Source organism: Catharus ustulatus, chromosome 7 (assembly GCF_009819885.2).
Source record: "Catharus ustulatus isolate bCatUst1 chromosome 7, bCatUst1.pri.v2, whole genome shotgun sequence".
Lineage (NCBI taxonomy): Eukaryota > Metazoa > Chordata > Aves > Passeriformes > Turdidae > Catharus > Catharus ustulatus.
The window spans coordinates 17,493,492-17,617,741 of NC_046227.1; the positions used below are offsets into that span (position 1 = coordinate 17,493,492).

The following is a 124,250-nucleotide window of genomic DNA, read 5'->3' on the forward strand; positions in this document are numbered from 1 at the left end:
TTTCCAGCACTGTCTCTGGCTCCCAGCTTCACTTCACCATCACACCCTGCCAAGAATCGCTACATTCAGCAGTCACTAAAATGTCATATATATGCAGAAACCATTCATCAACCTCAGACTCAGCTTATATAGACTTTTATTTAAGGCAAACATCAATCCCATCTCATTTCTGTTGCCCATATCCCCTTTATACATTCACTCTCTAAGATTCTGCTGCCATCTGTAGCCAGTGCTTAAGCCACAAATTAATTTGAGCCAAGACACTTCCTTTGGGAGAGAAAAAAAAATTCTTTTTTTCTCATGTTAGTCATAGTCTGAAGAGTCTGTCCTGGAAGATCTACAGAAATGGAAATGGACTGGATATCCAGAGATGGAAATGGATGGTGAAAACTGATTCTCTGATGAGCAAGAAATACAGCAGATGGTTATTATGCGACCTGGTTTAACTTATGTCTTCACTCTCATGCATTTTCTATTTTATATTCAGTGTTGTTTTCCCTCCTTGAAATATTACTATCTCTGTACTGACATCAGTTCTTAAAAACTATGTTTTAATTTGTTAGGATTGTTTTGCAGACTGCTACAGATCCTCCCTAATTCTAGCTAAAATATTACTGTACCAAGACATTCATTTTCTCAAAAGAATTTTGCTAATTAATTTATTTCTTACCAAATATTTATTTTTAGGTAATATTAGAAACCCCTTTTTTATGCATCTTGTATCTATTTAGAAAATAACTATAAATAAAAAAACTATCTGCTTTTGTTGCTTATTACTATCTGGTGAGACTGCATATGACCACACTGCAGACATCTTTTTCTAAACAGTTTTATGCAAGGCTGAATCCTTCTGGAGACCTAGGAAAACTTTGGGAAATCCTGTTTTCTGGGAGAGAGCAGTTTGCTGCTCTTCATAGACTACTGATTCTGGTCATAGCCATAAAAGACCTAATTACAGCCTTTACTGGAAACCCTGTAGTATCCTTGGCACCTGCTGCTGCTGCACAGTGAGTACTTTTCTTGTTGCACAATGGATCTGTCCTTTTCATTGCTCAACAGTCTTCCTTGTCATACCTTCAAACAAATAGCATTGTTTCCTGGAGAAAGAACATTTTAAGGGTGCTGTAGCATTCACCCTTCCAAATGACAGAGCTGTCTCTACCGAGCTCTGTCATGCTAGAGGGCTCATTCCAGTATACAAGTACTTCCTCCTAACATAATCAGGAAAGGACAGCTAACACATAATTTCATGCTTTAGGTTGTCAGGTGGTTCTTGGCTCCTTAGAAGCTCGAATCACTTCAAGGACAGCAACCATTTGTTCCTGATGGTGAGCACTACACCATCTTCCTGTACCATCCCCTGCTATTTTAAAGGGAAGGGCAAAGGTGAATTCTCAAAGAGAATTACTGATTATTAAATTTTCATTGAACTAAAAATATAATCTGCAGGAGTTTAAAGCAACTTGCTGTCACTGTTTAAAAGTGGGGACGGTAGCAGTTCTGATCAAATCCTGCCTGATCAGAAAAGTTAATGGAAAATGGTAGCAAATGCAATCTAGAAGATTCTGGAACATATTGATAATTAGACCAAATCTGCCATCATTTTTAAATCAGAAATTTTTGTGCAAAGTTGCTGGTATTATACTCTGTAGTGAGTTTCAGAGCAACTCACTGAGTTTTCTGAAAACTTTTTTGATCAAATGGTTCAGCTGTGAAAAAGAGAAGGCAGAAGTAAAACCAAAGCTTTCTGAACAGTGTACAATGGTCTTTAGCTTCAAATTCAGATATGGGTCCAATTTTTGAATTCCTAAAAGTCTCTCTGAGTCCAGTCTTTTGGTTTAGGGGCACAAAGTAGTTCTAGCAGTTTTTTGACAGCCTAATTAGGAGAGTAATTTCTTTATGAAAGAATAACGTGAAGCTGATTTTTTCTCTATTTATTTTCTAAGAAAATCCAATGTCCTATGGTGTAAATCACAGTTAAGTTTAGATGCTGTATCCACACCAACAGGCAGGTGTAATCAACACTAAACACTGAACACAGGCGTTCAGGCTAAACACTTGTCACGCCATTTAGGGACAGAGCATTATTCTGTTTTGATGTCCAGACATGAAGAGTGGTTATTTGGGGATCAGGGCTATGAATTTGCTTACATAATTAATGGAAGACCCTTTTTTTTTTTTTTTTTTTTTGTCTACAGTGAGCTTGCATGTAGTCCTTTTAGGAAAAATTACTAATTCAAAGACTGTATGTCATAGTCCTTGGGCACACACATGCCAACTCTGAGTTTCGGAACATAACTTTTTTCCATTCATCATACAGTAAAATATCTTGCCTGACCTCAGAAACTGTTGTAAAATATATTACTTGTGAAAGGTCAAAAACAAGACTATAGTGCTGGGTGTTTATTGTATTATTGTTAACAAAATGTTTGTGAGTTCTTCATTAAAACTTCTCTGTTATTTTTTTCCTGTTCAAGGTTTTCTGCTCACTGCTGGATTGCCTGCTGATGCTGATGCCCGTCTTAGTTCTGTGAAATGTATTTCATCTGCACATGCGAGTGTCTGGGTTTAAACATGTGAATAGGAACATATCATGTAACAGACATTGTATGAAGAAAAACTCCTCAATTCTATTTTTCCACAGGAAGAAAAAGTGTTGGTTTATGATGTTTAAGTTCAGTTGGGTTATCCATATAGTAAATATTACATATGTATTGTAAATTATGAAACCTGGAAATGGTTAACTCTTCCCCATTTGCCATGCCTTTTCCTACTAGAGGAGTGTCTTAGGCCCTGCAGCTAATTCCTCATGTAGGGACACCAGCTTTCGCAACACATTTGCACTTTATTTCCCCATACTCTACTGGCATTCTGGCCACCTAAAAGTTCTCCATTATTATAAGTTTTAGTTTCCATAAGCCATACTTTTTCTGGGATACTCGAGATTTCTGAGCAGATGTTTTGATCAACCAAACAAGAGTGTTGTTTCTAGACAGTTCTTACTATCCCTGCCCCCTTTTTTCTCCCTTTGTTTTCCTTTTTTTTTTCCCTTGAGGGACCCCAAATTTTAAGGTGCCTGATGTTTCTGAGAGTTTAGTAAGAGATGTATCAATCTCCTATTTTCTTCAATTCTTTCTTTTTATTTAGTTTTGTCTGTAGTGGCAGGGGAAGCATTACTGATCTGGATACAGTTTTAATTAACGGTCAAAAACAGGAACACTTTACAAGCAAGCACTGTTTGTTCCTGTAGGCTTGTGCTGTTTCATAGTTGGAATTTGGCATTTTGATTGATTAACACTTTTCACTTGAAATAGGAAATAAAATGAAAGAAACTACAATCATGGAAGTTTTTGCCAACAACAGGAAAAATATGCCCAGAGGCTTCCGACATGCACATCTCTCCAATATAAAAGAAAAAAACATCAGATCAAAGAAAGCCAAAGAATTTTGAGGTAAGTCTGAAAAGAGTACTTAAACTTCTGGATATGAGTCTGAGCCTATGGACATTATAGATTTGGTAATTTCTATGGCTATGTGTCAGTATTTCTTGGTAATAGCATGCCTTTTGTGTTCAATTTTTGTTCTGTTTTCTAGCTAATTGTTTATTTAATGGAATTTTGTAACTGATTGATCAAAGAAAAAAGAACAGCAGAGTTTCCTTTTTGTTTACTTCCTTGATTTAATACCCGAAGTTTACTCTTTGCTCTGAAAAAGTTCCAAATGTTAAAAGGGAAGAAGGGAAGAGGATACTCCTTTCCCCATATGAACTCGTTAATACAGTAAGAGGAGCAGCAGCATATTTTGGATAGGTACTGCATGATTAAGAGAGGTTTGCAAATCATAACATTGAAGTCCAAGTGACAGTAACAATGACAGTAACCAACAAAGCACTAGGAATGCAAAGCCCAGAGATGGTACATGCATAATAGGGAATCCACAGAACAAGCAGTGTCTTCTCTGACATAAATGGGTTGTAAATCTGATTGCAAATAATTTAAATTGAACTTACAAAATACTATGCATTTGTATGTGGCTTTATGTGGAAGGATTCTGCTGGGCTCAGTCAGTACTGAAATGCGTTTCTCCTTGAGCTAGAAAGCATGAGCTGTTCTGATGAAAAGCAGTACAGAGATGTTTGTTACTGGCACTGGGGAAATGGTGCCAGTTACTCCTTTCTCAGTACAGGCCACATCAATCCCAAGCACTGAGTACTCATAACCCTAGTGAAAAATGGCAGCCTGGGAATGCAGTGCATTTATTTGAGATATAACACTGAGTCACCAACATCACTTTTTGTAGTTTGTTGGAATTTATAACACTTTTGTTCTAAATTCAGGGTGGGGGAGGAGGGGGGAAGTGTAATACTCCTGTGAAGTATGGTGCCAGATGACCTTTCTGCCTGAAATAGTATGATATGTTGCAGCATGCTGTGCAGAGAAAGTACTTTGGTGCTACCAGTAAGTTGTACGAGAATTCAAAGGGTTAAGTTTTGAATTGGAGTCTTGCAGTTTTTACTTTTCATCTCCTTAAAAAGATTATGTTCTTGACTCTTGTGTTGGTGGGCCGAAGGGAAATCATAAAACCAGTTACAAAATTAATATCTGGCAAGTTTTTTATATGTCAAAAAAAATGGGAGATCGTTACACTCATGATCTGGAAAAGCTGTTGGAGGAAAGAAAGGAAAGTTACTGCCAAATAGGTATATGCTGGTCAAATAAGAATGATCCCATGCCTTGGTTGCAATTCCTGCTACTACAAACTCTGCAGACCACCCTCTTAGTTGATTTGATTTATATGAATGAATATAGCTAGTATTGGGCTTGAAAGACAACTGAGTATCTCCAAGCAACTTCTGGGTATGTCAACAGAGCCTGGGTTAGGAGGCCATTTCTTTCTTCCCTGGAGGTTGAATTGTTTGCCAGAGACTTATGTACCTGCTCCATCTCTCTTTCCACCCCAGCCTCCTACATACACATCTGCAAGCAGAGTAGGCAGCCATCACTGGGAGCTCAAGGAGCTTGCTCCTAGAAGTGGTCCTGATGTGGAACTGCTCTTGGAGATGAAATTCCCATTGCACACCCTGCACACCTGGAGATGGGAGAGGCCTGCCTGCCTCGCCAGCTCTTGCCTCTGTTCTGTTTCCTTCAACACCCAATTTCTTGTCCTTTCTCCAGTACAGCTATAGTGCATGACCATGGAGCCTTCTTGCTGCCAGTTCCCTGGAAGGGAAAAATTCCTTTGTTCCATTCCTGCCATATGGAAACTGAGACTAAGGCTGGTTAGGGTGATGTAGGAGTCCCAGACAGAGATGAGACCTTGCCTCTGTCTGCTCTGCTTCTGTTCCTCCCAGTGGCAAATAGATTTATGGCCTTTTTCATTTTTTTACTTAAGCCATGTGCCTGTAAAGCAATTTCAGCCTCTGAATCCTGTAAACTATGTAATAGATTATGTGTTTCTGAGCCTGTGGTGAGGACAACTTTGTGGTCCATGCAGGAGGGACTTGGGGGACAGCAAGTGGGGCAACCAGGAGCACATTCACTGTCAGGCAGGGGTCCTTTGCTGGGGATGGAAATGGTGGAAGCATTTTGGCATGCTGGCATAAGGCCTTCACCTTGAAGGCAATGAGTTTGTGGAGGACCAACCCAGTTTCCCTGGAGCAGGAGAGGGAAATACTTGAGAGTCTGGGAGAGGACTATGAGCTCTGTCCAGTGTTGGGGGTTGAGGACATCCAGGCACCCAAAAAAACTGGGACATGTAGAGCAACAGCAGCCAGCACCTGGCATTTAACCTTGTCTAGCCGTCAGTTTTACAGGAGCAACCCACAACAAACTCTCCCTTCTCCACCATACCCTGGCAATTTAGGTGGCACCCTATGTTTTCTTCCAGAACGTATTTTCCAGATCTACTTTTATATCCTTCCAGTCCCTCGGGAGCTTCTATTTCTATCTGCATGTATTGTTCCCACTAATTAATAAGAGTTTCCACTGTGGTGGGTCTTCATTTTCATTTCTGATGGATGCACCATTCTTGGAAGAACCTGCCTATGATGTTCTAGAGAGAGTCTTGCAGGCATATTAAAGGATCTGATCTTTTTACTAGTAAAATGAAGCAAAGTGAAAATGTACTATCACCAGTATGCCCATTTTATTTGTATTATAGCACCTCAGCCTTGTAATTAGGTAGATTGTGCTGAATTCAGTGAAGTTATTAAAACCTAAACATTTATACAGTAGCTTTGATTTACTCTCCTAATCATTTACTTGTTTGCAAGAATTATCTGTTCTGCATCCACCTGGAGCTTTTATTTTATTACACTTTGTGATCTAAAATTTGGCTAAAAGAAAAACCCTCAAGGTTGACAAGGACTAGGATTGACAGAACTGTGGCTCTTTGAAATCCCTGTTGTCCATTTAAATTTTAATGTTTCTATCATTTGTTCCTCAGTGTAAATTAACAGCCATGGCAGTGTGTTGGGTTTCTTTTCTGAAGTCAAGACTTTAAATTTAATTCAATAGCCTAGATTTACAGCTATTCTATATTTCACAAGGCAGAATCAATAATGTGACTGAAGTGAAGAAGATAAAAATTTATGGTATCTTGCAATTTAATGGTTGAAAAGATGCAATTGGAGAGATCATAAATTGTGAAGGAGTTTATGCTTCATTGCTCCTGATTCAGTGCTTGCTGTTAGAACTTGATTTGTGACTATTCACAAGGTGTGATTAATGGTGTGATCGATGCTTGCTTCAGTGCAGTAAAGCAGTTGTAATGCTCTTCATTAGAATAAATAAAATAAATTGACTGAGGCTTTATAAAAACTGTGTAACATTTAAAATCTAAAATGTCAATTTTTTTTTCCTGTTACAATTTAGGTTTCTTCAGGCAGTTTCCACCTACATCACATCAGTCATTGTCATTCTTTTTGGATATTATAGAAATCCATGTGGGTTTGGGTTAGCTTTATGCAAAGCTCAGTGAAGGGGAAAAAAAAAGACTTGAATAGGGCTGACTAGAGACTAAGATTTCTCATGGCTGTGTTTTGCCATCCTGGAAAAGTACATGTATTCTCCTTTAGCACATGCAAGTTTAAAGGAATGAAGGCAGAAAATGAATCTTCCATATACAGCTCTACTAAAACCAATGAAAATTAATAATGTTCATTGTTTTTAAATGGGGTGGATGTATGATTGGTGCCCTAGCAGAGACAATGAAGATAAAGGATCCTTTTTGAATGCTGTTTTTTTGGTTTAGGGATGTAAATTACATAATATCACACAGTATGCTCTAAAACAGATGGGGGAATACGAGAAAACTGCAGCAGCCACGAAAGGCAGTAGAATGTAATGATTTCAATGTCATTTAAAGGATTTGGCACCAGGAGATACAAACAAGAAATAGAGTGGAGGATGCCTTGTGTACGCTATTTGAATTCCCTGCAGTATATGGATCATTTTGAAGTTTTAAAAGTATAAACATGCTGTGTAAAACCTGGGGGTGAAGAAATTATACTGTAAAACTTAAGGGAAAAAAATACTATGGCTTGAATCTAGAGCTCTTTCATTTACTTTTGTTTGCCTTAAAGAGAGATAAGCCTGTAACTAGCTGGAAAAGTTTATCAGGTTTCCACTGTGCTCCCTTGCTCTGATTTTCTTTGGTGTCCTTTTGTCACGGTGTGTGTAGAGGTTTCAGGTTTATGTTTGATTTTAAGAGGAGCTATAGGTAAATCTAAAGTTTCTAGACAACAAAGCACCATTTGAACAACAGTAATGAACTAAATATTTCCTGTAATTTTTGTATATTATGTATGTCTTAAAATATGCTGTAGCAACTCAAGGTATCAATGATCATGCATTTTCTGATTGGGATTGCAAAGAGAATGAAAAATGTAAGGAAACCACAAAGGTTTTTGAAACATATAGCTATGTCAAATTAATGCTTCTATTATTGCACACAGTATTTACAGACTGGCAGTTGTAGCTTCACCAAAAAAAAAAATCTTAAAATAGATCATATTCTGTCTGTCAACAGTCTGGCAGAAATTCAAATATTAACTACAACACGTTCTGACAGTAAACACATGGTAAAATGTGTGAGACTATAATGTAAGTAGCTAAGCTTTTATTTTGTAGATAATTTTTTGCTCCCTCACTGTCAATTGAAAAGCCAATAATTCACACACACATGCGAGTTTCTGTGAGTCATAAAAACTGGGCTTGGTAAAGCAGACACAATGTAGCTGCAGCCATAGACCCCAGAGCATTGTAGCTGAAAGATCCCAAGAGCCACGATGCTGTAGTGGGCACAGAGGAGTACTTACATGCTGCAGTCATGGTTACTTGACCACCTGAGTTTGCCTCTATTCAACTACTATGCAAAAATGTAGGGCCACAAGGAAATGTGAAGCTCTAGTTGTGCATAACAAAACAGAGGGTTGACTCAAGCTGAAACTCCCCCAGTTGTGTGGCAGGAAGAATACCTGTGTCCTCCACTTTTTTGGTTTGATTGTGGGTTTTTTCTCCCCAAGGAACTGATGAGATATCCAACATATTATGATAATTTGGAAAGAAGCAATAGCATGGAACAATTTCTCCAATATCACATGCCAAATTTGCTGCAGTGTACTTCCCACCATCTCTTTAGACCTGTACCATACTCATAGAATCAGAATATGCTGAGTTGGGAGGGACCAATCAGAATCATCCAGTCCAACCCCTGGCCCCGCACAGGATGTCTTAAGAATCATGTACCTGAGAGGGCTTTGGCATTCCTCTTTTCAAGAGAGAAAGCCACATCCATTTATAGAGTGTCAGAAAGGATGCTAAAATAGGATTTTGTTTGGGACTTTTTGCTTACTTTCAACCCTTAAAAAAATTAATTTCTGTTAAGGAGGAATGTTTTCAGCTGCTTAGGCAGTTGGCAGGTATATTCAGCCAAAAACACATGGGCAGTATATAAAGAGTAGCTTTTGTTATCAGGCTGATGAATGATGGTTTCACCCTGTTTCTTCAAATGTGACATGCTATAAGAAAATAGCTCAGATTAGTCAAGTACTGAAAGCAATATGACAATACTGAAGAAGCAGAATATTATAGTGCAAGGGTTTTGGGAGGGCTGAGGCATTACACGATAACTGCTTGTGTCTAATCTAACCTCCTCAGAAAGAGCTGCACTCTATGCTATGTACTATGTACAGACATTCTCAGCTGGCTCTACCAGCACTGGGGATTTCACCTAGCAGAGGAAGTTTTTGTGAAAGAGGAGAGGGTTTAAACTCAAATAGCTCTTCCACACTGCCCTTCACAATGGACTTTGTTTCTTCTATTTCTCCTCTCCCCCGCCACTTAAATGCCTTGCAGCAGTCCAACTTAGTCCACTTCAAAGTGGACTAGACAAATGTGTTACCCCTCAGGCATGAGAAGACTGTTAATATAGGAAACTACATGGACTGCTTGGAATACGAAAAGGATGGATTTACTCGTACTGGTTCATCAACAAACGAAAGTAGTAGCCACATAGTCCATTCTCCAGGCTTATGTGCCCATGACATCATGTGAACATGCAGACGATTTTGGTTTCTACTCATTTTCCTCCAGAGGGAAAGTTGTTGTTTCTTGTCCAAACAAATGTATTTCCTCGTTTGGGTAACATCTCTAAATATTGACTTCTCCTTTCAATCAAATACTCTCTTCTATGTTTTCCCTTTCTAACAGTGTGAGTGATAGAGATTTAACAGTATCATAAAATGCTAAGTGCTTTCAGTTAAGGTTTTTGAATAATTTTAAGTTACAGGCAGAAAGACTGAGGTATGGCACAATTTACCCAAAGCTATATATTCTTATTTCCTTGAGCTTAATCCTGCAACCTGTCTAGTGGACCATTCCCAGTAGTACCTTCTCAATTTTTGAAGGAGATGCTGGCTCTCCTTACAGTAACCAGCAGATGCTGCTGCAGAGCATCAATACTAAACCTACTCTTGCTATTTTTATTATCACTGTTAATGCTGAAAGAGATAGATACCATCTATTCCTGTTTAGCCTTTGCAAATTTGAGGTGGGCTGATGGAGTCTATTTCTTTGTTTCATGGTAGAGAGTGCTCCATCTTCCCTTTGCTATTGCCATTTTTTTTCCCTAGTTATGAGTGTCTCTGTCCGGTGTCTATCAGTTTCTTATAGATCCCTTGCAGTTCATTATGGCGTTGCTCAATTTATTAGGCCCAATCGTGCATTCATACCTTCTTTCATCTGAAGTGCACTTTTAAATGTTAGACTACACACTAATCAAGTTGAACATAATAATGAGAGCACGTTCACATTGTTAAGGTAAATGATCCAATGCATTCATAGTGAAGACGTATTTGAACTACAGTTTGTGCGTTTTGTCGCAATATTGAACATTCTGGACAAGTATGAATTGTGTTGTTTTGTGGCAGCCTTGCAAATATGTGATTATTATTGCATTGTTGGCAGAACTCTGGATGTTTCATTGCAGCTTTGTGATAATTTTCTAAGTGCAATTAACTGGGGAGGATTTGACTGTATTTAAATCTTCCTATAAATCAGAATATTAATACATGAATGGGACATCCACCTGTACATACATGCATCTTTACACTTACACACAGTAGTGGCTGATGTATGAGGCTGAGCTTGATACTATGCACTTCTTAGGGAAGGCAGTAGGTCTTTATTAGCAACTTCAGTGTTGTTGACACAGCATGTGAAGCTGGTGAGTGAAGCTAAAAAAAGTAAATTATTACTTTGGAGGTAGGAAGATGGGGGATAGTAAATGCATTAAAATTTTTCTCTTCTTCGTGCTTAATGGAGCATGTTTTGGGATTTGGACATTTTGTATTTTTTCGTTCCTCAGAAAGGGAAAGGAACTGTTTGATGCAGCTGTTAAAATTGTATAGGAGAACCCAAAGGTTCTTTGTGCTGTGTAAGGAATTCTGTTCTAGGACTTCTGCAAAGAAAAAGACTTCTACATGAGTAAAATGGTCTGAATATGTTCCTACAGAACAAGCAGAATTTGGCTTCAGCTTTGTGAAAGGATGTCCAGTCTTAGGGCACTAAATGCACAGCTAAATGATGGTGAAACATGTGCAAGGTAATCAAGTGAACATGCGTAGTGATAGTGGTGACCAGTAGCAGTGACCATAATATAGTCTCAAGGTTCCAGTGTTGTTTGTCTGCTGGACCCAGGTTGCTCAGTAAAGGTGGAGCAGAGCTCACTGTTTTTGCCATGCCTTCCTTCTGGAGAGCAGCAGAGTTCCCAGGGCAATGAAGTTCTTTGTTCTGTTGCTGCTTCATAATGTGAGTTGGAACATTTTCTCCCAAGGACACTTAAACTGGAGTTCATTGCCAAATTTCAGTAGACTTACATATATCTTTAAGAAATGCCACTCCAGGATGAAAATGAGGTGGTTGTCACCTGTCTTTCCTCTTAAGGAGGTATAGAAATCCCTTTGAAGTGGTGTGGACCAGATTTTTTCCACATTCTGAAGCAAAACTTTCCAAACAGTTAATTATTGTAAGTACCACTCCCAGAAATATATCTGTACTGGAGATCTTTCATTGCTGTTATGACTTTCCATGCATCAGTTAAGTGTCTCAGCATGAGGTTCAGCTGTGCTTTTAAGTCATTGTTCCCATTTTCAAAGCTGTAGCTTCATTTCTGTATAAAATTCTAGACTAATCATATCTCCTCTAAAGTCACGTGGGCAATTGCACATTAAAGACAAAATTTGGCCTAAGCTTTGCCAGCTTATTTCAGGCCAGGGAAAATGATGAAAGAAAATGACACAAACTGTGGAACTATCCAAGCCCTGTACCAAAGTCTCTAAGCCACATTTCTCAGGGCAAGAGTGTATCCTCCTGCTCTCCACATCTTTCACCTCAGAACATCTGGAAAGCAGGATTCTGCAACTTAGAACAGAGCAATACAAAAAGAAAATTTTCACTCTGAAATCATGTTTAGATTTAAATACAGTTTAGAGCACAGTGGCCAAAATATTTACAGAAGGTTGTTTATCTTTTACCACTCCTTATTTTGTTACATATTCTTAATAATTTTATTTTTTTAACTACTATAATTTACAGGGCAATATAATTGGTTTTCATTATTTTGGCTGTACCACTCATGTTCCGAAAATAAAGAAGGCAGTGAAAAATGGGCAATGTGCCCAAACTCTCAAAGTTATTTATATGTCTCTAAAATCCAATCTGGAGGAGGCAAATGGAAAATTTGCATTTTTTGTAGTTGAAACAAGCTTAACATCTTGCTGAAAGAGTCAGAAAGTCAAACTCAAATTGCAGTGAGCGCATGGAAACTCAGATATGAATGCTGTACTTTAGTAAATATTATCTTACCCAACTGATATGAAAACATTTGTGCAGCAAACAAAAATAATTTAATATGTGATTTTTTTTTTTTTCAAGAGAAAGGCATAATGCATCACCTGGCTGTACTTCATTTTCCTTCTACAGATGAATTGGTGTCATGCACTGTGTGAGCGCTGTCAATGAACCACAAGTTCACATGGTTTTGGCAGACTGACTGAGACTGAAAGGTGCTTTCCAATATTAAGCTGCCCTGCTTTAATGCATCTTATCTCTTTGGTCAGAGAAAATCCTAATTAGAGAAGAGCTATTCCTGATGACTCTGTAACACTGTTATGGTAGGATAAGAACATTTTCTAGTGCTTCTAGTTTCAAATATGAGAACTCTAGGTTTCACTGTTTTACTTAAGATGACACTGCACAGTCTGATGCATCTCTTTTCATTGGTATTTTGTCTGTATTTTCCTTTCTAAAATTCTGCTCAGTGCTATTGGCAGTTTTTTCACTGTTAGTTAAATTACGGCTGTTGCTTTTAAAAAGAGAAAACAAAGTGACCAGTGAATCAATAAAATGAAAACTGTTCCAAAAGCACCTAAGTAAAATCTCAAATGTATTGAGAATCTCAGGTCTCAGAGCCCTATTTAATTTTTCATCCAAATATGTCAGCCGCTAAGACCAAGATTTACTAAAATAGCTTTTGGTGAAAAATTCTTTTCTGACTGAACAAACCATTTCAAAGATTCTGCAAGATTTTTGACTTTGATTTAAAAAAAAAGCAACAAGGCAACACCACCCTAAATAATTTGGTAGAAAACTAAGATGTTTACATTTCAAATTGTTACCAGAATATTTGTAGCTGGGGTGCCTTTTTCTCTTTAGTGGCTCCTTGCTAATTTCTACCATGTGCTGCCATGCTGAATTCATTTCAATGGAAGATGAAATCCAAGCAGAGCCCTCATTTAGGGGAAGAATCATAATGAGATGAAGCTTCAGACAAGTGATGTTCTGACTCTAAAGCAACATTTCTAAATTGCAGTGTATGATCAAATCTAACCTTGTATTTCTTGTCTCCACTGTGGGGCCTTACTCTTGTAATTGCTTTCCATGTTGTTCCTTCTCACTATATCTGCTTTCTCTTAGACTGTAATGGCTTGTGTTTTTCAAAATGCATGTTGATTTTTTTTAAAATTTGTGTTTGTTAGTGGAAATTAACTTTATTTAGCATTAGGATTTCAGTGCAGTTTTCATTGTGCTATCCACTGGTGTTTGGAGCCCACCAAATGCAAATTAAGCTGCCCTGCCCTGGCATTGCTGCAGAGTCTCTATCTAAGGACTCCCCTAGTCTGCTAAGTATGAGGAAGGTTTTGGCAGGATCTGTTTTACCAGTACTCTGATGACCACAGCACACACAGAGGTCCCAGTGATGTTCTGCACTGTTGCTGGATATTGACTGTCCTCAAGTCTGTCTGTGAGTTGAGGTTCGCATCAGTGTAAAAAAATGCCATAGGATTCCCCTGTAAGGTCACAAGGAACCATTTAAAATTCAGAGGTTGCAGGAGGAATAACTTTTACACAGTGACAGGGGGTCTTTAGTCATCCCAACATTGATCTTCAGTAGCCTCACCCAGTTTACATTTGCAAGTACCTCTAAGGCATCCCATGACTTAGATTTGTACTTCTGGATTTCTCTTCACTCTCCAAACCTTTCCTCTCAACAACTTTAAACAAGAAATCTTTACCCTTGTTCCTTGTATCCTTTTTGCTGACTGGCAGAAACAGCAGTCCCCTCCACCTGCTTAGTCCTTTCCAGACTGAACACTTTCTAGATTGTCAGCCAAGTGTGCTTTTGTAGGAAAACTCTCTGCCTCCTGGGCAGTATGATAGCGAACTACAACAAGGATCAGACAGTCAGCATTGGAGGATGGCTGCTTCCTTTCTTTTCTTTCTTTTCTCTTCCACGCCCAGGGAAAAAGCAAGCAGGAAACACCTATTCTTTGAAGGAATGCATGTGACAAGTAGAAGGGGGAGGAGTGTGGCAAGCTGCCCACACATACAGTATTTGTGTTCCCACATCCTGCTGCACTCTGCTTTTCTTGACCAGGCTTGTCTCCAGATGTATCTTGACTCATCAGACTTGGCCTAGAGCTGAGAGGAATCATCAACCAAATTATTTGCACAGAAATCCCAATGCTGTCCATAGGATGCTGTCCAGTGTGGCCTGGTTACAGCTTTTGCCATTAATTTACCATGTGTCCTTCTTGTGTCATTCCCAAAGCAGCTTTCCTTCTGGGAGGCTATGAGACTGCCAGAGAAAGCTGAAATTCCTGTTGCTTGGGGCCACGAACCAAAATTCTGTGTACACAGTCCAGGACCAAATGAGTTAGATCACAGGTGTTACAGATACCAGGGTGTGTGATGCAAAGCTATGTACCACTGTACATACATGTGGTGTTTTCCATGAAGTCTGATACCCTTAAATGTCTGTAAGCTTTAGAGGCCTTGCTGAGTGTCTGGGCTGTGCTGCTAAATTTATGCTTGCAATGAGAAAACTGCTGGCATAGCCTCAAGGCAGGGGAGAGAGAGGCCCCCAGGTCTCCACTTTACGTCTTTCTCTCCTCTTGCAGTACACATCCAGGCACTGCTGCTCACCTGTGGACATGTGATGGTGGTAGACTGAATCCAGATCCAAGTCTTACAACTTGGTGATAAACTGTAGTGCTTCTTAGGAGCAGTGTTGCGTTGTCAGATTTACTACCACAGGGCTTACATTAGAAGCAGGACAACTTTTTTTGTTAACAAGGATTAATTCACATCGGATGTTTGAATTTTTTAAAACAAAATACTTGTCCTTGACTGTATGTCTCCCTTTATGCATCTTGTATCTTACTTTGATTTTACTCTAATTATTATTCTCAGGGTTTACCTCTCTTGCTGTTTCTTTCATTCTTTCATTTTGTTCTTCTCCAGTAAATAATTTTCCCTGAACAGGTGGAGCTCAAATAGTTGTTTCTGAAAAAGTTTGCAGTTTACAGTCTAAGCCCAAGTGCAGAACTTGGTAATGGCCTTGCAGGCTTCTCAGCAGCACATTCTTATGTTCTGTAGAGAAGGGGAAAGCAAGATTTAATTCACTTTCTTTTCAGACATAATACAAGCTTCTCCAGTTCCCCACCTTCTTTTTTCCCTTCATTTGCACTTGAAGCAGCTCTCCTGCACAGCCCTGTTGCTGGACCTGACAGCTCTGTTGAAGGAGGGTGACAGTGTTGCAGGGTGTGATGAGTGCAAAGTTCTTTGGCATGGAAAATCAGGCCAAATGTAACATTACATTCGTCTCTTTACTTGATGAATAGGATACACTTGTTCTGAAAGATCCAGCTGACTCCTGGTCTGCACTTGTACCAGTTGTGGTAAATAACTACATATTTTTAATTCTTAATAAAAATATTTATTGTACTGGTTGTATCAGATTGATGAAATTCTTTCTTCTTCTGATGCTACCATACTACTTCAGTTTTGCACGAGGTATTATCACATATATTTTAGCACCTTTCACTTGCTTTAGTTTAATAATTTGATAGTTTAAAACACTTTCAGATACTTTATTTTTGGTGATATCAGACTGATTTCATCACATCTGAGAGGATAATTTTCCTCTCTAAGGTGTGCAAAGAAGATCATGGTAGAGGGCCTCTGGCAAATTGTCTTTTTTTTATTTCTATGTTATCTCATCTGCAAAGTGAGTATCTATGTTTTGTAGCTTTGGGTAGAGAATATTTCCAATCAATTTCTTTTACTTTTGGAAGTGGACTGGTTATTTAAAGGTTTGCTTCTAGTATTTTCCAGACTAATTTACACTGGGTAAGCCCATGCCATGGTAAGTAGTTTGATTCCTCAAGGTAGTAGCTGAGCTGGTATGAAACAGTGAATCCTTAGAGTGCCCAGTGAGCCTACAGAACAACACTGTGAAGGCTGGATAACTATACTGGTTAGCTGGGTTGTCCTAGTTCTGTAATGAGCTTAGGTAGTGCTAATTGTGTAATCTCTGCATCCCACTCAAATATGTGTTATAAGCATACTCTCTAGCACCTTACTTTTGTTCTCATTTTTCTTCCTTTGTTAAGTACAGTAATTTCACGATTACAAGCCGCACTGATTATAAGCCGCATGTCCGGGTGTCGGCAACATTTTGTTTTTTGTCCATAAATAAGCCACACTGGATTATTAACCGCACTTTCATTCGCACGAGGATCCCCATGCAACTTTCACAAAGTTGCCAAGTAGTAACAGAATCGCAGGATCATGGGGTTTTACTGGCCCGGCTCGGGGCTGTGCGGGCTTGGCCCGCTTGGGGCTGTTGATGGGGCTGAGTGAACCAGTTCAGTGCTGCCGCTAGGCAGGGCCACTCGGGGCCGGCCGCCACTGCCGGGCTCGCTCACCCCCGCCTGCACTGCTGGCGTCGGGCGGGCTGGCCCTGGCCCGGTGCTCCTGGTCTCACTGCTGCTCTGTGTTCGCTCCCCCCGACCCGAGGCCCAGCACTGCCAGCCCCACCCCCGCTGGGCGGGCTGGCCCTGACCTGGCGCCAGTCCCACCACCGCCGTGTTCGCTCCCCCCGGCCCAGCGCTGCCTACCCGGCCCCCACTGCATTCTCTTCCCCCGGCCCGGCGCTGCCCACCCCGCCCCCGCTATGTTCGCTCCCCAGCACCCAGGGCCTGGCACTGCTGGCCCGACCCCTGCTGGGCGGGCTGGCCCTGGCCCGGCGCTACCAGTCCCGCCACCACCGCGTTTGCTCCGCCTGGCCCCCGCCGTGTTCACTCCCCCCGACCCGGTGCTGCCTCATCGGGGCCAGGGGGGCTCAGCTTGGCTCGGGGCTGCTGCCGGCTCGCGTTTCCAGTTGGCAAATTTCAGAATTTTTTATCACATATTATCCACTCTGGATTACAAGCCGCACTCTGGGTTCGGACCAAAACTTTAGTCCAAATGGTGCGGCTTATAATCATGAAATTACTGTAATTTAAAAAAATGCAATGTTGCATGCATTCAGGGAAAAAGCCTAGCAATGCACCCTTTTTAAGGAGACCACTTACCAATCCACCACTATAAAGAAAAGTAATTTGTAAGTGGAAGTAAGTTACAACCTAAGCTCAAAGGTTCTGCCATCTGCCAAAATGAAATAGTTGTGTTTATACAGAACCCTACACCCAAGGCCCTCAGTGTTAAAACTATTAAACCACATAACATCCCAGTGAGGGACCTAATAGCAGCAAATCTGTTATAGAGATCAAGGAGATAAAACAGTTAAATGACTTGCCCATGAAATAACTATCTGCTACTGGCAAGAACAAGAAATGAACTAATTGACCCTGCTTTTCAGAATTTGTTTTAATCTTGAGACAATTCTGCTTACTCATCTACAACTATTTCACTCACAGTTTACCTTAACATGTTTTATATAAACAGCCAGAAAACTAATGTGTCTGAATTACGTAGTGTGTTTTTCAATACAAAGAGCCCATTAAACATATTCATTTTTCTGTCTGGCTCCTCCAGTTCATAGTTTCATCTCAATGATAAGGCATTATGAAGCCCTATATTGTATTTTTCATTTGAGATTTATAGACTGTAATTTTTTTCTTTCCCTGCCAGCTTATCCACTACACAAGCTAACTTCATACCTCATTTCTGCCATTGATATGGCTATTTTCTACAATGTGAATGAAATACCTGGCGTGATAAATATTGAAGTGTATCTGCAGTTTCATTTTCCCTTACAATTGACACTTTTCAAAGAATAAAACCATCGCTGCAGTATTTACTAAGTGTCCCTATTTTAATTCTGATTTTCTTGAAGAATATTTCAGTAGAGCAAGCAATTCAACATAATTTCTCTTCATTTATGACCATGTTATATTATTTCAACATAATCATGCAGTAATAGAATGAGTTATGTTTATGACACGCTATTCATATTAGAAAATGTGCATATAGATACCACAATAATTCTAATATTGTATTTCACTACCTTTTCAGTGACAAGAGAATGCACTATTCTACTACACTGAGCTACAAATGCTATACAGAGTTATCCTGCTGAAATACCTCTTTGCATTTTAGTTGTGCAGTTTTAATAATCCTTCTGTATTACCCAAAAATTAAGGTCAGTTTCAAGTCTGTGTATTTTTGAGTACTGTTTATTTCTCCATTTTGACTTGGTCTGTTAAGTGACTCTTCATCACATTAACTTAGTATATTAAAAATGCACAAGTATAGCAATTGATTTTAGTGTGTGAAATCTCCTAACGGTTCAATGTAGCATTTCTTTTCCTACTAGTGTAGAAGTTTTTTCTACAGCTTGTCTTTGCAAATAGTTTGTCATCACTCTTATTGCTAAGACAACTTTCTTGCAGTATTTTGTAGCTGTGTTTCTGGAGAAAGGGAAACCACTTATGTTGATTAGAAAGGGTGAAGTTGGGAAATAGGTTATTCTGTCTGCCAAGGTTATCGAACTATCAGGAAAATACACAATGGTCCAAGTCCCTTGCAGTTACTACACAACATCTCTTGTGCTTCACTGTCTGAAGCTGTAACAATCCTTGTACTTCAATGGGCCTGGTTCTCTCACACAACTGTTCTTTTGCACCACTTCTGCTGTAGTAGAATCAGCGGAGCCTCTTTCAGGTAGAACTGTGGAACAAAGAAAGGGTTAGAATCCCTATAATGCATGCACAGCCTCTGAGTAACTTGGTAAGCTCAATCAATGATGAACTAACTCTTCAATAGCAATCCTGTCAATTCTGATAGAATTTTTGACATCCTTTTCATCTATTCCTGATCAAATCTAGATGTGTTTTTTAGAAGAACAAAACACTTATTTAATGCAGTATAGCTATCACTCATTGTCATAAATGTGAAAAGTTAAATGATTATTTTTCTGATATAAACTATTAGTTATATACCCTACATTTCAAGAGGAAGGGAGAGATAATTGCAATTACAGGGATTTTGGCACACTGGTTATTCAATTTTGAATTATTGGACATTAACAGAGAATACTGTGATATATGGGTTTATTTTGCTGCCTTTATGCTAAAGACAAACTCAAAAATAATAGCTATTATATCTGTACATCCTTCAGTTCTGCCTGGTTGAGTCAGGTAAAATTAATTTCAGAGATTCCTGGACAGGATCTGCTGGAGCAAAGAATTAACCAAAAATAAGGTAGTGGGCAAAGAGAATAAGTGTCAATGGCAAAGAAATAGGTAACTACCAGAATCTTCAAGTCGTGGCTTGGCATCTTCCCTGTTACCAGTGAGGAATGGTCTGAAGACCTCATTTAACTTTGTGAGGTTTGGAGAACCTTCAGCACCTGCAGAGTGAACGTGGCAGAAAAGGCAAAAAGTTGCGCGACATTTTCTGGCTGGAGTTAGATTTTCAACCACTTTACTTCTACATAATAGTGGTGAAACTTATTCTCCCACTTCTTGTACTGCACAGTTCAGCACTGTGAAAAACAGAAAAGATATCCTTTTCAGCACTGTAGTGGCTTCTCCTCTTTAAATGCACTTACATGCAAAACAATAAAGGGAGGTTGTGCCAAACATGCAAAGGAATATTTGTTTTTTTCCAGGGTATGAAACAACAGAAACTATAAATATACTAAAATATGTAGAAGTATTTCAAGTTTAGTTTGTGAAAACCTCTTCTGATTATTTGTCATGGGATATAATATTACAGATGACTAATGCGTAAAATAATATTTCAGGCAATTGTATCATTTATCTTGATCTGGAGGAGGAGAAGCAATTCAAATTAATACTAAAGAAAACCCCATAACATTTAGGCACTTAAGCAGTTGGTATTGGAGAAGTTTGGGTCAGGTACATCCCAGGGTTGTCTCCTGTGAGGAATGGTGCTTAAAGTGCAGTATCTGCTTGGATACTTCTAGCCCTAAGGCAAGACTTTAACTTTTACTATAACAGCATCTATTCTCTTGGCTGTGTTCTCAAAAGAACTTGGAAAACAGAGAAATTATGCTCCTTTGAGCTGCTAAAGGTAATTAATTTCATTGATTATCTTATTATTCCTGATACTAATTCCTGTTCTTCCATTTACTTTCATTCCCTAATTCTGGCAATGCCTTGACTATAGAGATAGTAAAAGTTTTAATAGTTTTCAGTTGATGGTATTTATTTAAGATTATCATATTGTAGTGTTTGCCTCCACTTTTGCTATTTGCTTTGGATGTTTATTGCTGTAAGAACCTGACTTTGAATTAATTTGCAGCATTCACTGAAAGACTGAAAACCTGGTATTTCAGAGAAAAGAAGTCATGGTCTATGTGTATTTTCCCTGGACTGCAGAGCAGAAGACATTAGAAAAAGGTCACCATAAAAGCCATTGATTCCTATAAAACTGGGGGTAGACTGTGGGAGCTTTAGCTTGTTCACCAGCTCTGAGGTGTCCAGTTCCTCATCTGCTCTCTGCCAGTGGAAATTTTTTTACAAGGAAACTGTACAGCAAAATTTCAACATAAAAGGAATGTGTAGAGAAACTACTACAACCTTAGAGTTTTGTAAAGTTTCTATTGCTTCCCTGTTGGGGAGCAGGGTCTATCTGTGGTCTATTATGGTTTTTATTCATGGTCCATGGGGAGTTCCCACTTGATGTGGACAGAGTCACAAACCTGTGAAGCTGACTCATTCTTGTCTTTTGGAAGAGGAAAGCCAATGTACAAAAGGAGAATCTCCACCAGGGTACCAAGGAGATGTTTCCATACTTGCCAAAGCAAACAAGTGAAGTCTTCTAGAGAAATGTTCTCTGGTGACTTACAGACGTGCTTATGCATTCTTGTATGTCCAAATAGTGACCAGCATATCTGAGGAAAAAGTTACTACTGGAGTTTAAATGCACAGTCCTAGACACATGGACTCAGAGGAAAATGAGCTCCTAAGAGTTCCAGCTTATTTTGCAGTTTTGTTTGGCACTACAAAATAGAGTGGTTGGAGATAAAGAAAGAAAACCTGAAGAAAATTTAACTTAGGCACTGGTACATTAAAACCACAAAAATATTTGATTAATGTTGACTTGTTCCTGCAGTTTGGGAAAAATAGTTTTTTAACATATAAGTTCTACTTAAAGCTTTTCTTTAGAAAGCCTCCCTGATGTGCTGAAAGGTTCAAAGAAGTGCTAGGTAGTAACTAGCGCAGCCAAGACACAAAATTACTGCATGGTGCGCAAAAGAAGCAGGCAATGGATGGGAAATATATTTTCAGATATTGCTTCTGATTTTCTATGACTGTGCTGTTGTCAAATCAAGCAATGTATTTCCAGCCTGGTTTAGAGGGAATATATACTCTATATGCTTACCTGCAGTATAGTATTCTGTTATTATTTTGCTGTATTTTTGGTCATGGCAAATATTTTGGAGCTGGCTGAATGAAAGGGCAAAAAGAGATGGTACTGTTCTTTTTTCCACAGAAGCCCAATAGTCTACTAAGGCATGCTTCTCAATTTGTTGGCTTTTTGCTTGGAAGGCTTTGAAGCATATTATGTCCAGGAACTCCATATCACCACTGTGTACCTTGTTAAATTTCCAAAAGGATGGGGGAGATAGAAGGTGGATCAAGGAAGATGCCCTTTGTCCTTTGTGGTTATTTTGCTTTAAAATACACATATGTGTCTACAGGAAAAGTGGCTATGACGAGCTAGGAGTTTAGAGTAAATATTTTAGGATACTTGGATCCAAGCGTTAGTATTCTGTATACAGCCATCTAATAAAGCTAGATCTGGTGAGATTACAATCTAATGGCCTACATTAGACATATGCATTGAAATGCATCTTTTTTGTGTATCTACTGGATTGTTAATGTGAGAAGGCAAGCATTCCAACTCTATGAATTTACATTCTCTTATTTCTTTTTCACTAAAATAGCTAAGGGGTTTAGAGATTTTTCTGACCTAAAATTATACTTTTTCTGTTGTCAATTACAATCCAACAACCAGATTTGCAGTCCTATGCTGTTGCAGTAAAGCTTTAATATCTCTAAGTAATATTTTACCAACACAAATGTTCATTCTTGGAATCCTTTTGGATTCTCAGTGAGGCAAAATCCAACATAAGACGAAATTAAGTTATGCCCAAGTCATAATTTAATTATATATGTATCAAATATCTATCTTTTCTCTTTTCTCCACATTCAGGATTCCTTCAGACAAATAGAACCACCCGGATTTCTCACATATTGAGAAAATGTTAGTGAGCTAATTTGCAGGCTAGAAAACAATGATCCAAGAAGTTAACTACGTGTCATTGTTAATCCCATGCAACATGATATGCAACAGAAGAGAAGCCAGAAGATTACCTTTTAAATTGCAAGTAAAGCTCTGGTAGAGCACTCATGTGTTGGTAATAAAAATAGAGCTTTCAAGGGTGCCATGGAAAGTTAGAGGTGACAAGCTGAACTAACAAAACCATCTGTCCCATAGGTAAACAAGTATACGGGGTGATTTTTCAGCCCAGTATCAGCTTAATACATAGTCCAGAAGAGGAGGGATAGTGTAGAACATAAACCCACATTTTGTGGGATGGAAGAGGAGATTGTTGCTGGCTTATTTGCTGACCTGCAGCTAGACAGAGGAGTTAGCCCTTGTCTTGGAGGTGACTTCTGGAATTTTTTCCTACATGGAAGATATTCCAAATCTACAAATATAATTTGGTGAGAGGAAGCCAAATTTGGTTCTGTCAACTTTGACACATCCCTTAAAATATTCCAAATGATAGCAATGGTGTGTAAGAGAGTTGTAACAAAGGAGAGATTTTTCAGCTCTTTTAACAGAGAGCTGTATAATCACACTTTCTTGTAGAAGCATTCAGTGTGAAGATCTGTCAATAGAAATCTCAAACTGTGAATATACAATTGTGCTTTATTATCCCTTTGTTATTTTGTAACTACATAGGTATGACAGACAGAAACTGATGTTAAAAGAAATCCACAATTGTCAGTGTGTCACATGCATGAATCCCACTGCTGGAAGTTTTTCAGTAAATCAGCATCTTTGGGTAGGTACACCAAATGCCATATTTTAACAAAATGTTTTTGCTCATAGTAACACTCAAGCTCTTAATTTAAGGAGAATGAACATCCTAAGGTTTTGTTACTTTAGTGCACAGCAGACAGATGGTGCTCTGTCTTGCACAGAGCAAACAAGGAACTAAACAGTTATAAGTACCAGATAAAAGTGCCGAGGGGACAGAGTACATAGGGAAACCTTCAGTTAGACCCATTGCCAAGGCATGGCAATGGGAACCCACATGAGCAAATAAGTGCTGTGTTGTAAAACAATAATCATGTGTAAGACACCCTCAAAAGTGTCCTCAAAAGTCCTTTGACCCTCTAAGGAGTACAGTGCTTTAATGAGCACACAGAGGTCTCCAAACCTTCACACACCAGCAAGATTGTTTGCCTTTGTGTCTTTTAGGATTTATGGTGCTACTGTTCTTGGTAGGGCCTGGAAACCAGCCACACACAAAAGAGAGAGATGGAAGCAACTGACGAACTTCAGATTTCTATCTTTCATGAAAGACGAAGAGATGGGAGCAAATCTCTGCCTGAGGGGTCCTTTTTTTAAGAATTAACTTCATTTTGTGTTAAAATTGTTCTGTGAATTTTTTGTTTCAGAATTTTGGGGAGGATGTATTGGCTGTGTTTTGTCTGCCAGCTCAAATGAGCTTTGTGCAGTTGCATAGCATTTTTTTCTTGTCCTGTACCAAATCTTGGTTGCCACTGCCTGCACCTGTGCTCAGGGCCAGGGGTTTCCATCTTTAAGGTGGTTAGGGTTTGAATTCCAAAGACTGGCAAAATGTGTCTGTTAGGATGTGCGTGTAACAATTACCTCAACAGTCACTTTTCTGAAAGCTTGTGTTTGTGCTATATTTGTTAAATGCATAACTATTAAAGGAAATAACAATTGAATTCCCTTAATCCCATTTCTGCCAGACCCACGTGCAAATCCTCCAAGGGAGCCATGGACCTGTGACTGAGCTGACAGAGCGGCAAAGCAGAGAGGGGGCCTGAGATCAGCTCCCAAAACAAGCAGACCTCACTGAGTGACAGCTTGTTTGTGTCCTGAGTGATGTGCAGGATCTGGTTCAGAATCTCACAATGGAATCGCTGCCCTGTGACAGTGACCGTAATGTACTTCAATTCAGTCCCTCCACAGGAGCAACAGAGGCCAAAAAACCCACCCCAAGTATGCTTAACTTCAAAAAGAACAACTCTGAAAACAGGGATGCGCACTAAAAAGAAGCTAAAATGGGCCATGAGAAGAATTAAATTCTTCCAGGCAGCAAGAAGATCTCTGAAGTAGGGACACAGCAGCAGAGCATGCCCCATCCTTTGGGAAAGACTTCAGAAAGGGTGAAAAGAGCCTGACATGGCTAATCAGCAAAGAAAAAAGCTGTTAGAAGTAAGGAAGATCATTCAGAAAACCAAAGCTGTGTCTAAACTAAGGTAAGAAGAGCTGCATACTAAAGACTAAAAATAAAACTGTAATCAAACTAGCCAAATGACTTTAAAGGCTAACAAGTTTCGGGGATCAGAATTTTCCCTAAACACTTTTTTCGATCACTTTAGTAGAAACAAATGATGACCAGCACATAACATGTCAAAATGACCATGCATTTTTTGTACTGATACTTGCTGTGAGTAAAACTGGAGCTTATCCCACTTAGAAACTTTTTTTTTTTTTTTAAGGAGAGAGTGGGGACATCAGCATAGGTCTCAGGAAAGATTAACAGTACCAAAAGAGAGATCCATGCTATTTAAAAATACTTGAGAAGTTTGGTGACTATGTGAAGTTCTTCCAGGTAGTAATGATGAGGATCAGTTGTGAAAAATTGCCAGGGTAATTGGGCAATAAAATTACCCAGATGAAATTCAGAGTAGATAAATGTAAAATGCATGTACACTGGGGAAAAAAGCTTTTTTCATACAGAAGATGATGGGCTCTGAACTGATGATTACCACTGAAGACTGAGATGTGGGGGTTATGATGGAGATGAGATGAAAAGATCACCTCAGTGCTTGGCGGTATAAAAAAAATTAAAATCAATAGTTAGAAGTTATTAGAGAGCAGAGAACAAACAGAAAACATAATTATCCCAATGTATAAAGCCATGATGCACTAGAACATTGAAAACTAGGTTGCAGTTCTAGGCATGCAATTGCAAAAATATTTTAGAACTGGAAAAAGTCCAGAGAAAGGCAGAAAAGATGACTTAACCAACAGCTTCTGTGCAGAAGCTGGGAGGCCTGGTAGCACTGAAAGGAGGCAACATGAGCAGCTGTATAAGAGATCTATAAAACCAACACTGCTAGCAGGAAGGTATGTGCAGACTCACTGCTGTCCCTTACAGTGTAAGAACACGTGAAAGGAATTGGAGAGAGTTTAAAACAAGAGGGACTTCATGCAGTGGATAAATGACCTTTGCAATTAATTTCCAAAGGATTTAATGAGTAATGCAATCAAGGAGAGACTGGAAGGGTGCTACTTTATGTGTGTAGATAAAGCACAACCCACTCAGAAAATGTCCCGAGCTGAGAATATTCAGAAACTATGAGAGTATTAAGGGAAAATATCATATGTTCTTGTGTTGGTTTCATTCTCATCAGGTGGCTGCTGCTGACCATCTCCTAGTCTGACTGAATCCTTCCTCTGGCCCAGTATGGCTGCTCATGTGTGTATGATCACAGGTAATTACAGATGCAAACTTTGCCCATCTAGATGGTTGTAACATATCTCGCTAAATTAAATCATGTTTTTTTGAGACAGAGTATCAAAATGATATTATAGTCCTAATACTAAAGTAATACCATGACCCTTTATAATTAGTGACTCACACTGTTTTCCTGTAAGGGAGCTCCTAATAATGAGATTCAGTGTTGCTGTAAGAGTTGGGACAGTGCTTAAGCAGGCATGTTCAGTTGTTGTTTCAACCACTCATTTGTAGCCTTGAACAAGAAGCTCAGGTTCACTTCTTTTCACCTGCTAATTTCAGCTGAAATTAAGAGAGCTGATTAACTAGAAAGGAAGGAGTCCTTCTATCTTCAATGTCAGACCTTGTGCCTGACTACCAGGTGCTGTTAGTCTCTTCTTATGCTTATATTTCACTGGTTGCTCAGAAATATGTTTAACTTGGTTTCTTGCCCTACATTGAATTCTTTCCTTAGCAGCAACTTTTATTTGTGTAATTTTAGTATCTTTTAAGACCTGGAAATATATAGATTTTTTTGTTTAAGCATTTATTCATTTATTGTAACCATCTTTCCAGCTTCTTAAGTGTTCTCTGTATTGTATTTGAACTTATCAGTAACATTTTGTTCTGTAATAGATAGAATTGAGAAACATATCTCAAACAGCTCCTCATGCTGCTTGTCCTAACTGTTAAGAATCACTATTCTGATACAGCCTATATTAGTATATTTTGTAATTAGGTTAATTATGAATGTTCTATGATATAACGTTATTTGAAAATGTTGACTGATACAAAGTGCAATTTCTAAAAAAGTGTATGAGTCTTAGAAATTTCTGATTAGTTGTGGTTTTTAAGCTTTCTGATTTACAGGGGTTTTTTTTTCTTTCACACAGGAATGAACACACTGAAAACAAGGGATTTTGCCCTGTCCTATCTGAGCCATACCAAGGGGAGAAAAACATCCTCAGGTAATTTTTTTTGAGTTCTCTTGTTTTTAGGTGACTGTTAAAAATACCATAAAAATGTTAATAATAGAATTATAGTTGAATCAATCCAAGATAGGGGATCAATATGTCACTCTCGTAAAGAAATTTAACAACTCTATAGTTCGTTTTTGCTTGATACTCCACTAAGGTGCTATCTAATGTATTTTAATTTTTTTATAAACAACATTAATACTCTGAATTATCCCAATCTGGTTAATCATATACAGATTATTAGTCATACTGAAAACAAAATGGCTGCAAAGGAGCATGCTGCCCTGAAGTCAGGCACATTTGGCAGGCTTCATACTAACTTGATAGTAATTATGATCTCCATCAAGTGAGACAGGCAGTGAATAAGATATTTAACGCTGTGTGCTTTGGCTCTGAAAACCTTTTCGACTTGTACTTTCAATTTCTGGGTTACAGTGTTATTAAAATATCTGTGTGGGTATATTTTAAAAGAAATAATTATCCTTTCCTATACACACACTATTTTTTTAATCTCAGGGAATTTTCTCTGTTTGCCGACTGCTCCCCAGAGATGGATGCTCTAACCACCGTAGAGAGAACAGGACCATAAATATCCTTTTGCAACACAGGAGCTGCAGTTACAATCATCTCACTCACATAAGATGCAATCTTTCTGCATCAGAAAATTACTTGGAACTTTCTACTCATACTGACTAGATTCAACTATGTTTTTAATCTTAGAGATTCAATGTGTATATTCCAGGTAATACAGCTCTTTCTATGTAGTTCCTGTATTTATAAATTGCTCTTCCTCTTTATTAAACATTATAGACTCTTCTACAATTCATGTAACACTTGTTTTTGTAGCACTGCTAGTCTAACTCAGTAGAGTTCCCCAAATACACATGCATAGGCTAGGTCAACACTCAGAGTAACTACTATGCTACTACTACTACTATTTAAATTCTGTCGCACCATTTTCTCTTGGTAGTCCACTGGCCACCAGAAAGAGAATGCAGCATTCTCAGTCAGTGAGGAGCTTAGCCATAAGATATCTAGACTGCTGTAATTATCAGGATAGAAGTGCTTATAAAATCTCAAGGTACAACTCTCCTACAAGCCTGAAAATTACCTTACAAACTCTGAAGGGTGAAGATACCAAGAGCATATATTTGACCATGTTTCATATACAATTGCACTGGATTCAGTCAATTCCCAATTATTCTGAAACATCTGGAAAAGTTGGTGTTGTTTGTAAGCACGATTTTGAAAACTGCAACGCATTCCATAACAGCCATGATTTATTCCTAAGTTTTTGTTGTCTAAAAGCTTCTAGTAGGAAGTTTATATTTACTAAATAGGTTTGCAAGGTCTACAGGTAGAACTCACATGTCTTGCTCCTTGTGCCATTCCAAAGCACTTCTCATTGGAGGGAAGAGTAGTAGAAATGAGAAGGCAAAACCAAATTTTCAGAATGTTAGAGTAATGCCTCTTGTCCAAGCAAGAGTATGAATGTGATTGACGACTTGCAGTGATGTGGAGGGCCAATACTGACATGTTACAATAAAAATTTTTTGAAAGCTCAAAATGTTGGCACCTATGAAAAGCTGCCACATGATTAAGAAAATAGGTTTGTGTTCCAGACTACTCTGAAACTGAATGTGAACAGTTCCTGCAAATAGTAATTCTCCCAAATGTGTTTATTCCAAGTATTTATACAGCAAGCTACTGTGCCCTGTGGTGTGAACCTTGAACTAGCTGATTCAAGTGCCAGAAACAACATAAATGTGGCAAATCTGTGGTCCCTGCACACTTGAAAAAGTCAGGTAAATAAATCTGCAGAGATCTGGTTCCCACATAACCAGGTTGTTTTCTTACTGAAGGCAGCTCAGACAGCTTACCAGCTTACATGGTATCACTCCACTCTGCATTAGTCTAGGAAGGAGACATGTAATAACTGGGTCTGACACAGTAAAGGGAAAAATTTGGGCTCTGGATTAAAACTGCCAGCTGCTTCTTTATTTTCCTTTTTTTCCCTCTTCCTTTCTTTTGGTTTATGTGTGTGTTTGTTTAGCCAACAACCTCAAGCACAACCTTAGGCCCCCTAGCTGTCCTGTCCTCCCTCCCAGAAGCTTATGCACAGAGCAGACTACAGGGAGGGAAGAGCATGCAGAGTGCTGGGAATCCAAGTAACCCCCATGGTAGATGATGGCTTCCTTCCTCATCCTTCTCAAATGTTACCATGTTGGATGGTACCATCCATGTTTAGGTGGTTGTCTTTTCAAATATGAATGATCCTTCTGTTTTCTTCTGCTGCCTCGTGCCCACAGAGTTTGGCAGGATCTTTCTTGAAAAAATACTCTTGTAGCAGTTCCTGCATGCCTCCTGCATGCAGACAGAAAGTGAGGATGGAGATAAAAAATAAGGGAAAGCAAAGAACATCTAACAATTCTGAACATACTTTTCCTCAAAAAAAAAATTGAAAGACACCATAAGATTTGGCAACTCAGTGAACCAGCGTTAATTTCCGCCCCGCCCCCCCCCCCCCCCCCCCCAAGCTAGCTTTCTTTTTGTTTAGCCTTCCTATCTGGGTTAGCTTTTGACAAATTCTGCTGTCACTTTCTATATGAGTGAGAACATTTTTAGTACTGTGGATCAAGCTGGCAACAAGTGAGCAGTAGTGTGAGACCATCAGCAGGTGTGTGGGAGACAGCAGCAATTTGGGAAGCCTGGAAGAGTGCTGGTGGGGAAAATCAATGTTAAAAAAGCATAGTAAAAGTCTTTCTGCTTATAAGAGGTATTGCTGGAACAACTGTGCTGCTGAGAGCATAATTTGTTTTTCTATTTTTCAATAGTTTCTGATCTTTGTATGTTATCTCTAGGATTTAAAGACACATTTCGTTTTTCAGTGCTTTTGGAAATACTTATCTTTGGATTGAGGCAGGAATTTTGCCCATAGTTCCTGAGGGCCAATTATTTAGCATGTGTTTAGAAAAGAGGATAGCATTTTTTTGGATCTTATACTACATCTGGATCAAAAAGTCACTGCAAAAAAGGAACATTTTAACAAGAAATACACCAATCATGGAAAATTTCCAAATAAAATTTCCCAGTAACTATATCTGCTAGACATAAAACCAGATAAATTATATTGAATCAACTTCTATATAAATATGAAGACAGTAGGGGAAGTATAGTTACATGAGCCACCTACACACCAAATATTTATTAACATGCTTGTTGAAATTAGTCTTAAGTGTCAGGGTGATTCCCTGCTGCAAAAGCCCCAGTGAAAGCATTTGTATTAGCACTTTGCAGCAGAGACTCTAATCTGCCAATTCCTAGAAATGAATGCAGCATTCTTGAGGAAACCATGCTGGAACTGGCACTCTGGATGAAATCCTGAAGAGGAACATTTTCACTGCCTTTAACAAGGCCAACATTTACTAAATGACAGAATGGAGAGTTGGAGTATCAAAGAGATAGTTAATGAAGGGTATACTAAGGGGTCAAGGTGAACAACACATCAGAAACAATGGGAAGTGTTTCAGCCTCAAGTCTGATGTGCTCTTCATAGTGCTGGTGCAGTCCTTTAGTATTAAGTATATCAGGATAACTTATGCTGGGAGTGAAGTTAGGAATATTACAGAACAAAAGAGGCAATCCAGAAAAAAAATTTTTCATACAAAAGCTTTGTCTCCAGAAGGATACAGTCAGGCTATCATAAAGAGGACGAGGTGTGCCAGAGGTAAATAAAATGGGATTATAACAAAGATGAAAGTCATAGAAAGAAGGGGTAATGGGAAGGATTCTCTGTTTCCAAGGCAATCAGCCTCATTATATAACTCCTTTTGCAACAGGACATTAATTGTCCATTAAATATAGGTGCTGGGGAAAGTAAATTTTCATGTTAGTGACCCAACAATGCTTATCACTGACTGAAACATTTGTTTATAATGAGGGATTAACAGTATCAACTATAAGGAAAAAAGATGTTTGAATTAAAATATTTTTGCAAGGAGCACTTCTACCACCCCAGTGACATAGAGTTTCTAATTTCCTTGGTCCTTTAATGGCTCCATGAAATCATCCTATATTTCCTTAGTTAAATGTATGGAGGAAAAATATACTGAACATTTAAACAAAATTTTCATCCATGACACAGAAGGTTCTTGGAGGTATTATTCTCAATATGAGCAAGACAGGTATCTGCCCTGTTTCATGGCATATTAGACTCCAAGTACTAGGAAGATGAAAGGGATGTTATTATATTGAAACTGTATCTTTTACAGAAAAATTGTTTGTTATAGAGTGGTTTTTTACTCTATTCCTGGTCTGAATGAACATAATTTCAATATAATAGAAAAGAGGATAAAAGCAAGATCCCTAGAGTCATAAGAAGAATTGTGTCTTTTGTTTTATTTGAAGAAGCATACTTACTGAAGTTTCTTCTTTGTAATGAGATTATTTATCGTTTTTCTGTTCGGATGCTACCACCTTATGGTTGCATGCCATGATAAAGACTAGGAGAATATTCATAATCAGTGGAGGATACAGAGAATTAGAGTATACACCAAGGAGGGCAGGGTAAAACAATAGCATAAAGTGCCTGGCAGAAACAGTCCCATAATTTTGGGATGAACATGTTTTACCCCAGAAAATGAGCTGAAATGAAAATCTATCAACAAAAACTGCATTGCATTTGTTAACCTGTTCAGCTCTACAGAGAGAAGACCCATTCCAGGAGATCTAGCAGCCAGAACTTCTAGAAATGGCATGCTGCCAGAGTCTGACAGAAAATAAATTAAAATACTATCTACTGGTTCTATATTTCACAGAGTTGTTCCCAGACTTTTTAAGTGCACACACAAAAAGAGATAACTGTGATAAAGGGTTAATATGCTAGGTGAATACTTGTTTATATCTCTATAATGTTAGCACCGGGGTGTTGATGAGCACATATTTATCCATAAGCCACTAATTTACTGCCACTTTGCCCATGGTGTTGGAGAACCTCATTACTTCCCAGTATCTGATTGGGAGAAGCTGACCAGAATTTTAAGAGAATGATGAGAGCACTACAATGAGCTTCATGCTGCAATGAACCATGTTGTCTAAGGCTGCTACACAGCACATGGAAGTTTCTTTACTTTTGATACATATAGCATGCTCTGTCAGAGTTAATCACTGATGTGCAAATTTATTCAAAAGTGACCTGCAGGAATATTAAAAATAATCTTTCAGGTTTAGGGATATATGCTGAGTACCCCAGGCTTTTATAACAATTTTAATATGAACTGTGACCATTTTTATTTGTAATGCTCCCAAGAAGTCTCCACTCACTGTGAATTGGCTCTTTCTCAACATGACCCACTGTCCTGCTACTGGTCATAAATGTACTGTAGAGCTCTGAGGAGACCATGGTTTGACTCATCTATGTCAAAACTCCTTATTACAATGCCACAGTGGCTTCAAATGTTCACCATTTTATGTCGATAGGAAATGAAAGATACTAAAAAACCCGAAACACAACACTAAATAGAGAGCTCTGCATGTTGGAAACATATATGGAGTTTTAGAAAAGAGATTTATTTAATGCTGTTAAACTAGCCCCATATTTTGCAAAGGGACCATGTGGTGCATGAGCTATCATCTGCTTGATGTATTCCAGGGGCTCATCTCATATAGGAGCAGTTAGCATTATGCAGTTAGAATTCAGAAGGTTTTGAAAAGAAAATTTTAAAAGTAGTTGGGTAGAAAGAATGGGGTTTAAAGGTAAATTTACCAAAACTTTGGAAGAATTTCTATGGCATACATACCATGTTTCTAAATCTGACAAGTACTTGAAGAAGTGGTTTGACTTTCCATTCCCATACAGATTTTATTTTCATGCTGAGATGCTAAATTCCACACCAGTTCAGTGTTATTATTTTAATGATTTTTTTTCATTAAATTTGTTAGACAGTCATTATGTCATTTAGTTTAGGATTGTTTATACAAGCAAGGATTTCCATGTGTATTTCTCAGAACAAAATACTTATTGCTTTTGCTGGGTGCTCACTTGTTGCATTCCACATAGTGTTAACAGTAAAATGGCCTTAGTTAGATTTGTTTTGTATTTGTTGCTTCACCTTCTGTTTCTCATACAAATCTAAATTGGTTTCAGCTTTGAATTGCTGGCGCACTTGCACACTCAAAATCTGCATCTTTCCCAGTTCATAGCAAGGCAAAAAAAGAACATATTTCTGTTCACATTGGCTCCTTCCTTTCATCTCTTCAAGCTTAAAATTACTTTAGTATAAATTTAAATAAAATGTCTTGTTACAAAAATCTTGGTGCACCCAAAAATTACCCGTTTATAGTATTCTCAGGAATGTCATCGGGTTTATCTCAGTGCTAAATGATGAGCCCCCAAGAAATACATACAGGCTTCATCTACTGGGACCCAAAGCAGAAAGCAAATTAGCTCTTTATCTTGTTTGGATTTTTGTTAATCAAGAAAAATGCACTTAATTACTGTGACAGGAAGCAGTGCATATAGAAACTGCACTGAGCCTGGAGCCAGATGTCATGCAGTCTAAGATAGCTGAAGTTTGTTGCGATGCCTCTGTCAACAGAAGAGAACCTCCTCAATCACAGCTAGACCTTGGGTTTTTTTTATTCAAATAGGAATTTCAGCAACTCACATAAGACAAACATTTTTTTTTCTTGGCTATAAATGTTTGATTATTGGATTGGATTTTGGTTTTAATTTTTTTAACATGGCCTTGTGGGATTGCTCTGAAACTTGGAGGAACTTAACATCTCTGTGACCTTTCAACTTCTCAATTTTTTTGCAACTGGCTAGTGAAAATTGCCAGCTTTGAATCAACAGACAAGCATGAAGTATTACGGAATGAGAATGAAAATAAAGCTAATTAGTTTCCTTATAAAAACCTACATTTAGAGAAGGTGAATTAACTCAAAATACAGAGCAGGACTCAGTCAAAACCTTCATTTTGTTCTCCCTGGCTGCTCTGGGAATCACAGAAGTTCAGATCAGGATCAGCTGGATCAGCTTGGATCAGTTTATAGAGATTTTACTACTGTATTCTAGTCGATTGCTTTTGATAGTTCAAATACCTCAAGAACACCTGCTATCATGCAAAAAATAAATACTCTTAGTCCTATTTTTGTAATTATCAGCTGAATTCTTGAGACTTCTTGTGACAATGCTTTCTTAATTGGAGTTGGAAGTAGTATCAGGTGAAGTCTATACTGTTTGGCAGTATTTCACAGCTCAGTGGAATTTTATCATGTCTCCAGACTTTAAGGAGAAGGAGGATATGGATTTTGGATTGGTGTGATGTTATGTTGCAACAGTTTGTAAAGCATTTCTGACTCCCAAATGCCAGCAAGAAGAGAGTGTTTGTTTTTCACAAGGAATGACCCAAGTCAGCAGTGGGATTGAAGTCCAACAGCAGACTGTAGGGTTTCTTTCTATGTTAGTGGTTGGAGTTGATGTCTTGGAGCTCTTTTCCAGCCTTAGTGATTTTATGATTCTTCTCCCCATCATTGCAGAGCCTTCAAATTTTGACCCTGGAATACTGCTCTGTGAATTGTCTGGTTTCATACTGTTCTTGTGAGTACATTCCATCAGTAAGCAATGTCAGAAGGCAAATGAAGCAGGCTGGTCACATGTGTGCACAGTTTCTCATTTGATCTTTTTCTTTATTTTTCTCAGCCTTTGTAAGGAATGCTAATTTAACTTCTATGTTTATGTTGTTTGGGCACTTATCCCAAATTCAGACCATAATTCAGCAACCTATTACACCAGCTCCCAACAGAGTGCAGGGATCCATGACAAATGATGTGCAGCCCAGGCAGGGGGTGAAGGCTGTGGTGTGAGAGGAGCTCTGTGAGAGGCAGCAGACCCCAGTTCTTAACTCTGTAAGACTCAGCACAAGCTGGGCAGCCACCACCTCACAGACAGGTGATAGGGTACCAGACGAGTGGCTAGGTGAAACCTAAATGCCTGTTCCTGGCTCCTACTGTGTTCCTACAATCACAGTTTATCTGTAATTCAGGAAAGAAACATATAATCTTACCAATTGCCCTGTAAAAGTTGTCAGCTCCTTGTTTACACGGTTCCATGAAATGGATAGTGTTTCAAGGTTACTTGTGACTAGCTTTTGTTCTGTGGTGACAGCGAATATTGCTTTTAATTAACTCATTGTGTTCATCAAAATCAAATTCTTCAAATCCTTGGGACCTGCATTGCAGAGAAATTGTCTCCAAGTATGATGTAGTAAGAAGAAACTATCATTATTTAATCTATTGGAAATTCATATAAAATAATGTGACATTTACCCCATTTTGACTGACAAAGTAAAACATTACAATATTATATTTCTCAAAATATACAGCAAAACTATAGTTATATTAATTTCTAAATTATTCTTTTTAGATTAATAGAAAGACTTCAAAGATAGATTTTACTAGGAATATGCCTAGAGTTATAAAAATAAGTATTTTATATTTACAGTGCACAATAAAATGTAGCCAATGATGAAAGAATACCATGAAATGGAATATCAGAAATAAAATCTGCAGAGAAAAGATTTTCTTCTCTTTTCATCAGCAGAATTATGTAAGTACAAAGTTTGCTCCTATGTGTCTGATGGCTGATAGTCTCTTTCACAGCACTAGGCTGAAGGCAATGCTTTTCGAAGACTGATCTTGGCATATTTGTGTATTTTTTACTTTAACTTTAGAAACAATCACACTCATGATGTCTTTATTGAATCTCTCAGCTCCTTTGATGTGTAATGGTGAAGCAAATTTTGGCTTAAAACCACAGACTAATGGTAACCAAAATGTCTTGCGTTGGTTTTGAAGAATTTTAAAAGACTTCAGCTAAGATTCCAAGGATTCTGGATTTTTTGCTCTAATGCTGGTAATCACTCAACTTCTTGGCATGATAGTATTTTGAAATTTTAAAAATATTTTGATAATCTCAAAACTAATTATTCTGCCCCTTCTTTGGAAAAGCTTAAAACTGGGTAACTTTTGTTATTAAGATAAATTCTTCAAGAACAGTAGGGGTTTAGTGTAAAAAAAAAAAAAAAAAAAAAGGCATTAATGTTATTTATCAGTTCTATTTTGGGATTGGGAAAGCAACCAGGAATTTTGTATGAAAGGTCGATATTTTTGCCTTTCCTGAGTACAGTGCTATTTGATATGGATAGACAGAACACCCATGATTCTCAAGTTAAAAAATGTAACATCAACCCTGCCTACAGATATACATTCAGTAGAGAGGCACCCATTTAAACTGCTCACTCACGGCTTTGTTGGCTGGCAGTCCTGCACAGTGCAAGGACTCTCAGCATTCTTCGAGCCTGCTCTGACCACTAACTCTGAGTCTAAAGCTCGAGAATAAAGATGCTTCTTTATTTGATGGTTTCATAAGCAGATGCTGTAAGTATTGCATTTTTATGTAGAAACAAAACCACCAACTTGACTCGTTTACCCTATTGTATGAAAAATCATTCAATCCTGAAGCTGAATCAGAAAAATCTCATTGTATCAAAGATTTAATTTGCTTTATAAACTGAATAGTAATTCTCTTTTTATTATGCACGAAATATTTATATATAATATATATAAAAAGTTGAGTTTTACCTTTATGATCAAGATGACTTTAACACTTATTTAATCTTCTTTCTACCTGCCCCCTCCCCCAAACAGGAGCATTTTATTACTGTTCTTTCATTCTGTCTGGTTGGTGTCCATACAACATCAATTCTGTGACTGCTGCGTTTTACTAGAATATTAAATGATCCTGGAGGAAAATATTTACGACAGAAAGTAGTTCGTTATTCTAGAAGGACAATTAGCAGGGGTTTATAGTGTAATCAGGAAGCTGCAGTGGGAACAAAACGCTTGTTCACGATTTTGGGCAGCAGCCCCGTCTTTGTGGCAGTGCTACTCCACCAACATTAATTGCGCAGTGCCCCCTAGGGACTCTGTCACCACCGGGATTCCCTGCTCCTCTTCCCCTTCCTTGACCTTGATCATAACTTGGAATTTCATCCTATTCCAGCTAGAATGACATCACTTGTTCTTTAACTCCTTCCAGGTTCTGGGTTGGTTTTCTAAGTTTTCTAAGTGTGGTTCACACTGCTATGTGTATTTTTAGTGCGTGCATGTTCGGTTTTACTACTTACTGTTTTCTCTACATTATTTTAATTTGATGGTAACATTTTAAGACATTCTTTTCTGGTTTGGTATTTCTAGGAGATGGGTTTTCTTTTCAATTGTTTGTTAAAAAGAAGCAGTTGGAATTTCCTTCTCAGAGCCATGGTTTGATCAGTCCTGGTAGAAAGAGGCTGGAAACTGCAACACTTTGCACAGATGTCACATACCTGATGAGTGATTTCTCATACTTATTGATATGGTGGTTTCAGGGAAATAATAGTAATAATGAGAACAATGATAAGGGCATGTTTCCTTTTACATCACTCACATGGGTGAGCTGAGATGTCCAAATTCAGACGAAAGAAGAATTTTACCAGAAGTATGTATGATCAAAACAGTTCAGAAATAAAAGATGGTAAAATGAGCAAAGGGCAGTAGGTTTTGAATAGGCTTCATCAGCAGAGGGGAGAGGTCATCTGGGAAGATTAGTTATAGGAGCTATTAAATCACCTCTGTGACACTGTTAGAAGAATCTGCTTAACATAATCATGTGCAATCAGTAAAAATGCTGTTTATTACAGAGCAGTTTTCATTTTCATATTTGGTATTGTTATGTAAGATGGTATAATGTAAGGCCATACACATCTCCCCAGTACAAATTACCAGCATCAATGATTTATGGTGTTTTCCTGACGACTTTTGAAGTAAAAAATTATTGGGAAACATCTCTCCAAACCTATTTCCATTAATATATATAATGGAGATTTGCATAATTTTTTTCTTTATACTGTAGTTTCAGACAATTGAAATAGATACAGAGTTTATGTATCAACTAGTCCTGCATCCTATACCTCTGGGATTCTTTCTTATTTGCACAATGCCAACCATCTCTGAAGTGCTTATCATTTAGTGATATGACTCCACAAAAAAAGATTGTCTTCTAATGTGGTCTCTCCAGTTTGGAATTAGACTTCTCTATGCATATTTTCTTATGTGAAAAGTAGAGAATGAAATCATCACTTATGTTTTTTGTACATTTATGTCTGTGGATTATCTCAGGATAGACATGCCAAATCTGAGTTTTGGATTCGGACACATCTTGGTTGCATGACACTATAAGTTGATTGTCACATTTCATGAGAACTAGATAGAAAATTCAAGGGTGATGAAATCTTTGCCAGGGTGTTTTGTTTTGTTTTGATTTGATTTGATTTTTTATAAGTTTTTGGCACATATTAGTATCTCACAAGATAGGAGCTTGTAATTTTCTCTGAGTTTTCCTTCAGTCTAGATCATAATCTTGTCAGGATGCATGTTTTTGTACCACAAAGTACCACAGATTTCTAGATAAACTGAGTCAACAAAGGGGTGGAAAAGTGGTTTCAAATCAGGAAACTTAACTGAGTCTTGAATGTTGTAATTCTGCTTCCATAGTGATGCACAGTTGTGGGACAAAATATCTGCTACTAAGCTACTAAATTGAAGCAGATGATAGGCTGTTACTCTCTGTATTCTCTATAAGTCTATCTTGTCCATGCAAAGTAAAATCATGTCAGAAACATAGAGCTGTATCTTTAAAATTTTACTTCCTTATTTCATCTTAGTTTGGTGTAATTCAGAATATTCCTTGTATATTCTTTTATCTCAATTTTTGTGATTTATTAGATGGCATTAGCATGTGTTGGCTCTTTCTTTCATTTTCCCTGATAATCTGGCAGCCAGAAAGAGCTAGAATGAGGTACAAGTGCAAGTACATACTTTTGGAAATCATTCTAAAGCATAATATATTGAAATGTTTCATAATGAATCCTTGTTTGCCAGAAAAATATTCAACCATGCCAGAAAATTATCTGTGAGGAATAATTCTAGCCCCTTCTTTCCTCCCCCTCTTCCCAATTTGTGTTGCTTGGAAGAGGAGACGAAAAATGGCACAGATGCATGCAGTATTGCACAAAGAGTATATATGGACATTTCAGTCACTGATATTTCCCCATTTTCTGATGCTAATGTAAGATATGTTGGGTTTGCATTTGTAATTAAGATGAACAGATGGTGAAGACTTAGTTTAAAGTAATACTGTACATGCATTAAAATAATCTCTGCTGACAGTGATTCTTTACTATAGCAAGACTTAATTGCATATATAACATGTGTACATCAGAAAGAACTCGATCTTTAGCCATTTGCTCTGTCAGGACAATAGTAAAACAGACGTCACCAAAACAGAATTGTCCTGGAGACTACTGAGTAACAGATGCATCTCTGCTGACAATATTGCCTTGCTTTAATTAATGAACACTTTATGAATAAAAGAACACATAATTTCAGAAAATATGCAGGATTTCTTTTGGAAAAAGGAGCTCAAGTTTTGCAGGAGGAAGGTTTAGGAACATGACAGTAATAAATTTAACAGATAAACTTGATGTTCCTTACGTTATTTCTCTCATGGAGTAGTACACGTAATTTGAGAGTTCTTTGACAAGCTTTATAAATGTGTTGCCTTTTTGAACTGGTTTGTTTTTAGGTTTTTTAATTAGGTACATTGTGAAGGGTCTGACTGAAGCAAGTCCTTAAACCTCTGTGAAGCAAAAGTAGACCCCTGCATGTTTTCGTCTTTCCATAGAAATTACATAAAATGCCATTTTTCAAATTACTCATATATGGGTGGTATAAAAATATTGTTATGTGTTTTCACCTTAATCACAGGAACTGGAACTTCAGGTAGCATGTCCAAAGTAGGTATCTATCCTTCACTCGTTGTACAGAAGAGCAATACATTTGTTGAGCAATAATACTTATTTTTCAAAAACATCTTTTGATGGTTGTATATTTATAACTCCACCCCTTTTTTGTTTACTTTTTGTCCTGCCTGCCATCATCACATTGGTAACTATTTTCCATGATAATGAAAACTACAAAATTCTAACCTCTGAGGACATTGTTGGGAAGAAATATTTCCTTTCTTTCCCCAAGCATCTTTTGTAAGAACATAAATTACTATTGTTATGATTACCAAAAATTAAGTATAGGTTTTGATTAGCATTTCTGCAAGTATTTTTAAAACTAAAGTACATCTTCTATTGTGCCAGAACTATCAGCAAAATCACTATACAGTGGTTGAACATGTCTTTACTGAGAAAAACTGTTGTCCAAACCAGTTTCACAAAATCAGTGAATCTCCAATTTTTTTGTTCATGCTTCACCTGTTGAAGGCCTGGGCTCCATTCTCTCTCTTCCTCAGGAGTTGTCACTATCCAGGAGACCATCTTGGAGATTTTAGCATGTCATACTGTGACACTGTTCATTTTCTTCCTGTTAAAATTTCTGCTTTGTTTAAAAATATTTAGATATTTATTGAAGCAAGGACTTGAATGCTGAGGCCCCATTTTCCACAGGAGTACCACAAACCTCATGTTACTGAGTCATTTTCCCCTCAGAATATTTAAATGTATTAAACCAAGTGGAATAGCACCAGCAGGAGAGATTGAGAGACCCTTTATCCTAGATTATGAAAACTCTGTAACATGGTGGTTAAAAACTTTTCCAGGAGATATGGTTCAAAACCCCTCAGGCAAAAAAAATAATTGAACCAGCCTTTTTTCTGCTCAAGATGGGCTGTAGGGTAAAGCAGGAGAGAGGCACTGCTTTCTTTTAATCAATAGATTAGTGTTCTTTAACATTTCTGAAACTGAAATTAAATATTTCTCTTCAGTGTGTGCATCTCCTTCCCATCCCACTGCTAAAATTATTTAAAAATAATTTGGGAAGAAATTTGTGGTTGGGAAAGAATATGGTCTGACAGGCACACTAAGAAAGTCTTTCATTTGCATAAATTTCATTCTGGTGACAGAATTAGACCAAATAATTCTGCAAATACAGCTGAGGTACATGGGTAGTGCTCACTGAAAAAGGAAATAAAAAAGACAAGGAGTGAGACAGACTGGGACCCAAGGGAACACAAAAGGCTGCAAGTTTTACAAAACATTCATTTGTCTAATTTACACAACATAATAAAGAAAAGATTGTTTATTAGAGGAGTTAGCAGAAATTATTTATTAGAGGAGTAGTATATTTACTGAATGGATATAGACAATATCTCTCCAAAACTGGAATGATCTCTAAGTCATAGGATGCAGAGCACAAAACACCAACAGACTAACACAGTGAGAAAGGCTTTAAACAATAACTGAGTAAATCTTGGAAGAATTCCAAAGAAACTGGGAACAGAAAAGGAACTACATGCACAATAATGGGGTTTAGACAATAGAGATAGTGCAGCAGACACTTGTGAATGGAGTATTAGCTCTTTAATTATAGTAATTACCTAAGTTTAAGGTCAAGGCACCTGTGCATTGCTGTCTGTGAGAAACTGATTAAAAAATTAGAAGTAGCATTTAATCTTCGTGATACTATTTCCAAAAATTCTCTTAGAAATTTGGATATTGCCGAGATTATTACTTATTATTTTTGCTGTACCTAGAGACATTGACTGAGATGGGTCCCATGTCACCACCCTGATATCATTGATGTCAAGATTGACTCTCTTACGACTTGAAATAGAATATAAAATGAAAATTCTCCACAGGGAGGGAAACCGTGAAAAAGGAAGACTCACATCTTATTTTATTCTGCTTTCCCATTCATACTGAACATGGAAATGAAAGGCCTCATTTTGTTCCCTTTAGTAATTCAGAAAAGTCTATTCCTGGTCTTGGAAATTAACTTTTTGGCTAATCAGTTGGTGTTACCTCAGATTTGCTGCAAAGGAGCCCTATCTCAGAAGCAGTGAAGGTGGATCTTGTCACCTGGACAAGGATGAAGTTCAGAGTTTTGCCAAGTATCTCTGTCTGGAAACAACACTACTCACATCATCCCAGTTAGGTTCATGGCTGTTGGAGGTCTGTCCTGGTTTCTGAGCTGGAGAATGCAACTGTGTGAGCAGTTTTTGCTTCTGGGACCCCACATGCAGCTGGTGCCTGACACCAGGGTTGGCCAGCAGTCTGTGCCACACAGTTCTGTGTTTTGCTCCCCTGCCTGCCATGTTAGGCAAGTTCAAATTTGAAAAAGAGCCGGCAGAGATCACTGAGGTGCATACACAGAGAGAAGGTCTTCTTTCACCTCTCCCCTTGTCCCCCCAGGTATAAGTATTTGGAGGCGGATTGCAGGGAGCAAAAGAAAGCCAGTCCCAATAAGAAAAGATACCAGCATTTTTTATTGAGAACACAGTCAGAGGAGACCTGAGTGAAGAATGAGTGTTGAGTTGAGGGAACAAACAGAAGAGACAGAAAAAGGAATAAAACAAAGAGAAGAAGGAAATATTAGAGGTAATGGAGCCAAGGTATGGAGATGTTATAGAGGAAGACATTTACTAAAAACTTACAGAGATTAAAAACATAAGGCTATTTCTAAAAAGAAGAGAGTAAGTGCATGATAAGAAGTCATAGGAGAGGGCAAGAGGAAACCTGGAAAAAGAGACTGAAAATTAAATGTGACATTTTGGAAGTGAATTCCTGTCATTTGTTATAACTATTGCTCTGCAAAGCCATTTCTGACAGAAGAATATTACCATTCCAGTAAAAATTTGAAACTTTTATAGGGCTTTTAAAATTACTAATTTCTAGTAAAATACATATGGAAATTCTAGTATACATTTTTATTTTAGAAAACAGTCCTGATTAAAAAACTTTCATTCCCAGTCTCTTGACTTCCTCTCTTTTTGCTACTTCCTCCCTTTTCTCTCATTCTAACTCAAATCTGCACCATCTTCAAAAAAGAAGTGCATTCCAGTGAAATTTTGACAGTCTATACATGTCAGAAATGAAGAAAAACATCTCACAAGTGCACTTGACAAGAAGGAAGGAACTGCTTTTGCAAAAGGTCACACAAAAGAATAACAAGTACAGACTAAAACAAGTGTGTAATAGTGTTTTATGATGGAAAAAAATTAAACGACATGTCCAGGAAAACTTTGTTGGGAAGCAAAGACATTTTCTTGTTTGTATTTTCATATTTCTGAGTGAAAAAAAATATTGAAAGGATATGTTAAAACAAAAGCAACTTTTGGATCCTGACCCTGAAGCAAGTGTCAGGCTATCATTGCAGAGGGAGATGTTTTCTCTCCAGCTGTGGCCTGTGGTTGGTCACTAGACCTTTTACATTTCAGTTGTGTTAAAGATGTCACAAAAGAAACAGATTTAATGTTTTTTCACCACTGTACGTACTCACCCCCTTTTGTGCTTTCAGTGTTTCAGGGGTCATTGTTTACATTCACATTTGAGGTAAAATCCGCTAGAGATGATCACTGGAAAAAGAAATTCACAGAAGATGAATTGAGAAAATGAGGTGCCTGTGGTGAAATTCTGGGTAAAAGCACAAAATTAACTGTCATCCAAGCCAAAGAAGGTGAGTAACTCCAAGTCAGTACAACCATCACTCTGATTGAAGTAGTGAAAGAACATTGAAAGAGCCTGTTCTAGGTGAGAACAAGCCTAAAGATGAGGAAAATGGGCAGAAGATGAGAGGATGGAAAGCTTTTAGTGAATCAAAAGCACCTGTTAACAATAAATAAATAAATAAAATTGAAGAAGAAGAGCCCTTCTTAATTTTCTTGAATGTTTTGTTCAGATAAAACCAAGTCTTGTCATTTGTATCTTGTGAGGGGGATTGCAATAATGTTAAAATATGGCAAGAAATCAGTAATATTTCATGGTTAGAATATCATTACAATGAAAGCTGAGACCAAGGCTGATTTTTTTTAATATGATTAAAAACTGAAAGTTTGACTAGAGCAGAAAACCAAAACCAAATCTCTCTAGGATTATTTGCTTTATAATACCATCTGAAAACTTCAAGAGGGAAGTTTCTGTAAGTTAATATACAATCATATTTAGAAGCAGTTGCTGCTTTAGAAAGCCTTCAGTTTAAAACACAAATGAAAGGATAGAAGGGAGAGCAGAAAAGGAAGCTAGTATATTTCCCAGCAAATGTTTATTCTGAGAATTATTTAAAAAATATGATTCTAAAAGCAGCTTGACAATATCTCAGGATGTTTGGAGACATTAGGAAAACCTCACTGCAAAACTAATCAATGTGTCTTGCATAATCCCTGGTTTTGCAAAATGGCTGGACTACATTGCCTTTCAGGTTACTTTTCGCAGAACATTTTTTGACAAGGCAAAGAAATAGTGCTGGTCTTCTGATTCCAGGCTACCCAACATCCTTCTCACTCACCTTTTAGGGGAAATAGTGTGAAACTTTGGCTGTCCTTGCGGTTGTACTGTGAACAGTTTCTCCTCCACTGGTATGCTGCTATTTTCTGAAATAGTCCAATTATTCAAATGTGCAAATAATTTCTACCAGAAGAAAGAACAGATTCATAGTATGGGCCTTAGTTTTGGGGTTGGGTTTAGATTGGGGGAGGTGGGCGGGTTCTGCCCTAAATGTGATTTTTTTCTTTCATTGAATAATTAAATTTGGAAGGCTCTTATGAGGCAGAATTTACTGAATTCTATAGAGTGCTCTGAGATTCCAAAGTCAGAGGTGCTAAAACCTTTGCAAGGTTTTCCCCACTAATTAACATTCCCGTGATTGGATGGGGGATTTGTAGAGTAGGCTGACAGTTCTATGTAATATCTTGTATTATAGATGAAAATATTTGTAGGTTCTGTGATATTTGCATTGTGTACTCAAGGCAAAGTAGAGAGTATCATTCTTTCTACTGGCATAGAATTACAAGGGTTTAGCAAGGCAGATTTGAGTGAGAATGGCTGGCAATTTTTTCATTGACAGAACTTGTCAACAGTTAAAGGTGAGAAAGGACAATAAGTGGGAATAATGAAAGCTTTTTTCTTTTTTTCTTTTAAAACTGACAAATAGCTTCACCAGGCAGAAACACAGCAGAATGAATTTTACTAAACACAGTGTTTTGGTAAATTATCTTTGTTAGTAAGGAAAAATCAATGCATTGATTTTTTTTTTAATGTGCAGAGTCTAGTTATAGAATGCCTCCTAAAAATCATCCCTTTAATCCTTGTATAAGAGTAAGATAGAGAAACTCCACACCACAGTATTTCAGTCTCTTTTTGCTTTTGGAGAGTAAGTTTGAAGGGCAGAATGGTAAAATCATGTTCTTACTGACTTTGTAGGGTAGCTCCCTTAGCTTCAAGTTGGGGTAAAATGAAAAGGTGCATGTTTGTGTAAGTGAATGTAGCTGTTGACTTTCTGCAGTAGCTCTCTGGTGGAGGCAAGCTAATGGCAAAAAGCTCTGTAGAACTGAGCAAGGCACCTTTCTGCAGGGCAAAGGAAGAGGTTAGATGTTTTTGGAAGTTTTAATTTAACTGTGTGTAAAGTGATGCCAGAAGGCTACCTGAGTTGAGTGCTGTTCTCTTTATCTTTTATTATGCTTTCCAAAGATACTGGCAAAGTATTTTAATTATCTTAATTTTCCTCTCTAAGTTCCAACATACCTCTGATATTGTTTCCAAAGTAACAGGCCCAAGCACACTCCTAGCATACTTCTGAAAGTTCTGAAATCCTGTTTTCCTCTGGAGTCCAGTGGAGAAAGGGGCTACCTTAGTGTCCCAAAACCTCTGTTTTTATCTTGGTAAGAAATGCTGGGCTCTTCCCTCTGGCTGGAGCAACTTCCAATGGGATGCAGTAATTTTATCAGTCCCACAGTGGGACTCAATTGCCATGAGCAGAAAATGACTGGCTGGAGGAAGGATGGGTTGTGAAAAGATAAAGAACAATGCCCCACCTGATTTCAATGGATGGCCCATTAGCAGAATATCTCTCACAGAGATAAGGATCACTGCCCCCACCCTCAATAGATGGTGATAGAATAGATACCTTTTATCACACTCTGTATTGTAACGTGGGGCTTATAATCAGGTGCGGCTTATGTATGGACAAAGAATGAAAAGTTGCTGGCACCCGGAAGTGCGGCTTATACTCAGTGCGGCTTATAATCGTGAAATTACTGTAATTTGGCAAAATTTAAAATCACAAATTTGACCCTTGGGCTGAAGTAGACAGGATTGAATACAATCACCTCTGACTCTGTATTATGGGCAGTAATAAAAATACACTTTTATGAAGTGGGCAGATACACAGTACTAGTTCTACCTTGTGAATGTAAATGCACAGAATCAGTTTGAGCTATACAGGTGTAAAGGCAGCATAAAGGAAAAAAATCAATCTAGAGTATTTTGGAAGCACATTTTGAAATCTCATTATGCTACTGTGCTAAATGTGTTTACTAACTCAAATGCTTTTTGCATAGTATTTGTGTATTTGGGCCTGTGTGAGAATGCCCTTCCCTGGATTTTAGCATGGAGCAAAAAGGCACAGGCCTTTTTTTGTTGGTTTTTTTGGGGTTTTTTTGGGTTTTTTTTGTTTTTTTTTTTGTTTTTTTTGTTTTTTTGTTTTTTTTTTGGGGGGGGGGGTTTGGTTTTTTTTGTTCTGGAGACTTGAATCAAGGAAAAAATGTTAGCTTAGTTTGAGGTGGCTCTGTTTTCACCCACCAGATTTATTTTGCCAATTAGAGTCACGGTGAGAGCCACTATGAGATGACGCTGAAGAGAGTGTTCAGTGAAAAATGCTTCACCTATTTGTTTCAATTCTCCCAGCAGGTGTTTAGTTGTAAAACAGTAATTTAACATATAGAGTAACCTAGAATCTCTGCCAGATGCTTTTTCACCTATGCTGTTGGCTTAAATGAAAATACAGATGACTGGACCAAGCTTGATGTTTGTAATGTCATTAGTCATGGGAATGAATGGAATTCTTCATGGTTCATTTTCCTTTAAAAATAAAAGGAAATAAAATTCAAATGAGTTGACATTGGAGGTATAGAATTTCCTGCATGTTTCTAGAACCAATTTCTTATAAAAATTTTTAGGCTTTTGAGTAACATGTGGTCTTTAAGATCCTGATTAATTAAAAAAGAATGTAAGCATAGTCTCTTTCATGTGGTTTTAAGCATAACCCTATGCCCTACAGTTTTTCCAAAATACTTCCTCAAGTTTTCCTGCCTACTTTAAGCCATTTTTCAAACATTTCTTAAAATTACCTCTGCTCTGCAGTTGGACTTTTTATTTTCAGATTAATTCCTTGATTTGTGAGATGTCAGTGTCAGGTTCCCACTTGAACCAGGTAGCACAGAATTTATGGCAGTAGCATTCAGGGTAGAGCACACTTGACTAACAGCCAATGTCAGATACATTTCCCTGTGTTGTGCTGGGACGAACAGAGGTAGCGAGAACCAAACCTTCACAGCCTCAGCAGCTTCAGCTCAGGTACAAAGGAAAAGTTACTTGGCAACAGTTCACAAATGGGGGAAAAGCTTTGCAAAGTAAAATGAGAAGCCTGTGTGCCTTAAGGAGTGTGTTTCTTTGTCTTTCAGCAATTCTTTCTACAATTCTCATCTGCTTCAAATACTTTTTTTATATTCAGGTTTTGCTGTCTGACAAATTCTGTTCAATGACTGGTGGGAATTGCAGATCTGCAGCAAACATCCCAGGTTTTTACACTCATGGCTGTGTAATTTTCCCTATTTTTTCTCTGCCTTGTTCTACTTCATATTTTGGCATTCACATGCCTCATCTTTTTGATATACAATATATTTCCATGGTGCATTTGTGTGTTTGTGCACTTTGTGAAATTTCAGTTCAGCTGTGCTACAATATGCATGCTGTGTATATTGTACAGTGAGAATCTATTGTCCTGCCTTAGTCATTTGATCTTGATTTCATTCCTTTCCAAGACAGTGTAACTTCCATGTTTTGACCTTCCACCCCCTTTCAACATTTCTCCAGAGAACTGATCAATACCTGCTGCTTTCCCTTTATTCAGATGATGGATGGTTTTGGATAACTCTGTAATCTTTTCTCTCCTGTTCACCATCAGATTCTCCCAGCACTGACCTTCATACAGGAATTCTTCAATGGCATTCTTTCCAAATGTTAAAGAAAGTCCAGTGAGCTTCTCTTGTTATTTATTTAGATTTCCTGAAATAGGGGAAGCAAAACATAATAGAAGTGAAACATTTGAGTTCTGACCTCTTGTAGGATTCCATAAAGCTTCACCAGCTGAGTGTCATTTGATCGTCTTCTCTGTTTCTGTAATCTGTACTTGACCCAGTTCTAAGTGTGATCCAGCACTTTCCAACAGGTTAGTTTCACGTGACTTAGTATTTAAGTACTTACAGGATGATGCCTAAGGGAGAAAATAAGGTATTTGCTGCTCAAAGAATATAAGTCTAGTGTTGAAGCTGCTTTCTGGTTCTCTGAAGTGACTCATACAGGGCGAGAGATGAGAAAAATTTTCAGAGGAATATTTCATAATCCTGCAGAAAGCCTCCCTCTTTTAGTCTGAAGATTCAAGAAGAAAAGCAGATCTGTTCATGGCTAAAATGGAGGGTAGAATATACCCAGTTGTGCTTAAAGTTAGGACCAACAGAACACTATTTTGAACTGATGGAAGGAGAAATAATGAGCAATTCCTATTTTGTGAGGAAGTGGGCACTGACCAGATGATTCTAAATCTGAATGCAATGGTATCCAGCTTCCAGCTGAGAGGCAGCTGGAATTGCCTAGGCACAAGGTGGTAGCCAGGAGGAACTGACAAACCTGAAAAAAGTGAATGATTTTAAATGAGTACCAAACCTCCACAATAACTTTGAGAACACTCTCTATAATATAATTTTGAATTGCCTTTTAAAATGTCTTGTGGGTTTTTTGGTTTTTCATTTCAGCTCTATGTAATATGCATTAATTTTTAGATCTGTCCCTTTCTTTTGTTTCTCCTTACTCTGTGCATTATGTATATTTGTATCCAACTGTGCACATGCTTGGGTGCATCATGGATTGGTCTGTACAGCAGAGTCATGAAGTATTTATGACTAGATCCTAGTCTCAGATGGATAAAATTGTACCAATATCTGATGATGAACACAAACCAGACCGACATCATGTCATAAATATGACTGAATTTTGGCTTCAAATAATTGAACTGACAATACACAATAGTACCAGACTCAGTCTTGCTGGAATTATCTTGATTTTAAAAGGGCTTTGCCAGCATAACTTCTTAACAGTCATATTAGATAGCAGCAAAAACAGCCTAAAAAGCAAATTTCTGGTGGAGTGTGTGTGCTGATTTTTAGCATATTGTCCCTCCCTACTTTTCTTTCAATGTTCCCTTTTTAAAAGTATCAGTTCTTTTGTTCTCTGGTAGCACTTAGGAAGGACTTACTTTGATGGAATTTTTGACGAGGCAGTAATTAATTTTATACAAAGCCAGATAGATGTTTTCACATACATACACATACTTTTACACCTATGATTTCCCATGTATTTTATTAAATTTTCAGGCTGAAGGAAATGTTTTGTTGAGCAAAACACAAGACTGATATTTCAGCATTTTAAGCTGAATTTTTAAAATATAGCTTGACTTGATTTAATTTTTGTTTTAAATAGAAATCCTTACAGTTTCATTTCTAAACTGCGTTGACTAAGAAAATGTGTTCTTCCTTCAGATACAATTATGTGAAATCAAGATAATCTTCTGGAAGGCCTATCTGATATTGGTGGGGAAGAAACCCACACCACAGCAAGAAGAATATCCTGATTGTGTGATTTTTAAAGTAGAAAAAATGTTCAGTCCTGGTGAAATACACAACCATTGACTGACCCATGTGGTGTCTTGGAACCTTGAATGCTGTCTTGAGAAGGCAGAGTTACATGATTCACCTATGCTACTTCTTTCACATGTTAATATGATTTTCCCATTCTCCAGTATTGTGTTATTTGGAACAACAAGATTATTTTGTGTTATTTCAAACTATCTCTTAGTAAGAGCTTCAACCAAAAGCTGCATGGTTTGCTGCTATGAATAGTTGCATAGAATGATACTAAATATAAATCAGATCAGCAATGAAAAATAATTTGTGAAATGTATTCCCAGTTTAAGAGGATTTCTCTTAGATTTGTTGAATTTTATTTTTGCTGAAAGGTGCCAAACTGAAAATAGAGAGTAAGGCAAAGTGACACATTATGCACAGTGTAAGAACAAAGGATCCGCATGCTGCCATTTGAACACACCCAGATGAATCCAGATTGGGAATTCTTACACCTTTACTGGATTTGTGATACTGAGATTTGTGATGGTTGTCATCTAGGTTCATCTTAAAGCCTTAATTCTTAAAATCTAGGAATTGCTTGGAAATGTTGGCTTTTTCTTATTTTCTCTTCTTGTTTTTTCTTTTTCTTCCTTTGTTTATTTCCTTTCTTTCTGCCTTTTTGTTTTTCTAGCTTTTTTTTTTTCCCCTATCTAATAATTTTTCTACTTCCATGGCTGGATAAAAAAATATAAAACATATTCTGAATTTTTAAAAAAGCGTATCTTACTTCAATACTTTAAAGCCAATTCAGTTTTTCAGTGGAACATAGAACCTACATTAGCACAATTTTCTGTTTCTTATTCTGTAAGAACTAATTTACCCCAATACCAGTAACTAGCCACCCTCCTTAGATGGCAGTGAGTGCTCCCGAGCTCAGAGAGAAGCAAAGAAAGGAGTATTCTGGAGAGCATTGCATGACAAGGGCAAAAAGATGTTTGGGGCCTCTGGCTGCTGCTGTAGAATGTTCTTCTGCCTGGTCTCATTAGATCTCTGCCTCTGCACCAAAAGGAGCGCCAGATTTAACTGATCTGGAGAGTGCAGTTGGCTGAGATAGCACAAGAACAAATTCTTGCTTCCAGTGCCCCAGGAATTGTTGTTTGAACTCAGAGGTGAAGGCTGTGTTGCCAATATGAAGACTGACTATATTTGACTGACCAGCATTCAGGCAGGCACGGATTGAATTTTACCATAACGAAGAGGATATAAATTCTGGAGCAAAAAGTCTTCACATTTTATATCTGTTTAAAAATAAATACACATGCATTGACATACGTTAATGAAAAAGGTGCTAGAAGGTTTGGGATTTTTTTTTTCCCTAACCTTGTAGTATAAATTTTATGTTCACTGGAAAATGACAAGTTGTTTTTAAGTGATGGCTTCATGTCAGTGCTAAAGGCTGCAGCTGTGATTACCAGAGGGATGAAATGCCCATTAAAGAAGGCTATTTTACTAGCACTATGGGCTTCCTGGGTACAGTGAATTTAGCTATGAAAAAAAAAGGGGTTTTAGCAGAAACATGCACTTTTTCCTAGATTCAGTTTATAAATACAAAGTATCATTGTCCTTATCTGTGTATGTGATTACTTTCAAGATGGAAAATGGGCATTTCCACAAAGCTTGAAAGCTGTGATCCTTGAAAACCTATCTTTATTCTCTGTCAAGGATGACTGGAGTAGCTTACACTGGAGTATTAAAAATACTAAATCACAAAAACCTCAAACCATTGCCACAACTAAGCTACCGTTACAATGGTAAATTTTTAAAAAATCTAGATTATGCAGTAAGTGTCAACTTTCTTTTTTAAATAAACTATCACTTTATCACTATAAGAGAACTTACTTATCCCTTGCAATCTGCATTTATTAGTAACACTAATGTAAAAATAGAGCAATTATATTTAAATTACAGAGCTAAATATTGTGTCAGTGGTATGAAGAAAAAATGGCAATGTTGCTCTTTTCTTGAAGAATGATATATTTCATGAAAGCTACTTTTCTAGGTTATGAAATCTGGCAGGGCCTTTCTGACAACAAACTACAACTTTCAAGGATATTACATAATGCGATACCAAGTTTCTGTATTTCACATGGTTACGTACACATTATGTGTGATTTTTTTCTCCCTACTCAGAAAAGTTTTTTGAGCTAGATCCCACTTCTTTGCATACTAATGTAAATCGTAAAAAACCCCCAAGGAAATTAACAGTTAAGCCATTCAGCTATTCACCTACACTGCACTCACTTAGTTACCTCCATTCTGTTACTTCCCACACACACATCTCCATCCTCCACTTGAACAACCCACAATTATCTCCATAATAAACCACTGTGTTTATAATAATGGAGCTGGGAGCATCATCTATCAGTTTAAGGCAAACTTAGCATTGTGTGGCCATGTCTTCAGTTATTCATATGAATGAATTTCAGATACCTAATAGAATTTCAGCTACTTATAACCTTTTTCAGAATGATTTTTTCCTGTGTGCATATCTCAGTATAAAATTTTGGGAAAACTGCAGCCATAACAGCCATTTGCAACAGAAATGCTGAGGTAGGGGGAGTGAATTTGTTCAAGATAATATACACTGGTGACTTCTTTTGAGCATGTAAAATATTTAGTATTTGGGGAAGAGCCTGAATTGATTAAGAAAAACATTTTATCAAATCTCTGGGATCCTACAAACTTTATATAAGTTGGAATCATAAACTATGTATAATTGCGTCAGTATTTGCAATTGCCTGAAATTAGAAAGGTTCAACCTGGAATTGTAGGTGATGGACAGGTACTTTTCATTCAGTAACAACTTTCAGTTGATGTGAGCTTTGCAATGCCTGCATCTGGAAACCAATAATCTATGCCTTCCCTATTATGCTTCCTCTTATTCACTTTGTTTTTGCAATTTTTAGGAGCCACAAAGCTCAAGTTATCAGCCACAGCTCCTCCACTGAGTTGCAAAACAGGACACACAAGACTACATTTCCCTGTAGAACAGTGACACCAGTGAGGAAGCTCCTGTTGTGTTGCTGAGCATTGCCCTGACGCATGAACAGTCAGGCTCTTGCTGCTATTTCTGAAGGCAAAGCGAAGATCTGAGGAGGGATTTTAAAAGGCAGAATGTGAAGGCTTTGCTGATACTGATAGACAATTCCTTCCCCACGTGTGAGGGGCAATGGAGGAAAGAGCATGACTGGGCTTGTTTTGAAAGCTTTGCAGTCAGAGGAAGGTACCTTGGCTCATAGACTAATTGGGAGCGAGCGCTGACCTTTGATATCGAACATGAGAGGGTCAGTGGTGAGCAGATAGGCCACAAAGGGCTTTGGAAGTCAAGACAAGTCATTTGTGTCTAATTCGACTGAGAAGGCTACAGAGAGCCAGTTCTAGGGAGTGGCAAGGGAGGGAGATTTGTGTCGAGCTTTAGAGAGAAAGGGCTGAGACTGGAGGCGGGAGAGGGAGTTGGGAGAGCAAGGGAAGTGACCGGACAATCTGAGATCAGCAATAGCAATGAAAAGGGGAGGGAGGATGGGACGTTTGAAGCAACCTTCGTATGAATGAAAGCTTGACAGAAATGGCAGCAGTTTCTGAATTATTATAATATATTCCAAAGGCATGCCAATTCAGGAGTTCACAATGCAGCTGTTGTTTCTGAGGGAACAAGAAATTATTTTAAAATTTATGCAAAGGACGATTAAAAAGGTGGCAGACGAAGAAAAAATATCTGCATAAAAAGGAAAGTTAATTGCTTCATAAAATGACTCACTGAGTGGTTCAAAATCTTCTCATGCATAAACAGCAAAGTTTTACTGTTTGGGTTTTGTTATTTGGTTCCTTCATATACTGAAAGAGTAATTTTCACAGGCCAGTATCTCTAGAAACAGTGGTAGTTACATAATTGGATGTTATGAAACAAAGCTGATACCTCTTAGCTTTAGCTTCCTGGAATTGGAATGTTACAGGAACTGAAAAAAGTGGTTTCATTTTTATTTGCTGAATTTACCCATGGACATTTGTTCAAAGTGCTCATTATGTGCCTAACCTTCACCTTTTCTCTGGCACTATGAAGGACATAACTTTAGCTGAGCAGGAATCTCTTGTCGCGAAAAAAAAAACCAAAAAACAAAAATTTAAAAATAATTTTGTCAAAGTTATAGCCCTTGTAAATTACCAAGTTAAAATAATAAGTGTAATGGGTACTGGACTTCTGGCAAGCTTAAATGCTGTTCTAATAAATGGCTACTGTAGTAATTGTATCATAATTGAAAGTTCTCTGTGAAGTTTTCTGTCATTTGATTCTATTTCTCATGACCACACATGAAGACCACTCTGAAAATGCTTGTTGATGCCTTCAAATCATGGCTGTGACTGGCAGTGTTCTGTACAATCCCGAGCCATTTGTGATCCCAGGTGTCTCATACTGTTCTACAACACGTTTGTTTAGATGATGTCCTAAAGTCCAGTGAAACATGGGCTCTGTTCTGATGGGTGATGTGCAGATGTGGAGCCAAAATGATGCTGGCTTTGTGGCAGCTGTCTAATTGTTCCTTTTAGCACGGACACTGATTTCAAACCAATGTTCTGCAATGAACGCATTACAGACAGAGTTTGTAGGGGTGCCTTTTATGCATAGTGTCTTGTAACAAACCACAAACCTATTCTTTTATTTCAAACTGGATGTTGTAGTTTGGCCAGTGACTATCAATCCCTCACCTACTCCAAAGAGGAGAGCAGTTTTCCTAACAAACAGACTGTAATTATCAGTCTATCCAAGTTCTTTGATATCCATTTTGTGATAGCTGTCTGCTCACTCTCCTCTTATTTTGTGATCTTTGCTGGTTTTCATGGTGTTCAAGGGTATGTTTCTTGTCACACCTTAATTTTTTGCAAAATAATGCAATTTTCATGTTCCATTTAAAAAAAACACCTCCTCTCAAGAATCCTCCTTTAAAAAGGCCTATAAAGAATCAGAAGCTGGGTTACTGGTTTAATTTATGATGGTAGAGACATTTAGTACACAATGTCCTTCTCTCTAGTAACATACGAGTTGACATTATAAAATAAAATGTCCCCAAAGGTGTCTATATCCTACTTTGCAAGGTGAACATACTCTACTACATAAAGTGAAGAGATCTTGTGTGAAAGAACTAATGCTTGGAACATCTGAGAACTCTTTAATGTTATTTACTCAGTGTTGGCTTGAAGCCAGTGACAGAAACCTTTAAATACAACAGTGAAGAATTGGGCCCTGAGAGTCGTTGTAATTACAAATTACCTCTCTCTTTCCTCCTCAGTTGTGAGTTGTGAGATGGGAATAGCCTGTGTGTCAGAGCACAGTTGTGAAATGTAATTCATTAATGCCTGTGAAATGGTTTGAGATCACTGGATGGAAGTCTCTGTTTGAGTGTCAGGTATTATTAGCTCTCAAATGAAATCTATTTTATATTGCTGCATCAGAAACTACTTGGACACTCTTGTTCCATACAAATAATGAGCAGTACATGAGAGACATTTTGTTTGGCTTAATAGGATAGTCTGTCCAGAGTGCAGAAGGAAGGGTGAGTGTTAGCACAGGGACATTAGGGAGAGCTAGTAACACACTGAGCAAAGTCACTCATTCCAGATATGTTTTAATTTTGGAATTCAAAGAACCAGGAAAGAAAGAAAGTAAATTAGAAAAGAGAAAAAGGCAAGAAGAGGTTGATTGAGGTGGAAGATAGGAAAATGGGGTGGGAGGAAAGGAGGAAGGTAGGTAGAGCAGAGCAGATAACCTGAAGAGAAAAAAAAAAGCTGAACAGGAAAAGCAAAAATGTTGTAAAAAGTGACTTTTCAATAAAAATGAAAAGGTAGTTGGATGTTTATTGCAAAAAAACCACAACTTACAAAAACAAGGCTGTAATGCCATCTTGGGGTTTCTGGTGACATCTCAATCCAGCAGAGCTCTGCTCATTTGGTTTGTGAATGTCAACAGAAACCCCTTGATGCTATTGAGGCTCACAGTTGCCTCTTATTGATTCTGTATTATTTCAACAGTGGAAAAATAACACCTTTATTTTCACAGCCAAAGTATCTCACACTGTGACAGAAATGTACATGAGCTTATTGAATCTCATCTCTGTTCATTTCTATCTAGCTTCCAACACCTAGGTAGTGTTATCACTGTGGGTTAGAGAGATACTTGTTCTTTTATGGCTATCAAGTGAAAGACTATTTATCAAATACACCATAGTGCAAGTCTTTATTAGGCTAAGGGATATAAAGTGTCCAGCTGTCTTCTGCTGTTTATTATTTTAAACTCACCTTGTCATTACAAATATTACCCCAAACAAGCCTCTTATTGATTCTTCTGATGTGTTGTATACATCTTATTTTTCACAGACAGGATAATCAAACTGGAATAAAACCTATTTTGTGAACTGAGTGAGAATATGCACCAGTCAGTAATGAGTTTGTATAAAACGTGTTGCAGCTTTTAGCCCAGCTCTGTAATATGTGAAAAGTCTTTCAATTTTGCTGAAAGAGAAGCAATTCAGAGATGGCATCCCTGAGCAAGTAGTATGCTGTCTCTTGATTTCCAGAGTTCAGGTAAATAGGTGTGTTGGCCCTGGCTGAGATGGAGTTCATTTTCCCCACAGTGCTGTGCTTTGTGTCTGGAGAGGTGTTGATAACACACAGACGTTTTGGCTACTGCTGAGCAGCGTTCACACTGCATCAAGGCTGTCTCTCCAGTGTTTCCCCCCGGGCAAGATCTTGGGATGGGCTTTAGCCAGGACAGCTGACCCAAACTGACCAAAGGGATATTCCCTAGTGAGTGATGTCTGCTCAGATATAACAGCTAAGCAGGGAGTTAGGGTGGGGATGAGGTGAGCATTCGTTATAACAGGGTTTGTCTCCCAGGGTGATTGCTACACATGCTGAAGCCCTTCTTCCTGGGAAATGGACGGACATTGCCTGATGATGGGAAGTAGAGAATAAACCTTTTGTTTTCATTTGCTTCCCCGTGTGCTTTGCTTTTGCTTTACTAAACTACCTTTACTAAACTACCTTTATCCTGACCCATGAGTTCTTTTCCATGTTATTTTGTCCCTACCTGTCATGCTGAGGAGGGGAGAGATAGACCAGCTCGGTGAGTGCGTGGCATCCAGCTAGGGTCAACCCACCACAACAGTAAAAAAAAATCTGTTGTAAAACATACAGCCTGAACTATACTATCCTGTGCACGAGTCACAAAAATTCCATTAATTAATTGGAATTTAATAAATTTACTGTCTGTATTGCCAGTGGGAAATACTAACAGTTAAGTTTCTAGAAAACTGAAATGCTATTTTGTATATAATGCTCCTAAAATGGCATTCTTATCATTGAGAAATAATCACAACTTTTAAGTAGAAGGGGTTTTTTTCTTTAGAAATTGCAAAATCCTGAAGAATTTTATAAAGTAAATTTATATTCCAGTATCAATCTGAATTTTTTTTTGTGCCTCAGAAAATAATTTTATCAGTTCACATATACCTAAATCTTCTGTAACAATTATCTGCCTATCTACCCTAAGCTAAAATCCCTTTAGTGCTGAGAATTCTACAGCCTTCTTATCCAGTTTGGACATGAACTTTTCTGTCCTTATGGATAAGAAAGGTTTTCTCAATTTCTCTTCACAGCTTCAGACTGAAATTGTTGTAGACATGTAGGAAACTGATCACCAGCCTAATCATAACATCTTTCTGCATAAGTGAAGATGTCATCATAGTCTTTTCTAACCATTATTACCAATCTTTCCCTATTGGTCATGTTTTCTAAATTGTTCTAGTTTTTTGTTGCTGTTCCATGGATTTTCTCTGTTGTCAATGTAGGTTGGGAACAGTGATGCCAAAAACCAGCCCTCAGTTCTCTTGTTGAGACCTTGCTGCTAGGACATCCCGGACCAGTGCTTTATGTTTTTCCCAGTTTCGTCTCCGTGTTGACCACACTCTGCCTTTGGCCTTCTCCACCCTGCAGTGCTACTGTCTGCCAGGTATTGTTTTTTATGCTTGTATATTTGATACTTGCTACCTAAGTACAGAACATATTTTTGATACTAAGCACAAAAAACTCCTTGAACTGAGTGAAAATTTTGAATACAGAGGCACTACATGTTCTGGCTGACGATATGGATCTGGTTTGATGAATTGTCTTGAAACCCTCTTAGAGGGTAGAGGACACCAATTAACAGTCTTAAATATGTGTATATTGCTTCACATTTGGGGGGAAAAAACAATAAACCAGCAACTTGATTTCAGAATTTTAAAATTATGCTTTATTTTATTTTTTCTTAGCAATTAGCACTTTATTCTGCCTTTAGTTGCCAAAACTTTATTGAAAACATCAAGAGTTACGTTAAGATACACTTGACCTGGCGTGAAGTATCAGGAGTCTTTAAACATTTAACTTATAGTGTATATTAGTATGAAACTAAGTTGAGCAGAACCCATTAATGTCACAGTGGTCGGTTACCAATGGAAATAAATAATTCATGATGAAGGGAATTAGTCTAATTAGCAGGCAGTTTGAGTCCTTTGATAAAACCCAGCTCTAATTCCGTGAAGGGCAGGAAGTGCTGTCATCAGTCAGCCCTGAAAAGATTAGCATCTATTATGAATGAGGTTAGACACCCTAGTGAAGTCATGTGTGTCCTGGAGACAAACTTAATATGTTCCAGAATGGGACACAGTTTGTCTCACCAACACATCATGATTCCTACTGGGCTATTGTATGTAATAACAAGCAAAGATCAGTGCTCCTTCCTATCATTCTCCCCTTGTCCATCATTCTGACAACTGTGCAAATACATTTTCCATGCAAAGCAGGGAATGTGCCCTGAATACTTGTAAAATTGCATGAGATGTCAAAGAAAATGTATTACCTTTTCTCAGCAACCTAAAACCAAACAAACCAGAATACCACTGGAGAAAGAGGTATAAAAGCACATCTGATAAATACATGGGGTGTAAAGGAAGGTGTATCAGTTTAGAAGTACATTGATTCCATTTGAAAACATTATTGCCATCTGTCACAAGATGTGTCAATAAAGCCGTAGACGTAGGTCTGTGTGATAGACAGGTTTTAAAATAACTGGTGATGCTAAAATATCCTACAAAATTGCCTTAAATTCTGGAAGTATAGCCTCAAAAAAAAAAAAAAGAAAAAAAAAGAAGCTTCTTTGTGTTATGTATTTTCATTTAGAAATGTTAACTGCTTCATTTGAGGAGACTAGCTGTGAGCTGTGCAAGCTTCACAGTTTTGTGCTACATGCTGACGCAACATCAGCTGTGTTTCCATTTTTGCTTATGAGCCTTTTGAAATTATATGTTTCCGTTTTGCAATTTGATGCAATAATGAAGAAACTCCACATTTGTACGTTATTGTATTGCCTGTTTTTATTGTAGGAAATTAATTGCTTCTTTTATTTATGTTATTAAGGGGGGGAGAAAACAATTTTGCAGTATTTTATCATTTGCTGTAATAATTATCCTACTAGTAATACAACGGAAGACTTAGAAACAGTATATTATGTTCAAATGTCTGAACAGTACTTAGTTTGTTGACACTTGTGGCTGGGGGATGTTGGTCTTCAAGTTATATTGAAAAAGGTAACAATAAGTGTTTAATAATACCCCTGACAAACTTAAGATAATTTATAATATAGAAATTAAGAGGAAAGGAATAAGTGTAGTCAACACAAGAAATTATTTTCATAGAAGCAGAACAGCGTAGCAACTCTGCTGTCCAAATACTAATTGACAATGAAACACTGATATTGCAGAGTGCCAGAATCAAGTGCTACACTAACTTCAAGTAGATTCTTAAATGAGGTTTAAAAATAGTGATCTTCTTTGTAGAGTCTCTTGCTCTGAGTTTCTTGAAGAAGGAAGGTGCAAAAAGTATTATTTGTTCATTTTTGTCTTGAATTCACTGGCTAGTAAAAGTCAGAACAAATTTCAATTGCAGAAGCATTTTTGGGTTTTAATTCTTTGACCTCTGTGTGCATCTTAAAAATTACCTACAGTGGGTTGACAAATAGTTTCATTCAGCTTACTGAAATGGATTTATTTATACATTATGTGGGAACAGGTGCATACGTTTGATCCCTCTTGGTAGGGACAAGGTGCTTGGAAGCAGAAAATTTTAATGTTCTAGAAAATTTGCAGTATTTGGTACCAGTTTAGGAAAGTAACTACATGTGTCCTGAAGTCACATAAGACAGAATAAACAGGTAGAAAATTGTAAGGAAAAAAAATATTTTTTTTTCAGGTCTCTCTCGGTCATTAATTGGCCATCTAGCTTTGGCTATTGTAACAGAACACAGGAATTTCTTGTATGATTCATGGGTATATGTTAAGTCTTCCATGAAATCCACAGACTGACTGGTACACTTTTTTCAGGTTCAAAATGCTCCTGAGTGTAAATATAAGAATATATTGAAACATTAATTTTTCCATAGATCCAAATAAACACCTGCCCCGTTCTCATTTTGGTAGTATTCACCAGAGAGAGAAGTAGAACAATGAATTTATTCTTCCAAAAGTTCTCCTGTCCTTCTGTGTCTTGTCTAATGAAAGCTGAAGTGATTCAACATAGATACTTTGCCTTTCCTGTCTGTGTTATATACTTTTCAGCAACTACTGTTTTTCACATATCATTCCCTTCATAATGGTCAGGGTGAAGCACAAGGACTGGGAGAGGGTTAGTGACCAAAAGCTGTTTCCATCCAGCTTTCCTCTGTAGCCCCATGTGAACCTTCCACCAGGCAATTGTAGCTTGGTATCTGCGGGCCAGAGTCAGAGCATCACATTCTCTGATATATGACCAATAGGATGGTTTGGGTTGCAAGAGCCCTCTCAAGATCATCTAGTCCAACTCCCCTGCAACAAGCAGGAATATCTTCAACTAGATCAGGTCATCATGGACTATTTTATTACTGCTATATCCAACCCTCTCAGTAAATAGATCACAGGTAGGTACCCAGCTCAGTATGTACTAGCTCACACAGTATATACCCACTGAAGAAAAATACGTACTCCAAGTACTACCAGAGGATAAATTTTTAATCTGCTGATTTTCCTTGGAAGATGTGTTTAAACAGTACCTTATTCCTATTTTCTGATTACTCTGCTTTCAGTACCAGGAAAGTGACACTGGAAAATGGCCAATGGCACAGTATTTCTGATTCTTATAGTGTACTTATTTTGCTGTGTTCCTGTGACAATATCCATGTTCTTATCTGGGATAGATGGATTCACTGTGCCAGTAAGGAGCACTTTGGAGGTCACAGCAGTTCCCACATCATAGGACAAAGAGGGCATATGCTTCAGACAGCCAAGTTGCTATGGATGTGCTCTTTCACATTTTACTGAAAAGGTGAATTCTGCAAGACTTAGATATTTTAAAAACCAGAAACCTGCTGAAAGAAGATCTTTTTACTGAGGCACTCTTTATCTCAGCAGCTGTCTCACCTGTCCCCTCATCAAGACATCCTTATGGGATATCATCCATTAATCAATTCCTCTGCTTCCTGCTATTTTGTTACCGGTGTTTACGTGTTCATCCTGTGTCTCTATTGTCCTTATTGTTCTCACACCCTCCCACAACAGCAATACAGCAAGATACTGCAGCAAAGGACACATCAGCCACATTCACAACTAAACCTAAGACACGCTGAATCCTTTTCAAGGTTTACAAAAGTGTGTGTAACAGCCCTATGTATTCTCATAACTGACCACATTTTTAATCTGTTCTTCCTACATGTTTTATTCAGGGACCCTTGTCACACATATCAGTGTGAACCATCTCTTTTGTAAATAAAGGACTGTTTAGATCTTCTTGTAAGCATTAACAAGGAGCTAAAATTTTTCTGATGAATGTAACATCTTGGTGAAATGTTCATTCTCAGGTATGCCTTTGATTCCTGATTCTTATAAAATAGTATGCTATCTAACAAGCCGCTGTCCATTGTCCCCATCTCAAATCACCTTGTTTACAATTACCTCATAAGAACATTAGATATTTACTGCTTCTACTCAACATAAACATGAGCAGAAAAATGTATGGCCCTCAATTTGCTAATTCACCATGAAGTTAAATTCTGGGGGGGTTATTCTGGTAGTAATATCCATTCAGGTGCAGCAACTCTCACTCAAAAAAGCTATTTCTGTATTTAGATCTACTAGATGATTGTTATTAGTCCTCTCCAACTAAAATATTCTATGCTAGAGCAATGAAGTACAGCAGGGAAAGAAAAAAATACACAGATTGAAGTAATACCATATTACACACAGGTTTTAGTATGTTTATTGGACTCAAACCCACCAAAGTTTACTTTGAGTTAGAGAAACTGGCTAGAAAGGGACTTTGGTACGGTTGCAGGAATTTTCATCAGGAAAGCATTCAGTTCTCAGGGCATTACTGAGCATATAGCAGCAGGAGAATTAAGGGACCATAGAGGTTAATATTGCAGCAACACTGATAAAACTGCAATGTGAAGTCAGTAGCATACATGAAGGAGCTATCCTGAGCCCCATTATAAAGAAGCTGGACCTTGAGATAAGTAGAAAAATGGTTAGGCAGCTGGGTCTTTGAAAAATTACTGGGAAATAATACTTGTGCATTACAGGCAAGTGAACTTTTCACTGCCTTAGTTCTTACTGGTTGTACTTCATATCATATCCTGTCTGTCATCCATGGGTCTACAGGTGAAAAATGCAGTTTATACTCCAACTTTCTGTGTGAACCCAATCCTGAGGGAACATTTTGGGGCCATTTTCTGTGTTTTGGACAGAATAGAAGCCCTGGTTAAATGAAGAGAGAAATATAGTCACCCCTTCTGACCTAAGAGGTGGAAACAGGTTTTTCTTCAATTTAACAGCCCAAGATATTCCTATGTCAAGTTTGCAGTCCTGGTCAATGGGAGATGCTTGCTCATCCATCAAGGCGAAGTCTGATGCAAGTAGCCACAGTCAATTAAACTCTTATGAGAAGGCTTGACTTAAACAATCTTTTATATTTATTTGCAGATGACTGTCTCATTTTCTGTTTTTTCATTTCTTTCAGCTCCAGCTCTTTCGCTGACAATGCCTCAGGATCTATTCTCTGCTGCTTTGGGCAGACTCACAGCATCATCTGGAACTGCTGAGAGTGCCACCATATGAAGGAGCAGTGAGAACCTGCTGGTGAGATGCTTTCAGTTATCACTCTCCAATATCAGTTTCTTGTCTGGGACTCCAATCAAGAAATGAAAGGAATAGCAATTAGTGCTTGCAATTTAACTCAAATTCTGCACAATTCCCTTATATGTGCAGCCTCTTTTATACAGAGCACATTGCAGTGTTTTGACAGAACTCTGTTTGTTGAGATTGTCTCAAAACCCAGTAGCAATGTGACCTTCTCCTATAGTACAAATTATATGAATGAAAGATGTTTTTTACCAATGCACCAAAAATTTGAAGCTAGCAAACCTTCTCTGAGCAGTGTACTGTAACTTTTGTTCCATAATTAAACCAGAACCCCTCTCCTGGACAGGTTCACTCGGCTTTGCCTTTCTTTGAGTAATACACCTTCAGACCAGTGCCTTGTTTTGATGTATTACAATGATAGACTGAAGAGTTCATGCAATATATCATGACAGTCAGCAGTTGCTGGACGCTAAGGATTGAGAGACTGAGCCAGTTGTTTTTCTGATGTGTTCTCGTAATGCATCACCAGCTGATGGAAGCTGATAATGTATTACTTCAAAATGACACCACCCAGAAAAGGAAGAGTCCAGAGGTGCAGATTCTGTATAATGAGGCATTCAGAGTATGAAACAGGGCTGCAAACTCCTGGAACAAGATGTTGATGTAATAAATCAGCTTTCTATAGGACTGCATTAGCTATGTGGCTACACAGGTACACACTGCTATCTGATTTCCAGTGGTGCTGGTTTTGTGCAGACCAAAGATAACACTAACAGCAATTTTACCTTCACTCTTCTTACAAATAAACAGTTCACAAGCAACCTACAGGGAATAGGGCAGAATTATATTGGCTCAACAAATTCATATATTTGGGATTCCTCCTCATCTTGGGGTACTGTAAGAATCCACTTGGATACTACTGTTTTAGTAAGCTAAGCTCATCCATGGTGCTGGCACCGACAGGAATGGCCCCTTCGCCTGTTTTTTGGGAGTATTGCATCCTAAAGGGACAGAATGGGCTGGCCCAGAGCACTACAGTTGTGGTTGACTTTTCCTGCAGATTGACTGAAGGCAAGAAAGGCTCTTTTGGCCATCTCTTCATCCCTTCTTTGTTTATCTTTAACCTGCCACATGCACAGAATCAGGCCAAACAGTAACTGATCCCTAATTATCAACATCAATTAAAAAGGAAATTATTGGAACAGATAGCATTTCTGAACTTTTTGCCTACAAAACTTTATCTTGATGAAGCAGATTGTGTATGTGTAAAAGTATTTCCACTGAATTTATTTTTAACCCTAGGCCAACCATGAGAGAACAGAAAAACTGGAAGATAATTTTTTAAAATCCCGAGCTACATCTTTATGGTAGCTCTTTTAAATACCTCTCATTTGTTAAATGCAGTACTGTATATGATTTTACATATATAAGCAGCATTATATCTTTGGCAAACCCTTGAAGATAAATAGATCCTATCCTCAAATTTTACTTTTTATTTATGGATGGTTTGTACTGCAAATAAAAAGCAATTATATTTTACTAACAATAAGTGCACTTTTCTGTCCGTAGTCAAATATTATAAATCATGACTACAAGATGTTAAATATGGGTTTGTGGCATGTGATTCTGAGTCAAAAATATTCTAGTATATTCTCATATATAGAGAGGTCCATACTTATAGAACTTTGCTAGCTCAGGTTTGATTGGGGATAAACAAGAATTTTCTGTGCTTGCTTCTTCAGACTACCTTATTTCATTCCCAGGATTATATACATGATTGGCCATCAGCATTGGAGTATCACAGAAATATTTTGCTCAGTCTTGATTGCTTACCTTTTATTTTTATTTTATTTTCATTTAAAATATTTTTGCTTTAGCTTTAAATATTCTGGCTAATGTGCACGGGAGAAAGGTTTGTATATCAGGAGTTATGTTTGCAAGGGACTGGTGGAGAATGACAGGAGTACATTCCCTCTGTGACAACATTTTGTCACATCTAAGTAATGACTATTAATATCTCCTTGAATGAGGCTTTATGGAAATTGTAGTTCTGCACATGCAATCAGCCCATTTATGGCCTAACAAGTGTTTCCCTGAGCCAGCAGTTGACTGGCATTTGATCATTTTTGTAAAACACACCTTATCTGCTACTACTAGACACTAAGATGGCACTTTCTGTTATAGTTTTTGGCACACAACAAGCATCTCTACTCTCTGTTAGGAAAAATCACAAAACTTGTATTTATCTCTCCTCATAAACTTGGAGAATATGACAGGTTTCTAATCCAAATAATTGTTTAAGATTATTACAATGATAATTATTGTAGTGATAATAACACATTATTTCAGCTGACAATACATTAGTTCCATGGGGAGATAAACTGCAAGGCCAATGGATTTATCTTGATAACAAAATGGATTACTATTAACTATGATGGTAATTTTTCCATCCATGCACAAAGAAATCTCCCATTGACTTCATTGTCTTTTGACGGAATGCTGGTAAGAATTTAATCTCCATATATGTAACAAGACTGGGTTCTGCACTAGTACAGTATTTTTACTGCCATTCTACATTGTCTAGACAAGCTCCAAAAGCCTATAGCTTTACTTGGCACTTCAGGCACAGGATTCCTGTCTTTTAAAATGCCTCTTAAAAATTATGAAATGAGTTATAACAACTGTATATTTATTAGGATTTTGCAGGGCAGATTTATAGATGAGAACAATCCTTAACCTAACTACAGTTTTCTATATGTAGCAGCATGGAAGAGATGGCTTTACTTCCTTGATCTTGCACCATAAAGCCATAGCTTTTGCTCTCCTGGTGATACAACTTTGAACATTACAGTTCCAGCTCCTTGTTATGATTTTGGACCACAGTAACTAATATCTTTTGTACCTGTTTTTTTTGTTCTCAGTCTGAAAAGTATACAAGGACACTTGATCTAGAGAATGCTTTTCCCAGTGATTATGCTTCTGCAAGAAGGCGAACATACAGAGGTGCATTGTCAAAAATCCATAGACTAAGAGTCTTTAAAGAGATTTGGATCAGAACCTGAGTCAACACTTAATGCTTATTTACCAAAACTATTATAATTCATAGTTAAAAATCCTTACTTGTTTTGTTTAGTTCGTCTGGTTCATTCCTCTTCTATATCTTTATTATTGTGCTCTATACTGGCTTTCTTATCTTGTCTTTACTTTAAATAAAAACAACTTTATTAATCCAGGTCAAATATATTATAAAATTCTTTGGAAATTTTGATAATTGTCATGGACATTTATTTGCTAAAAAATACGTTTAACACCATAAGACTGACATTAATATGCAAATCAGTGGACTATAAAATTCATTTTCATGCCTCCAGGGCAGTATTTTTATAAATACAGAAACATAATCACGCATCCTCCAGAGAACTAAAAATAATTATACAAATTTACAACAAAGCCCAAGGCAGTGTCTCCTTTTAACTGTCTAGTTTTAATATCATTTAAATCCTGTTAAAACTTAATTACCAATTCTCTTCCATAATTTAGGTGAAAGAGCTGAGGTCTAAGCTTGGTGTTTGAGAGAGAGAACTTCATCTGAGAAACAAAGACACCGAGGCACAGATTGACAAAACAAGATAGTGCACAGAAAAGCTCAGTAAAGGAAAAGTCATCACAGACAACAATGAAGAACAGAACTTATATCTGTCTATTTACGTTGTCATAGTTTAACTCAGATCCACAGTTAAGTTCTATGCAGCCACTCACTCATCCTCTTCCTTCCCCTCCTGCCTCCCCATGGCAGAACGGGGAGGGCAATCAGAAAAAAAAGTGGTAACACCTGTGGGTTGAGATAAGAATAGTTTAATAATTTAAATACTTTAAAATATAATCATAAAAAGGAAAAGGACAGAGGAAAAACCCCAAGAAATGCAAATGATGCCCAATACACTGGCTCCCCACCTGCTGAGACCCAGCCCATCTCCAGCAGTGATCAGGCCCTCATATCCAATTCCCCCTGTTTATACACTGCCCATGACATTCTATGCCATGGAATATCCCTTTGACCAGTTCAGGTTACCTGTCCTGGCCATCCCCACCAGCTCCTTGTACAGCTCCTCTCTGGCAGAGCATCAGACACTATAAAGTTCTTGACTTAGGGTAAGCATTACTTAGCAACCAAAACATCACTGTGTTATCAACAAGAATTCTATAAGAAATCCAAAACACACTGCTGTACCAGCTGTTAGTGAGAAAATTAACTCTGTCCCAGCCAAACCTAGGGCAAATATCCACATAAAATGGAACTGAGCTGATGCCTTGTGTGACAGAAATAAAAACAGACTGGAGTATATATAAACCTACCTAATAATATTTACATCTACACACACATACTTATATATAGGTGGTGATTTATTCATTAATGCTGGTATAGCTCAAGCTGTATCCACCTGGGAGGGGAGTTGCAGGACCAGTGCTTTCATCCTCTGTTCCATGGCTGTTTTTTGGGAGATGATGGCTGCTCAGAACAGGTGTAAAAGTGAGTAACTCCAAATTCAAAGCCAGCCTGGCAGCAGGCTTTAGGTGATATTTGGAGTAGGCACATTTTATTAGGAATTTCTGCTGTATGAATACCTGTGGATATATGTTTCTTTTCTAAGGCTGCACTTCGGAACAAGATGATCTCTCTTCCTCCATGACTGATAGAAGAGGTCATAACAGCAGCTCTACCTCTGTAGGGACAGGGCCTCAGCTTTGTACCCCAAATAAAGCTCCTGGTAAGCAATTTTAAAGTAGTGTTGTACTGACAAAACCTGTTTCTTTGGACTGATTTACAGAAGGTTCTGTACCCCCAATGTCTACTCTCTTTATATAAAATGTAAAGCAGAGAATAGTCTCTGCACTGTTGTACTCTGTTCTACCTTTGCTGCCAAAAAAGACCAGGAATCTTGAAAATGGTACATTCTTGATTTCCTCCCTCAGTGATAAGTATCCCATCAGCACAGAGACTGCTGCCTCAGGTCTATCCTTTGTGCTGTGTTTGCCAGCCACTGTTTAGTAACAAGTGTCACTGTCTGCTCCCCTGCTTTGAACTGGAACACATTCCTGTTAGCCCTCACATCCAGCTGAAAGCAGCTTTGTATTGATTTAATTCACCCCTTTTTAGTATGACCACAGTCACAATGAGGGATGTGCATCCAAACTTCCAGCTATTGCACAATTGCCACTGGGCAGAAATTCAAGCGATTTGGCACAGCATCTGGTTGGGAATCAATTCCCATTGGCTCATTCTGTCCAGTGCATGCCTTGCCTTTGAAATGCCAGGCATTTGTTAGCAATTCTGATGCCAGTATTGACAGCCATCCTCATAGCACTGCTCTGTCCTTTCAGGCTGCATATTCATCAGGTGTTAATGGAAGTAGGAAATGCAAAATGTTGGAGAAGACAGTATGTTACAGATTTCACGTACATTATTGCATGAACAAGTAACCCTCTCATTTACAGATATACATAAATTCATCCTATTTGTGATGGACACTTAGTATGCCTCAATTTTTCCTAGAGTGAAGATTTTTAAATTTTAAGATGTCAAAATTATTTTTTTATTTAACTGCATAGACTACTCTAAAATCTTTCATATAGGAAAGTTATCCTTTGGAGCCAAAAGTATAGCATATTTAATAAGTCTTTAATAAGTAAGATTTAATAAGACATTTAAATCAAGTTGTCCTTTGCACCTGTGTAAGTGAGTTTGAAATTGAGGAGTTTCCTGAGCTGGACTAGGCTGTAAATATGTTGGTTTCATAGGGCTCTGAATCCATTTGTTTCTGATGATTTTTTGCCATGCAGCATGACTGCAATGGGTGTGAAAATGGAAGTGTGATATTTCCTGGGTTATTGCTAGTCAGGCAAAAGTTAAAATCAGCAACAAGAGTCTGAAGATGACCTTGCTAAAGCTGACTATGTTCTTAAGGCAAAAAATGCTGTTTTAAATATTTTTAGATATATTAATGTGTCTTGCTTGCTTGCTCTGCAGTAGAATTACCAGGGGTTTTTTTGCCTCACTCAGAAGTTCTGGATTTATGCTTTTTACAACAGAGCTTTGTAAACTTGTCAGCTTTTAGGTAAACCTGATGGACTTGAGAACTTCCCTGAACCTACTCAAGATATATCCAGTGCAGCACAGCACTATGGAGCCTTGTGTCTTTCTCTGTGGGGGAAAGTCCAGAGGACTGAGGCTGGAAAATCTCAAATATACATGGGGTGAAGGTAATTGAAAAAATATTGTGAGCACATTTAAGAAATGTGATTTATTTGAACAGTCCAACTAAATGAGGATTTACTACTAAACATAGGTTTTCCAGTGCTATTTCAAGAAAGTATCAAAGATCACAGAAATAGGAGGATTTTGTCAAATTCAAAAATTGTTCCCAAGTGAATTGCAAGTACCTTTACCATCTTATTTCTGCAAAATATGACATATTTAAATATTGCCAAAGAATATACTTCTTAAATGTCAGTATGTTTTTAGGAAGTATAAAGGCTCTGAGATGTACGTCAAAAAAACCAGATTCCTCAGATGGGTGCCAGAGAAAAATCTTTTTTCCAAAGAAGCTTCAGAAATTTCAGTCTAATGTGTACCATTAATGTAATGCTGTGACAGCTCTTAAGAGAGCTGTCATTATCAGACTTGTTTGGACTGGACTGTGTCAGGCAACCACAGGCTGAGAACTCAGTGCTCAGCCTTACTTGCTCTAATGTACCTTAAGTAGGCATTTATGGAGGAGCCAGTGCCTACTCAACAGTGTACCCTGTTCTTGCCATACCTTGGAGGTCTGCAATTCCAAATAATGCCCATATGTGAAAAGGGGAGAAAGCTCCTGTTTGCTTTGTTTGAGGCTTGGGAAATACTAACTCTTACTCGTCTGAGCAGCTGTGACAGCAGTGCTGAAATGCCAAAGAGGTAAGCAGTGGGAGGTTTACAGCATGTCTGTTTACCTTGCCTCATCTCCTGTGTGCTGAATTCCTCTGTAGCACATCCTGTCCATTTGTCACCAAGAAATAAGATATAGTGACCAAGAGAAAGTTGCTTCAAGTGAAGGATTAATTTCATATCATGTAAGAAAGATGGCTATTGATACTGCATGCAGGAACACTTATCATGCTGATGAATTTCAGGTACCTGATAGCATCAGCCACCAAAGATTCATTTTCAACACAGTCTTCCTTGCAGCTTTTGCAAGTTCTGAGGCTCAGTTAAGCACCATCACATTTTGAAGTTGAAGCCTTGCTTGGTAAAGTGGCACAGATAGATTGAAACCTACCTACTCAGCATAAAGTTCCAATCTCAGTCTTTCTTTAATATCTCTGATGAGATACAGAATAAAGAATAAGGTTTCAAAGCCTTTAGTTGCTATATAGCAATAGCTGCTAGTTATGGAGAGAAAAATATTTTTTTCATTAATGCTAAATAGATCTTTAACTTATAGATACTAAATTTCCTAGAAGATAAAACATTTTCTTTGTGCCCCACATCCCTGAAAGGGAACATGTAAACATTTTCAAAAACTTTCATGGGAGATAAAGTATCATGGATTTCTTTTCTAATTTCCAGGAGCAGTGTGACTGCACAAGCCCTACCCGTAGGTTTGGCTGAGAGCAAGGCAGGATGATGCACATGATGCCTTCAGGTGGGTGCAGTTACAGTTTCTGTGAGTGGTGTTGTGACAGTTCCCAGTGGCAATACTGCAATCACAGCATAGCAGACTTTCAATGTCAGGGCTGTGTTCCAGCCTCCAGTCTCTGCTCTTTTCTCCAGCTCTGCACTGCCTAGCCCAGGTTATCGAAATTTAAATGATCGAAAAGCATAAATAGAGAGTTCAAAACACACCAGGAAAACGACACCCTTCCCATCATAATGGACTGCAAAATTTCTGATTCTGTTCTGATTTAGAATATAAACATACCAGCTCTGCCTCTCTAATTTGATGGTGTTGTAAAAGAATTTAAAAAATGTGTTAGACAGCTCTGAGGTGGATACTAATACTTCGTAAAAGAATTACAAAAATGTGTTAGACAGCTCTGAGGTGGATACTAATACACACTTAACAGATTTCTCTGTCTTCCTTGGAGCAATGGAAAATCAATGGCTTGTGATATTGGTCCTTACTGCTCTAGAAGTGTTTGAGACAGGGGTGTGGGGCAACACATTTAGGTTTCCATATGTCCAGATGTCACTACCTGTATCTTTGAGAATATAACATCAGTCTTCAATTAAAAGGAGTGACTGGAAAATTGTTGATAGCCACACAAAATAACAAATTAAAAGTAAAATAGCTGGCCATAAAACTGCTGAATGCCCCAAAAGAATATGAGGTTTCAGCTGTCTATCTCCCCATATGCTTTAAGGTAGTGTCAGTGCAGTGTTGCATATATTTTTCTGCAGAAGTCCCATGGAGGAAGACAGATCAAGTCAGAAAACTCTATGTATGAAGATCGTGTCTTGACTACTGCATAGGTGGAGTTTTAAGTTTATCCCAAGTTAGTGCTCATAAATAGTTTAGAAATTAGTTCTATCCTAGGGATTATTCATGCCACTACTTGAAAGACTGTTTGATCTATTGATCAATGAAAAAAAATAAGACAAATCAAGTTGTTGCTTCAAATTAGGTTAATGATTGACCCACTGGAATTAATACCTCATTTAGATTAAACATTGAAAAGTTATGCTTCTGCAAAGTAATGTATTGAAAATAATTTTGTTGTTTTGATTTCTTACTGATTGATTTCTGAAAAGCAGAAAGTCCCTGATGAATTACAAAAATTAATTACTGCAAGTTTTAAGTGGAGTTCATGTTAAATCAGCCATTAGTTCAATTAATTACTGTTTGTGTCCAGAGATGAATTGTTTCTCATATCCTGGAACAAGAAGAATATATACAGGATCACAGACATTTAACTCAGTGATTGTAAAATACATTATCGAGATGTACAATATTTTCACAGTTTGCATGTAAAATGAAAATTTTCTGTTATCTTTTCTCTGTTGAGGCTGTTAGCAAATTGCTGGATTACTCAGAAGACTTGTTGAGATCACAGAACAAGCCTCCATTTTTTTTCATTGTAACAAAAATTAAAAATAACAAAATAGGTGACTATACTTTGCTTTCTTTGTATATAAGGTCACTTATTTAATTTTTCCCCCACTAATATAATTTTTAGATTTTATTAGTTAAACCCCAGGATATTGTGTTTATGTAAGGGAGATGGGGAAAAAGAGTGGAAGACAATTTATTAGTAAAGAAAGACATTTATTTGCAGGTAACAATAAGCTTTAGTAAAGCGAAGGTTTGGAAAGAAGAACATATTCAGAGTTGAAAGAAATATCCAAACTAATAATCAAAATATATCCGAAACACAGTTCTGAATAATTTTTTAACATTTTTTATTATAATTCACAATTTATCAAGCTGCTATTTTTTGTACCATATTGAATTTTCCACAAGCTTCAAATATTGTTACCTGTTTACTATCTCCACACACCATTTCCTTTTTTTTTTTTTTTTTTTTAGGTAGATGGATTTCTGCAAAACTATTAATTTTGATAAAGAATACATTTCTGGAGTTATTGTTAAAACTGTAAAAGCAAGATTGTCTTCATGACCCAGAGTTCAACTCAAAATTTGTGCAAGAAAATTTCAGTGGCTGCTGCACACAGTGCTTGGAGTTAACATCATTAGAGTCCAGGAGGTAGGAGTTAAACTGGTGTAAATTTCTTCAGCTCAAAATTTTAAGATTTTGCTTTTTTACGCTCTTCTTTTGCTATTGCAAAGAACTCACTTCATAGCTAGAACTATTAAAAAATACTAGAGAAAAAATATTTTGAATGTCATAAAATACTTTTAGACTATGAGAATCTGTTGTATATTATGGCCATGCTTCATGTGGAGGCTTCCAAAAATAGCTCAGCAGAAGAGTCTCTGCCCAGAGATACAAAAGATCTGAATTTAATTCCTGGTTCTCTCACTGATCTGCAGGGTGACCTTGGGCAATCTGTGTGCCATTTTCCTTCTTGCTAAAATGAAAATAATAATACTTATTTCTTTTGCAAAGCACTTCTAGAGTAAAGCATATGAATCGATAACATCTTCTCCTTAAGTATGTGAAATGGCAGAGGAAACTCTTCCCACTTGCATTAGTGTGCTTTTAGCATTTAGAAATGTGAAATTATAAAGATTATTACATAGAAGGGAGAAGCCCAGAAGTGTTCCCCTAATCAATAAGTTGCCAGCTGGAATGCAAAGGAAAGCAAGGTAATGTACCATTTAGTGTAACAAAGAAGAAAATATATGCTTTCAATGTGAGTATGGCATCTACCAGGGCAGTCATACTGTATTATCTTGCTGATTTGCGTGCTGGTGTGGCAGTAGAACAGTATAAAACACACAAACAGTTTGAAATCTCTACACTCGTTTTCAAAACTTTCAGTTCTCCTGGAGAGATCTGTCAGTTTAGGTAGAAGGGAAAAGCTAGACTTAAGTGCTCTGACCACGTGTGTGTGCCTTGTTCTGCATGTGGGGACTGACTTCCCCCCGGAATGCTGCTTTGCTTTCCCCAGCAGATCGCCAACACAAGCTGTCTTGGCACAATATGCTTTACAAGAATGACAGCAAGCACAATTTTTTGCTTATGTCCATAGCCTTGTTGACCTGCAGAGCCTTTTTGTGACCCATGTAGATGGATTCATTGAGCTTGAGTATTCATACATTGCTTGTATAATATCTCTCAGTGTTTTATATCAGCATTTTATATCAAGCACTACACAAGTCCAGTGTCATCTACTGTGCAGCCTAGGTGAGCCCTGGTAGTAATTAAAGTATTTTAAACCATCTGCTTAATTGCATAAAAAATACACTGATGAGCTTGCACTGTTTGAGTGATCTTCAGGAAACTATTAAGCTAAAGCAATTCCCTCTTAGCAATGTTTAAATAATTCACAATGTTTGTTCTGTGAATTGCAGTTGGTCTTTACACCATTTGTTAATCTTACTTGTAGCGGAGCTCTGCTTGCTGCTACTGAGCCAGAAGATTCTTCCTGTTCTCCTTCCCTCTACTTTCTCATCTCTGCCTGTCAAGCTCTTCACTGAAGTGGGGGCTTTGGGAGCAGTGCATGAGAGAAGCTGGGCAGTGAAATGCAACCCTCTCCCTCCCCAGCCATGCTTGGACCCTTGACCCTGAGTGAGGAAGAATCCTTGTGTTGCCTGTGCACTCTGACTCTGTGCCAAATATCTGCCCCTGCTCACTCAGGGCACCTCAGTCTGTTCTGCCAGGGAGAACAGGGAGATGCTGGAGCAGCATAACCAAGCTGCACTTCCAGCTTCCTTTACAGGTCCTCAGCCCTGGCTGAGTCCCTGTGGCAGAGCACGGGCATTTCCATGTGCTTTCTCAGGGCTGGCATTGGGTCATGTAGCCATGCTGCAAGGTGGGCCCTCCCAGAGAAACAGGAGGGGCTTCCAGACCCAGGTGCCTCAGGAGCCATTCAGCGGTGGTGGGTGAACAGGGACAGTGGTCTGACATTGTCACCTGGGGAACATTCCCCTTAGGGCTGCTGTGGAGGCATGGAACATCATGGCACGGTACAGCACAGCATGGTATGGCATGGCACGGCACAGCATGGCATGGCAGCTGCACATCCCAGCTCCTCCGAAACAGGGAGGCCCCAACTGCCTACACTCTGGGCTCTGCAGGCACAGGAGGCAGTGTTGGCCATTCCTGCTGCATCCCTGCCTCCATCACCCCTCTGCTTCTCAGCCAGGAAAAAGGCACTGCAAACACAGGAGAGAAGGCTACTGAAGATACAGGTACGAACTGTAGGCTAGCAGCCTGCTTCAGTTTTCATTAAAAGTAAATTAAAGTAATCCTTTCATAAGCATTGGAGATTGTTTGAATATTCCATCCCTGCCATGTGGGCAAGAGTCAGTGGGTAGTTTGTCCTGAGATCAAGCCCCACCCTTTCTATTCAGAAATCCCCCTTACTGTTTAATTAAACAGCCTGGATGTCTCCCAAAAGCCACCATGTAAGTATCTCATAGTCTGGATTACCAATATTAGGATAGTATGAGGTAGTACCATTAGATTATCTCAGCACAAACTCAAGTAAAATTATAATGTTTATACTTGATATATTATATTACTTGATATATATGCAAAAAAGAAATTTTGCTGTTGGGTGTGGTATAATGTTTATGATTAAATGCTTTATTCATACTTGTATGTCAATCTATTAGTGTGCTGTTAATTCAAATGTTACTATGATGTATTCTATCGCTGTTAGCACATTTATCACAGGTAGATGTGAAACTTAGACAAAGGTGTACATTCTCATTAATGATGAGCAGCCTATTCATCTTACTAGAGTGTAATTAATGTTAGTTACAATACTTAATTTTTCACTGTTTGTCGTGGTGCATATTTAGCATTTCTTCTGTCCTTTATCAATCTGCTCTCCTCTCACATGAGCACATCAAAAAGATATATGTAAGTATCTGACCTCTTTTGATGCCTAATTTTTATACTTTTCCAAGAACTGGAATATTTTTAATCTTATGCTGTAGGCAGCACAGTTGGCTAAAAAGCAGGCTGTGAAGTGTTGTCCATTGCTTTGGGGTTTGGGTTAACTTCATTTGCAATAACAATGTAAAAATCAGACAATGAAGTAAAGCAAGGCACACCATGAAGGCACAGGTACTGCTTGCTGTAGTATTGTGCTGCGCTTCTGTGAGGTTGCAGTGGTGCCAATTGTTCTGGATTTTCAACTGCGTGTTTTTTGTACTCTAAGGCTGTTACTGCTAGTAAAATATGCTGTGCGAGTAATACAGCTCCAAAACCAATAGAAGCATAGAGTATCTGAAAAGTGCAGGTTGTTCTGTAAGTAAGTGCTACAACAGCTCGTTGTTATACTTTGGGAGCATTGCTTTGTCAATAATGTTGTTAGCAGTACAGAGCCAAACCACAGCCCCGTGTGCAGTGGTGCAAGAGGGGAAGGAGTTATGGCTAATGTATCACACAGCAGGTGGGAAACAAGCCCTGCAGAGGTGGGTAAAAGGGACTGAGCATTGAACACACTCTCGGATTTGCTCCCCAGCATGCCAGTAAATCCAGCTGAGCTGGAATCCTAGGATAAGTCCGTACCTTTGTATTAGTCCCAGAAAAAAATACAATCACCCTAGCTGAAACCTGGGCATCAAAGCATTTTTATTTCTTGATCATCCATCATTCCCATTAGTCTGGATTGAAAGAGATCTGATCTTTTCATTAACTGTTGTTGAATGAAATTTATTGGGAAAAATATTTGAGTTGGGTCAACCAAATACATGAGGTGTAGAATGGATTTGGAATGTATTTTCTCAAAATGTCAAGGAACTGTCTCTGAGAGAAAGCACACCAATTCCTGTTAGTTTTTTAATTGGTGGATATTATGCTTCTAATATATTAAGAATTAGCTTTTTTTTTCTGTGAAATGACTTCTTTTGTAAACTGCTGTGCATGCCAGACATGAAGCTGATCACATCTCCAACATAATGATATACATCTTAAAATTTCATTCAAACCATCAAGGGCTTGCAGAAAAACATAAATCTATTAGAAAATCCTTAAAATAATTAATTTGTTTGCCTTGGATTAATCATAATTTCTTTTTGACCCACCACAATTGAAGTATAAGGGAATCCAACACAGGAATTTAACATATTTCACTATGAAAATTCAATTTGGACACGATTGCAAGTAAGTTTAATTGTTGTTTAGTATCAAATTAAGAATAAATACCCCAAAATTTAGGCATTTTAAACAAAATGATAGTTGAAGGTGCTCTGTGACTGAAGTATAATAGTAACCTGTAATGTGAACAGAAATGAGTAGAGTTTTATTCCATGCTACCAAAACAATGCTTTGTAACAATGACTTACATTTCTATGACTGCACCACAATAATTTTTACAAAAAAAAAAAAACACCTTCCTTTGAATTTTCTATGGCAAAAAGACCAAAAAGTTTTCCATCAAAAAATTCCTAAAATAATAGACTCTGACATTCTCCCTACTTATCCCACTGCCCTAACTCATTTGAATAGAGGGAATTGCTAAAACTAAAATGTCTCTTTTTAACAGATAAAGATTAAATACAAAGAAATGATGAAGTTGCCTTTAACTTTCATGGCATTACAGAGCTAGATATAACAAGAAGCTGTAAAACACACCAAAAAGATGAACATTTCACTCCATTTTGATTTGACCATTTTGCTTTCAAAAGGAATTTATAAAAACACCCAGGAACAATGAACATTTGAACTCAAAATGGTCCAGGTTTATTTTTACTCCAAAAGAAGAGGTCTCAATAGAGATATTGATTTTCTAGCATTCATCCAATATTGCACAGAAAATGGACCTGACCTTGCAATCCCTAGTGGAGACATGGAAGCAGTCATTACAGTCATGGTTCCCATTGATTTTAGTGGGATTACTTGCATAAGTAAAGGTTTTCAGGATGTGACCCAGTGTCCCATTAGCAGTAAGACCAAGTGTACATGGATGTCAGTCCCACTCCATTCAGCAGGATGCAGTTTACTTTCCTGTCCTATATTCATCCTATGATTTTATTCCTGCCTATTTATTCTACATACTTTTGTTTTCTGTCCCACAGAGCCTCATCATTATGTGAGAAGTACCAGTCAGTACTCCTGCCTGCCTCAGTAGTTTTTTTCACTGTATCTTCAAATGTCATTTTGAGCTCAGAGTTGATGCTTACACTTACAGATCTTTCTTCCTTTGGTTCTGTTGTCTATGATGATTAAAAAATTATTTTGGGCTAGGTACTACCTCTCCCTGTATTTTTTAATCTCTGGGACCAAATGAGAAGGAGACATTACTGTACTTTGCAAAGTAAACGCAGAGTAGTAGAAAGCTAAAAAACTCAAAGAGACTGATATTTTTCTTAACTCTCAGGAGGTTTCTTGTGCCCCATGGCTCCTATAGGAATGTTACTGCAAAACCTCACTGCTCAGATGGATAGAAATCTCTTAATCATGGCTTTAACTATACCACCAACATTTTGTTCAGGTTTGTTCTTGTGACAGGTTTGTCTTTTACCTCAAAAGGTACTTCTTCTTCTTCAGTATTTCCCCACTAATGTAGCTATCATACATCTTTTTGTTTCATTAATTGTGAGCAGGGTGCAGGAGAGATGTGCAAGAAACAGGATGACTCCATGTTTGTACAGTGCCTTGCACAATTGCCCAGTCATGGTTCAGGGCTTCATAGGCTGACTTTGTTTCAGCAGTGAATAATAATGACCCTCCAGAACACACTGCATGCTTTATTCCAGATGGACACCATTAATACCTTCAATTTTCATTGAAATGCAGAGCTTTAGAACAAGAATGTTAGTAATTGATTATTTTTGTCAGTGGTATTTTCAAAAGACTGAAGAAATTAAATGTACAGTATATTTTAGTTAGCAATGATCATTCTGTTGTTCCATTTGCAATGGAAATGAGCATATAACATATTCATGTGTACAGATAAGGAAAATGACAAACATTAACATCCCTTGCTCTATTCATTTATAATATCCAGTTTAAAAAGAAATCCTTCCATTCCATAGTTTTTAGTTTTGTTTCTGTAGCACAATGCAAAGCAACAAGAAAAAGAGACAGAATTAATGGATAAAATACATTTAATTACTTTCTAAGCAAGTTTCCTGAGAATGAATACAATCTAAATCACAAATTCTTCGCAAATGTATCAATTAAAAAGATATAATTCCATGGTAATTTTCTTTTTAGAGCTTTATATGTGTTTTAAATACACAGTCGCTCATAAAATCAAATAAACCAAGAGTGTGTGTACACACACTTGTATTTTTGTGGCCAAGCAGCCTTTGATGTGCGACTCAGCCTGTTTAAGCAGACTGCAGTGTTTGCCTTCTCAGTGTCAGTCCATTTCTGCACAATTTAATCTGCCACTAAAGAGAAGTTTTTTGTTCTTATGGGTATAAAACAGTATGCCAAGGATAAATCGGTGTAGCTTGCCTTCCTTAAAATTTTAGGCACAACCTGAAAGTGCAGCTCTTTCCTTTTCTCATCTCAATGGGATGCTAACCTAACAATCACAATTTTAGGACAGGGAAATTGTTTTGAGCAGAAATAAATTGTCCTGCCAGTATTGTTTCATGGGGTAACATTAAGGGACATTGGACCTGGGGTTCACAGCTTATGATATCTGGTTTTGGAGGACTGGGGTGAAAGTAAGATCATGGAGAGAAAGAAGAGGAAGAATTAAATATGAGTTCTAGATAGTGCAAGTGAGTTGAAGCAGCTCAGCAATAGACATCCCAGAATCCTGCAAAGAGGCTTATTCTCCAACTGCCTTCCTTGGCGCATCGCCATCTCTTGTTGGAGCCCCCGAGGAATTGTTCTCTTTAAGTGTGGATTCCCTTTTTTCCTCTTTTGTTGAGGTATCTAAAGATATTGGGCTTTAACTTGTGGCTTATATTTGCTGAACAAAACAGAAAAAATATATCTGTGGGTTTCTTTGCAACTGCCAGGAAAGAGAAGTCCGTTATTTGTAGCTCTAGGGGAGCAGCAGAGGAGGGGTCTTTCTGTCTGCGTTCCAAGCCTGGGGTGAAGGCTATTGTGGTCTGGGAAGGGCAGGTCGGGGCAGCCACGGCTGCAACTGCACCAGGGCTTCCCAGGAAGGCTCAGGCTGGGCATGGATCTGTGTGACATTCGTGCCTCACCTGCTGTGAAACAGAGCTCAGCTTCTGATCTCAGTGCATGCAAAGTGAGCTGCCCCTCAGGAATATGGAGCTGAGACTGGCGTGTCCACAGCCCTCCTTCCCCCTGGCAGCACCTCAGGGCAGCTGCAGAATGTATCCTGCAAATGTGGCTGCAGAACAGCAATGCCACAGGTGAAAAATCCTTGTGATCAGATGCTCCCCATTGTGACCCTGAACAAGTTAATCACATCACTCCTCTTGAAGGTTCATACTGCCACAATATAATTCATGTGGGCCCTTAAAGATAGATGGAGACGTCAGCTATTGATCACAAGGAATTGCTGCCAGTCAGTCTTTTTGTTGGTTTCCATCCTTGTGATGTGTTTTAAAAAATATTGTATGATTCAAAATTATACCTGTAAAACCTACAAGTAGAAAATTACTGTGTGCATTTATCTTTAATAACAACCTTGCGAATATTTATAGTACTAGTAGAGTAGAATGTGTTATACTAGTTTATTTCCCAGCCTGTTTTAAATGATATTATTCATTAGTAGTTGTGAAGTGGTATGACATATTTTTTATGTTGCTTGTTTGTAACAAAGGTTCTTGATACCTTTTCATAATGAAAGGGGATAAATGCTAACATGGAATATGGGAAATTGTGCTTGCAAGAGCACAGAGTTGTCTTAGGGTATTAAATTAGCATTTGGTACTGCTCTGCTTTGTGTGCATTTCTAGCAAATGTTTCAGCTACAAATCACTATAATACACCTGTATTCTGGCTCTTCAATTCATACAGCATTTAAATCCTGCCAATACTGTGTCTTATAAATATAAATATGCAATTTAATTTAATTCAAGCATGCAACACATAATTTTTCTTCTAATTAAAATATGATATTGCAATATGGGAGCTGCCTGGGGCAAACAGGACGCAGCAGATTGCCAAGCCAAAGGGAATTCTGAGACACCTCAGAAGGCTGGCAAGGGAAGGGACCAGCCCTCTGAGCCCTCAGTGCAGGGCACCAGTGGTGCTCTGCCTGCAGGCTGTGGTGTTTGTGGAGCTGCAGGTGCAGCCTGGGCTTGTTGGTCCCACTGCAGAGCCTAGCTGGATGCAGGAGTCCAGCAGGCACAATCCCTGGTGCTGCACTGCCCCTGGTACTGCTCAGACCCTGGTACTGCTCAGACCCTGGTACTGCACTGCCCCTGGTACTGCACAGCCCCTGGTGCTGCTCAGACCCTGGTACTGCACTGCCCCTGGTACTGCACTACCTCTGGTACAGCTCAGCCCCTGCCCGGCCACTCCTGTGCGAGCTGGCAGAGGCAGCAGGGCCGTGGCAGTTCTGCTGCTGCAGTTGGCTGATATGCAGCAGAACCCAGATCGTTCTGGGGAGGAGGAACTGCCCCACAGCAGCAACTCGAGGGATTCCTATAACGCTTTCTCAGAACTGAGCAAAACAACACGAATAGACCTTCTGCATAATGATTCAAAAACTGTTAATGGCCATCTTTAGTAACATAGCAACAGCCAAACCCTTGAAAAGAGGAAGTTTTCATTGAGAAAGCGTTTCATTTTAAACATTGAAATTTGGTATAATGTAGTGTATGAAATAAGTTTTGAAAGGAAGCTGATGATTAAGAAGAAATGCAGTGGGCATTTAATAAATGGAGGAGCCGCAAGATAATTAACTGGCATGCATAAAGATTCATGCTTTATACCAAAATTTTAATTTTGCACATAAATGTGCCTGATGTAGGCAGCATTTAATCACCTAGCTGACAGGAGTAACTACTTTCATTTAACCTTGACTGAAGATCATGAATTCTAACAGGTTTAATTGGATACATCATTTAACAGAATGAACAGAGCAAATTTTTCTCAATTCATAGGTTCTGATTGACATGCACCAGCAATAAGGCGTTGCACAATTAAAGCTGATCTGTATTCCTGGCCTGGGCAGCAATTGCCATAGTGATGTGACACTGTTTGATCACTGTGGCACTGAAACTATACTGAATTTCCCCTTGTTTTGAAAAGGGCAATGCTTTAAAAAAAAAAAAAAAAAAGGAGAGAGAAAGATAAAGAGATTTTGGCACTCTTTTTTTTTTACATTAATCACATTTATATGCACAAACTGTAAGGGAAGGAACTTGTCTTGTTATCAGTAACTCAGAGGAAAGAAGGAAAAATGGTTTATTCTTTTATCCATTTAGCACATTATTTACAGAAAGTCAAAAATGTGGATAGTCAAATGACTTGTAACACATTAAAGGCCTGATTGTTCTGGGCTTCCATTTGAATAGGAAGTAATTCTGTGCAGCTCTGTTATTCACCTGCAGGTTGGCCTCTCTGTCCTTGCCTAGATCAGTTCCACATCACAGATAACTTGCCAGCTGAGTAAAGGTACTGAGAAGGAGTGCTCCTGTTGCAGTGAGGTAGAAAAGGATGAGAGGGAAGAAGTGGTGCCCAACAGTAAGCCGCTAGATACTTTTCCTGGCACACAGTGTTTCATATGATAAAACCTTAAAAAAATACGTGGAGGAGCTGGCAACTTCCAGTTCCCCATATGGCTCCTGCCAGCACTTTTATTGCCTCTGGCACCTTTCAGAAGTTCTGGGTTTGACCTTTGGAATTTTTCTTCTATTGTTCAACCATAAACATATACCTACATATTCATGCACACACAGACATATATATATATACACAAATGTGTTCTTTTATGTCTTCCACTTAATTTTTTTTCTTCCAGTACTTCCTTTTAATTTTTTTTCTTTTAGAGGAAGGCTTGCCAAACACTAAATGGTCTGAGGGCAGAGAAGAACACAACATGTTTCAGCTTGGCTCAGTAGAGCCAAAACTGCAGTAAAAAATTCCTTCCTAATTCCTGAACGACCTCTAAAAAATCTTCAAGCAAGTCCTGCTCCCCACCATGAGCATTGCAGCATCCATGCTCAGAACAGCAGGTAGCTTTTCCACATTTTCTTCTCTCAGCATCCCCTTAGCTTCAGTGCCGAAGTGCTGGTCCTTGATCTCACCTGAAGACAAACCTATTGCTATCCACCTGACAACCTTAATTTCTGTTTAAGCAATGTATATACATATCAATCAACAAGATTTGTAGGAGTGCATTACAGTGGAAGACAGAAATCTTGGGGAAAGCTGGAATCCTGACTGGCTCAAAGACATGAACTTTAGAGTCAGGACAACTAGATGTATCAACAAATACTGTTTTGGTCATTTTAGAAGCCTCTAAAACTCAATTATTGGTAAGACTTTCCTCTGTCAGAGGTATTTCCCACATGATTCAGAGACATTTGTCAGTATAATTCATCACTCACTAACATTTTTAAGTTTCAGGTAAAGGACAGGATCACATCCCCAGCCTCTGCAGCCACATAATGTGCCTTGGAACCAGAGCAGGTGCTTTTCTTCATGCATGGCAAATTTTCAGCCGACACCTGGATGTTCCCTGTGCAGGAAGAAGAGGCAGTCAGCATACCTCGACCTGGACAACAGGACATTTCTAACACAGCTCCCCTGCATGGGGGGACGCAGCAGCAGGACCAACCTGTCCCCACTCTGCCCACCCCTGAGCCCTTCTAGGATGCATGGGTGCTGCAAAACTGCCGGGCCCTTCTTTAAAGGGTATCTTTGGGCCCATTTAGAAATGCTTGCACTGTAACTACTCCAAATTTCTCCAGACCTTCCCAATGAAGTAGCCATCTATCCCATCACACAGTTCCTTTCAATGTCCTATTACACACCCAGGTTCCACCTCATGGTGTCCTCAAGGCAGGAAGAATTTAGGCACCCACTCAGCATTTCTCTAGGGAGATTCCCAGGGCTCCCCTTGGCCTTTCCCAAGGCTGCTGTTGGCAGCAGCACAGCTGGGATAAAGTACAGCCCTTTTCCAGGAGCCCTGCTCAGCTCTGACCTTCCCTGGGGAGTACTCCAGAGTTCAGTAGAGCTGCATGGACACATATTTGCCAAGCTGAAGGGAATACACATTTGCTGCTGGAGAGAATAATTTCTCTGACTGCCCGGATGGCCCCAGCCACTGGCTCTGTTCAGAGGCACTGAGTGACACCATTTCTGGAGTGCCCTGCTATGCTGGGGCCTTACAGCACCCTTCTGACCTTTCCTTTTTCAGCTGCCCAGCCAGTTCATCCTCTGCACTCAGAGTCATTTGGGTGCTCTGCCCGTGACTCTCTGGAGTTGCACAGTGTTCTTGCCTTGTCTCCATGCTCAGTCATCCATGCTGAATTATCTTCTACTCCTCCCTCTGGGAATAACCAGGGCTTTGACCTAGTGGGACTGTTTGTGTGCTCGAATGTTTTGATGTACCAGACACTCAGCTGCTTCCTTCCAAATCTAAGGTGGCTGGGGATTTCAGGCTGTTTTTAGAAACAGCGAGTGTACACTGGGAAGCATAATCTAACTTAAAAAGTCAGCAAAGGGCAATGACTTGTGCAAGTATTTTGTCTATCATCTTTAAACCCTTCTGTTTTCTATAGTTTCCAAACAGCTGTCTTTTCAAGTTTGGGATGTCCTATGTAAGATACACAGTTATAATAAGAAATATATTTAATTTCATTTCAGAATCCTCAGGGAGAAGGGGCTATTTCTTTTTTACTGACTTAAGATAAAGTTTGTAATTTCATTTTGAAAGTTGTTCTGAACATCTGGGGGAAATCAGAAGACTGGCCCCACTTTTCCCCAGGTTTTCCTGAATCCACATTTGGACCACAACCCAAACAAAATTCTGAGCATGGTTATAGTTTACACCTTTCATGCACTGTGTAATTTAGCTTCCAGCAACATAAAATGGGATGGCAGAAATATTTTTATGTGTCCTTACAATGTCCAAAGTTGTTTGTAACTGTTTTTATTAGAAGGAACCAGACACAATCCTGGCTGCCTTAACCACTGCCTTTGAGAGAGCTACAGCTGAGAAAATCCGCTGCCAGGAAGAAGTGAATAGAACTAACAAGGCTATTGAGCTGGCCAACAGATTAGTGAAAGGTCTGAGGTGAGGTCCTACAGGGCAGGCTAATGAAGCAGCCTACAGAAAGCACTTCTTTGTTATACACTACTGATCTGGCAATAACAGAGGCACTTAGCAAAGAACCTGATGAGCTGAAAAAATTATGTCATTATCATTCATTTTTTTCATAATAGAAACATGGTTTTGACCTTTGCATTTTCTTACCTTTTTGCTTCATTGTGGTATATCTTAGCTGTAAGATTACCTGGTAACTAACCTATCCTCAAACATTAAGGGCAGTAGTCGATTGTAGATATTGACAATGACAGCAATTTATTAAAATGCGATGGCTATATTTGTAACAATTAAACAACACTAATGATTCTGCCCAGGACTGGGATACACAGAATCTAATACAATTTGCACTAGTTAGTTAAGCAATATGATAATTCTCTAATTATCTTTCTGAGATTTGCAATGGGTATTTCAGGAGAAAATAAATAATGGCAAACCCATCAATTATCAAAAATCCATACTGTCTGTTGATCCAGGCTGGCTCAAGGGAATCCATACTCACTGATGGATTTTTTCATTTATCATTCATCTACTGGTAAGACTGCTTTTTATACACACACATACATACACTTTTTACAGATACTTTATTTTATTTCAACATTCATTTAGGAAATCTCTCATGGTGTCTCACTGCCATTAAAGGTTTTGTCCTCTTCTACCCAATACTTTCAAGCTGAGTTTGATGACCAAACACATAGTGAACAGCAAAAATAGAAGATATATTTGTTATTGAGCAAAATTATATGGCTGAATGTAGCTAGTGGAACTTAAAATATAAAACAGGGTTTAAGAATTATTTCCTGAATCAATAGAAAGGATTTATTGACTAAAGGGGAGGGAGGGCAGTGCAGAAGACCCATTGTTTCTGTTTAAGGAAGCAAGATGAATGCATTTAAAATGTTAACATCCTGGCTGAAAGTGTAATGTATTTTCGTGATTAATAATGCCTGTAAAACTAAACCATGTACCTAATACAGAATAATAAAATAAATAACATAGCAGATCTCTTTAAAGTGTGACAATAAATGATTGTTCTAATATTTTCTTCCACCTAACATATCATATTGTTTGGTTCTCCCATGTGCCTCCTGCTGGGCCTGACAAGTGCTGGAATAGCATACGTAGAGAGATGAAAGGCAAAGTGTGGGTATGCTGGGGGGGAGGCATAATGAAAAATAATCTAAAGGAGGAAACAGAGATGAAAGGAAAGAAGGAAAGTTGAGCCATGCACTAGATGAAGATAGTAAAATGAGTTTTAATGGAAAGTCCTTCAGCTAGTACCTCCCAAAGCACCCATGAAGAAGATGACCAGCTCGACAGATTGGTGATGGGAAATAGAATTCATTCCTGTTTTTAGCTTTACCACACTTGGTCAAAGACAGTAATAACCATATGACAGCTCTTCAGTGACTTATGGGAAAAATCCATTTTAATATAGTCTCTGGTAAACAATAGGTCACTGTTTACTATTAGCAAACAGTGTAACACTGACACTGCTCTACTGTCAGTCCTGGCTGTTTCTTTGCCTTATTTTTACAGAGAAGACACTCTCTTATTTCTCTATTTGTATTTGCTGTGAGGAGAATTTCTTAAGAAATACAAAAATAAAATTATTCACAGCATTTTTTATAATAAACATGCAAATGTTTCTTTATTAACTGGTCCTTATATACACAACTTTACCATGACAATAATAATAAGTGACCAAATATGTGAGTTTTCATCTAATTCTTAGGGAAAGTGTTCACCAAATAGCAGAAAAGCTGATCATGTCTAGCCAGGATCCCAGGGAAAAGCTTGTATCAACTGTCACGTCAAATTTCTAATTGACTTTATGGCATAAAAGATCCTGCCCAGAAGTAAAAAAGAAAACAAAATTCTGCCTTCTCCTGTGAGCCCTGGCATGCAAGGACTGTTTTTTGGGTGGTTGCATCAGTAGCTGTTACTCTGTACCAAGGAATTCTTTGCTTCTGACAGGTGCCAATTATGTTGTGGACATCTGCCCTGAAGGCATTGAATCAAGCTGACAACTCATTTTATATCAATCAAACAACAACCATTTTCAATAATTTCCCATCCAGCTGGGACTGAATTTGCACAAGTGATCTATGTATTAGAGACATTACCAATCCACAGAGACATTCAGAACCATGATTATGTTCTGTTTTCCCACAGAAACTCTTGCATCTGCACGAAAAAGCAACAACTTTTTCCACTATGCAGGAGGATGCTGACAACTCAATTTTGGTCACTTGCTGCCAAGCTCAACTTGCAACAGTCAACTCACGTCACATTGGAAGGGGATTTTTTATGTCCAGGCTTGCCACTTGCAAATTCTGTCTGTTGATCCTCTAATTAATGTGGATCTGTGAATCTGCAAGGTAATACTTTAGCATTCACTACCGTTTAGCCACTGTAATGGGTATTTTTTAAAAAAACACATAGTAAATGAATGGGAGTTTTAATCCTGTTTTCTGTGTAGAAAAGGAGAGCGGGACTTATCACCAAAGCATTATTAGGAACAAGAGAAAATATGACGCAGAAATGTTCCAGATGGTAACATTTCTTCACTGTGATAGTTTATTTTCAAAGTGGTACTGGCATGAGCCCAAATCTCATTTTGCTTTGTGCAAATAATACCTTCTTCACATATATATATATTTTTTTAAATACATGGTTAATCAGAAAAATGCCTGACACTGATTCCATTCCCTCTTTGACCCCTTGAACTGTGATGTTGCTTATACGAATTCCTTCAAATACTTTATTTAATAGAACAGTACATTTGGAGGCAAGGAATTGGTAAAATGTTCTTCTGGAAAGGACCAAAACATTCCCTTTGCTAGTGTTTGAAGTACCTTTTGCTGTCTGACTGGAGCTAGAGGTGACAACTAACCCACAGACCTTGGGAATATGGTTAGCCAGCCAGAACAGTAGGCAGGCTCACCTTCCTCTTGTATTCTGTCAAGTGCTGTGCCCTGCTGTTTGCATAAGGGGACCAGCTTTTATTATTCTACTCTGTCCCTGCTACTGTGCACCAGGGCAGCACAAAGCAAGATTTAGTGCTTGGATATAGTATTTGCTTGATAGCAATTGTTACAGTTAAGGCTGCACTGAGACTTCTGTCTTAACCTGCTGTTCTCCCATGCTCAGAATATTCTTAAAAAAAGAAAAAAATCCCTTTCATCTGAAATTTTTCATGCTTGTTATCAGCTGAAATACGATTTTTTTTTTTTTTTTTGGCAAGGCTGAATAAAATTCATTCATTCATATTTGAATTATGCAAGGAAGTGGGTGTAAGGAGAAAGGTCTCTTTTTTTTTGCACATTCATAATTCACAAAAAAAGCTGCATATTACAAGCTGAAACTTTCCAGGTGGCTAGTTTTGACTGAAGGGTAGTCTTCATGCTAATTACAAAGAGAGAATGACTGAAAGAAAAATGAAAGAGAAAAATTAAAAATGACACATATTGTGATTAACTCATTTGTTTTGTAGGTGTGTCATACAGAAGTTACATTGTGAGCCACTTAGAGCAAGTTTAAAGTAACAATTTCATTTAAGTTAAGATGAACTACCATAATTACATAATATCAATGTTTTGTGCTGCAATTTCACTAAGAATCTCCCTACAGAAGCTGTAGAAGCTTTTACTTATGCAAATGTGGAAGCTCACAGTGAAATCAGAGCAGAATCTTATGAATCATTAACTTTGGCCAGAAAGTCAGTCTGGGGAAGGAGGGAAAGGCGTGCAGAGGCAGCAACTGTCCCCTATGCTCTGGGTCTCCCTGAATGCTGGACTGCTGAGGAAAATAAGTCGGGCTTTTTCCAGTTTCTTCCAACTTAATGCACTGACTGTCAGGGACAGCAAACCACTAAAGCTTTGTTATTCTCTTTTCCTTGGTATATTCCCATATACTTGTGGACATAACAGGCGGCACATAATCCAACCAGCACTGTGTGACTCACCCTCCATGGAAACAAAGGATTGCTTCAGCAGAAGGTACCTGGGCAGCAGAAGCTGGGAATGTTAGAACAGTTTCCCTTAACCCATGGAAAAAAGGTACTGTGATATGCAGCTCCATGTTCTCATAAAACACCTAGAGATAAAATACAAGCATATAAATAAAGCAATATAACTGTAATTTTAAACATCTGGAAGAATAACTAGCAATGGTTCACATAGTAATTGCTGGCTTTGCTCCACTTGGAGCAAAGATGAGTTCAGAACTTCCCCATTTCTAAGTTCCCAGTAACCTCTTGGAGGCCAAAGAAGGACTGTTGGATTCAGTGCAGGAATCCTCTTCTTTTTTTATCCCTTGAATTTTGGGTGAAGTGAGGACAAATAAATTTTCCCAGTGATGCTGAGTTTTTTCACAAAAAAACAAGTGAGTGAATTCTGAGACATACCAGCTTCTGCAAGTAGAAATTTAAAACTTAACCTTTATTATTCCAGGTCCCTATTCCAGGAACAAAAGGTCTTGATCCAGTCACTGAGTGGATGGATGCTAAAGCAATTGCTAAATAAAAAAGTGACAGCAGTGCCTGGCAGTAATACGGCCACATAAAAAGTCCCTGGTCTTACGTTTACAGTCATCGTCAGCATAAGACCAAATCCCAGTACTGGGGGAAAAACTGGATAAAAGTCACATCTGTTTCAATATATAAATTATCTATTTGAATCAAAAAAAGACAAGTGCTAGTGAGAGTAAAGCTGATGCAGAACCATGAAGGAAACATGGCAACTCTCTTTCTTCTGAATGCCTGATATTGCCCAAGGTGTTAATGCCCCAGCCACCATAACAGCTTTGCTCAAGCCCTTTCCTGCTTTCCATACATGGCAGTATAATGAATGGGATACTGTATACTGCCATCATATCTCTTGTCTTTCACCAGCCCCATACTGGAATGACTCTATAGGTGTGTGTCACACTGCAGGTATTTTTGCTGGTGGTCCTGTTCTGACAGAAACTTGGATGAAATTATTCATCTTCTACTTAATTCAGTACATGCAAGTTATGTTCAGAGTATTTTTAATAGTCTGTTACTTTATTCATCAGGTCTTTCTCTGATTATGTTCTACAAGTATTCAAAGTAGTTTCCTCTGAAAACTCTTGCTACACCTATATGACAGCTACATTAAGTCACAAGGATTACAGTGCCCAAGATGTGTTGACTCCAGCTGGATTTTAACTTCTCTATTTTTCTTATCTTATTTTCACCCTTGCATGAACTACAGTTCAATGACTGCAATTTGAGAACTCCTTCCTATCTAGCTGAACAATCTTCCCCAAGACACAACCATCCTGATGTGCAATCACTCAGGAGACATAATCATTCACTTAGAACTAAAATAATTCTCCTACCATTTGCTCCTTGCCTCCATTGTACCCTTTTTCTCTGATTTATTGCACTATATTCCTTATGGAAATATTTTGACATCCATCCCCTCTATTCAACTCTTATACCCACCCTTGGAGGGAGTGCTTTGAACAGAGGAAGGCCAGGATGAGTGTGTATCTCATATACTAACCCTTTTATTCCAGTGTCATTTCCCCCACCTCCTCATTATATTCCTGAGCCCTTCCCCTCCTTCTAGTTTAGCTGTATCTACTATCTCTCCTGGAGATAAGTCTTCCCTTTCCTCCCCTGCCCCTCTAGCAAATGTCAGAAAATAATTCCTCACAGCCTCTGCTACTCAGGATTGTGTCTGAATATAGGGATCCTGAACCCAGCCTTGTCTAAGCTCTTTACATCACTTGACCCCAAAAAGGTTGCCACAGGACAGCACTTACCTCCAGCACAGGCTGGAGAGAAAGTGCTGTTAAGGCACTGAATTCCTCCAGCTCCGAGCTCTGCAGCTTATTTAGAACTGCAGGAAAGAATTTAGTGAGCCAGAGCACTGAATTTGTTACTTGTTAAGCTTAGTCAAAATTACTATGAAATTTCTTAATTAAACAGTTCAAGCTGAGAAGCAAAATACTTTCTAATCCAGCCACCACAGTGCCCTACTCAGTCCTGTACCTTTGTCTCTTCTTTCTTGCTGCCTGTTGGTTTTGCTTGCTACGAGTGTCCCCCGACCCCCACACGGCATCGACAAGCAGAAAGCTCTTTATGCCAAGTACTGACCTAGTGCTGTGCACCAGCCCAGGCTGGAAGTGCATCTTGAATTTCTTGCTCCCCTGGGAGCATTTGATTAAAGGAGGATTTTCATGGTGTGTTGAGATTCAGAACGTGGCTGCTATTCAGTAGCTGCTGGTGGCAGTTCTGAGCCAGAATACACACTGGGGCTCTGCTCCTTCTGTGCCCATAAACTGAGTCCTGGGACAAGGAATTCTGCACTATTTTCCCCAGTCTGCAGAGGAGCATAAACAAGGCTCACACTTGCTGCCAGGCTGCTGTTCTTGCACTCGGTTTCACCAGATTTTCAGTGATTCTCCACAGAAGAATCTTCCACACCTGCTCTCTAATGTGTCTCCTACAGCTAAAGAACTTGAATCAGCTTCACTCTTACTCAAGATGTGTGAGTTTGGAAACAGGACATTTCATGAGTGTCTGCACACCTGCACAGGGCCCCAGAACAGCACTTACAAATGCAGGAGACCTCACAGTGTATTGTGCTGCCTTTTACAGACCTCAACAGACTCAGCCTAATTCACGAACATACACATGTGCTCCTCCAAGGAATACACAATCTAAATAAATTTCTCCTATTATAAATCTTGAGAAACTTCTCTATAGCCCAGGAGATGGCTCTGGAGTAACAACACAGATGTGTACAGTTGTACAGAATACAGTTCATAATTACGTTTCTTTCTTCTCTTCCTAGTAACTGAAGTTTTAATTGATAAAAACTATGCTTACAATGAAGTAGGAAAACAGAATATTTTAAACAGAGGTATGTATTTTATTTATGTCCTATGGTTTGATTTATGGATTTTCAAACTTACTACTTCAGTCTGAACTCATAAAGCAGAAAAATTACTTTAAAATTAAGTTGACAGTACTTTAGGATGAATTATGGATACTTTTTTGGCTTCTGACAGTAATTTGCTTTGGGATATTCTCCTGGCTGAGAAGCTATAAACAAGACACAGGAGCAAAAATATAAGCAAAGAAAAGAAATGCAACTAAAATAATTAGATCAGCTATAGTATTAATCATTTTGATGCTGAATTTGGGTCCTTTGGGTCTAACCAGACTAACTGTATTTATTTCATAAGTTTTATTTTTCAATTCACTTATCCATAGTGAATATATCCTTGTATGTTGTGTTTTCCCTCCAAGAATCACTGCATCTCCATCATGAGGAAAATAAAATAAAACTTTTTAAATCATCATAAAATTCATTAATTTATTTTCCACAACTTCTTATGCTGCTAACTTGTTAAAAATTGTGCCATTGTTTATATTATTAACTGGAGCCCAGGACTACAAGGAGCTGTTGAAGCACTCACCCAAGAGACCAGCCAGAACACAGGCACTGCAATGAAAGGATTAGTGAGCAGGATGCTCAGACACTCATTTCCAGCTTGGAGTGGTCACAGCTGACTGCAGCTACATCTGGCCACCGGATGTGCACCTTTCCATATGAAAGTTGTGGATACTGAAAAGTCAATGAAGGCATTTTCCAGCTCTGCAGGATGTATGCTGTTCCTTTCTGCTATGCTGATGCACATGACTGTGTATCTTGTGCAAGCAGTTACTGGACACACAAACCAGGAAGTGGATGTTGGAAGTAACTGTATTATTAAATGAGGAATCACATCTAATTTAAAAGATAAATACACCCTTACAAGTAAGCAAATGTCATTGGGGTATCAGTTGTACTTGCATATCTTTCCAGTAATCAGTGTGCTTTAAAATCCTTCTTATTTATGGACAGTACATTGCTCTGAAATAGGAAAAGAAGGTTTTTTCAGGTGATGCATGAAGCAAGAGTTCAAAGGATTTGACTGAAGAGTATAAGCAAGTAAACTAAAATTGCATCCTATCAATAAAATCCTTACAGGAATATGTTATGAGGGTAGTGGTTTTGCAGTTGGCTTGCAGGAATTTAATGGGCAAGGAGTTGAAAATTATGACCAAGATGGCTGGCTCTTGTAGCTTCATGCTTGCCTTGAAGCCTGCATAAAAAGTTTGGAAATTCTCTTGGAGCTTCACACAGTTATCAGTCCTGAGCTGTCCTAATGACTGAAAGTAAGATGTTTCAAAGAAACAAGTCAATGACGATCCAGCTGTTCATAACATGCCTGTATTTGCCTTGTCATTGTATTATCATCACATAGTCTAAATTTAGACAACCTCAGATATTACAAAACTCAGTGTTTGCATTGCAATTATAAAATTTTTTACATCTAAAATCTAAAGATTGCAGAGAAACTATTTCAGAGAGCAAACAATAGAATATTTAGAAGAAGGAAGCAAATATTTTGTTAAAATAATTTTTGGTAAAAGCCCTCAAGGATTTTGAAAAAGGCACAGTCCTTCTTCATGACCATGTGGAGCTTAAAGTGTCACATACCAAGTTCTACTGTAGCTGCATTTGAATGATAAACCATGGGAACTCACAAAATCCCAGGCAAGGAGAGCCCCCTTACTTTGGAAATCTATAGATTTTAGACATATTTTTCAATAGCGCTTTGTGATATCACAGTACTTTGTGCTGTCATTTACATGGGTGAAGTAAAGACTGGCAGCAGTCTGACTGCTCACTTTGAACTGAACACAAGATGCTGACACAGAAAATCACCCCTTGATTTCTCAAGAGTTAAATTGCATCTGCAAACCATGTCAAGCTCCATTTGGAGTAAGCTCTGATGTCTGTCTAGTGCATTTCTGCCACTAGTTATTCTTTCTTTTTTTGTTTCTTCAGATGAGAAATGTCTGCATCCTAGCTGCTAATCAAAGTAGAGCATAATTCTGAAATGCTTAGTCACTTTTATACTTTTTTACTGATGATGGGAAGAAGTGACAGAATCCTGTAGTTAACATGATTCAAAAGATAAGAGGGAGGAGAAGGTGGAGAAAGACTATATAAAATATATTTATATTGCTTCTACAACTGAATTGTTTTCAGTATAGTGTCATGCTCTCAGTGTGGGGGAATTCTGCATATGTCATGATTCAACAGATGTTCTTGCACACTACGTGCAGCTGCACTATTTGTCATGGGCAAATTTAATAGCAAGATGCTTGTTCCCTCTAATCTTAGTTCACAAAAACATAGAGGGGAAAAAACCCACTCCCTGATAGCCTGCATGCTTCTCTTCTTTATATAGCCTTTTAAAGCACTTTAAAACCAAATTGGGAACCAATATTGGGAACACCCATCTTTTGTACTAAATTCTGTAACACCTGCAATTATAGCTCTATTATCTTTGCTAGAATCATCTTGTTCTTTCTAATGTTTATAATGCTAATTAAATAATTTTAAGTACCTGAAGAGGTCATATTCCTAACAGTGGGGGTTCTTCAAGAGCTTGATCCTTCAAAAAGGAGAATAATTTCTGCTAAGTCTTCAGTATCCTCTGTTCTCAGTGACTTGCAGATGAAAGTCTGAAGCACTCCATACAGCAGCACGGCAGAGCCAAGTGCTGTCAGAAATTTTACAGAGTCAAACTCGGAGGAGCTTTCCTACTCTTATAATTTTAAAATCCTGGATCCTCTCCTCTAGGTATTCTCTGTCCTAAAGTTTTTTTGGTCTGAAAGCAATGTGTTAACCAGCTCTTCAGAGGGAACAATACCCTTGGGTTCCAGCTTCTTGCAGATGTATTCAGGAAGTAGAACAAGATTTTGCAAATAGAAAAGAGAGAAGGAGGAAACGAGGAGGAGGAAACGAGGAGGAGGAAATGAGGAGGAGGAAACAAGGAAAGAAAGAGGAAAGAAAGACGGAGGAAAGAAAGATGGAGCAAAGCCTGTAACATACTGAAATGTGAGATGTCTAGTTAGTGGCAAGGGAGGTAACTGAAGAACGGCAGCGCAAGGAGAAATTTGGACTTCCAAGAACAAAATTGACAGATGAAGTAGAAGCACAAACAGTTCAAAACTCAAAAAGAACACACAGCTATAGAAGATATTAAGGGTGTTACACTATCAATAACTGTATGAGCAAAAAATAAATGTTATAAATGAAAAAATTTAATTACTGCATCTCCTACAGTACAAGACATTAACCTACTCCAGTGAAGGCTATAGCAGGAAACCTGTGAGGAGAGGCTGAGGGCACTGTGGTTCTTCAGCCTTGAAAAGGCCAAGAGGGCAGGGGGATCTACTGCTCTCTGGAAATACTTCACAAAAGCCGACAAAGAAGACAGAGACAGATTTTTCTTAGATGTGCACAAGGACAGGAAAGAGGCAACCTGCAGAAGTCAGACCAAGAGAAATTCTGACCAGGGATCAGGAAAAATCATGTACTGTGAGGGTGGTAAAACATTGGCAGAGGATCCCTAGAAAGTTGTGACTCCCTCATCTCCAAATGACAAGGTCTGTTATGTCCTCTAGAGAGTAATCACATTTAACAGATCACCCTAGATATTAATATCTACACTTGTGACTTGTAAATATATATATATATATTTACAAGTACAGTTGAAACTCTGAGTGCTTTTAACACAAAAGAAAAAATGGATCAACAGGATATATTTTTTTGCCATTGAAAAATCACATTTTTAAAATAAGTGTACCATTTATATACAATTGTATGGGAGGTATTTTAGTGAAAACTACATACATGTAAAATACATAGTCATGTGTCAAGCTGATGAAAAAGTTCTTGTTTGTAGGAAGCTGATCAGATAATTTTGGAAATGTATAACAAGTGCTTCTGTTATTAAAGATGTGCATCTGTGAACACAATCTGCCAAAGAAAATGGAATATTCAGTGAATCTTTTCAGAAGAATGCTGACAAATAGCATTGAAATATTTAATAGAGATGTGAAGATACTAGTTTCCAGTCTTCAGATGATTACTTAGCTCAAAAGCTAAACAGGTGTGACTATGACATCTCTCACTCTGTTTCTAATCAATTTCAAATCATATATACGAGATCTAGTTGTGTTCATGTAGAGACCCAGCTTCAGAAATTGTTGTGAACTACCTCATGTAAAACCTGCCTGCTAGTGCCTCTCTGTGTGTCTGTATGTCTGATGTATCTTAGATTCAAGCACGTTTCTTAATTATCCTATATCTTTATCAGGACACACTATGGTCTCCTGCAGCCACAAGAATTTTTAACTTAACAGTACAAACTATACCTCTCAGTTTAATAATCACAGCATTCCTGCCGATTGGGCAAATTATATTGGCCATGAAAATCAAACACTTTTTGTTAGCTGGCCTCCTGATGGCAATGAAGAAATACAAGTCAATCAGACTTTGAATTACTCTAATTCAAGAGAAGTTAGGAAAGTGAATGTTTCTAAGATCTGCTGCTCAGTCATGACTCTGCAGTCATAGCAGGGTTTGCAAATCCTTACTCTGTGAAATGCAGATACTGTGAAATGCAAATACTCTGCATTTCACAGAGTATTCAAAGTGACTTTATAGCCCAATAAATGTGATTTTGCCATTATTAGTAAAAAGCAACAGCATTTGTATTGAGGTGACAGTGTAGGAACTCAGCAATGCCCTGGGTTTTTCTGGGTCTACATAGATTTTAACTTGGTTTAGCTGTGATAGCAATTGTCCAGCTGCGAGGCGCTCTTGACTAGATTTGTTTTAGATTGACTCTCGTTTAAGGTACTAACAAATGATTATTCATTGTGAACTGAACTGTCTACAATTCTTTCTAGAGTCAGCTGTGGGGAAGAGTGCAGACACATTTGCCACAAATCAGCCATTTAATCATAGTTAGACTAAAGTGTTAAGAAAACATACAAAACTAAATCCAAGCAGACACCAGGCTGCGAAGAAAGACATCCCTCTCCCATGAGTATCACACTAACCCTGGTGATAAGTCATCATAATACTCCCCCATCCCTTTTGAGGAATACCAGTCTGAAGACCCAACAGAGAACTGGGGTAGTAAGTGCAACACCAGAGGAAATTTTTAGTGCAGCAATTTTAACTCTAATGAGGTCTTTCTATACACATTAAGTAATTTTGACTGTTAGACTGTTTAAAACATTAATTGGACTAATAGTAAATCCTTAGATTAATTTATATTCTTTTGCCTTTTGCCAGTGAATTTTTGCCAGACAAGAAGACTGTGAGTGTAATAGTACATCATAACATCACCAATGTCTTTAAGAACTTGCAAACTGAAACAAGCACTATAAAGATCACTGAAGCTCACAAGCACTTTTGGCCAGTTGCAGTCAATGCTGCTGTGCTCTACTTTCTCGTGGACAAGCTGAATAAAATCAATCCAGTGAATTAGCTCTCACTCAAGGTTACCACTCAGGAAGAGGTCAGTGTGTTTGCGTGCTGCTGTTTTAATCTACTGCTACCACTAGCTTACCACTTTCCCTCTGGTCACAGGCTTTAGCTGCTGTATTTCACAAGGCAGTGCAGCGAGCAAAAACCCTCTGAGAACATGAGGCCGAGTGTAAAGAACCCAACTGCCTGTGTAACACCCTCAGCTGTCATTTACCTTGGTCTGTTTGAAAGGATAAAGCTTACATTCACAGCCCAGTGAGCTCTCCCAGTACAGCACAAACCCTGCACAAGCTCTCATTTACCACTCTGTGTATGTACACCTATTTGTGGCCAAGCAGCCCACAGAGCAGTCCTTTGCGTTAAGGTTTTTAGGTCTCCCTTGTATGCCTTCCCAATTCAGCACAGTACAAGGGAATATGGACAAGTTTGTGTAGTTCCCCTTGCTGTAGCTTGAGCTGTTCATGCTGCCAGCTGGCTCTGCTGGGCCCCTGGAAAACTCCCTCCTAAGGAAAGAACATCAGCCTGAAATGCTTCCTACAAACTGCATTTGCTCTGAACCAGTCCAGGCTGCTTTCTTGTTAAGGACAGAAAAGTGCAATAGCTTCACAAATATTATTGTGGCTGGGGGGCACCTCTGCAGGGACAGCCAATTTTCTCACTCTCTACTTTCCATCTTCATCTCAAACACTGGGAAACGCATCAACTTTCAAAGTAGCTCTTCATGTCCTGAGTGCTTCTGCCACATGTATATATTCCCCCTAGAATGAGCTGAATGGAAAGAGTGTTGTATAATGATCTCTCATTTAGCTTAAAGTGTCATCTTTTCCTTCACTGCATTTTGTCTGTGAGAAGTATGCTGAGTCTTGTGCAGCTGCGTTCTCGCTCTTATTCGGCACACATCTCTTCTAAGTTCTGCAGCCATACCAAGAGTTTCCTTCTTCCTTTTGAAAAGAGTGACAAATGGGTACAGAGCAGAGGAGCCCAAAGCCTACATGAGTGTGAACCAGGACTAGGATGAAAATATTAACCTGATAAAAGAGATTTCTTTGGCTTTTAGTGCATTGTTTTCAGAGCACAGAATATCTACTACACTGAAACATAAATCAGCCAGCCAGTGAATTCTTGCCCACTATTCTCAAGGTTATCTGAAAGTCAGCTATAAGCATCTGGCACAAGGACATGTGCAATGACTGACCTCAGCAAAGTGACAAAGCTTGCTCTAGTTGAGGCTGGGATGCTCAGAATGCTCACCACCACACATGGCAGGGTCCTGCCTCTGTTTGATACATTTCTCATTGAGCTGTGTAAACAGGATACAGTTCTGCTCATAAAAAACATACTCTGTTAATAATTCAAAAATTAACCAGGGTTAAAACAATTGCCACTGCCAGGCATGCTAACTTTTAGAGCAGATCTAGCATTAAATCATGGATATCTATAGGGAGTTCCCTTGGATCATTTGATCAAATTATGCTCTTAAAAGTACACTTCAAAAATGTCATCCTGGTGTAGGAGGAAAACAAAGAAAATAAGGCAATGAAATTAATGGAAATTTGGAGAAATGAAATGTTGTCTCATGTATTTTGACAATGTAGGCATCAGTAGGTTTGCCAGACAGATCAGCTTCAAATTTGACTTGAGCAAATTAAGCTAGTCTGAAGCACAAGCTACTTGCTAGTAATTTTCTTGGTTTTTTCCTCTTGAACCATTTTACAAGTTTATATACATTATAACAGCACATTTGAGGCCATTATCCAGCCTTTGGGAAGAAAGCTGGCATCTGACAGGGTAGCCAGTTTCTGGTCACAGAAATGCTTTAAGTCACAAGGTGTACAGGTAGCAAGAGCAAAGGGGGAAAAGATGTGAAATAAAATAAATGAGAGACTGCTAAAACAATCAGGTATAGACAGCAAAAGGATAGAGCAGTGAAACACCTGAAGGGCTCTGACAGGGAAATCCCACTGCACCAATTGTTTAATTATCACCCTGCTCTGTAGGCACCCTTCTTTCGCAGACAACTGCTGCTGCACCCCATTTCTTTCAAAATAAGACAGCAGGCAAAACTGGGCATAGCTGAGGGACCCATAATAATAACAAAAAAGAGAGAAATTATACCCAAGAAAAAGTGATGTCAATGAAAAACAATTGCTCACCACCACCAAATCAATTCCCAGTCAGTCCTCGAGCCGCAGTCCCTAGCCAACTTCCACCTCTAGTCTATACAGAGAGCATGATGCCATTTGGCAGGGAATATCCCTTTGGTCACTTGGGGTCAACTGCTCCAGCTGTTGTCCTCTCAACTTTTTGTGCACTCTCAGCGTCGTCATTGGTGGAACAGAAAAGGCCTTGACTCTGTGTGAGTACTGCTCAGCAATAATTAAAACATCTCTGAATTATCAACACTGTCTCCAGCACAAATCCAGAACACAGCCCCATACCAGCTGCTATGAAGAAAATTAACCCAGAAAATCTATCCCAGTCAAAACTAGCACAATCTTAAACTGAGTTTGCTGGGCTGGAAGGTGTTTGTTGGTGTTGGGATTTTTACTTGTGAATGTGGCACATTTGACTGAAGCCTAAGAAACATTTTTCACAAATTACCTTAAAACAGGCTTATACTTTAATACTGTTTCTACTCTCACACAATATGCTATAATTTGTTTTTCCGTTTTTATGATGGTGTATTACAACACCAAGTAATAAAGACAGTAGTGAATTTGGACTGGAGAATAAAAACATCAGTCCTTTTGTTTGATTTTCCTAAATTTCTTTCTGACCTAAGTACCTAAATATCCTCAGTCTGGTCATAATCCACACCTTGACCATATGGTCCTCTACCAGAAAACAAAATAATTCTAGGCAATTAAGACACTTGCCCATATCCATTTCATCTGCTAGATCTTTGGAGGTGCAAACAAAACACTGGATGGGAAGATCTGCTAATGCTGATAGTGCCTTAGATCACTTGATAATCTTTTTCCTGTAATAGTTATTACTGAATGGAAATCAAATGCATGCATGTTAGGACTAGTAACAGATGGCACTTCTGTTCTGTGAGGAAGAAATAGGGGCAAAGGGGCAGCAAAGTTGAACCTCCCCCCTTCCCCGTCTTACCAGGATTCATTGTGTTGCCCTCCTGTTACAGTTGGCTGTGACTCTTTCTTGTTATAAAGAGATGTCAGAAGTTAGAGAGACAGACGATAACCTTAAATCCTTTACTGCATTTTACCAGGATTCTGAAAAATAAAAAATAAAAAAATAAAAGCCAGCTGAGGGAGTTGGAAAATGTCAGTGAGGCATTACACAAAGAACTTGATACATTTGTTGACCTTTTTTCTTACTCCACCCTTCTCCTCTAAGATGGATTTAGTAGTAGCGAGTGCTTAGTGCTATAAGTGCTTTCTTAAAAATAATTTAGATGCTATTGGCTGTCTGCCTGCACTTGGAAAATGTAGCTGTTTCAATGAGCCCCTGCTGAAACGGAAGAAAAAGGGTTTATTGAAATGCCTCCAAAAATTTCATTCTTTCCCTTGTCTGCTGAAACCCATCTTGTTTTTGCTTTTACAGTCTTTTGTTTTATTTTTTTAATTGTACCATTGTATTCAGGATCTTTTCATTCTTCTCCGCTATTTTACGAATGGCGTGTGTGGTATTAAGAGCTGAAGGCAGAGATGAGAGGAGAAGTGTTTTGAATTGACTAATTTGCAGGCAAGAAATAAAGCTCTTGTAAGGTGGTCCCAGGGGTATCTTTGCCATGAACACTATTTGAAATGACATGTAATCTGGTACATTTCAAAGGCAAAACATTTCCTATTCTAAAGTATCTTCCTGAGCCAGGGTTGGTTTACCTGTTTCCAGAGAATAATAAACTCCACCGAGGCCAAGGAATCTCCTTCTCTCCCCTCTCAAAATTCCTGTTCTTTTTCAAAGAGGCAATTGCAGCCAACAGTTTATTTCTGTCCTATCTTTTGCTGCTCTGACGGCTCAGTGCTCACTACTAATACATAGCTGAATGCACCTCTAGATTAAATACCAAGTAACAGAACCCAGCACATCCCTGTACAACACAATAAATAATGGTGTGGAGCTCCCTTGTTTCTTACAACAGTGGAAAATTTAGGTCTGGTTCTTACGGACTTCTAAAATTTTAAGCATTTCACCATATAACTTTGATCTGGCAATTTCTTAATAGAAACTGTTCCTCTTCTAGAGAAATCTGAGTTCAATCTGACCTTGGAATGTTGTATTTATTAATACTCCTCAGCACAACTCACTGTTACTAGTCTTGTTGACATACTAAAAGGCTTATACACAAAAGTCCACATTTAATTTGTTAAGGCAGAAATTTCAGAAAAACTTTATGTTTAGAATTTTGTCCAGGTCTAGCTGGTCTTTTAAACTGAGACACTTATTCATTATCTGTGAATATATTCATATACTCTAAGGAATGTTTCTATATGTGTATGATTTAACCTTACAATATCCAGAAGCAGTATCACATCATTTCAAAGGATTTTTAAATGTTTTAAAAGAGGAAATTAGCCAAAAATAAACTCCAAAGCTTTTGAGAAAATAAACATTGATAAATATTACAAATAATTTCTATTAATTTCACAGCTGTTCTGATCTAAAGCTTTTAGTTACCAAAAAATAAATTCATGCTTTGTGAGCATTCTAATCTTCCATGCATCACAGTTTCAACATTTACCTGATTTTCTCTTTAACTTGCCATGAAGATAAATCAGGGTACAGTGTGTCTACAATAATGACCCTACATTTTTATATTTTAAAATGTATATTTATTTTTAAAAATAAAAAACTTCAGTTACATTGATTTTTAAAATCCACATGCTTGTGCTCAAATGTACTGACTCTACATAGTATTTTTTCAATTGTGAACAATGTTAAATAAATTACATTACTTGAAGAGAGATACTGAAGGTTCCTGGATAGAACAAGCAAAAGAAATGGATTTGAAATGTCCAGAAAAGAGAAACTTCTAATGTCATGAGAAGTGAAAAGCTCATTCCTCAACCTAATATTTACGTGAGGCAGCAAAATGTCCAGGATGACTTGTGCTGTCAGTTTGCATTACCAGTCTCAGCCCTTTGAAGGGCAGATTTTGTACTGTGAGTGACCCTAACGTGTGTTGCATTTGGATCTCTACCAAACAGAAGTCATAACAAAATATCATGCCACACAGACCAGTCTTACACCTTAACTGCTGTTTTTCACAAGGTTCTGTTAACTGTAATTCTTAATTTATGGGAATTTAGCCCAAACATAACTTGGAACTAAATGTGTCCAGTGTTCACAAAAACTTCCAAAGAAGGCAGTGCTGTTCCCCAGTAGAGCTCATCTCAAGGACTGGTCCCCTTATCAATACTGAAACTATTAGATCAGTCTGGACTAGATGCTATTACTAACAATCATGAGAAAGCATAACACCTACCATGAAATAAAAGAACTTTCTACAAGTCAGTTAGCAGTACCACTGGTCCTAGATATTCTACCACAACCAGAGAAATAAAGCAGGCCTTTCCATGACTGCCCAGTGCTGTCACACGTTAACACACCAACAGCACTACACCTCCAACACTCAGTGTCTGAGGAAAGTTTCTGTGCTTTGCCTCAGGCAGCTGCCAGGAAAACACTCACTGTTTTCTGAAATCAGAGGTAGCTGCTTGCTCTTCCATATTCGCACAAGTCATCAACCTTGCACAAGTATACTAGAACAACAAATGTGACCCTGAATTTTTGAAAATTTGCTAACCCTCCTCTGACCCAAATACTTCCTAATGCCAGCATAAAGATTTCTGTTAAGCCCCTTTAACTGCCTGTGTGTAATGTCACCTTCACTGAGACATTAACTTGATTTCTTTTCTTTAGATAAATTTCTAACATATCAACTTCAGTGTGCATTCAAATATTCATATAGGCAACAAGCAGGGAAGCCATCAGCAGGAATCAATTGTTGCACTCTGGGATGTTTTACAGACACAGGTGCATTCTGCTAATACAGAATACCTAGCCAGAAAGCAGCACAATATCCTAGCTCAGCTGATTTACTGAAACTATATTTTTGAGGGCTGTTTTTTTTCCTTTGGTGACTCATGTGCTGTGGTGCCATTTTAACACATGCTTGTTTGAGCACTTCATTATTTGGCTCAAAGTAGTACAATATATTGTTCTGTTTAGGGAACAAGTTTGAATTTACCATTGACTCAGGAGAACTTCACAATGTATTGCTGGGTCAAGGACAGGAAGCTGCAGCAGAAATAGCTATGGAAAAGGCATCAAAAGAAGGCCACTGGGTTATACTTCAAGTAAGTCAAAGCTCTTCATTACATCAGTGCTGCACTGCGGAGTTAAAAACTGAAGCGTTTCAAAATAACATGTGCCTAGATGAAAGAGTACTAAATAGTGATTTAAAACTTCCTTTGTCTTTGCCACAAGGGAAGCACATAACTTCATCTGTATATATGAGTATTGCTGAATATCACACAAAATATGAATTGCAACTATCTTGCATGTAGGGAGTCAACTAACATATTTTCCCAAGCACATGATATCTGATTTACTAATTTATTATCCATTAAAAAAAATCCTTTAGTAAATAAATGTGTGGCAAAAAGAATTGTTACGCTGTATAATCAGATGAATAGATACAAACAGGGAAGATTGCTGTCATTATGCAGTGTATTGTGCTAAACAGATGCACACAATTTTTTTCAAATATTGTGCAATATCAAACTGCTTCCTTATGTCTGGGTTTTTCTTGTATCAATAAAATGTTTCAAATTTCAAATCAATAGCTCACTGGGAGGCCTATTTTTTTCCTCCCTTCTACCCCCTCTCCCTCCTTATCTCTGAATATTTATTTTGTAGTAAAGTGGTTAGACACATTAGAGAAATTACTGAAGAAAACCAGGGAAGGAAGCCAGCAGGGCGATTGGTTTTGAGTGTGGGGAACCTGCTCCTTTCCTTAAAGCACATCTCGTTCCAGAGTGGATTTAGGAAACCTCCCATCAAAATAACTGAGAAGCCACTACCTGTAGTACTGCCTGATTACCACGCTGCACTCGGTAAATTTGACCAGGCAAGCGAAACACCACAGAAATAAAACTTTTAAAATGTGGGTATTAAACTTCTCATTTTAAAGCCACTTGAAACAGTGAAGTTACTAAAAGCCTTTACAAGATATGCAATAGTAAAGCAGAATTAATTGAATTTCTTAAAGATTTGTTCACATATCCTAGAGTGACCGCACATCTATCACCAAAAAAAAAAAAAATCAAACAAGAAACTACTTCTTTCAATTTTAAAGAATCACATACAGTTTTTAGCTAAGTACCTGTCTCTGTGCATGGGAAATGAAGAATTTGCAGTCACTACAGGTAATTACTGTAGTACAGAACAAGAATTTATTTTGGTTTCATCTAGCTTAGCTTGATTTATCTTGAGATGCACAAGCATGTGGTTTTGTGTCTCTGGGATAGCTTTTACATATTCTGAGCATGCAGTGCACTGGAATGAGGCCTTCAGCTGAGGTAAATCAGTGAGCTTCACTACACCAATTTTTATTCCCAAGGGTTTGGTCTAGAACATTTGGATCATACATTAGAGGAAAGCATGGCTTGGCTGCTAGGTTATCATACTTTCCTCTGTCCTTTTTAATTTTTGTTTTGGAAGGCTTTTAATGAAAACATTTTTTCTTACTGACTCCTAAAACGTACTTACAAACACAGGTGAGTATAGGTAGTAGTTATAAGCTACGATCAAAGATATGGTCAAAGAAATTAACTGTCTCTTTGGAACATAAATCTGTTATTAAAGAAACAGCATCCACATGAATGCTAAAAAACTCATCAATTAAAAAAAAAAATTAAAACTTGCTTTTTTGATACTACGTTCTAAAATATCTCTGCAAAAATTACAAAGGCTTTTCTTCTTTTTCTCTTGTACAGAATAACGTCTTCCAACAATAAGAAGGAAAAAACGGCCAGCCACCCGCGCGGCGGAGGAAATATCACCCAAAGTGCTGACAGTCGCACAAAGAAACCCGCGGCTGCGGCCACGGCCACAACACGTTTGTCACCAACTCCTGCGGGCGGCCGTGGCTCCGCCGGGCCCGCTGCGGCCCCGGGCCCCGCACCCGCGCGGCGCCGCCTTCCCCGCGCCCGCCCAGGGCGCTCGGGGTGCCCCGCCGGGCTGCACCTCCCAGGCCGTCCCCCCAGGCCAGCGGCTCTGCCAGGGAGCTCGGCACCTGCCGTGGGCAGCCCGGCCCGCGGTAGCTCCGGGGCAGCCGCCCGTGCCCGTGCCCGGGTCCAGCCGGGGCCGGGCCGAGGCAGCGGCAGCGCGTTCCCGGAGCCAGAGCGCCCCCTGCCGGCGGCTGCCCCGCGGGCCGTGCCGAGGCGCGGCCGGGCTCGGGGGCCTGGGCGGGCGCGGGCCCGGCCCCGGCGGGGGAGCCCCGCGGGCAGCGCTGCGGGGCTGGGACGGCGGACCCAGCCTCCAGGGGAGGTTTCCCTCCTGCAGACGTTCGTGTTTACGCTGGAGTGCGGGCGTTCGGGACTCCCCACCCAGAGCCGCGCTCCCAACACCCGCCCCCCGGCCCGCAGCCTCCCGGCCGGGCGCCCGTGTGAGCCCGGTCATTACCAGTGCGGGAGCCAGCGCGGCTGGAGCGGGGTGAGCTAAGCCAAGGCGCATCCTGCACTTTCTCGCGCAGTTTCCACCCGGAGGACAGGAATGTGGTATGGGCAGGAACAGAGGTCACAGACCTGCAGGGCTGAGGCAACTCGGCCGACGCCCGTCGAGCTGGGGTTCGTGCCTGGAGAAAAGCACACACGGGCATGAACGGGTACGCTCTGTTAACTCGCTTAAATAGCCACAAGCACACTGCTCTTCCTGAGGAATTACACCATAAACAGACTTAGCTGTTTGATAAACCAGCCCTGGTCCCCTGCAGCGGTGACCTCTGATCCCATAGCAATGCAAAGCTTCCTTGTAGTGCCATGCCCGCACTTCTGCGGCCGAGCGGCGATAATGACCAGAGGGTCCGTGTGCGACGGACTATTTCAGCAAGAGGGAGGCGGAAAAGCCCTCTCCCGTATCTGTGGGGCATTTGGTGATTATCTGTGGCAGTGGCCATGCCTGGCGGGCGGAGGGCTCCTCAGCGAGCCCGGCGTTTGTCAGACGGTGATGGGAGCGGGTAGCGAACAAGCCCCTTCCCAGCCCGTGCGAGCCAAGCGCGGCCGAGACGGGCGGCTCACAGCCCCCATCCCCACCTAAGAACACATTTGCCATCTCGCCTCCTCCTCCCCCGCAGCCCTGAGCAAGGCAGGTGTAGAAAGCTCCCGGCGTCACAGACGGGGGCTTCATAGGCACGCAGTCCCCGGGCAGAGGCAGGGCGAGGAGGGAGGCAGGAGTGCCTCAGGCCCGCACAGCCGCGGCCCCCGCCCGGGGCGCCCCCGCCTCCCTCCCCGCGCCCCGCTCACCTGCAGCGCCCCGCGCCCGCCGCGCCCGGCCCCGCTGCCAGGAGCTCCCGCTGCGAGGAAGGAGAGCCATCCGGGGAGACAAGGGGAACAAAAGGACGAGATCAGAAAAAGGAATAAAAGAAGGAAATGTAGCGAACACTAAAAACAAGAGGAGGAATTTTCCCCGTGGGAAAGAGAGAGGGAAGCGCCACTTAAATGAGCTTTTTTTTTTTCCCCCTACAATTTCTGCAGAAATTCTGACAATGCACGTGCTCGTTTTCCCTTTCCCAGCCCACACAAACCTGTTGTTGTTTTACTTTCATTATTTCACTTCATTGTATTAGAAATGCTGAATCATAAAACAGGGGTTAGTGAAAATGGTATTTATCTTACAGAAATAAGCCCCACATTATTTTAAGGATCCCCACACTACTGCTGTTATTATTATTATTATCATCATCATGCATCTTGGCAGGTTGAAAGGTAGCTCAGAACAGTAAGAATTCAGCAGTAATTTAACATCCCACAGCAGTACTTTAAAAGCTTCAGATAGCATTTTGAATTTTAAGTCAGTACAAGTGTAAATAAATGGATGCACTCCCACATGTCTGTTGTTTTTAAACTTGTGGTGATACTAAAATATTTGCCTAACAGCTTTGAGTTGTAGCAGAATTTCAGCTCACATACACATGCGTGTGATATTGAATTAAACCATTTGTCATTCTTTTTCCATAAAAGACACAATTTGGCTCTCAGCAAACCATTTGAAATAGAAATTATTATGATGATACCACAGCTCCATTTTATTTTATGATACTGTATTGATTTTCAAATAGACAATACATGTATTTTTGTAATGGTCTAAAAGAATATATTCTGCCTTTTTATTTTACAGTCCTTATGCTATTACTTGCTTTCATTTCAATAAAGGATGGCATTTTTCAGAGATGCTACCATAAATTGCTTCATTTAATAAGTTTCTACTCAGAATAATAATGTTACACCAGAGAGCAGCACTTCATAATTTGGAAAAAATAACATTTTTCTTTTAAGAATATTCCTGTCTCTTTATTTTTAAATTAAAATTATCTTTCTGCTGTTTTCTTTCAGAAGGAGAATCTGATTATTAAAAAATTCCTCTTTTTTTCTTGCAAGCATCGGAACTTGGGTGTGACATAAAGGGGCTAATTAAAATGGGGAACAAATTAGATTAATTTCCACGGATATAATAGTGATATAAAAGTCTTGTTCTCAACAATGACTCCATAATAGAACTATTTCATTTATGCCTAAGCAGGTTCCTTATTCTGTCTAGTGAGGATTGCCAGCAGTGTCTTAGTGACAAGGTTTTTATTATTTTTTTGACAGGTTGATAGGAAGTCGGTGCTTGCTTCAGGGTTTGCAGTCTCTTCAAACCTGGATTATGAAGGCTACCATAAAAATATGGATAAAATGCTGCCTCCCCAAAGTGCCATATGTTATGGCCTGCACCCCAATGTGGAGATTGCTTTTGTAATAACTGCAGACAACATGCTCCATATGCTATTAGAGCTGCAATTCAAATACTCAGTCACTAAGGAGTGACTGGGGAAGGAGTCTCCTAAGCTGTGGAAGACAAGGTCAGTCAAAACATAGAGCAGGCTTCAAATTTGTCACAACACAGTTTTTGCCTATGTCTATGGGTTTATGTTTGGGGTTTTTTTCCTCCTATGGACACAGATTTCAATCAAATTAGATCTTTCAATACCTGTTTTTTTGCAGAGATTCAATCTGAAATTTGCAATGAGGGATCTCTAGTATATGTGAGACATAAATATATACATTATTTAGCACCACAGAGAAAAAAAATCTTGCTGGAATGTTACAATATGTTAATAGCATTGTGTCATTTAGGATCCTTTGTCAGGTTGCAAAATGCCATTATTTCCAAACTATAAGGCAGAATTTACTTTTCTTCCTAACACAGGTCTCTCCTCCATTTCACAGGATAAATCCTCCATATCCTTCATATTATGACATGAAGGCACAGAAATGCTTTCATCACATGAAGTTAAGATACACAAAGTTTATAATTTACTTTACATTTATTCAGTTTTTATAATCTCCTTTACATTTATGCACTTGTGGGTACAAGAGACACCTGATGCAACATGGTATCTCTTGAGAATGAAGGCAGAGCTAGACAACATAAAGAAAAAATCTTTCAGAAAAAAGGAAGATCAGATATTTTACTCAAACATCAGCAGAATGATACTCACATAAACTGATTTGTTTTCCAGAGTATGAAAGACTGGATCCACTCATACAAGAGGTAAAGTATTCTCTTCAAGAACTTAACTTAGGTCTGAAGATACGTGTGCTTTGCTTTACTAATTTTAGGGGATGCATGGCTTTAAATAGCATCAGTGTAAATGCCAGTAACAGGCAGTTTTAAGTGACACTTGGGGAGATTATTTCTTATTTCATTTTTTTAAAAACTATGCTTTCATAAACTGCCTACTCCAAACATGTAACTCATCTCCATACATCAAATTGTTTTAATTCGTGTGGAAAAAATTATTATGAAACTTCTCTCTGCATACTGGGAAGCAAAATGCAAGGCCTCTTATTAGGATCTGATTCCCATTTCAATGCAGACATGGAAGGAAGGCTGGTACACTCTTCTCTTCTACCATTGCAGAAATTTGTCTCTTCTGTTATAACTGCGAAGAGATCTGGATGCTAGTTATGGTATATGTTCATTTGTGGTTTAGGCAATCCATAGAAGAGAAGGGAAGCAGCTGTTGGATGCTTTGAGAGACCTTCTGATACCAATAACAAATACTACTTTGTATAGATCCCTGCTGGAAAAGGCACATGGTTCAGATTGTGTTAAACAATCAACATCCTCAAAGCCATCAGGATGTGGCATTCGGCTGTCATTAGGAGATGGTCACTAACTGCAGGTGCATCAGCAGCACCCAAGTCCTGGTCTCACTGTGTGTCTGGTGAGTGCAGTGAAGGGAGGTGAAAAGGATGTGAGCAACTCATCACACGTCTTCTGCGATTTTTGGTAACAATATATCTCTCAGCACCAACAAAGTGCCGAAGAGCAACATGTAATGTTCTTGATCATAGAAGGCCAAATTTTCATAATCTCTAACAATCTCAAACAGAAATGTACCTGCTGCACTAACATGTAATACAGGATCAATCACATAACTGGGCAACCAAGTAGCTTCTTAGGCATTGCTTGCAATTTACACAGACAATTGTGGTAAATCCACACAGAGCTGTAGTTAATGCATACAATTCCAAAAGTAGGTACTGGAAATCTAATTCATAGAGCTAGTTTCTTTTTGCCTCCTAAAATTACCTTCCTTTCGATCTTTAATTCAGAGTAACAAAACATGGGCACTCAAATAGCCATTAGTGCAAGCAAGCCAGCAGAATGGTAGCTTGATTGCATGTACAATTTTCTGTGGGATATCAGAAAGCAAGTTAGCAATTTGGCCCTTTATCATTTTCTCTCTGTACATATGCGTAGGTGGGTGCTTCCATGTGTATGTATATGAATTACTATATCATATAATTACTTAATGCAATTAGAGTGAAAACCCAGAACCTACACTCTTGTTTTTCTGACTGTTTCCCCTTTTCAAAAAATAAATTACTCACCCCAGTGGCAAGAGCCAAAATATTCTTTACACTTGACGATTTAGCTACCTTATGTGTTTTTACTGGGGAAAAAAAAAGCCCTCTATCATTTATCATGTCATCTTATCACAGTCTCTTTGTGAGACGCAAATAGCACACTAATGTTTTCTTTTGTTAGGGTGAGTTGGCAATCTCCTCAGAGATGGAGCAACTACAGGCAGCTTTTTTTTTTGATAATCTTCCTGACACTTGGATGAGACTGGCTTATCCATCAACATACAGTTGCTCAGTGGTAAGTCGAATGCCAACAGTCATTCAGTATGGATGGCACTTCATGTCCATTATAAAAAAATAGAATTGAAACTCAAGAATTTTTTTGGCAAATATCTTACCTTCTTGTGCAACTCAGAATAGCTTTTTATCATAATCTGATATTACCAGTGTTATAAAAAGCAGAAAGAGCCTTGCATTTATCTTGCCAATTACTGCAGACTTTGAAAGATTTCTCAAAAATTTACATTCCCACTTCTTCTTTGCTTGCTTGCTTTTTTCTCAAGCTGTGTGCGCTGGTCAAATACATTTGACAACTGCTATAGCACTCAGTATTGGCTACTCAGAAGACCAAGATTGGTTTCTAGTGTTTTTTGGGATCAGAATTTGTAACAATAAAGGGCACTGCTCTGAGTTCAAGGGTGAGATGATCACCAGAAGAAGGAGCAATTAACAAAGCAGCTTTTTGTTAAGAACAGAGAATAGTTTCAGAACAAGTAGTGGGGCCATGATATTTCCGTTCATCTTAATTGAACACCTTAAGATGTGTCTATCTATCTACTCTCCGTGACTTTTATAATATCAAAAATGAAACTGAAAACAAGAAGTGAAAGCCATCCAGGGCTGGCAGATTATTTCCTTGCTGACATACATTCAATTCTCCACAGGTAGCCTCCTGAGTGAGGCAAAGAGCCACTTGCTGATGGAGCTAACCAGGACTCCAGACCTGACCAAAGGACAGGAAAGCTCTGCCAAGCACAAAGACAGGTAGCGCTAGAAGGCAAAGCAAGCCCACACTTCTGAGATCAGTTCAGACTTCTGAGAGATCAAAAGTGGAAGAAGAAATCTTGTTCAGCAGAGGAGACATTGAGAAAAGCACCAGAGGTACATTGTGGTGAAGATCAATCAGAGCTTTACGGAATTAAATGCTCTTTTAGCTTTCCTTGATGGAAAACTAAACCACCATAGAGATACTGTGATGTCTGTGATAAATATATGTCCTGAAGACAGAAAGCGTTGCCTAGGGGATATAACACAGTAATGCTAAATTACAAGCTGTTTTCCTGGAGGACAACACAGCTGTTTTCTTTAAAAAAATATATGGGGGATTCAAGCTGGACCTTATATTCAGGTTTGGACAAAAGAGGGTAAAAGTACCCACTGATTATATAAAAGCTGTCTTGCAGAACTAGTAGGATTTAAGGTGACAGATTATCTTTTACCATCAGGTGCAAAATGCAGTGAGTCACCAGGGAGCAAAATCACTGCTGTGAAGAAGTGTTAGGCAGCTGGACTCCAAGACAGCCTCCCTGCTGGAGCACAGCGTGTTCAGGGAGGCACTGCAAAGCAGGTGGAAGGGAGTCACCAGAGCAGTTATGCAGAGACAGGGCTGGTGAAATGGTCAGCCTAGCCTGGCTGTCAGTTCCCTGAGTTTGGGGAGAGGAAAAAAAAACAATAGAGACTGAACACAGAACTTGAATCACTGTCATGTCTAAAACCCCACAGTAATTGTCAGTAGCAGGAACTGTGAGCTTCCTCCAGGGCAGGGCATTCTTCCTGTTGTGCACACTGCAAAGCATGCAGAGGCCTCAGTCATCATGGTAGTTTTATACTCCCTGTTTTAAACCCTTCTGTCTCTTATATACCTACCTGACATTCCACCATCTGAGACATCTGAAAAAAAGTCTTTGATTTCTAAGCAGCTGACATTTTAAAGTAAGGTGTGACAGGGTGAGGAGGTAAGGGGAAAAATCAGAATACACAGTTCAGAGTTTAAGCATGTTGAGCTCAGCAAATGCATCAGAAACAGCAAACACAAGTGATAAAATGACAGAGAGTATCAGATCACCTAACAATCTCAGATCTTCAGTTTATCTTCAGCATCATTTTCTGTATCTTTGAAATGAACACTAATTCTGTTAATGTTTCCCTTTATAAGCTGGCCCGATATGTCACCTATTTTATGTTTCTATGGAGGAGTCACCTCTTGCCTCTAAGCCAGCAGTCTCCTCTCTCTGGCTTAGAGACACTCAACTATCCCCAGGGCACATGTGTCTAGTATTTTTTCACAGCAGCATTTTAGGAAGCAAGAAGCAAAACCACAGACTGCTGAAAAACCCCTCAGCTAGAAAGGTGGGGATGTGATGCCAGAGATCTTAAATGGGGTAAAAAGAATAAAACCAAGCTAATGCTTTCTTTTTCAGGCCACAGAAATTCAGCGGATAGGGAAATAGAGTGTGGAGGAAGGAGAAAGATGGAAACTCATGTCACAGGTCATCCAGCTATGTGGAAATCTGCAAAAGACCAACAGTGGCATGCCTTAACAGAGGAAAAAAATATTTGGGGTCTGGGCTGTGACTGCACTGTCAGGCAATGGCTGGAGCAGGCTGAGGTGAGAGCAGCCGTGAACGAGGATTTTAAAGGAGACATCACATGTAGAGGGCATGATGTGAAGGGGCATATAAGGAGCAGAGGATGGTGCGGAGGGCGGGCAGGAAGGCACGAAATACAGGAGCTGCCAGAAGAGGGGATGTTAATTCCCTCTTTGGAAGATATTCATGAGACACAAATACAGGCTTAGAAACTATTCCATGAAAACTCAGGGTTATGGCACTGACTCCCTCACAGGCTAGAAAAATACATGCTTGAAAGGAAAAGGCCTTCAGGGTAGGAGGGTTTGTTATTTGGGGTTTTAAACTGACAGAATCGGCTGCTGACTTGTAAGGTGGGGAGGTATTAACACCTGAGAAGGGGGAACAAAAGGCAAGGATTTCGATCCTGTGAGAAAAGACAAGGAGCATTGCAAGTAGAGGTGGGCTGGTCCAGAGGGGGGGGTTAAGGATATTCATCGAGTGCTTTGAGATGAAACATGCTGTGTGTTCGCAAAGGTGTCTGTCAGTCAAGTGGGGGAGCAACATTATGACAACCTCTCTTCCAGGAGCAGCAAAGACCAAGATTTTATTCCCTGCAAAGCCAGCCAAGAAATTACTGAAATGGCTGTTTTAACAGTCAAAGCTAACAGGGAGAGAACAAAAGAACTCCAGATGCATGTACACACACATCCATCCGTCTATCCATGTCCTCCTTTGGCCTCCAACTTCCACTTAAAGGAAGTCTCTTACATTGGTGAGAAAACAGACAGCAATTATTTTGCTGCTGTAAAACAAAACTATCTCTGTTTCAGGGAGGGGCGAAAATGGGTGTAACTTGCATGAAAATTTCTGAGAGTACTGTTAAATCTATTGCACATAGAATCACAGGAAAGAGGTTAGATTTCTTTTGAAGGAGCCACTCTTGTTTCATAAACACCAACTTGCTGTCTTACTGACTACCTCTCAAAACACAGCTGCTGCTGTGGCTCCTTCCTATACACAGGCTCAGGTTCCAGAAGAGCTGTTCTGAAAGCCCACAAACACACAATATTGCTGCACTTGCTGTTATTCACTTGTCAGTATTTGTTTAACAAACACAAATGCAGAACTGTGCTGAAATTTTAAAAAAAGTTCGGTTTGGAAAAAAACTTTTAATATGAGGAAGTTGCTTGTTAAACAGAGAGAAATTTGTTGTTCAGCTGCACTCAAAACACAAGAAACGGGAAAAAAACATTAATATGTGCCAGGGCAAAAGCACCGCTGTCTTGGCAAGAAACAGAAACATTTGCAAGCTTCTGAGTTAGTATCTGAACAATGGGGAAGAAAATGAACTAGAAAAACTGCCTGATGGGCTGCTGAGAAGAATCTTCCTCCCCTGCTACACACATTGATTTTTGTGTTTTCTTATATCCAGATAAGATGGAATGATGATACAACAAATAATATCTGACACAGGAGTTATACAAAAACTGTGGTATCAAGAACAGAATTTATAGTGGCCTGCACTCCTTTAATTCAATGGCAATCAGATAAGCAACAAAAGTATCACTATTCCTTTCTACCAGAAGATACTGAAAACTCTATAAGCTTTTTCACACAGTTGCTATCCCAGTATAGGCTAACACAAAATAAAAACCAAAACACCAAAACCAAACCAAGACCTGAATTCTTGGTTGAAAATCAAGGTAAAAAGAAACCTTAAGTCTGTCTGTCAAACGTCTGAAGAAACAGGTTTTCCAGTGTTTGTATTGGTCATTTTCCCTATGGTGGATAACTTTAATAAATTACCCTTATCCTACACCAGAAGTCTGCCCTTCTTCAGTTTTATCCCAAGTTCCTAGTTAGCAGCTTCTCAAACTGCTCTTCACATTTTGGAGCTATCCTCACATATTGTAGGTGAGGGTCAGAATTCCCTGTTGCCAAGCTATTAATTAGTATTTCCTTTTAATCCTATTCCTGTATTTAAAAAATTCTAAATATTGCTTGTGTCAAAGTAAACAATTTAAAATATACGTACTTAACTTGGGGCTCGTGGGAGGTAGGGCTGCAATTGTTTGCAGTCCAGGAGCTGCACTTTACTGGATCCTTCTTAGTGTGACAGGTGCCAGGTCAGAGTGTATGTGCACAACACAGAGCATTCCAGGTACAAAGTGCATCGAGGTTCTTCCCAGCACCTGTGATTCCTGACCTTCTACACCCAGTTTGCTTCTAAACACTTTGAAAGCAAAAGCACCCTATTCAAACCCTCAGTGTTACAGCATTTACTAAGCAGTACATTCTATTAGTGAACACTTTCGCTGCAGGTTAAAATTCTCAGACGCAGATGATACAATGCTCTGAGAAGTATTGGCTGGGGGAAAAAAGCCTGTCATACATAGCAGGACTACTGATAATGTGCAGTGCATTACACTGCAGCAAAAATGACTAACATCAAAGCTAAACAGAAATGATTTGTATGGTTGAGACAAGTAGAATAAAATATGTATTTTAACTAAATCAGTTTTTAGGAACACCAGGCACAGGTTAATCCTTTATAAATATGTTCACAGAGTACATTAGACACCAGCCCGCCTACACAAAATGAATGCAGCACACACTCTGATGTATTACAGAGGCAGGATAAATGAGGGAACTCTTCTGTGTTTGATCTGGTTCTGCTCTGTAATTCAGAGATACTGGAGATGGGTGGTGAGTTTCCCATTGATCCCAAAAGAACCAATAATGTCGAATCCTGTGAAATGTAAGCTTTGTAGAGGATTGGAGGCTATGCACGAAGGACACTGTAGCTTTAGGGGCATATTCTCTTCTCTGGAACGTGTGCAACTGGCATTCACAAGAGTCATACATATCCCGGGGAAACTAGACCCTGTAGCTTAGCAATACTTAAAATGCATACCTAGCTCCACAGGCAATTATATCACTCTCGTGGCTACATCTGCATCCAGTTATCAAAGGATAGATTTCCAGCAGATAATAAATGAACCTGAAAATGAATATCTTCAGAATTTTGAAACAATGCTAAATTTGCGACACATCAGCATTTAGAAATGCAGCAGAATGAAGCCAGAACATCAATCCAAGTCTAAGATACTTAGATAGAAAACACAGACCCAGCACACGGATATGGAAATAATCAATTCCATTTCCCCACACACCCCCCATTCTTTCCAGCATTTTAAACCACTCACTCCAATCCTTGCTCCTCTGAACTGTATTTTGCATGTGATGGAGGTGTTAATCCACAGTTACTGCACAACAGGGTTGTGAATTTTAGCTAATGAAAGCTTTTAAAGGCACAATGAAATGCTCAGATGAAAGGCAACAAAGAAGTGCAAAGTATTATTACAGCCTAGCCTAAGTTTTACTGAGAGCATTCTTATACAGGATGGACACGGCATAAATATGTATTACAGATGATAACCTTTCTGTAAAGGCTAATTCCCACCCCTGAAGCTGCCAGAGGCATGGGGTGGCAGTCTTATAAGACTTTATTAAGTCTTATAATGTTTTCATCCTGTTCCTACCCCCAGGAACTGGAAGAGAACCCCTGTATACATCTGAATCCTTAATGAACAGCATGTCCATCCCGGCATATTGCCGGCACAATTAGATCACAGGGAGTGCAGACTAGGATGGTTCAGTGAACAATCAAAGGCAGAGGCAAATATAGGAAGGACAACAAATGCTGTAGTCACAGCTACAGCAGTTTGGCATACAGTAAGTTTATAGTGTGTGTCTGTATGCTGTCTATTGGAGAGGTGAGCAAAGAGATAGAAATCTGCTTGTCACTTTCCTTGATAATTTTTGCTAAAATCCAAGTAAAAAGGGATAGCTGTCAACGGGATGTGGATGAAAGTACCAGTAACTCATTTGGAAAACAACTAGCACCAGAATAAATGTACAACAGCTTACCAGGCAGAGAGAGGACAGGATCTGCAGCTCTGAAAGATCTGTTCAGCAGGTTTGTTCTGTTACGATGGGAATGAGGTCTTCAGTTTGAAAAATATTATTCTGCTTCCTGGGTCTGCAAAAGCTAACATTGTTCTAAAGACTGCACCTCTCTGATCAGCTGCTGTTTCACTGATCATAGTCTAAGTGATCCGTAGCCCCCTTCTTTTTCTGCCTCTGTTAAGATAAAAGATTGCAGATTCATTTCAGTTATTATTTGCATGTTTTTCTTAACAGCTTATTCTCAGCAGCTTCTGATTTAACCTTACATGTTCTGTAGTTTGGGAAAATGCTAGAAAAATAATTTTTAGATAGGCACCTAACATTTTTCAAATAGCAGGCACCTCACACATGCATCTCATGTTCCACCCTTTTGGTAAATGTATTCTAACACTCTACTTACCTGCTTTAAAAGGACTGGCATGTTGAACCAGCTGGCCTTTTTCCAGTGCTATAGCTTTTCATGTTATATTCTGCTCCTCCAATTTCTGTATTTTCCCTGCATTTTATAAGACAAAATGCAGAAGTTTAAAGGCACATGATATTTATGTGACAAAATCTTGCTGCTAAGTACAGTATTACTGACGGTTTAGTTTAATGCAATAGCATAATGTAATTTAATTATAGTAATAGTGCACAGCAACAATCTTACTATATATGTCAGATTGTGAGCCATTCACTCTTAAAAGCTTCATCATTATTATTTCGTTTTTGGATTTAGTTCCACAGTGTCCCCCGCTTTCTCGACATGCAGTAAATTAATTCCATAGGTGTAGAAGAAGAAACATTATGTAAATTGCTCTCATTTTGCCCTAAGAATTCGCAATACTAACGGAAAATCTATTTTGCATCATTAGACAATAGTCAGACAGCCTATGATGAAAGCTTGTAGCCTTTTGGGCAGTAAGTCCTCAAACCTGCATACTGCAGTTAAAAAAATGAAACAAACATCAAAAAATAACACAGGCAAAAAAAACCCCACAAATAGGAGCATTCCACTACATCTACCTTTTGTATTGCCTAAGAGCTTTTACTGGAGATTTATCCAAAATCCTGTGCCAGCCATTAACTATTTCTACATTCATGCAAACTGTTGTAGTTCAGGGCTCCAGGTTTCTTCAGCCCACAGCTTCCACTGATTTCAGCTGTTGCTGACAGCAATTCTGAAAATCCAACCCACAATACTTCCTATTTCTAAAGTGTTTTCTATCTGAAGACCACAGAATTTTCTATCAGTGTTAATTTAGCCTCCAGAAAGACAGAAAAATGTATCTTCAGCCAGCACAGCTGTATGCAAAGTGAACATCTGTCCATTGCCAAATTCAGTTTAGCTAATAATAAAAAAACACACTTTATTTTCTTTTCCAGACAGGATCAGACTGCAAGGGAAAGCTTGGAGAGGATTTCCATGCTTTAGAAAGAGAAACAGGGGAAGACTGAATTTCCTATGGTCACTGAGGAAATGTGTGGCAGCACTAGGAAAAGAACTCAGCACTCGAGCGGCAGAGATAACATCTTCACAGCCAGAGCCAGATGGTTTTTCTCTGCAGTGTGACATAACAGCACAGAGTAGGTCTGTGGATTTAGAGGCAATGAAGTTAAATAAGGTTAATTTCTGGGTGGCTGAGAGGTGTTGTCTTTTTGTAATTGCATCATGGCAAAAGCTCTTCTTGCCTCATTTCAATAACAAGCCAGGTAAGGTGAATTAGCTGGGCCACTGCAAATCACTGCTTTTTAGAGGGGAGAAAAATATGTACCCTTTCCTTGAAAGTATGGAAACTGGAAAAATAATCATGCTGTATGCTGACCTGTTGCTGCTCATTTTGTAGCTTGCCCAAGGCTTTGTATGTATTTTCAGTGTATGCAATTTTAGGTGTGTGGCTAAAGCCACAAAGGTTCTTGGGCTCAGTACTGTAATGCTTGACTCTTAGGGGCTCTTTCAGTGTAAGAAACCCCTAGCTCTACAAGAGTCAGCATCTCTGTGTCCAACGGACCTGCATTTCTGCTTCTTTCAAGGGTTTTGGAAGATGACCACAAGGTGAGAGGACACACTTCTCTCCCCTTTTGACTTCGCAATGCCTAAGAGTGTGTGTAAGTATCCACGCCTAATGGCTCCTTTTAGTACAACATACCAACATAAGGAGTAAATGTCATGCTAGATTTCCTCACTCCTTTTAAAGCCTTAAAAGTGTATTTAAGAGCAGTCCTGCGCCATGAGAGAGAGAAAAATGCACAGCCTTTTTCTGTTTGGCTTTGTGTAAATGTTTCAATCCAGAATCAATCTTTTACAGCAAAATATTTTAAAAAAACTTTTAAAAAATATTTTAGATTAAAATTTGCCAGAAGCTAGCCAATTCAACTGGGTTTTACAATACCAAATACCACCTGTCACATCAAGGCACCTTTACAAGCTACAGATAGAAACATAATTATATGCCAATTCATTTTTGCATTTATTTTGGCATACAGCAGAACCCCTTTCTCCAGCCAGTCTCTGCTATTGCAGCAACACCCTGTACTCAACAGCAACCTGGACTTTGATAAAAGTGGCACCATTTTTACACCTTTATGCCCTGGTGTTATTCATACTGTGTACCATTTGCTACCAAAAGCCTCTGCATTCCTTAAAGCTTTGTCTCAGAAGAAAGAAATCCGGGTCAAACTCCCCTGCATGAAAGCAACCTGGTGGGGGATTTAAACCTTTGTCTTAGCTCCACATCTTAGGTGACACTTCTGAAGATTTAAGGGCACTAAGAAAACATTGTCCTCTTTGCTGTGTTTTGCATGGAACTTTATTACAACTGGAAAGCAAGAAACTGTTCTCATCCTAAGATCTACTACAGTAAATTAGGTCACTTCAGCTGCGTTTGTAACAAGTCGAGGTACAGAAGTCTGTTCCTCCCATTGATAACATTGTTCCCTTGCCTATAGGTGTCAGTTTAGAAACAAACGTAGAGGTACAATTTAAAGTGAAACTCCGGATTATTAGTCTCTCAGCTATTTTTTTTTTTTTTTTTAGTTTAACCATTCCAATGCAGTGAACAACTTCCGCGCTGCTGTGAGCTTGACTCCTAGCCTCAAGATCTCACCCTCCCTAGTGTTGTCTGGATATCAATTTTTTCAACCCCCAGTCCTTCCTCACAGGTAGGAAGCACATCACAACTCATTAGTAATTTACTGCTACAGTAATTTTTATAATTACTGCCAGGAGGCCTCATTAAATTTGATCTAATGAATAAATATTGTATTTTTCAACGTGATTACCAGAACAGCTTAAGCTGTGTGCCATAAACAATTATTTTCCTCAATATGCAGTATGTCAGTGAGTATTGATTTTTATTTTGTAAAGAATTTACTGTATTTCTATCCATGGCTATTAAGTAATAAATAGCCAACCCTCTGAAGCCTCAACTGCCACAGAGCAGATGGCAAAACAGAATTTGGGGTATCTGTTGCAAAAAGTAAAATAACGCACAGTAGTGAAGATAAAGGGTTTGTCTTGGGGTTAAGAAGGAGTGCTCCAACGTGAGTGTCTCTCCTAGCCCTCAAGAAAGCAGTCTGTTCTAGTCTGGAGTCTCTGATGTGTAAGTCTGCGATACCAAAAATATTTAGGATACAACAAAGCATTTTATCCCAGAGAACTAACACATGAACAAATATTGATGCCTTATGTTTCATTTGCTTTCAGAGCAACTGCTCAGATAGAACATTCTTCTAACAGGTTTAAGAAAAATAAAGAAATATACAATATGCTGAACATGAACCTATAGTTCAAACCGAAGCTGCAAATTATATTTACTTTCCAGCATCATTTACTCCTTTTTTCCAGCAATTGCAGACTTTAGCACACAAAACTGTAACACAGCAGTGAACTGGAACAAAAGGCATGCATTGACAATGTCTTAGGACATACATCAGAGGAGCTCAGGACCAGGAGAAAACCCTTTACATTTTTGACATGTAAGAATATTTTCTGCACCTCCAGCTATACTGTACCATATTAGATACACTGGATTCCCTAGCTAAAGCACTGCTTAAATAACTTTAAAGTAAATTTATCTACATCAATAAATAACACTGCTGATCCATGCGATCAGGTTTTTTTTTTTTTTGTTTAAACAAGACTTTCATATAGGGCAAAAGTAAAAGGAGTGTGGGTTACTAGGGGCAACTCATGTACTTGAAAGGACTTTTTCCTATTTAATGAACATTTTTGAAATGCATTTTCTGCATTTTCTTCCTTGATTGATTAGTTTAAGGAAACCTGGGGAGTCTTGAGGTTGTTAGCTCAGTCTCCCACACTTTGTCTCCAAACTGGAGATTTCCCTGGTCTGAGCACAGTGCAGTAACCAAGCTGTAACTGTGTGTCACCAGAACAGCCTCTCTGGCTCTCACCAGCACACAAACATCACCTCCAAGTAAACCATAGGCAATTAACTCTACACAGGGCCTCAGGACTTAGATCCACCTCAGCTGCTGCTTAGGAACATTATTAACATTATTAATAACTTATTAACATTTCTACTTCAGGACACTTTGCATTTGCTCTCATAAGGTTCCTTTATACCCAGGTTTCTGTTGTGACAGATGTGAAGGAACCTCTATCTCACCAACAATAGTTGAAAAATACCTGTGCTTCCAGATAGGCTGTCGAACAAAGCATAACCTCCCTCATCTCACCAGTGGTGGGAGTTGGCAGCCACTGCTGAATGATCTTTGCAACAAACAGCAATGACAAAACGTGTTCTCTCCCCTCTTTTGATTTTTTGGCACTGCATGTCCCAAAACCACACTAATCACAGCATTGCAGAGCTCGGTACATCTACAGGTAAAAGCACTAGCAACAGTACCCTGGTCTGACACCTCTAGTACCTCTTCTGCTGCAGCAACTGTCCATTTTCTGAGGGAAAAGGTCAACATGGTTTAGGTGCCATGCAAACATCAAGAAAATATTACTCAGAAATTGAGGCAGAAAGAGCTCGAGGTCTTTTGAAATGTGCAGAGGACTTGAGTGTTTTGTAGAAACAAAGCCATTTACAAAATCCATGTTTTCTTGCATATTATACAGCAAGCTGTGGCTCACTGGGAGGTGCAAGGGAGCTTCAGCAAGGCTAGCTATTGCACTAGGTATCAGAGAACTCTAAGATACAGCAGGAAAAACATTTTCTTGTGGATCCCAATATGTAAAAAATATAATGTGGTATCTGTACAGGGGAAAATAGAAGCTAATTTCATCAATCTGGATCAATTAGCAAATTAGTTAAGCCTGACATCAGCTAAACTGTTAATGTTCAGAACTTTTCTTCAGAACTGGAAAGAAAAATAGAGATCAAAAGCTAGACATGAGATTTTAGAAACTGGAAGAACAGGTGGGAATAAAAACAGTGTTACCTAAGAGACTACAACTCCCATGCATCAGCTATAATGTAAAATATGCTTACTAGTGAGTATGTCAAAGAAATAAACTAACTCTGCAAGGAGAAAGGCTGGCTGTCCCCAGCCTGTGCTTAGTAGGTACACAGAAGAAAAAAAGCATTATTCCTTGCTGTGGTTAAGTCTGCATGTCTTGATGAAAATTAATTGTACTCACATTAAGAACATTCAAGTATTAATATTTTTCCAAAGCAAGGTTTAGCTATGTTAGTGAATGGGGTTTTGGTCTTGCAATTACAAGAAAAGGGACTTGTTTAAGATCCTACCAGCAGGTTTTGACAGAACACTGTATCTATTCTGTAATGGGCACATAGACACCATTCATTTTTATTTACTGGAGGTGCTTTTCAGAGCTTTGTAGCACCTATGCCATTTTCTACCCACACCAACCATTTAAAAAACTAGAAGTTACTTCTCCCAGAAAAAAATCTAGGCTTACATCAAAGCATTTCAGTTCCTCACAACAAAACTCTGTGCTTGGTTCCCAATACTAAAATTGTAACATCACAACTTTTTCATAAGAATTAAATGGAAAGAGAAATAAAGGGGGAAGAAAAAGCTTTAGAGTGTTAACTCTCCACGGCAGGAGGAAGCCAGCATGGGCATTGAGCTCAGCACACTCATTCCCTTCTCCCTGCTGAAAGGGACACAAAAAGAACTCTGGCTAAGCATTTATTTTTCTGCTAATGTGAAAGTTTTCTTTTAAAGAGGAAGCAGATTGAACAGAGCACGAGAAAAGAATTTGACTCTGGCTTATTTCCAAAGGTTTTTTTTTTCGTGATGATTCACTGTTATCACTTGTATTCACATTACAACTAGCCTCAAAAAGAAATACCCAAAACCAAAACCAGCCCCCCAACACACCCAACAACAACAAAAAAATACACAGCACAAAAGCACTAAGAAATAGAATCTTTCCTACTGCTAAATTCTGCTAATAAGCTATATAAGAAGAGACTCATGTAAGATAAGAGTGCCTGTGTTCATTCACATTTGAGTAGGAACATTGCTAAGCCTCTATATCTGGAACTTTAGAGCACATCTAAAAAAGGTGAACTTCCAAGGTGTAGAACAAAATGCTGGACCCCGATTGAACTTATTTTACTTCAGCTATATAATAAAGTAGAAACCAGCTAAATTTCTCTCAAGTCTAAAATGTTTAAATATTCAGTATAGTCTTTCCAGTAGTTTTACTTTCAAACAAGAGTTTCTTTGGATATCCTAAGAGGACACATCACTGTTAATTCTCTGAAAGCATGAACAATAACAATTTTTATTTGTGGGAGAGCTCTCACCCTCAGTCCTAGTGTCCAGTCAGTTGCGAAGCTTATGTAGCAATTCACAAACACACCATTTTCACATGGATATTCAAGCTAAAAAGAGCAAGGCCAAAAGGAGTGCTGATAGGGTTGCTTTGTTATTGCATACGTGATTAAAATGAGGATGGCTGCCATAGGCTTCTGTTACTTACACCTCTGGACTCAACCTAGCAAATAATTTCATTCTCTGTGCCTGCAGTTACATTAAGAGACAGGAAAGGACATAAAGGTAGCCTGAGTCCAAACACAAATCTATAATTTCAGTAACATCTTATATCTGCTTTCAGGAGTAGATGTCAGTTTTGCCTGTAGACATATTCCAAGGGAAAGACTGTATCAGTAGGTTTCAACACAGCTGGAGCTACACCTCAACTGTTTATTTCTAGTCCAAGTGATCAGTACAAAAACTACTGAAGTACTGCTAAGAGACAGATGCCTTCTTGCCCCATTCTGACTACACCATAACTTCTGGTTTATTTTTTTCACACAACAGAACTGTCTCTA

The 124,250-nt window shown here is 38.7% G+C and overlaps 2 long non-coding RNA genes across 2 annotated transcripts; one reads left to right on the forward strand and one right to left on the reverse strand.

The window, feature by feature from the left end:
* The first annotated feature begins 57,744 nt into the window (after positions 1-57,744).
* On the forward strand, positions 57,745-91,814 carry LOC116998968. Its single transcript, XR_004418498.1, has 10 exons — positions 57,745-57,898; positions 62,971-63,089; positions 67,745-67,861; positions 69,202-69,353; positions 70,699-70,774; positions 72,656-72,833; positions 74,687-74,944; positions 82,637-87,299; positions 88,851-88,979; positions 91,746-91,814. It is a non-coding gene; the product is annotated as an uncharacterized LOC116998968 (long non-coding RNA).
* On the reverse strand, positions 82,037-117,476 carry LOC116998969. Its single transcript, XR_004418499.1, has 6 exons — positions 117,398-117,476; positions 116,959-117,171; positions 105,951-106,122; positions 100,410-100,531; positions 88,886-89,016; positions 82,037-83,328 (listed from the first exon to the last, which is right to left on the reverse strand). It is a non-coding gene; the product is annotated as an uncharacterized LOC116998969 (long non-coding RNA).
* Positions 117,477-124,250: the final 6,774 nt, after the last annotated feature.